We start from the raw sequence: 107,795 nt of genomic DNA, 5'->3' as shown, positions 1-107,795 counted from the left end.
GAGATCTGCAAATAATTAGGTGTGACGCTTTTTTCCTCCAACAAAACCCTCTTACTTCACTGGAGTAATGGTGGGTAACATCAGTCTATGAATTAAGAAGGCTTGCAGGGGGTGTCCTAGCATCTCGTATTTGGGGAGTAGATACTAAGAGGACCTTATGGAATGATTCCATCTTTACACTAGTTGGACAGAGCAGAATTTGGCCCCTGTGACGAAGGGAGGATTTTATTCACCTTATGTTGCATGTGAGTTCTGCTGTTCCATAGTAACCTCATGCTTGTGCCTCAGTTTCCCTGGGCACTGCACCTAGACCTAGAGGGTGATAGGAATTTTAGGTGTGACTTCTATGGATCGAGGCTTCTGCAGCCAACTCTACAGAATGGCTCATGCCCTTTTATCCTGAGCATGGGCAAGGGTGTGGCTGACCCTTTTAGGCCCTTCCCTCAGCCTCCCTACAAGCAGGACGAAGGCCAGAGGAGGAGCCTGGCTGTGGGGGGGCAGGGACCAGGCAGCTATGACAGGGTAAATCTCAGCTGTCTGGAGGCACAGGGGAAGAGTCCAGGCTCTCCTCTTCCAAAGATGGAGTTTACTGAATGCTCCTGTTTTCCATGCTGTCAAGTCTGTTCTACATTGTGTCCCTGTTGACTAATCAACCCTTATGTTCTACCTGCTGGCTGAAAGTCACAGCTGACTGCAGCTGGGGAGAGTGGTGCAGGGCCCTCTGACAGCCCCTCTCTCAGCCTCTGAGATGATGCTTGTGAAAGCCAGGTGATAAACACCTTGGCTATTTTTCAAACTAGAGCTGGCAACCCACTGATTTAAAGCCTTTATGGGCAACATGTGGTTCGCAGTTGCAACGTCCCAAAGGGCTCTGCATGGGCAGTGACTCCGCACCACGCGTTAGTAATTGATGTAAATGACCTTCAGAGCATTTGGCTTTAGGGCTTTCTGGAAGGTGAGGAGTTGAGCTAATGCAAAACACCTGGGCCATTTTCCCCTGCTGCAGGCTCCAGAGTTTACTTGATCTGCTTTGCAATGCTGTAGCATTTCTCCAGTGGGTTTTGGTGTCTTGCTGACATCTCCATCTGACCTGCTACTTTTGTCTGGTCGTTCTAATGCTGGTTAGCGCTCTTCTTTCAGAGGTGCCGCCTTTTTTTCCATATTAGTTTGTCCACCTATTCAAATTATGTGATCAAATTTTTGAGGTAGGGACTTGTGTGTCTGTTAAAGCCTCATCCAGGCATGTCGCATCTGACAAAGTGGATCTTTGCCCACGAAAGCTTATGCTCCAAAATATCTGCTAGTCTATAAGGTGCCACAGGACTTCCTGTTTTTTTTTTTAACCAGGCATGATGTGTCTGTAATGGGGTTCAGGGTCCCCAGGCACTGCAGCCCATCTGCAGGCAGGAGTGACCCTCACTCAGCAGGTAGAACAGGACATTTATTAGTCAACAGAGACACAGCTCAGGACAGAGGTGTCAATACAGCAGGCTGAGACCATCATTCCAATCCATCTTGGGGAGAGGAGCCCGAGGGGTGCCCTCTCTCTGGGGTTAAGCTTCCCCTCAGCACAGGCTAGCTGCCTTCCCACTCCCCAGCTTCTAACTGCTGCCTCTCATTCAAAACCCAGCTCAGCTCCTCCCTGCTCTTTCAAAACAAAAAAGCAGTCCAGTAGCACTTTAAAGACTAACAAAATAATTTATTAGGTGGTGAGCTTTCATGGGACAAACCCACTTCTTCAGACCATAGCCATACCAGAACAGACTCAATATATAAGGCACAGAGAACCAAAAATAGTAATCAAGGTTGACAAATCAGAAAAATATTATCAAGGTGAACAAAAGCATGGCTTTCTCTCTGTTACTTTTCTCTCTGCTCTTTGTTCAGGTCAGAGGTGTTACCTGCCAGCTTAGGTAACAGCCCTAGGGAGTCATCCTGAGCTGGTGTGAGCTGCTCTGCCTGTCACACACACATCCACCCTGACTCTCACCCCCCCACCTACCCCCCCATCCATCACAGTGTGCTTTCTGAATAAATCTTATAGGACTCTGGCACAATTCACTAATCACTGTTGTGAATACTTTTTTCTCCTGTTTATAAACTCTGTCCCATTTTCCTATGGTATCAGCTGCTCTGCTCTTTTGGCCAGCACCTTTTGAAGTACCCAAGAAGTACAACGCCCAAGAGATTACATGAGCCCTTTAGCTACCATGGGATTTGCAAATGCTACCTGTCCTCATTATTTTGAAGTAGTTTCTACATGAATCTTTCACAGCCAGCCTACCTCTGATAGCTGCTTTCCATGGTGGATGCAGCTCCTGGTATAAGTGTGTAAACTTCTGCCAACTTGTCATGTAAAATCTCTTCTTCGCTCGAGCTGAAATTGGAGAAACTCCTGCCTATGCTGATGTCCTTGAGCAAGATGAAGCCATGTTGGATGGTGATTATTTATGAAGCAAGGTCTAGTCTAGTCCTTAGAGCAGGAATCCTTGGTTATGTTTCCAGCTCTGGGCAGAAGGATTGGTCTAGTGCAGGAGTCAGCAACCTTTCTGAGGCAGAGTGAAATTTGACGTCTGTATGGTTCGAGTGCTGGTGATAATTTTTAAAGTCCCTAATAGTCCTACTTACAACAGCTTCATGATGAATAAAGATGCAAAGTACATCAGACCAGGGGCTGGTAACCACAATAGCAAGAGGAGCCTTTTTTTTTTTTTTTTAAATTCAGTAAAAAAACTCAATAATTCAAGAGCCGCAATGCATGTGACTACGAGGCAGTCCTTTAATAAATAATGTCAAACCCTCCTTTTTGTAACCCATGTTTTAAGAACAGTGTTCACCCATTGATTTGTAATGTGATACATGTTTACTGCAGGATGTTCACTTTTTATCGAAAATAACCAGGAGGCCTTGTTGTACTTCGCAGTTATAGCATCAGGAGTCACAAAGATGTCCTTAAAAAGCAGCATGTGGCTCCAGAACTGCAGATTGCAGACCCCTGGTTTAGGTGGTGGTTGGAAGCATTAGCTGGTCTTTTGTTGATCCACAGGCAGCATGGCTCTGAGCAAGCTCCCGGCTGCATGGAGGAGGAGGGGCAGAGCTGAGCTCCTGCCTCGTGTGCCAATGAAAATCAGCTTGTGTGCCACTCTTGGCACCTGTGCTGGGGGTTGCTGACACCTGGGCGAGAGCTAAGTGTAAGGAATGGGTTTGTTTTGGTATTCGTAGAATCCTAGGGTTGGAAGAGACCACAGGAGGTCATCAAGTCCTTCCCTGCTCAGAGCAGGACCAATCCCAACTAAATCTTACCAAACAGGGCTTTGTCAAGCCAGTTCAAAACCTCTAGGGATGGAAACAAAAAGTCAGTCCAGTAGCACTTTAAAGACTAACAAAATAATTTATTAGGTGGTGAGCTTTTGTGGGATGGAGATTCCACCACCTGTCTAGGTAACGCATTCCAGTGCTTCACCACCTCCTGGTGAATCAGATTTTCCTAATATCCAACCTAGACCTCTTCCACTGGAACTTCAGACCATTGCTCCTCATTCTGTCATCTACCACCACTGAAAACAGCCTCTCTCCATCCTCTTTGTAATCTCCCTTCACGTAGTTGAAGGCTGCTATCAAATCCCCCCTTACTCTTCTCTTCTCTTCTGTAGACTAAATAAGTGTTCTTGGGTTTTATCTGGTCTGACACCATCTGGGAGAGTGGCCAAGCTGTTTCAACTTTCCAGTTGTCTCGTGTGACAGGGAGAATACTTACCCTGGTCTACAGAAGAAAGCTGCAGATGAATATGAAAGCTTCCGTGCATATGACTGAATGTGAAACATAACTGACTAACGTAATTCCTTTAAATCTCTGTATGCACAAAGGCTAATGACAAAAGAGGGTGTAAGCAGCAAGAGATGGCATAAGAACAAACAGACAATGCAAAGCGCAGTGGGAACTGCTCTGCTCCCAGCACCCCAAAATAATAGTCCCCTCACATAACAAACTAGGTCAGGGATGGCCAACCAGGTAGAGACAAAGAGAAAATAGCTGTAGATAGGGCATAAGGAACCACACATTTTATTGACTGATAGATAATGTATACCCAGTGCTTTTTTTGTGTCAGTACCAGTACATGGGGTTGGCTGGGGAGAGGGGGCAGGGAGCTGGCTGAGAACCGGCACATTTTTAAAACAGAAAACAACAAAGGCACTGTATATAGATAGGTGTTTATTTTTATCTACTACCTGGCTCATTGCCCTCCCCCTGAAAGCCAGACACCCCCCGAGTCCCACACTCTAACCCAGTGTTCTTCCCCTCCCCCAGAGCCAGGCACCTCCAGCCCCTCTCCCACCCCACTTTAACTCAATTCCGTTGACTCACCAGAGCTGCTGCCGCCACGTGCTTCTCCAGCCAAGCTGCGGGGCACACGCGCAGAGCAGTGACCAGCGCTCCCGGTGCGCGGCTCCAAACAGGGGCTGCATTTAATTGCTCAAAGAGCCATGGGTTGGTCACCCCCGACCTAGGTGGCTGCATAACGGGTGGGATAACCCTTCCCCCGGGTGAGTTCTCAATGGTGCACAGTCGGGCTGGAAGGGTGTAACAAGTGGAGTTCTGCAGGGACAACTTCTGGGGTTGTTTCTGTCCAATAGTATCATCAATGGTTTAGATAATGGCACAGAGATGACCAAGATGGAAGGAAATAGCGAGAGTGGAATCAGACACCAATAGGCGCTGAGCCCACGGTTATTGATGATGATGATGATGATGATGATGATAGAGATGACGCTTATCAAGCATATCTGACAAAGCAGGTCTTTGCCCACAAAAGCTTATGCGCCATATATCTGTTTGTCTCTAAGGTGCCATAGGACTTATGGTTGGTTTTTTGCAGATACAGACTAACACGGTGATGCTGGTGGTACTTATCAAGCGTGCAGCTGGTACCAAGCTGGGGGAGGTTGCAAATGCTTCGGAGGACAGGGTCATAATTCAGAATGAGCTGGACACTGCAGTAAATAAGATGAAATTCAATAAAGACCAATGTGCAGTGCTCCACTTAGGAAGGAACATTGTTGCACCCTTACAAAATGGGAAGTGACTGCCTGGGAAAGAGATCTTGGGATCACAGTGGACCACAAGCTAAATCTGAATCAACAGTGTAAACCCCTTCCACCATCACTTGCCTCAGGGCCCACAGTGCCTGTCGGCCCTGCTGGCCTTGGCTGTGGAGAGAGGGATGCATGTGAATGCCTCGGTACCAAACCTGAAACCTGCTCCCCAATTTCAGGCATGTTTGCAGCCAAATGGCCTCACTTCTCGGGTGTTAGGCCCCCAGAACTCCCATTGAAACTGGCAATAGATATGGCTGTCCAGCACCTCTGACAATCAGACCTGGGTTTCTTCCCATAACCCTTGCATCTTGTGGTATGCTGCTCACCTGACGTGTTCTGCTGCTGTTCCAGGGCATTTCCATTTGTTTCATGGTTTCTTCTAATTAAACCAAAAGGGGGAGGAGAAGCCTGTAATTAGCGCACGTGATGACTCCTTCGGGTGTCTGTGAAGAACGATCTCTAGGCCCAGGGCTCTTGCTAGACCTTGAAGGCCTCTTTAGCTTAGAAATGGGGCAACAAATTGGTTTCCTTTTTTGTTTTTTCAATTTTATTATCATTGACATCCTGGGCTGCAGAAAGCAGGAGCAATGACACCAACCAGGAAATGGGGGAAGCCACTGTGATCTGACAAAATGGAAAAATAAAAACAAAACAAAACAAAACCAAACCCCATATAGAGCTCCTTTAGCAAAAGTTACAGAAAAAGAACACAGCAATACAAGTGCTACTGTTTGGTGAGGGGGCAGGGTTTGGTTTAACAGAATTATACAAATCTTTTTTTAATAAGTGCTAAAAGTCATGGCGGTTTACCCTCTGAAGTGCAGCTAATGGAATCGTCTCTCTGCATCCTTTTGTTCTCTGGAAGGAAAGGTAGCGGAGGTGGCTCTGGCCCCAAGCTCAGGGCTTCTTTTTGTTATGATTGCGGTCGCTCAGTTGAAGCGCTGTGTTTGCGTGGGGAAGGGATAGATTGTTTGGAAGAGGCTCCATAGGACAGTCACTGGTTCAAAGCCAGCCCATGAACAACACTCCCTGGCATGCGGTGGTCTGGGACGGGAGCTGATCTTAACTGTGTTTCTAGTTGGCCCCTTTGCAGTTGCCTCTCTTGAAAATCTCAGTGCAAAAGCCCTGGATTGACCAGACCAGAGACAAGTGGGTGGGCTCACTGTGGAATGTGGAAGTAGGACCCAACTTGCATGTTCTGTACCGCCTCTGCTCAGGAGTAGACCCAAGTGGGCAGAGCTGTCACTCCAACAGCTCTTGAGGTCCCTACCAGTGTTAGTGTTTTGTGATTAAATACACTGCAAAGAATACGGGACAGTAGTGAAACAGCAAAGCCTCCAATGACTTTGTGGAGCTGCAGCTCAGATCTACAAAGGTACAGGTTGAACCTCTCTCCTCCAGCATCCTTGGGGCCTGACTGGTGCCGGACAAGAGAATTTGCTGGACCACAGGAGGTCAATATTGTCTAGCAGCATTACCAACACTTCCAGTACTTACTGGGCTTTTAGAAGACATTTCGGGGTAAATTAGAGATAAATAACAGCTCCGAACACTGAGAGCCAGGCCTGGTGGCTGTAAACAAAGGTTATGGGACTGCAGGAAACTTGGCCACACCCATGATAAGTCTGGCTACCTAAAATCATGCCAGACTACAAAAGTGGCCAAACGAGAGCGTTCCAGATTAGAGAGGTTCAGCCTGTATTTAGGTGCCTAAAATCCCTGATGTAGGCACCATAATTCACAAGTGCTCCAGTTTGGCATAATCCTGTAGTTGCCTAAATGTTCCCCGGATGCCCAAATTGCTGCCCCGGGCATATGCACAGTGCCTTGTTCAAGGCAGCTGGATGTCTTTATTGTGCCTGGACCCCAGCATGATTTACAAGCCTGAAGAAGACAGGCATTTGCTTGAGAGTCCTGAGCGAGTCGGTGTGCTCTGAGCACACCTGCTTGGGTCCTATGCAAATCCAGCTAGAGATGAAGGTGCTGCTGCCCACTTCTTAACTTTGGACTCAGTGGTCGACGCGCTCCCCGGTCTCTGGAAGCTCTGGGTTCATTTCCCCCTCTGTCAGATGGTGAGAGAGGACTTGAACTGGGATCCTCCCACCTTCATAAACAGACACCTGAGGTACGTCCTTCACATCACATGGCAAGACTTGGTCACAACTGAGGAGCATTGGAACAGAGCAGGACAAGAACCACTGCATGTTCAAATCAAGAGACGAAAGTGGGTTGGGCTGGGCCACGCTCTCAGAAAATCACCATCCAGCGTAGTCCGTCGAGCTCTCACGTGGAACCCACAAGGAAAACGAAAAAGAGGGCAATCTCGGGCAACATGGAGTAGATCTACTGAGATTGAAGGACAGTTGGGAGTCAAGCTAACTAGTGGAGTCAACTAACTAAGTGGAGTCACCTAGCAGTTTTGTCCTGAGACGGAGTGAAGTGGAGGAGACTTGTAGCTGACCTAAGCTCCACTCGGCATACAAAGGTTTAAGTCAAGTCCTCCCACCTTTCAGGTGTGCCCTAACCGGTTGGATGGTTTGATGTCAGGCTCTCTCTCTCATCTGGGAGAAGTCATTCCCCTTTGGATAAATAGTCAGGGGGACTGGACTGTGGGCCTCCCACTGCCCTAGACACAGGTGACATTTGTTCTCTTGCTTGCCTGTCAAATGACCATTTTGTGTTTTTTCCAAGTATCTTACGCAACACAGACAAGTGAGTGCAAATGCAATTGCTGAAGTGCTTAAAAAATAAAAAAAGCCATTTGCAGCTATGTGGGCTGGACGTCAGCCGAACACAGCTAGTATTTGATTCAGACCCAGCAGGGCGGAGGTGCCGAACCACTGGGCACTGGGGAGAGGGTTCAGCCCCTCTTAGGTAAAAAGCCCTGCCGTGAAAATGCTGGTAATGAGAAGAAGCAGCAAGCAGAGGTCAAGCTACCAGAGCAGCCTGGCAACTTTTTTCTTTGTATCCAGCTTCCACTCATCCTTCCTTGGAAAGGAGAAAAACGCTCAGTGGGGTTGGAGAAGAAGCTTTCTTTTTTTGGCCAATAAAAGGAATTTCGCTGCTGGCAAAGAGAACAGCAGAAGGCCCAGCTGAAGAACAGCAGAACAGCCCTACTGGATCAGATCAAAGGTCCATCTAGCCTGGTATCCTGTCTCCCACAGTGGCCAATGCCAGGTGCCCCAGAGGGAATGAGCAGAACAGGTAGTCACTAAGGCTTGGTCTATGCAAGGACAGAAAGTCAATCCCAGATATGCAATTCTAGCTATGCCATTAGTGTAGCTAGAATGAGCAGATCAGGATTGACTTCCTGCCCTTGTGTAGAGCAGGGTTCTTTCTCCTCACGTCAACGTCCCTTGCTCCACACGATAGTATGGAGTACCAGGGTTGACGGCCAAGCCCGGAGAGATCGATTTTTGCCACTTCTTTACAGGCATGGCAAAATTGATCCCTGGAAGATGGATCACAGCACGCCAACCCCCACCCTGCTCTAAGTAGAGACGCACCCCCAGTGATCCATCCCTTCCCATCTATTCCCAAAGGGCAAACCGCTTTCCTCAACATCGCTGGGAAAACTGCTCACTGGGTCAGAAAACAGGCAAACCTGGCCAGTTGGTTTGTGGCTCTGTGCAGGCTGGGAAGTGACTAAAACTTACAAGCTGAAGAGACCAACAGGGTTGGGAAGCATAAGAGAAGCAGCCCCCCAGGAGTGGGTAAGATAGAGGAGGGGATGAGGGTTGGGAGTATGACACATTGAAGCAGCTAAGGAGTGGGTATAAGTCACCTCCCTTTGCCTTCCCCCCATGAGAGTAGGCGATTCACTTTGCTACTCATGCCCGCTCTGCACTTTACTCCCCAGATTTCCAAGGGAGCTGCATCCATTTGCCCCCAGTGTGTACTGCTCTCTCTGCACCTTTGCTTCTGCTCTCAGTTACCATGGAATCCCTCCAGATTTTGCCCCCGTGTAACAGACCGGGAGCAGAATCTGACCACCGCTTCCACAATGCGGATGGTATTCAGCTCCATAATGGGTGTCTCACGGCAAAGATCGATTAATATTTATACCGCATTTTTGAAGCTGGAAAAGTACCAGGGGCCAGATCCTCAACGCCTGTAAATCAGCCTCGCTCCGTTTTTCTGTGGAAATCAGTTGGCAGTCGGGCCACGCCATGAGTGCTAAGCATTCTTTCTTCCCATGTGCCATTCATTGTGCATTCATGGAAAGAAAGGCAAAGAGGTGAAGGAAGCTGCTCCTGCTTTTAAAGATTTAAATCGGCAAGGAGAGGAACTGTTGTTTGCTGTGACTGGCTTTTCCCCCCAGGGTAGCTGATTTTTTTTTTTTTTTTGTCTTTAAAAAAAAGTGCAGATTCTGGTCTCTGGTGTAAATGTGGATTAACTGACTTTGGATTTATATCAGCATAACAGGAGCATCTGGCCCAGAAGGGTAGAGCTGCGAAGCAAGGAGCAGACTACTGATGTATTTGCGCTGTGATTTAGTTCGGAGGCAGGTAGGAATGAGACACAAGGACCAATTCCAGAACAAAGATTGTTCCCGGCTGTGAAGCAGCCGGCAGCTCATGGGAGCGTGCGACCCAGAGATGAGTTTCAAAGGAGCCGTGGCTTCAGTGCAGAGTTGGTTCAGGGCGGTGTTCCTACTGAGCTGCCTTCAGGGCAGCTGCGTGGCTCAGTCCTCTTTGCGCTCTGAGGCTGACAGGCTGTGGATGCTGCCGCCGGCCACAGAGAAGGGCAGCGTGGAGAACAAGGACTCGGCAGCTGTGAACACACCCCCTGTGGTGCCCGAAAGCTGCGCCAAACCAGTGGCGCTGGCAGAGTTCCCGAAGGGCGCCACCATGTTGAGCCGCTGGATGTGGTGGTACATGAGTTCCATGGGGCTCTTTGACTCAGCGTTGCCAATGTCCATGAGGTTGATGGCATGGGAGGCCGGCAGCACGCCACCCGGCACAGCGAGGGTCATGTCGGCCGGGGCGTACCGGATCGTGCTGGTGGTGTAGAGGCTCTGGGAGCCTGTGGTGTTGGTGATCCCGTGGGGCCCACCGAGCTGATGCACCAGCGGGAGCACCATGTTCCCTGCGTGGAACCGCTGCAGGGCCTCCATCTCGCCCGGATAGACCAGCGGGGCAAAGGGCGTGGACGCAGCCCTCTCCTCGCATGGCGACCCCGAGAGCGGGGGAGAGAGCGTTTCAGACGCAGGGGCCGGGAGCACCGCCCGAGGGGAGGTGTTAAAGGGGGCCTTGGCCAGGCCCCCGCTGCTGTCCATCTCCGGAGGGGTGAGCACGGAGTCCGGGATGGAGACGTACAAGTGGGAGGTGGCTGGCCTCAGAAGGGGCTTCTCCAGGCTAAGTGCTTTGCTCACAGTGTAGTGGAGTCCCTCGTGGAGGGCATCATGGGCGGAGGGGTAGGTCCACAAGGCAGCCTTGTCGTACTTGGGAGGCTGGCTCTGCTCCGTCTTAATGCTAAGGGCCGGGCTGGCTTTCGTTGGGTAGCTCCTCTGGGTCTGGATGACGGAGGCAAACTTGGACGTGCAGGGCTGGCTTGGCCCCATGTTCCTCCCTGCCGCCATGCTGTACCCGTTCACTCTCCTCTCCAGTGCCAGCGGCTGGGGCGGGGGCGGGGGCTCAGGCTCGTCCTCGCTGCCGCTGTCCGATTCCTCTGTGCTGATGAACGAGGCCTCCGGCGGGGGGCTCTCCGGCGGGAACTCCAACTTGATCCGTTTGTTCCGGGGCCCCTTGTGTTTCTCAGCATCGCTTGTCCTGGCTTCCTCTGACGTGTCGTCATCCTTGTAGCTCGTGTCCGGGCTGCTGGCATCGTGCTCTGCCATGGAACAACGGGCCCCTTCATCTGGCACACTCCGCGAGTAGCCTTTGGCCAACGTCCCAGCTGCCTTGGGCAGGAACTGGTTCCCCTGCTTGCATTCTGGGCCCTGGTCGCTCTCTGGAAGGGACGAAAAGAAGGTGGATTAAGGAGCAGCCTACTCAGCAAGGTGGTTAAAATCGACTGAGCTGCTTTGTGCGGGTAGGTGATGGGTTTATTTGATCTAATGAAATGTTTTTCCAGCAAGATGCCTCAGGGGCGTTGAATCCCATTTTAAGCTGCTTCTGCAGCTTCAGGGCACATACAAACCAATGAGAGCTCTGGGGGGCTTCACACTGCGGCAGAGCAAAGCCAACGCCACGTGTCCCCTTAGACTGTGTCGCTCCTGCCAGGATGGATCTGCTCCCCAGCCTTACGGCCGAAGAGGAGAAGAGTCACTCCTTTGATGAGATTGTACTTTCCTGCCATCCAGGTATTACAATACTGTTTCCTGGTATCACAGTACTTCACGCCTCGGCTATACGGATGGAGAAAGTAAGATGCTAAGCAGGGGATCAAGGTCACACTGTACCAGAACAAGGAATAGAAACACAGCATCCCCAGTGCACAGGACTGTGTGCCAATCACTACCCCGCCCTTGCTCTGTCTAGGCTCAGCTGTAGCTCAAATGCAGTGTGATTCCTCCATGCTTTGGGCTGGTTAAGGGCCCAACCTTGGATCCTATCTCCAATGCTGTTTGAGTCCCATCTGTTGTATTCCTCACCAACAGCCAGTGTGGCATTCTTGCCTACACACTGAGCTGGTGGGAAAGCGGGTATTTCACATGGAACTGCTTTTAATTAACACCAGTGAGGCTTGGAGAGAGTTGTTTTCTGTTGGTAAATGCTGATTCCACCATTGTCACATGCAAGGCAATGAAATAACATGTCCATCGATGATAATAGAAACATACAGCTATGACAAGTAAGAAAAATGTTGCCAGAGACCTTATTAGTTTGATTTAAGGTTACTTCGCATATGTCTTTTTAACCATCTTAGAGCTTTGCCATTTTGAATTTGAAGGTCTACTGTCAGGTACTAGTTGTCTGATGCCTCATAGTTTCTTGCAACTTTGAAAATGTAAATTGATTTTAAAAATGCTGAAAATATTAATACTTACTGAAAATGCTAAAAGTCAAATTTGGCCAAGCTTAAAAACAACACAGTAATGATTTTGCCTGTTTTCTGCAGTGAATTTCGTTTTTTTTTCCCCAGCAGCTTTGCCTACTAAAAAAAATTCATCCGGAGAATAAAATTTATTTGGAAATGCTGCCACAGTGCCTCATGGGAATTGTAGTTTGTGCCTCCTGCTTCTACTCTGTGGCTGTGTCTACACGTGCACGCTACTTCGAAGTAGCGGCACTAACTTCGAAATAGCACCCGTCGCGGCTACACGCGTCGGGCGCTATTTCGAAGTTAACTTCGACGTTAGGCGGCGAGACGTCGAAGTCGCTAACCTCATGAGGGGATCGGAATAGCGCCCTACTTCGACGTTCAACGTCGAAGTAGGGACCGTGTAGACGATCCGCGTCCCGCAACGTCGAAATTGTGGGGTCCTCCATGGCAGCCATCAGCTGGGGGGTTGAGAGATGCTGTCTCTCCAGCCCGTGCGGGGCTCTATGGTCACCGTGGGCAGCAGCCTTTAGCCCAGGGCTTCTGGCTGCTGCTGCTGCAGCGGGGGATTCATGCTGCATGCACAGAGTCTGCAACTCGTTGTCGGCTCTGTGGATCTTGTGCTGTTTAGTGCAAGTGTGTCTGGGAGGGGCCCTTTAAGGGAGCGGCTGGCTGTTGAGTCCGCCCTGTGACCCTGTCTGCAGCTGTGCCTGGCACCCTTATTTCGATGTGTGCTACTGTGGCGTGTAGACGTTCCCTCGCAGCGCCTATTTCGATGTGGTGCTGCGCAACGTCGATGTTGAACATCGACGTTGCCAGCCCTGGAGGACGTGTAGATGTTATTCATCGAAATAGCCTATTTTGATGTCGCCACATCGAAATAGGCTACTTCGATGTAGGCTTCACGTGTAGACGTAGCCTGTATGGGCCAGGCTCCCTGTTGGACCACATCTCCCATGATGCACCAGGAACTTGCTTCTTGCAGAAGGGGTGTCATGCATGTTGGGAGTCCTAAGCTGTGGTGCATCATGGGAGATGTGATATGAGCTGGGATCCCTGACGGGAGAATGGGAATATAAGACAACTAAACTACAACTTCCACGAGGAGCTGCGGTATCAAAATACTGGTTTTGGATGAATTAGGTGGTGGTGGTGGTGTTGGTGGGGGAGGGATGTTAATAAAAACTTTGTTTTCCATAGGATGCAGACACTCAGTGCCAAAAATGTCGTTTCCACAATATTCCTTTTGAAAATTGTTTTGATGGGAAACTTTCAGTCAATTTTCAGATTACCCTAGAGGCCTGGTTGCAGCTTCGCTTGCAAGCAGAAATTGGGGTGGAAGAAAGTTCTACACCGAAAGCTGTTATAATACCCATCCAAAGTGTGTGGGCCAGGCCCCATGCTGAGTGAGGGAGGGGCTGACACGGTGCGGGGGCAGGGGGAGGCCTCTGTTGTGGGCTTGGGCTGGGCCCAGCGGTGGCCAGGGAAGGGGCTGGCAGGGTGTGGGGAGGCTCTGTTTGAGGGGCTGGCACAGTGCGGGAGCAGGTGTCCATTGGGGGGCTGGGCTAGGCCCCACGCTGCCCGGGAAAGGGGCTGGGGCCAGCACAATACAGGGGATAGGGGATGTGGTAGAACCTTGTACAGGTAACTACAGTAAACCATGAGCCAGAGGGAGAGGATGTGGCTGGACTCATGTTTGTCTGAGGTGTGGCTGTGGTCAGCTGGTAGGAAGCCAGTGTACAAAGTACACATCCTCTCAACTGGTCTTCCATGCTCCCCCATTCATCTGTCCCCTGCTGGCGTCTCCTGTCTTAGAATGGAATGGTCGGTCTTTGTACGGCACCGAGCGCCGTGGGGCCCTGGCATGGGACTGGAGCTACCAGAATACACCTAGCACAATGGGATTCCTAGGCGCTACTGTAATAGCTCGTAATAACAGAGGATTTTACCAACGGGTGAGAGTGAAAGGCGAGAGCTGGGCATCTTTCAAGCCAGCCAGCTGAAGGAGATCCTCAGTGATTGGAAGAGCTTTGCTAACCAAGGAGGTTCCTGGCAGACCTGTATCCTGTCATGTGCCTATGGCAGCTGATACACTGACCTGACTTCCAGAGCAGTGTGCCCATGGAATTCATTATGACTGGGGCAAGCCTGATGTTTCCCCCAGCTTGAGCCTTGGGGCTCTGGAGAGCCCTTCCAAGGTGCTGTGAAATTGGAGAGCTAGAAAGGAGGTGGTGGTTAGAACAGGGAAGTGGGAGCCAGGACTCCTGAGTTCCTCTCTCTCCTGTGAGGGCGGTAGTTCCTTGTGTCCCAGGAGGTTACATGAATTAATTCAAGCCTGTAAAATGCTTTGAGAGCCTCACGTGAAAAGAAGTTGAGAAGGGCAAAGCATGCCCCTGGGCAGTGTTCCCTGTAAGCTGAGCACTTGGGTAGCCACCCAGGAGAGATCTGGGTGCTGCCCAGCTGATTAGTAGAGTACCCATGGCTGTCAGCAGCCTGTGTTTCCCTTGGTGGTGCACATCCGCATTTGTGTCAGTGCACACAACAAAATTTATTCCACAAATGGATTGAAAGAATTTGAGGGATTGCTGCTGCTCTGGGCTGGGCATGCTCCTACCTGGGAAGCTGTTGCATGGAGTCTGGCAAGAGCAGGACACCAGCATGGAGCGTTTGCAAGCCCCAGGAATTGATCCAAAATTTCTCCCATCCCTGGATGCCGCCTTCCCCGATACACACGTTCTTAACCTCTAGCCAAGACTCCGTTCTCGCGCTGTCATGCTATCTTGCCTCAGAGCACGACCCTACCGTATAATTTATCACATGCCAAGAGAGGTTAATTAAGATGAGGCCGTGTCAGGAGTGAAATTAAGGATGCTTCACCCTGCGGCAGCAGCCCTGCCCTCTTAAAGCACCTGATGAACGTTCAGTCAAAAAGCCTCACAGCCCTTTCCCTGCTCTGGATAAGAGAGACAATGTATTTCACCCCTCCTGGAAAAGCAGCTACCTGTGGGGTGGGATGTGGCAGCTTGGTAAAAGCCACAGAACTGGCCCAGAAGGGAAGATGAACCTTGAGTGTAAAATTACCCAAGGATGAGGGGAAGCCACTGTTCTTGCCCAAACTGGCATTGGGACATGGGAGGTTAAGGATACACAGCCAGATTCCCTAGCTGGTGTGAATCACTCCCCCTGTGACTGTCAGAACACCGCTGATTTACACCAGTGGAGGAGATACCCTCAGGTAGCCGCTGTTTCTCTAACCAGTATAACGGCAGGGTTTCATTTTTACCCCTTATCTGCAATCCCGAATTTCCCACAGCACCCCCCAGCTCACAGCCATAGCAGGAGGCCTTGTGGGTCAAGAATGGAAAGTCGATGGGAGAGCACCCCATGTGGAATAGCCCCACCTCCTGGACTCTCCCCTTCCCGACCAGTGCTGCAGTAAGGCTAGAAATAGCTCAGAAGAAAGAACCTCTCCATTCACTCATCCCAATTTCTATGTCAGCGTGGTGAGAACAGCTAAGAGCTGACCAGACCCAGCTCGGCTCAGGAGATGGGCCAGTCCGGGGCATTCGTGGATCTTTAACGGTCTGCGGTGCTCAGAGTGTGCCCTTGCTCTGTGAGGCAAGCCAGAGAGGGGTTCCGTCCTTTCTGGTGGGTATATTGGTAACGCCAAAGCTAAAATACCCATCACAGTGCAGTGGTGAACTGGAGACCTTGTATACTGGAGCACCAACTCCGGCAGGCAGCCACCCACAGGGTGCTGATAACTTTCAGTGCCTGAAGTGAGGTGGGTGCTCCCAAAATGCACCCCGGTGCTGGCTTGGTGCAACCTGGCCAGGGCTTTTACCTTTGAAGTCAGGTTCCAGGTCGGATATGTCGGAAGCATCGGTCTGGTGGGCTGGAATCCCAGGCAGCTGGAAGATGTCCAGGGCCATGTTCTTCCCCTCGGGTTTGCTAAAAAGGTTGGGGAAATGTTAATTAGAGAAACAACAGATCAGGTTGCTTCATCCGCTGATGAGACTTTGGTAGCCATGGGAGGCTGTATGGGCTAGTGCAGTGGTTCCCAACCTTTTCACTGGTGGGGACCCCCCAATCACCCCCAAACCATTTATGGATCCCCAGTCACCCCTTAGTCGTTCGTCGTCCTCCCCAATGGCCCTCCAATCTTTCACAGACTGCCAAGTGCCCCCCTCAACCATTCATGGGCCCCTATCCAAGCCAATGTGGATGCTGTGTACATGTCATTTAATGAGAACAGAAACCACCACGTCGCTAGTCAGTCAGCCATTAATAACGTGTGTGGAAGAAATGTAATTAAAAAAATAATAATAGATTGTGACGTTGCAATTGATTTAAAACTTATTTTCGATGATCATTTTCATTTAGCGTTATATATTTATTTATTTATTTTCCCCACAGATCTCCTGCAACCCCCTGGGGACTATCGGGCTAGTGTTTCGCATAGGGAACTGAGGACAGGTCGACACCAGACCTCAAAGTCGATTTCCGATACGCAGTTCTAGCTGTGGCAATTGCGTTGCTGGAATCGACGTCTGGAAATCGCTTTATTTGACTAGCTTTGCTAAGGAAGGTCGACTGAGTCGATCTTCACCAAAGTGTAGCCAAGCCCTAAGAGTCAAGATCTTGATGTTTGAATTCAGGCTCTGGTGCTTAGAGCAGGGAGGCGGTGGCTGGGATTGGCGTTCCCTGTAAGCTGAGCGCTTGGGTGGCCACTCAGGAGGGATTCACATCCTGCCCAGCTGATTAGCAGAGCACCCCATCCACCCACTGACCTTGGGCAACACGTGTCTATGTGTGGTGCACATAAAATTTATTCTGCCCATGGATAGAAAAAAATAGAGGGAACACTGTCTGGCACTCAGGACTCCTGGGTTCTAATTCACTTTGGAAGTGAAGTCTGCTAAACCAACTTACATCCATTTTAATTCTGGCTATTAGCTTCCACAGAGGGGCTTAGGGCAGGTTAATTCACCCATTTCTAAACATTAATTTGGGTTCCTGAACCCACATCTACAGTGGTGCACCCCTAGAAAACCCACCTTTCCAAGAGGCAGCAGCTGGAACAATTCTTCAACCCAGTGCTATGTGTGTGAGATGGGCGTTAGAGTGACTTAACTGTGTCTCCTAACTTAACTCAGGGGAGATTCATGCCACTCAGCTGATTAGCAGAGCAGCCACAGCTAGTTTTTTTTTTTTTGTTTCTACTTGTGGTGCATATTTGCAATGCATTAGTGCACATAAAACTTATTCCGCACATGGGTGGGAAAAAAATCCACACATCGATGGAAAAGATTAGAGGGAACATTGCTCAGGGGTGTGTGAGTTCTTCACATCCTTGAGTGAGGCAGCGGTGTCAATTTAACCATCGCTTTGTAGGCCAGCCCTGAGGGCCTATGCATAGATATACCCAGCAGCAGCTAGGAGATTTAGGTGCCCAGGGGCTTAGGCACCAACTTTGAAACTATGGATAGCATCTAAATGGAAGGCTTAGGTGTCTAAGTAACTGCCTAGAGTCACAGCCGGTTTGTGATGGAGCAGAGAATTATATGCAGGTGCTGCTTATCCCTTAAGCCCCGCTAGAAATGGTCTCCCGAGAAGCATGTGGTAGACTGCTAAGCCTGTTGGGAGGTACCAACTGAGACCCGAACAACTAAGCCCAAGAAGGAAAACTTGATTTCAGGCTGCCACAGCCAGCCACCTGCAGGCTGCTCTCTGCAAAACATCGTCTCTAGGGCTATCGCCTTATTGTCCAAGAACAAACAAGGACAGATTGGAAATCACAAGCGCTCATGTTTCGAAAAGAGCCAGCTTTGGGCTTTCATTGTTCAGGGCTGGGCAAAGTTGGATCCAATTCAAAAGAGCCGTCCCCTGCAAACGGCTCTGCCAGAGCTCGGAACAGGGAGGAAGGGGAAAAGCACAGGGCCAAGTTTTGTGCCTGGTGTAACAGCCATAATGTCATTGCTGCACGGTGAGAGGCAGGATGAGTGCTGGCCAGTGTAAGTCACTTGACGTAGATTGTGATATGCCAGGTGTGAAATGAGGCCGCCCTCCCCCAGCTCTGTATCCATTTGAATCCAAGGATCCCAAAGCACTTAACGATAAGTAAGCCAGCAGCCCTGCTCAGCATTACAAGCCTGCTCAGCAGCCAGACAATGAAGTAGGACATATGCAGCAGGGCCAACAGCTGCCATGAGCTCCAGGGCAAAGTGGGGGCCAGGGGGAAGGCCTGTCTCTGTGCCCCAGAAGGAGCAGGTCCAGTGATGGAAGGGGTGGGGCCAAGGGCAGATGCCTGTAGCGTGCTGGCCCCCCCCCCCCCCCGGCTGTGCAGAGCGGCAGAGCCGTGCTACCAGCAGCGGTGTTGGCTGGAACTTCAAACCCCCTTGAAAAGTCAGACTCCAGGGCAGCTGCCCCCTTTGCCCTCTCCCCTGTCAGCAGGCCTGGACGTGTGCTAATCTAAGCCAGGGGCCAGCAACCTTTCCGAGGGCGGAGTGCCGACATTTGACCTCTACGTGTGGGCCCAGTGGCGGTGAGTCACTAATAGTCCTGCTTACAACAGCTCCAGGAGTAAATAAGCAAATGTGCGGAGCTGTCCTGTTTCAGTGGTGGTTGGTAGCATTAGCTGGTCTTCCGGTAGTCCAAAGGCTTTGAGCAAGCACCTGGCTGCGTGGGGGAGGAGGGGCAGGGCTGAGCTCTCGCCTCGCCAACGAACATCAGCTCGCGTGCCGCTCTCGGCACCTAGGCCCGGTGGGGGGGGTGGGGGGGTCGCTGACCTCTGTTCTAAGCATTAGGCGTCCCCTCATCTGAAGCTGAGAGGAGAACCCAGGAGTCCTGGGCTCCTTCTCTTGCTGAGGGGTACTTTTTCGCCTATACCTGGGAGTGGTCCCGATCCTAATCACAGTGTTGCACGAGCCTCCCAGGGTTAGCCATAAAATCCAGCAGTCCAGACACCCCCAAACCCTCTCCCTAAGCCACAGTCCCATCCGCTATAACACTACAAGGCGTTAGGCTAATTCCGCCCCCATGCCCTTCCAGTCTAGCCCAGCCAGGGCACACGACTGAGGAAGCCGGCAAGGCTAGTGCCCCGAGACGCCTCATGGCCACCAGGCTCCGTGCACCATTCTGCATTCCTCCCCGGGAAAAGAAAGTAAATAAGTTTAGATTCCAGGAAGGCTGAGAGAAAGTTAATTAGTCTCTGTAATTACAGCGCTAATTAACTAAAATACTAATCACCCTGACAAATCATACACTGGTATCTGTAATTACTTTCAGGATTAGCATAATAATACCTCCTTTTGCTTTCGCGGGTGGGGGGGGGAAACAGCCGTTAATAACCATCTGTTGTAGTCATTCATATATTAATTTATTTGAGCTGTAAACCCCCCTCTACCCCCAAGAGAATGTGTATAATTCGGGAGTTGCTTTAATGGAGCAGGTGGGGGGGGCTAGACTCCAGCTGAGTGGATTTGCAATGCCACACCCATGCTGCGATGGGGTCTCAAAACCATTTTTTTTTTTTTTTTTTTTTTTTTGCCAAGGCTACGGAGGCCGGTGCTCAAAATTCATAGCCACCTAAAGCAGACGGAATCATGGCACTCATCAAGGCTGCTCCCTCTGGTCTAACGCAGGCCAGAGACCTGGCCCCACAGCCTTGCAGGAGATGAGCTTCCAGAATAACCTCATGTCTTGGGCCGCGCTCCCTGGACAATGAGCACGTGGGTGGCCGCCCAGGAGAGGTTCAGGTGCCACCTAGCAGAGCGCTCTCAGTGGGCGGGGTGTATTTCTGTGGCTGGTGCACCTCTGCTCATGCGTCAGTGCACATAAAATTTAATCTGCCCATGGATGAGAAAAAAAATAGCGGGCATGCTGGGCTTGGGATTTAAAAACACGGTCTGTGCTGGAGCAGCCGCCCTAACCCTGGGTGAGTTGTTCCAATGGGGACTTACTAACCCTGTTAAAAACATACACCCGCTCCTTCCACCCTGACTGGATAGCTTCCGCATCAGGAGCCACAGCCAGCCGTCTCTGGGAGCTGAACCAACAGCCTCCTTGTGCCTGTGCTGGGAAATGCGATGCATGGCTACCCTGGGGCCTGCTGCTGGGGGTGGGTATTTCGGGCATGAGCCATTGCTTGGGCTCAGTTAGCCCAGCCAGGCCATGGCGTAGCCCAGGGGAGGCCAACATTTCTTCATCGGGGGGGGGGCACAGCAATTTTTGTGTGTTCCACGGGCTGAACACAAAATAGCCTGAACCCCCCCACCCACCTTCCCCAGATTAAACCTCGTGCAGCTCCAAACCGCCTCATGGTTTGGACCCCCCCCCACCCACAGCCCCAAACTGCCCCCCCCACTTAGCCCCAGGCTTAGATTCCTCCCCCTTCAGGCCCCCAACCCCTCCCATCCCCAAATGACCCCCCCCCTCCCCAGCCTGAACCCCCCCCGCCGCAGCCCCAAATAGTTCCTTGCCCACCCCAGGGTTAACTCTGCCCCCAGCCCCAAACCACTCTGCCACCAGCTCTATGCCATAGCCGGGGCTCTGCCCCTCTGGGCCAGCAGCGGCGCTGCATCCCAGCCGCTAGGGCTCTGTGGCAACTGCCCCACCACCACCCCACAGGCCCAAGAAAATGGCTCTGTGGGCTGGATTCTGGCCGGTGGACCACACGCCTGCACTAGCCTATGGGTGTAGCCACACTTCAGCTGGGAGCTCTACTTCAGGTAGCCCACTACACTCAGCAGTGTGGCCCCAGCAGTCGGCCGGGGGAGGGGGGGGGGGCGGGGGAACGTGCCACACGAGTGGGGGACCCAGGCAGCCCAGCAGGCTTGTACACAGGCAAGGAACACGGTTCCCTCGTTTTCTCCCGCTCGGGGCAGAATAAATTTTGTTCTGTGCACAGGGCATGTGTGGCTGTGCACCACCAATACAACCAGAGTGGATGCTCTGCTAATCAGCTGGTGCCATCTGAATCGCTCCTGGGTGGCCGCCCGAGGGCTCAGCTTCCGGGAACGGTGGGGGCTGACCCAATCCTCTTTTCGAGCCGCTCTGGCCCCACTGCTATTTGTACCAGTCTAGCATGCGTGTGCTCACCCACACAGGGATGAACCCTTCCAGCTGCTCTGTAGCTACACTGCGCCACAAGCCCTAGAGTCTAGGCCCAGTTCGCTTGGGCGACCCCCTTGGTGTCCTGGCTCCTCCTGCAAAAAATCCATGAGCTTAGGTCCCTAAATGGGCCTCGCCTCTGTTTGGCCTCTCGCCTGTATCACAGAGAGTGGGACTTTTGCAGCCATCAGCACCCACAAGGGCAGCAGTGTGCAACTGCGGTCAGTGAGTGGGCCACGTGGGTGGCCTCCTTTATCACATTGGGGCACAAGGTTGCCAGGGCTGGGACAATCTCCCGGGGTAGGGCAGTTTTATGATGGGCACTGGCGTCCCTGGGACTTGCTGGGGGGCGGGGGAGAGGAGCGCTTGGATCGGCTGCGGCGGGAGCCCCCCCGGCTGTCATGGCCAGAGCTGGCTGCACTCAGCGCCACCCTCACCTGAGTAATCCCAGGAGCACAAAGCCTTAGCAGTGGAATCTGACAGCCCTGCGTGTGGTCAGGGGTGAACAAAACGTCTCGTGGGCCACTCAGGGGGCCACAGGCTGCCCCCCACTGGGTTACGAGCTCTGGCTGGGGCGTGGGGCCTAGTGGTGAGATCGGGGGTGGCGGGGGGTGGGAGGGATGAGGCAGCAGTAGTCCTGGGTTGTGTTCCCAGCTCAGGGAGCCGAGGGCTATCTAGCATCAGGACTCCCACGCGCCAGGCCCCTCGTTGTGGCCCACAGCATGTCCTCGTCCCTCCCTGTGCCACCATTGCTCCAGCAGCCCTGGTGGCTTCTAAGTGCGACTCATTGAGGTGGGTCGGCACCTGCCTCCCTTTCGTTGCAATGGGCGTTGAGCCACCAGAACACCTTGAAGGGCCTCTGGTCCTGTGCCGGGATGCAAGTAACATCTGAGCAGGGCTATGGGCGATGCCCATGAGGGTGGGGCCCAGCAGAGATGCACAGCTCCGTGGGCGGGTATCTGAGCAGGGCTGTGGGTGATATCAATTTCCCCTGCAGCCCTGGGAAATCTCAGCTCACGGCTCGTTTCCCGCACGCTGCAGCGCCAGAGAACGGCTCGTGGACCCCTGACAGCCCTGCTGCTGGAAGGGGCCGGGGGCAGAGGAGGTTTCAGTCAGGTTTGTTGCTTCCCTCAGCATTTAATATTCTGTGCGGCTACAACAAGGCGGAGCTGGTTCTTGTCTGCCAGGGACGGCTGTGACGCAGAATATTAATGACTAAAGCCCTTACGAAGCTGCCAGCCAGCCTGGCTGGAGCTGGGGTGCAAAGCTGAGGCAGGACGCCTTGGTTCTGTCCCCAGTGGGAGGATGGAGCACAAGGAGTGAGAGGGAGGGTGCTTGGGGCCTCAGGTCAAACCTCCTGGGTTCTAGTCCCGCCCCCCCACCATGATATGGACATGGTCACCTCACCCTGCCGCTCTGTGCCTCAGTTTACAGCAAGGCTAGTGAACACTGACTCCGCCACCACTTGCCATGGGCATAGGGAGGGGAGTTCATTTGCTGCCTACAGGCAACAACCCCTCTGGTGTGTTTAGCAGCAGTACAATGGGGCAATCAGTGTTGTCCCCAGCAGGGTCTGGGGCAACCCTTCCACTCCAGCTCTGCCCCCACTCCAAGGCATCCCCCACACCCCGCTCCTTCTCCACCCTCTTCTGCCTCCCTTTTGTACCCTTGCCCCAAACTCCCTCCCAGAGCTGTGCAACCTGAGGAATTATGGGGGGGGGTCTGTTGTGGGGTGGCAGCAGGGGGTCAGCCCCCCCGCTGTGCTCACCTCGGGAGCAGGGGCTGCAGGAGCAGAGCAAGCCAGCAGCTTGCTCCACTCCACTAGCATCTCCAAGTAGGGTCCCTCTACTTCACCGTGGCAGCGGTAGAGTGCCCAGCCTCAGCCCTCGCCCTGCTCTGCTCCCCTGAGCTGCATCACTGGGGCTGCCGGTTCCTGCTTCCACGGCGAATCGGAGCAACCCAGCTGGGAGATGGCGGCAGAGCAGATCATCCTGCCCATAGGCTCTTTGGAGTGGCTGCCCCATGGCCCAAGCACACGGCCCATGGTGGCTGGACCCATGCTATGGATGGACAGCTCTAGGGGCAGTGAGCCTGACTGGCTGCTACCGTAATCCAAATGTTCATAATACAGTGCTCTGCGCTCCCCAACCAGCCTGCGGACACAGCATTGTCCGCCCCCTCCTGGCTGGATTCGGAACAGCATGGCTGTGTATCCTAGACCCTATAAAACCAGCTGTTAACGGGGATTTCCCTGGAGCTCAGTGAGTGGCAGTTGCCTGAGCTTTTGGAGCAGGAGGATCTGTGACTCTATCCCCATAGCCACAGCATGTCGGACAGCGACGCCCCCTTGGGCAGCCTGATGATTTCTTCCAGCGGGGCCATGTGCTCTCACCTGAGGATGTAATTGACCCAGACCATATTCCGCTCGCTGGGGTTCTTGACGTTGACCGAGATGGTGGCACAGGACTGAATCCACACAAAGCCCCCATGTTTCTGCAGCCAGCGGTAATACCGGGTCACGACCTGCCCTTTTTTCAACACTGATTGAAAAAGAAGTTTGTTAGCAGAAGAATGCCAGCCCCCGCCCTGGCCCCCTCTCGAGAGCCCAGGCAAGCTGCCAGGACCAAAGCCATCCCTGGAGACTAGGGTGTTGCAACATTCTCTGAAGTCCCTTGCAGCCCCTTGATTTCACCACAGCCGGGTTAGCACTGGGTAATGAACGAGAACGCTAAACAGGATCGGAAAACCTGCCTTAGAGGGCGACTGTCCGGGAGCTCAAGCTAGTGAGCTGAACAAAGAGCAGGCTAAAGAGTGTCTTGATCCCAGCCTCTTGGTCCCTATACAGGGAACAAATATTTGGTCCTGGGCGCTTCAGGCTAGCGGAGGAAGATCTCACATCACCCAGCGACAGGAAGTTAGAGAATCATAGCACGCGAGAACTGGAAGGGACCTCAAGAGGTCACCAGATCCAGTCCTCTGCTCTCACAGCGGAACCAGGCACCATCTAGATCAGCTCTGGCAGAGGTTTATCTAACCTGCTTTTAAATATCTTCAGCCACCCTGACAGTTCAGAAGCTTTTTTCTAATGTCCAACCTAAACCTCCCATGCTGCAGTTTAGGCCCATTGTTCCTTGTCCTATCCCCAGAGGCTAAGGAGACTAATCTTTCTCCCTCCTCCTTGTAACACCTTTCTAGTTAGTGGAAAGCTGTTATCATGTCCCTGCTCAGGTTTCCCCTTTCCAAACTAAACAAACCCAATTCTTTCCATCGTCCCTAACAGCTCACGGTTTCTAGGCCTTTAAATTATTTTTGTTGCTCTTCGCTGGACCTGCTCCAATTTCTCCACCTCTCTTTTGAAATGCGGAGCCCAGAACTCAACACAAGACTCCAGGTGACGCCTAATCTGTCCAGCGTACAGCAGAGGAATGCCTGCTTCTGGCTTGCTCACCACACTCCTGTTAATACATCTCAGAATCACGTTTGTTTTTCCGCAGCAGTGTCACTGGCTGAAGCTAGATAAGTTCAGACAAGAAACAAGGTGTCAGTTTTTAATCATGAGGGTAATTAATCACTGACCAATTGACCAAGTCCTGTGGTGGAGTCTACCTCACTGGCAAAATATGAAGTGAATACTGGAAGTTTTTTTAAAAAAAAAAAAAAAAAGACTTTGGCGTTCGTTCAAGCCAGCGTGAATTCGGGGCATTCCTCCAGCCTGTGTTACACAGGAGGTCTGAATAGACAACCAGACACATTCAGGGTTGGTCTGAGGAGGATGGTGAGCAGCTGCTCTCCATGTCCATTGGAGGTAGAACAAAACGCAATAGGCTTAATCTGCAGCAAGGGAGATTGAAGTTAAATAGCAGCAAAAGTTTTCCAGCTGTAGGGGAAATGAAGCTCTGGAACCGGCGGTTATGGGAACCCTGTCACTGGAGGTTTTTGGCTGGTTTAAGTTCACTTGGTCCGGTCTCAGTGCAAGGTGCTGTACACGATCACCTTTTGGGGCCCCCTTCCAGCTGGGCACGTCTATGATCTTCTGGCCTGACTCCAGCTGTCTGACTCCATCACACAGGCTGGGGGCTGGCCCAAAAGCCTGAGGTGTTCGCAGCTAGTTACTAACAGGTTGTGCCTTTCCTCCAGAGCAGTTGTCCAGCTGCTTACAAAGACCTGAATCAGCTGGGGCAGGAGGAGGGGTAGTGGTTTCACCATCTGCCCTGCAGCAGAGGCCAGGAAGTGTAGGAAGACCCCTGTGTCCGGCTGAAACGGGAGGGGTTTCGGGAGCAGGGATTTACTCTCCAGAGTTGGGATCTGGCCCTGCCAAGCAGGACTTAAATGCTCGGGTTCTGACAGGGCTGGTCAGAGGATCTTTAGTGACCACCAGGGTTAGGAGCCGATTTGAAAGGGGGGCAGCCCTGACTGCCAGGGAGTGCGCCCCCTGCTGAGCACTGTTTCCCTGCCCCTTAGTGCCCCATGGGGGGTCAACCATGACTCGGAGCAGAGAGCGCCCCCTGCTGGGTCACTCAAAGTGTCCCCAGCAGCACAGCGCCCCCTTGCACTGCACTGGGGTAATGGGGTCAGGGCGGGCGCCAAGCTCCTTGAAGTGGTCACCCACGTCCTGCAACAGTGAGCCCCACCCTTTTGCAGCACAAGCTCCTAAGGGCACCCCAAGAACTGCCTCAAACCCAAATAACTTTGCCCCACCTCCTTCTCAGCCCCTTCACCAAGGTGCCGCCCCGTCCCCTCCTTTCTCCAAGGCCCTGCCCTGCGTCTTCCAGTTCCCCTCCCTCCCTAGCGCTCACGTTTACCAGGCTCTTCCCAGGGGCCTAGGGCAGTGGTCAGCAACCAAAAGAGCAAGAAGAGCCATTTTTGCCAATTCGGTAAAAAAAACTCCATAATTCAAGGGCCGCAGCGCAGGTGAATGCGAGATGGTCCTTAAAAAATAACGTCAAACCAAACTTTTTGTCATCCCTGCTTTACGAGCGGCGCGCACACACGGATTTGTAATGCGACATACATGTGTTGTAGGACGTTCACAAACTTTTGACGTTATCTGTTTCCTCACCCTTTACGTGTGTGTTTGTACCCCGGCTGCCTGACTTTCACGCCCGCATCATCTCCCTCTGTGGAGGACGACGGGGCGGGGTGGGTATCTGTTTCGAGCTCACATATTGTTTGCTGTTTAGCCAGGAGGTGTCTCAGCGGGACAGCTATTTAGAGATGAGTCGTTCATTGTTGGGCTTTAAGACGTTCACCGTTTATCAAAAATAACCAGGAGGGTTTCTTTTAACTTTGCGATTACAGTGCTGGGAGCCACACAGAAGTCCTTAAAGAGCCGCATGTTGCTCCGGAGCTGTAGGCTGCAGACTCCTGGCCTAGGGGTTCAGGGTATGGGAGGGGCTCTGGGCTGAGCCTGGGGCAGTGGGCTGGGATTCAGCGTGCATGCTCCGGGAGGGAATCTGGGTGCAGGAGAGGCTCAGGGTGCAGGCTCAGGGAGGGAGTTTGAGTGCTGAAAATGGCCAGCATGTCCATATGCTGCCGCCCGGTCTGCAGGCAGCTGGGCGCTAGGGGGCAGATGAGGCCAGCAGCCAAGGGCAGCATGTGGAGACCCCATAGCCCAGAGGCCACAAGGCCATGCCAGCCATTTCGAGGAACAGGGCAGGGCCAGGGCTGGGCCACCCCTACTGTGCTGCTGGACTGTTAGCGGTTGATCTCCTGATTTGGCTGCAGCAGCCCCCAGGAAATCAAGCCCCATTCCAAGGAACTCCCAGACAGTGTTTGGCACATGGATGGGAAACATTAGCGGGAATGAATTTTGTTATGTGTACCTATATCAAGGGAATGTGCAGCTGCGCACCACCAGGGGACACCAAAACCCTAGCGGTGTATCTCTATATGTGTACATTTAATTCCCCTCAGGATAATTACTCCAGCCATGACAGGTGCGACATTTTAGAACTCACAACTCAAAAGAATTGAATATGAGCATAAAGGAGAACCACAAATTACGCAGAGCAAAGACCAGTCACCAAACTGTACTCACACGCCTGGGAAGAAGTAAATGGAGTGACAAAAACCCCACCCCACTTGTGCACTGGGTTGGGAGTGGTGTGAACCACAAAGTGCGTTTGTGTGAGCGACGGAGACACACACAGTGTGTCTGAGCCACTGAGATGCGCATGGCCCCTCCCAGAATGCTGAGCGTGGTTCGACAGGAGCAGCTGCCAGCAAACTCCCTCCATACCGAGCCCTGTTGTGTCCCCGTCTTGTTGTGGCGATGGGGTACAGGGCTTGGGGGAGCGGGACCCAGGTCAGCATAAGCTGCTTTACCCACGTGAGCTAGTGGGACAGAAAGACGCAGGCAGTAGAGAGGTAGCAGGCAGGGGCATCGCCTGCCGATGAGGTGGGGGCAGGAGAATCCATCAGTGGAGACCTAAGGGACAGTAAAGGAAGTATCCCGGGAGAGAACATTCCCTCGCACTAGGAACCTGCAGCCATCCAGTGCATGGACACAACCTATGTGCGCTGCGGTAGCCGCATCTGGGAGCAGGGCTCTGTGTTGGCCTAGGAGCTGTACTCACAGCCCCAGGGAGAGCCAGGCCCCACACCGAACTGCTTACAGGCAAAGCAGACGAAGGAAGGATGATTAAGCTCTTGGTACAGAGGAGGGAAACTGAGGCACTGAGGGTTGGGGCAGTTTTTAAGTGACGTGCTACAGGAGCTGTGGCACATCTGGGCATCCAAGTCTGGTCTCCTCTTTGCCCAGCGCCTCCCGCCAGGCCGGAGGGGAGAGGGTATCAAATGAAGCCAGTGCAGCAGGCTGATGAAATTAACCAGCCAGGCAATCCAGCAGAGAGCCCTCCTGCCCCAGGAGGTTCTGATAGGTCCCTTTCTACTGCTGTCCCCCACCAACATGCCACAGGCCCTTCGCCACAGAGGGAGGCAGAGCTGGGGCCCACCAGAGCAGGGACCAGCACTGAGCTGCTTACCGTCGAGGTGGCTCTGCCGGATCCCCTCCACGTCCTCGCCATGGATAAACTGGTAGCAGCTTTTCCCAACCAGCTCCGAGGGGCACAGGTCCATGTAATCGCTGATCCTGTGGGTTGAAGCGCGTCTGGGGAGTTAGACAGGCTGGGCAAAGCAGACTGCGGGCTGCAGGCAGGGCCGGATGGGAACGGGCGGACCAGCTGAACATTCCCGTCTCTCGCCCTGACACGAGAACTGGCAAGGATGGGGTGCTGGCGGGGCAGGCTCCAGGATGTCCTTGGGTGGCTGGAGCCACAGCCCCAGCGTGGGTAAATGGACGCAATGCCACTAACTCCTGCTGACGCCAGCTGGGGTTCCGGCGCTGTTGATGCTAATGGAGTGACAGCCGATTGACGCCATCTGGGCCCTGGCTCCAAACAAGGCACCGCATCCCTAGGAGACTCCCCTAATGCAAGGCCGTATCAGCTTTTAATCCAACTAAAAATCACAGGCCGACTTTAGCTCTGCCGTCACTGTGCTTACTCCAGTTGTGCCCCGGGAGGGCTGCGTGCCGAATCTGGCCCTAGCTCTACTGACACCAACGGAGCCACTGGGGAACCAGGCGCCTGGCCCGGGGACCCACCTGCTCTCGCAGTACACGATCTGCAGGTCCATGTTGACCCGGAACACAAACATGTGGCACTCGATGCGCACCTCGCTGAGCGTGGACGGCGGCAGCGTGTGGGCCAGGGCCACCAGCCCCAGGACGCGGCTGAGGACGGAGTGGGCATGGGAGAAGGACGGCAGGCGGGGGCGAAGGCGTCCTGTAACGTGAATCACCTGAGGGCAAGGCAGAGAGAGAAAGCGGGTTGTGTACGGGCAGGGAACCTTTATTCCCTGAGACATCTTCCTTGCGATATAGCGCCGATGCCAGGGCCATGCTGGGCATGAATCAAAGGGAGCTGGGGGGGAGGTGGGGGCAGAGAGTGGAATGTGGACAGTCACTCCTAGTGGTTAGAGCAGGACTCAGGCAACGTGCTTCCAGCAGCTGCACTGGTTTGGCTGCCCCAAGACTGGCTCTGCCACAGACCCTGAGTCCGGACACAAGATTCTGCCAGTTCGTGCCGATCCAGCTAGCGCAGGCTCCTGGGAGGGTTTGATCTTCCGCTCTGGTGCCGAGCTGCCAGCCGGGTGCAGAATGACACAGACTGGGCAGCAGAGCACGGCCCCACCCACGGATCCCAGCCAATGGGAGTCTGGAGCCGGTGCACAGGGTGGGGGCAGTGTGCGTGGAGCCCCCCCACCAGCTCCTCCGCCTAGGAGCCAGACCTGCCAGCCACTTCCAGGGCACAGCATAGACCTGGGGCAGGTAGGGCCTGGCCGGCCTTAGACCTGCAGCACTTCCAAAGGGACCTTGGACAGCCCAGTTGGTGGAGCTGACTGCAGCCACCGGGGTCCCTTTCCGACTGGCCATTACAGTCAAAACCTGGACCCCAGTGACCCCGAACCCTTTACCTTGTAGCCGGACGTCTTCACGTGCAGCCCTCGCTTGGTCAGGGTGGATTTCATCCGGACAAAGAAGGAGCGTTCCAGGGCATCGTGCTCAGAGGGGGCGTGGGAGCTGGCAGGATCTGAGATGGACACAGCAGAATCAGAGTCAGCAGTCCCGCACCCAGTACACCACCCTGACTTCTCGGCGGGGGGTGTGGCCATCCACGGAGGGGAGGGGCCACCTCTGGCTGATCACCATGAGGGGGCGTGGCCTTTTTCAGAGTGAGGCTGGCTCTCACATAACCGGCGCCCGGCTGTGAGGTGGGCCGCCTTGGGCGGCCTCATGCAGGGAAGGGGGGTGGACTCTGGTCTCCTGCTCCCATATGAAAGGAAATTGGGACTTTTCAGCTCAGGAAAGAGGAAGCTAAGCGGGGAGGGTGGGGGGCGGGGCTCTCACAGAGGACTATAAACTCATGACGGGTGTGGAGAAAGTGACAAAGGAAAAGTTATTTATTTGTTCCCGTAACACGAGAACTAGGTCGCAGGCTTAAAACTAACAAAAGGAAGTATTTGTTCACGCAGTGGGCAGCCAACCTGTGCCACTCCTTGCCAGACGCTGCTGCGAAGACCAGGGCTACGGCTACACTAGGCAGGCGGGTTTTTTTTGGACAAAACTCACCGCCCGTCCACACGCAAAATGCGTTTTGTCGACAATCGGTCGGCAAAACTTGGCACTGCCGCCGACCGCCTTCTGCCTCGCCTAGATGAGGAAGAACACCTTTGCTGAGAGAGGCTGGTGACGAAAAAGCTATGTGGCCGCGCTGGAGGGCTTTCTGTCAACAGCCAGGGCTTCCAGGACCCTGGGCAGCCCGACTGCTGCGCTTCCAGTTGGCCGTTCTGTTCAGAGAGAGCCGGGCAGTCTGGCCGCTTTTTCGATCTGCTTTTGTGTGTGGCCGCACTCTGGCGACAGCAGTTTTACCGGAGACGCTCGTCCAACAGAAATGTCTGTTGACAGATGCGTCTAGCGTCGCTGTAGCCCAGGAGTTTAACGGGGCCCCAAAAAGAGAGAGAGAAATTCACGGAGGATGGGGCCATTCACGAGTACTAGCCAGGCTGGATATGAGCGGTGTCCCTGGCCTCTGTTTGTTAGAGGCTGGCCATCGATGACAGGGGAGGGCTCACTTGATGGTTACTGGTTCTGTCCATTCCCTCTGGGGCACCGGCCACTGTTGGAAGACGGGATCCTGGGCTAGCCGGACCTTTGCCCTGACCCAGTCTGGCCATGCTTACCCCTCTGATCTCGAAATAACCCTTCCGTCTCCATCCCCTCCACCCCACATGGCTGAGCATCCAGGAAGGGAGCCCTTCAAAAGCCAGTAGTGCCACAACAGCTGTATGCGAGCACCGTCCCATGTCCGCTTCGGCCCACACCATGCTAGAAGGTCTGAAAAAAGCATGGGCGGATCTATTGTCATTCAGGAGCAGCTGTATTCCAGACAGTGTGAACCCCAACTCGCTGGCTGGGGCCCCTCAACTCTCTGCCTTGCACCCCCACTTTTCAGAATGGCACCTCTATCCCCAGCAAAAGCCCCCCCCATGCAAGGAACACCCCACCCCGCCCCCAGCAATGCTGAGGAAGGGCTGCTGTCTGCTTTCCATCAGGGGAGCCAGTGCACGCTCCAGGCTGTGCTTATATCTCATTCTCTTTTACTCTCCTGCTTGGTATAAATCTTTTAACGGTTCCCCAGATAAAAGGCAGGCAGGCGGATATCAAATGAGCCGGAAGGCGACTGAAGATTCTTTTCAATTTCTTGCCACCTCTTCTACCCCCCCCATCTTTTGGACACCGGCTTCTCTGCATGGCCCTGGTGTGTGTGTGTGTGTGTGTGTGCGCGCGCGCGTGCGCGCGCACTCACAGCACTGGGAGCAGGTGGGAGATGGACAGAGACAACTCCTGGATGAAGGCAGTTGCAGGGGAAAGCAGGGGGCTGACTGAATACCCAGCTGGCACAGAATAGGGGCTCCTATCGGACCCAGGGAGCAGCTCACACAGAAGGTGACAAAAGGCTGGGAGTGGGTCAAAGCTGGGTGACGAGAGGAGAGGGCCAGAGGAGGAAAAGAAAGGAGGAGGGGAGAGGAACAAGGAGGTAGAGATTGGGGAAGGGAGAAAAGAAGAGGAGGGAGACAAAGGGAATGAAGACGGGGGGGGTTGAGGCCTAATGGTTGGTGGGGGGGCAGAGTACCAGGACTCCTGGGTTCCACCCACAGCTTTGGGACAGGAGTAGGGTCTAGTGGTTAGAGCAGGGTGGGGCGTCAGGACTGCTGGGTTCCACCCCAAGCTCTGGGACAGGCGTAGGGGCTAGTGGTTAGAGCAGAGGCCGGGGTTTTGGGACGCTTGGGTTCCACCCCCAAGGCTGGGAGGGGAGTGGGGGGTCTAGTGGTTAGAGGAGGGCAGGTGAAGAATCAGGACACCTGGGTTCCATTCCTGGCAAAATGGGAGCAGGGGGGAGTGGTGAGAGCAGGGGGAGTGGGTGTTTAGGGCTGCTGGGCTCTCGGCCCCTCTCCGGGGCAGAGCCAGTGAGCTGGAGAAGGACAGGTCCACAGGCTGTTTCCAGCCACTTTACCGGGCTCAGTGGCCTCGATCTGGGAGGAGGAGGAGGAGCTGGCACCGGTGAGGACTGGGAGTTTCTGGCTCCCCTGCAGGGGGCCGCCAGCATCCAGAGGCGTCTTGAGCCCCAGCTGCTCAGCCACCTCGGGGTGGTCTCCAGGGTGGACGTAGTCAAAGACACTGCTGCCCGTCAGCTCCACCTGGAAGGCAACAGAGACAGATGGGGAAGTCAACACTGGGCTGTGCCAGCCGGGCCCCCCCGACTCCTACTGGGGGAAGAGAGAAGCTGGCTGGGGCCCTTCCCCTCCAGGCTCCCAGCCCCATGCGGGACTCATGCCTGGTGCATCTAACCCCACGCTAGCTGGACCTGGCTTCCCCCAGCTCCACCTTGCTAAGCTGCTCCTGCAGCAGAGAGGAGCGCGAGCAGGAGCTTGTTGTGTGAGTGGGAGACTGGGGGCTCTTTGGGGCAGGGACCGGCTCCTCACTCTGTCTGTACAGCCCCTAGCACCATGCAGCCCCGACAGAATTCAGACTCCTAGAAGCCACCGTAGTGCGCCTAATAGCAATAAAAATGGACAGCTCCTGGCACAAAGGTGGTATATGCATGGCTATGCATCACTGCTGTCCGAATGACTAAAAATAGGATCCAGCCATGGCAGGAGGGGGGACAAGGGGTGGCACCCAGGAAACTCCCCTCAGTCAGACAGTGTTGGTGTCTCGCAGGCAGACTTCTGCTCACATGGCCTGAGTGCTGGGTCTGGAACCCTTTTGAATGATGTGCCAGTACCGCCCCCCAGCTCTGACTCAGAGGCACAGTTCACCTCCCCCTGGCCCCGCACCAAGCAGGGGCAAATACTGTAACTTAACTAGTGAGCTGATGGCGTTTGCTTTGATGGGGTGGCAGGGACAGGCCCAAGGTTCCCACTGCTATTTTCCATCTGTGGGTGGAATAAATTTTGTTCTGTGCACTGAGGCATGTGCAGAGGTGCACCACCAGTAGAACCACATGCTGCCAGCTGTGGGCTCTGCTAATCAGCTGGGCAGCCCCTGACGCTTTGCTGGGTGGCTGCTCAAGCACTCAGCTTCCAGGGAACTCTGGTGCCCCTCCTTGTGAGGCACAAGCCCAGCACCGGCTGCCCCCTTGTCAGCAGCCCTCCCCCAGGGGTTCCAGTGAGACACAGCTGCTGCCCTCTCTCCAAGCAGGGTTTGCTAGTGCTCACGGATCACGCACGGCTGAGCCTTGGCTAATGCAATAAACAGCACCGTGGGAGGCCTGTTCGGAACGCCCCGCTCCTGGCACACGCAAGCGGCACCTGCCGAGAGAGGTCAGCAGGTGTGACCCCGGAGCCGCCCGCGCGGGAAGAGGCAGAGCCCGCCTCAGCGTGCCAGCCTGCCCGGGAGCTGCGGTGGTCCCTCTGGATTACTTAAGGTCAGCGCCGCAGGGTACTGTTCCCCACCTTGGAAGGAAGAGACAGGGGCTCTGGCCATCCTCCTGCAAAGCTGTTTGCTTCGCTGGCAGGCTGCTGGGGCGTCCCGACGGGCTGAGCCTTGTAAGCAGCAAGGCTCACACCGGGGCCATGGGCAGCGTACCAGCATGGCATAGGGCACCAACGCTGCCCTTGGAAACAGGGCGCTGCAGATGGGGAAGGGGAGGGGGGCCGAGCCCACGGGCCGTACGGGCTAGCGGGGGCGGGGGTAACCGGCCGGGAAACAAGACTCTGGCTAGGATAAGGGCTGCCTTTGTGTCTGCACAGCACCTAGTACAAGGGGGGCGGGGTTAGTTTGTGACCAGGGCACCCAAGTGCTACCGCAATACACCTAACAGCACTCAAACGTACAGTGCCTCGCACCATGAAGGGCTTGCTCCACAAGCTGGCCTTCTAGCCGCTACCGTAATATGCCTAATAGCAATAAAAACATGCAGTCCCAGCTCAGGCTAAGGGTTCCTAGCCCCCAGCCACAATAGCAATACAAATGTACAGTGCCTGCCACCAAGGGTTCCAATGGGGGTTTCTATTATGGGCTAAAAAATCATCATGTTCTCCAGGCTGGGAAGAGAGCGGGGCTAATGATGAGAGCAGGGACGCCAGACACCTGGCATCTAGCCTCAGCTCTGGGAGGGGAGTGTGGTCTAGTGGCTACAGCAGGTAAAGGTGAGCTGGGTTCTGCCACTGATTTAGTGGTGGGGAATCTGGTTCACACCAGATTAGTTATTTGTGCCTCAGTTTACCCAGCAATAGGGAAGGATAATACCTGTGCATGGGGGAAGTGTCACAAAGCTTAACTAATGTTTCTGACTGGCAAAGTCTGGGCACCCTGAACCAGCAGCAGTGGTTGAGACTGGCCCATTTAGCATCCAAGAATCTCATGCTGCCTTTTGCCCGCAGGAAAGAGCAGGAGAGCGATACCCATGATCATAGTTACTCCTGGGAGGCACCCAGATGCCACACGGTGAGCACCTAGATGCAGCATCCTGCTCCTATTTCATGCTCACAGGAGGTGCAGAGACATGGCCAAGGGCTTGCAGGAAGTCAGTGGCAGAGGAAAGCACAGTATTGAAAAGCTCCTGGCTTCCCAGGCTTTTGTTAGTTACCAGCCCATGCTGCAGCCTGCCAGCTAAACGTGATCGGGTGCTGGGCAAAACAGATGACAGGTAAGGGGGCGATGAAAGCTGGCTGTGAAGTGGGGGAGATTAAGGGGGGAGGGGTTTCTTTCCAGGTAGGGATGATGATGCATGTGTGAGAAAGAGCAGAGACTGTAGAAAGAAAGAGATGAGAGCTGCCCCTCCATGAATGAGGTTGCGTAATACAGCACTGGGGCGGGGGCTGAAATTCTCCCTAGATTGGGGGCGGGGGCGCATGTTCAGCAGCCCCAGTCTGATTCTCAGCCTCATGAGTGTCTGGGGGGTGGGGGTGGGGGATGCACAGCTGTGAGCCCCTCCTGCCCCCCCCCCCAACCAACTGCCAGCCTGCGGCAAGGTCCTCCATCAGCACTGACAGCCTTTATCAAAGCCAGCCTTCTCCTTGCCTGGGGAGGGCTCCGGGTGTGTGGCACTTGCTGGGGAAGCGTTAAAACCGCGAGCGATATGGCTCAGTCACACAGCCCCAGGGAGCCCTTGGCGAAAACCTGCTGTGCAGCTTCAACTAGGCCCCAGCCCGAGGCCTGGCTGCTCCCCATGCACTGGCCAGCACTTAGACATGGTGTGGGGCGGGCAGCTAAGGTCACACAGTGAGTCAGTGGCAGACCCAGGAGTCCTGGCTCCCTGACCCCCATATTAGCCTCCAGACCCCACGTCCTTCTCAGAACCAGCAGCAGAATCATTGTGGGACCGGGGCAAGTCCTGTCCCTGCTCTGAGCCTCAGTTTCCCACTGGACAGTGAGCTCGTCAGAGCAGGGACTGTCCCACACTGGGCCTGGGAAGCACCCAGAACAATGGGGGCTGATCTCAGCTGGGGGTCTGCCCAGCACCAGCACAAGGGGGTCCTGAGCTCAGCCAGGGCCTACAGGCCGTATCTTAGTTCAAATAATTACTAGCAAGTATGTGTCCTCAGGTCCAGTCCCTAAACAAACCTGTGCCTCTCTCTCCCTCTCAGAGACAGGCGGAGAACCCAGGCGTTTCCAACCTGCAGCACTAGCCAGTGGACCACACTCCCCCTCTGGCAACAGGAACAGAAACAGGGAGTCCTGAGTCCCTGACTTCACCATTCCTGCACTAATCATTAGACCAGGCAGCTACATCAGAACATCCCGCATAAGTCTCGTTAGTTCTTCTACTGACAAAGCATTCACAAAGTCCCCAAATTGTGTGACCGACTGGCAAGGGATGGGGTGGGTAATGGCAGCTGGTTAGACAGACATTGCTCACCTAGCAGTGAAATGCAGCCACCTCTGGAGTGCAGTGTGGCAGCTGTTTACACAGGCATTGCTCTGCCAGCACTGAAATGCAGCTGCATGGTACCTGCCAATGCAGTCACTGTGGTGGCTGTGCTCTGGGGCAGAAGCCCACACCAGGGCTTTCCCTGCACACAGGCTGCACTGCACTCACCTCCCTCAGGAGCTGCCAGGGCAGAGGCTGGAGATGCTCACCTGGACCAGGCTGCAAGATACTGGCTCCCCTGCCTCCACCAGGAGCTATAATGTGTAGTGGGGGGGGGGTCTCCCCAACTCAGCTGACCCCTGAAAGTTCAGCCCCACTGCCCTGCAGAGGGATGGAAGGAAGGTCTGCAGCTGCCAGAGGAAACCAGGACAGGTGACCACATGGAGCAGAGGGAATAAAGGGGGGGGGGGCCATCCTTGGGGAAGTGGGGGGGGTTCAACCCCCCCCCCCAGCACTGCACTGCAGCACTGAAGGGAACAGCCCCTGGTCCCCTTCTGCCTGGGCCCTCCTGGGGCAAAGTGACTCTGGGGGAGTGGCAAGTGCAATTTAGCAGTTGGTAACGAGGCACCTGACGGCACCATGTGACCGGTCAGATCACCATGGCCTCCACTTCCCTGACCCATTGGCCCAGCCCAGGAATGGAGCCAGGACACCTGGGTTCTCTTGCCACCTCTGGGAGGGAAGTGAAAACTAGCAGTTAGAGCAGGAGCGGGGGCGGCCGGGGTGGGGGCTTGCAGCCGGGGAGTGCTGAAATTCATGTTATGTGGCTATCTCTGGGACAGGAGTAGGGTCTAGTGGTTAGAGCAAAGGACAGGCAGGCTGGGAGCCAGATCAGGGTTCTGTGCCCAGCTGGGAGGGGTTAGAGCCAGGAGGGGCCTGGCAGTAGAGCATCCAGCATTTCAGTTCCAAGACACGTCAGGAACTTGCAGCTGGGACTCAGAGCGCCTATAATGGGGAAAGAAGAGGGAGAATGGACAGGCAGGGCACATGGGCTCTGTCGCCATCTTTGGTTCACTGGCTGATCGTCCTGTCTCGTGCCTCAGTTTCCCCCATCAGAGGCGGGTTCCCCAGAGGCAATTCCCTTCCTCCCCCATGCACCCAACCGGGTGATGTTTGCTGCCTCCCACCTGTGGACTGAATTCTCTCCACCCCCACCACCCCATACCAAAGCCAGGAGGGCCGGACTTGTGGGAGAAGAGCCTAGGGCACTAAGCCAGGCTGGCCACGGTAGGACTGGCTCTGCCTGACAGGCTCTGTCTTTCCAAAGCGCAAGAAAGAACCTCTTTGAAGCATCTCTGTTCTCCACCTTGCCAGCAAGAGACCAATGGGAAGGGCCCAGTGCTAGGGGGGAGGCGCTGGGGGGCAGGAGGCCCATTTGAATAGCAGCAGTGGGAGCTCGCAGAGGGCCCAATCAATGGAGTGATCCTTCATTTGCTCAGCACAGGGCTGGGAGCCCAGCCTCCGCCTTTCAGTGCCGCGTGTCCCCGCTGGCGATCAGAATGGAACACGCTCCAGGGCACCAGGCTATCGTGTGGAAGGGAGCATAGGAGCACGAGGGGGTGGGGGGGTGCGTGTGTGTGCGTCAGCTTCCCCGATTCTCGGCTCCCGTTGCTGGGGGGGCGGGTGAACGGCCAGACTCGGCCGTTCGGATCTCCAAGTGCCTGGCGGGTGTTTAACCACACAGCCACCCTGCCCGGTTTTCCTGTTTTGTAGGGGAGGGAACTGAGCCATGGAGAAGATGAGGTGGAATCCAAGTGTTCTGGTGTAAATCACCCCCTCCTCCTTCATGCCATTACAGTCCCACTTCCCTCCCAGAGCTGGGAGGGGAACCCAGGAGTCCTGGTTTGTTTGCTGGGGCCACAGTGATGGCTCTGGGCGGCAGAGAATAGCCATGGCACAGCCCAGCCCAGCTCTGGATCTAACCCTTGGCTGCTTGGGCAGGGGAGGGAATGGCCACAGTGCAGGATGCTGGGGGACCCCCCCACCACTCCACTCCCTACCCCAAGGGGCTGGGGGCCAGGTCCTTCCCCCCACCCCAACATGGAATTCCACCACCTCGAGAGCCTTTTATGCTGCCAGGGCAGCTTGAATCCAGGCAGCACATCTAGCACCATGCCAGGAACTGAACCCAGAGCTGAGCCCCTGCCCTGAACCTACAGGGCCTCCTGCCTCCAGGCCTGCCTGTCAGCTTTCCTGCCCACCCTGCCACCCATGAGAGCCAAGTACCGAGCTGAAGCATTGTCAACATGTGTGCGTGTGTGTGTGTTTATCCCTGTATCTGCTACCCCCTGCTGGAGAGGATGGGCCCTGCGTGTGTGTGTGTGTGTGTGTGTGTGTGTGTGCTGCCTCCAGCTGGAGGGGATGGGCCCTGCGTGTGTGTGTTTGCATGCACTGCCCCCAGCTGGCGAGGATGAGCCTTGTTCTGTGTGTGTGTGTGTGCTGCCTCCAGCTGGAGAGGATGGGCCCTGCATGTGTGTGCACGCGCGCGCTGCCCCCCTGCCAAAGGGCTTGGTTCTGCTCTGTGTGTGTGCATTTTTTGAGGGTACTTGAAGTCAATCCCAGAGAGTTCACCAGGGGCATTTTATACAACGGCGGCTCAGTTCACCGGGGCGCTCTGCCCCCTTCCCCTCCCAGTGGCAGCGGATCCCTCCTTTAACACAGTCATCAGTCACAAGGCAACATGTGCAAAGTCCTTGTTTGTTGCCATGATAATTACTGCAAAGGCCATGACACACAACAGCAGCCTAGGAGCTGGGGAGGCAGCCCATAGGTTCTTCTATTGCAGGTGAAACTCAGCGAAGACAAAGCCCCAGCGTTCGCTAAGGCTCTGCGGCAAGACTCTCACCATGTGTGTTGTAGCTCCGTGGGGCTGCAGTGGGGGAATTAGGCCCTGGCTGGCACCCCTAGCAGTTCAAAATTAGGAGACAGGTCCAGTCTTTCCTGTAAGCTGGGTGCCGGAGACATTTAAGTTCCACCCAGCTGATTAGCAGAATGCCCAGAGCTGGGCTTTGTTTCTCCTGGTGGTGCACATTCGCACATGCCTTGGTGCACATAAAAATTTATTCTGCACAGGGCTGGAAAAAATTGCAGATGAATGGAAAAGATTAGAGGGAACATTGGTCAGACTTCTGCACCCGTCCCCCCAAAATCAGAAGAGTGGCTTAGAAGTTAGGAGATTTTTTTAAGCCAAATCGGTGCTGCGTTATGTCAATGTGCCTGCTGGGTGTTTGAGCTTTCCCAGGTCTTGTCTGCCAGGAGATGCAACAGAAACTCGATTATTGGTTTTACCAGAAAGCCAGGACAGGGCAGGAGGACACTGAAAAGAGCCACATAGCAGGTTGCTCTGGCCATGTCCCCCCCACGGACTCTGGGGAGTGGGGAGGAAATAGATACTGTGTAGAAAGCCCCCCGATCTGCTGCCTCTGAGCAAAATCATATCTGGGAAAAAAAATTGGAGACCATTTTTTGAAATTGTTGAAACCCCCCTGACAAGTGTTAGTTTTCCCTACGGAAACTGACTCATCATTTCAAACTTTGCTTTGTTTGGTATATTTTAAAAATGTAAAATCAGAAGGAGACTCTTGGCTTGGCCCCATATGAGAGCAGGGGAGGGGAGGGGAGGGGAGGGGAGGGAGTGTCGTTTCATAACAAAGTTCCAAATTTTGGCTTTTCTTCCTGACCTGGGATGGGAGAAAAAAAAAAGCAGAAATCTCCAAGCTTTCCACAGGATGGACGATCTATTTTCCAACAAGCTGTAGTTCCCATCAGATGCCCAGGTTGATAACATACCCCAAGGAGCCCTCTGCTAGGTGGGGGAACTGGCGACTTGTTCCACACCCTGGATCATAACCCTCTTTCCCTTGCCGGCCTCAATATCTTGGCCTCTCCTGGCTGTGACTTGTAGCACCTGTTAGCACATCAAGTCCCCAGTAAAAGACAATTCAGACCTTAAGTTAGTCCAACTACTCAGCATGGTCCAGCCGTAGACCTCAGAGAATGTTGCAAAGGAGATCAGTGTCACTATCCTCTATTCCACAGAGAGGGAAACTGAGGTACAGGGCAGCTCACAGTCACCAAGACATTCAGGAGGAGCATTCTGCCACCACAGCCACCTGCCACATGGGTAGACCCACACTCCCTTCTCCAAGCGAGGTCCTGGCTCCTAGCCTTCAGCGTTAAGTACCAGCCACTGGAAGAGAACCCAGGAGTCCTGGCCACCAGCCCTGTGATCTAACCACTAGCCCCAGGAAAAGAACCCAGGAGTCCTGGCTACCAGCCCTGTGAGTTAACCGCTAACCCCAGGACTAGAACCAAGGCCTTCAGTTCTGTGCTCTAACCACTAGCCCCAGGAACAGAACCCAAAGTCCAGGGTACCAGCCCTGGATTCTTCTCAGGGTTTCCATTAGACAGTTACCACCTGGCTCTTGCTCACACTGCCTTTAACAAGAGATTTGTCTTTGACCTCAACAGGAGCTGGGCTGCCGGGCATAACCCGTGAGACCCCTTCCCGCCAGGACGCACCAGCCATGGGAGACAGACCCCTTGTTACGCGCCCTACAGCCCCCGGGGTCACGCCGCATTTTAAGAGGCCTCATGGTCCGGCCACCCAACTGGAATGTTTTCCCAGCACGTGCGTCTCCATGACTCATGTCTGTGCACGGCTCCTACCTGCGAGAGCCCGAGGTAAATAGACACCGTCTCGGAGATGTAAAGAAACTTCCCCTCCTGGTTTAGCGCAAACACAAACCCGTCCAGGGACTGGGAAGAGAAGAGAGAGACAGAGAGAGAACACATTTACTATGCTGCTCGCTCGGGCCAGGCGCCGGTGGGCAGAGCCCAGGGGATTTGCTCTCCAGCACCAAGGCTGTCCTGTGCACATGCCAGACCCCAGCGAAGTGAACCAGGCCGATGGGGTCTTGGCCGATGAGTGGGGGTCCTGAGTGCCACCGTAATACTCCCAGGGCTTTCGCTCTAGGAAAAAAGGTGCCAGAACTCAAGTCTGATGATTCCTCCTGGAGGTTGGGGGCTCAGCTTTAATGAAAACCATTCAAAACAACAGTCTGAAAACACCGTTCTGGGTACAAGTATCGGAGAAGGAGCCGAGTTCGTCTGTATCTTCAAAAACAAGACGTCCTGTGGCACCTTATAGACTGACAGATATTTTGGAGCATCAGCTTCCACAGGCAGAGATTGTTTTGGAGGAAAGGGATCCAGTGGAACCGTACAGCTCACCCGGACATGCGAAAACCGCCTAAAATATGTAATGACTATTTTAAGTTAAAGCAGGGGGGAGGCAATGTCGGGGGCGCTGAATCTCTGCCCCAGCACCTCCCGCTGAGATGTTGGGGAATCAGCGCTAGTGACCCCCCGACCCTCTACTCACAGCGTCCCACCACTGTCCCTTCTATTCCTCTCCCTGTCGGACCCACGCTGGTTTCAATCCATGCCCCACCACAGGGCACTCTTGTACTAGTGCCCTGCTCTTCTTCCAGGGGAAGCAGCAACCCCCCTGTCTTGTCATGAGCCTCCAGGGCCCGCTGCAGTCCTCAGTCTAGCCCAGGGGTGGGGAATAGTTTCTGATGAGGGCCCACACCAAGAATTCAGAAAGTGGTCAAGGGCTGCACCCTTCCATGACATTAATGGAGGTGTGGGGTCTGGGATGGGGGTTGGGTGCAGAAGGGAGCTTGGGGGAAGGGACTGGGGTGCAGGAGGGGTGTGGGGTCTGGGACAAGGTTGGGACCAGAAGGGAGCTTGGGGAAAAGGACTGGGGTGCAGGGGTGTGTGGGGTTTGGGTGAAGGACGGGGTTGTGACCCAGGGCAGGAGGAGGTTGTGACTTGGTGCAGTTGACTAGGATGCAGGGGCTGGCTGGGGCCATCGTACAGGAGAGGGGGAAGAGGATTTAGGTTACATGCAATAGAGGGAAAGGAGCAGGGACAGATGGCTGAGGGGAGGGTGGATCTGGGGTGCCAGAGGCAGGTGCCAGCTCAGGGACTTACTTGGGTGACTCCCAACCAGCAGCCCTGCAGGTTTCCCAAGCAGGCTCCCTGGCCATGGCAGAGGCCATGTGCCCTCTGAATAGACATCAGCTGGAGGTGCAAGCTGTGGCTGGAGGTGCCCCACAGTGCTAAACTAATGGAAAAAAGGTGGTGAAAGGCCATTCTGGTGCGTTCCAGCAGGAAAAAACCCTGGATATGCCTAATAGCAATAGGAAGGTCCAGCACTCAGCACAAGGGGGTCTAGTCTTGGGGCTGCAAGGGGGTTACTGTCCTACATCTAATGCTCTACCAAAAGTAGAGCACTTGGCACAATGGGGTCCTGGCCCATGACTGGGGTATCGAAGTGCTGCCATAATACACCTAACAGCAATAAAACATACAGCCCTTGGCCCAACGGGGTTCTGGTCCACAGCTGGGGTCTTAGTGCTACTGTAGTCCACCGAATAGCAAGAAAAAGATACAGAACGTGGTAGAAAGGGGCTCTGGCCCAAGACTGGGGTACTTAGGTGCTACCATAACAGACCTAACAGCAACGAAAAGGTACAGCACTTGGCACAGTGGGAGTCTGGTGGACAACTGGAGTACGTAGGTGCTCCCATAATCCACCTAACCAATAACAATGGTTTGGTGCTTTCAGCGTGCTAGGGGAGGCCCTTGTGCGGCATCTCATAGCCACATGCTCTCGGTGGTCCCAGCAGCTGTGGCCTCCTGCACAGGACCCGCACACATGCTGCCTCCCCAGGTGCAGATCAATTCATTGCCACTGACCTGATCTGTGCTCTCCCCGCTGATTAGGTGGCCCCAGCGTTGTGTTTCCATTGCCCCGGGTTAGATTTAGCCTCCGAATCCATAGCTGCGCAGCCCAGCATCCAGCCCACCGAGCCACCAAAAGCATCTGCTTAAATAAGGCTACATCTGGCCAGATGTGTGTGCATGTGCGTGTGTGGGGGGGGTCCCATTAGACAAACCTCCCCTCCTCCACACCCGCTCAGCAGCATCCCAGGTACTGAGCCCACCGGCTGGTTTCAGGTGTAATGGTGAATAAGGCACGTATGCAGCTGTGCAGGCAGGTCCCAGGACGCAGCACACAACTGCTTTAGCTCCTGATGGTGTTTAAAATGCTAAGCTGTGACCTGGTGGCATGGCCCTGCTCCCCTCTTCCACCCCATCTGCTCCAGGGACTGGGGAATAATGTGCCAGCTTTAACGCCAATGTCCTGGCCAAATTCCAGCTCCATTAATTGTCTCCCAGCTCCTTTAATTCCCCTCTCAGAGGTGTTGCTCTTCTTGGCCTGCCTTAGACTGGCATGCTGCCTGACAGCCAAACAGCCCCATCCCACAAGGGGCTGCCTCAGGGCAAGGGTTCCTGTGTAACAGATGCTGCATCCCACCCCAGAGGCAGCTGCATCTTGGCATTGGGAGTGATTGCCATTATCAATATCTGCCATGCTGCACCCTAGAGATGGCTGCATCTCAGCACTGGATGAAGCGTGTTTCTAGCAACAGTTGCCGTTGCCCCACTCCAGAGGCAGCCCTACCAGGCCACATCCTCTCACGGAAGTAGCTGTGTTAAGATGCACTGCAGGGAGTCACATGCAAGGGGGGAAAAGCCTGGAATATGAGCACTAGATGAGTGAGCCCCAGATAAACAGCTGCTGTGCCCTATTCCAAAGGCAGCTTCGTTCCAGGGCACGAAGAAGTTATTACAATTTCTTAAGGCACTTTGGGAGCCTAAGCCTGGACCCCCCCCACCCCCAAGCTGGACTGATTAGACCAGGGGCCTGCAACCTGCTTCTCTGGAGCTGCACTTGGCTGTTTAAGGACTTCTTTGTGGCTCCCAGCACTATAATTGCAAAGTGGAAAAAAAAAAGCCCTTCCTGATTAAAAGCCCCCAAATGAACCACTCATATCTAAACAGCAAACAATGTGTGATCTCAAAACACTCTACAACTCCCCCCCCCCCAGCACTCTCCAGCGAGGGAGAAGGTTCAGGAGTGAAAGTCAGGCAGACAGGGGTAGAAACACACATAAAGGGTGAGGAAACAGATGACGTGAAAAGTTTGTGAACGTCTTGTAGCAAAGATGCGTCGCATTGCAGTTCTTAAAGCGGGGTGACAAAAAGTGGTTTGTGTTTATTTATTAAGGACCATCTCGTATCCATGTGCAGCGCGGCTCTTGAATTATTGAGGTTTTTACCAGATAGGGAAAAATGGCTCTTCTTGCTGTTTTGATTGCCGACCCCTGGATTAGATGGTATCCTGGTCTGTTGATGGCCCACCCGAGCCAGGATTTCCCTTTCCCTGCTGTGCTCCTTAACTGTGCCTGTAAAGAGCTGAGATACCTCCAAGGGCCAATACCTGCCCGAGTGTAGCTCAATGGAATTTCACCTGCAGGCCCCATGGCTGGCTTAGCCCTGCTGCAGTGGGGCACCGCCCCATTCTACCGAATGGCGCGTTAGCTCTGCTGCCCAATGACCCCCCCACGCACCACACAGCGTTAACCCTTTCAGCTCTGGCCTCCTGCAGGGCAACAGTTACCTGCCAGCAGAGGACTTTTCTCCCCACAGGTGAGGAGGTGCATAGATAGCTAGCATACAGAATACTCTGACGAGTGGCTGAGCCCCAGCCTGGCCACCAGGGGGCACTGCGGAGCCCCGACAGGTTTTCCTCCTCCTCCTCCTACATGCGGTTGTATATTGGATGTCCTATCCCCAGCGGTTGGTGGCCTTGGTTTCCTCATCTAGCGAGCCGAGCGCAAGGTTGGGAACCAGGACTCCAGGGTTCTGTTGCCAGCTCTGGGAAGGGAACTGGTGGCTTGGAACAGGGCAGGCTAGGAGCTAGGATGCAATGTGCAAGGTGCTACCAAATACGCAGCCCGTTTTGGTCAATTACATGGTTGTAAGCTTTTTAAAATGATCATTTTAATGATTTCAGGTATTTACATCTGAAATTTCAAGCTGTTGTAATTATCGGCGTCCTGGCCCAAAAAGGAGGTGGGGTGGGCGGTTTGCAAGGTTATTGTAGGGGAGGTGGGGGTTTTGCTACACTTTTGTGCTACTGCTGGCAACGCTGCTGCCTCCCAGAGCTGGGCAGTCGGAGAGCAGCAGCTGCTGGCCACTTGGCCAGGAATCGAGCTCGGAAGGCGGCGGCGGCAGCAGCAGCATAGAAGTAAGGGCACTGCAGGTATGGTATTACAAATGAGGAGCTGTGGAACAGAGCAGGAAAGGAACCACCTGCCGTTCAAATCAAGAGAAGAAAGTGGGGATGGCTCAGCCACACTCTCAGAAAACCATCACCCAGCATAGCCCGTCAAGTTCTCACGTGGAACCCGCAAGGAAAATGCAGAAGAGGAAGACCTTGGACACCGTGGAGAGGATCTACTGAGACTGAAGGACAACTGGGGTGCTCCTGGAGTCTGCTAGAAGTTTTGTCCCAAGATGGAGTGAAGTGGAGAAGACTTGTAGGTGACCTCTCGGAATACAGGGGTTAGAGTTAAGAAAGTCATTACCACTCGTTTCTGCACAGCTGCTGGCAGGATGGTGCCTTTGGAGCTGGGCACCCGGCCATCATTACAACCACTGCTCTCCAGTTGCCCAGCTCTGAAGGCAGCACAGAAATAAGGCTGCCGCTGCTGCGACCCTCCTAAAATAACCTTGTGATCCCCCTGCAGCTCTCTTTTGAGGCAGGACCCCCCAGTTTGAGAAACGCTGGTCTCCCCCGTGAACTCTCTATGGGATAGAGTCAAGGCCAGATTTCACGGAGGAGACCAGATTTCACAGTCTGCAATGTGTTCTGCATTGGCTGTTAATTTCGTAGGGCCCTTGTAATTTGGGTAAAGTTGGCAGGAAGGGGGTCGGGCATCAGGAATGCTGGGTTGTATTTCCAGCTGTGGGAGGGACTCTCATACAGTTAGTGCTTGTGGCATGGATGAGGTGGGGGAGGGCTGGTGTCAGGACTCCCAGGTTCTAGTTCCGGCTCAGGGAGTGAAATGGGGATTGGTTGATTAGAACAGGGTGGCCTGGGAGTCAGGACACCGAGGCTGTAATCCCAGATGTTGAGAGGGATGTCATAGCAAGCAGGGCTGGCTAGGAGCAGGGTTCCCTGTAAGCTGAGCGCTTGGGTGGTACCCAGAAAAGAGTCAGTTGCCACCCAGCTGATCAGCAGAGCACCCGCAGGGGGCAGCGTGTGTCTCTGGGTGGTGCACACCCACACATGCTTTGGTGCACAGAGCAAAATTTATTCCGCTCCTGGATTTTAAAGAGAGAGAAAACACTAGCCCAGATGTCTGGGTTCAGTTCCAAACTTCGCCACCCATCTTGCAAGCAGGGACAAAGGGGATGAGATCTGCTTCCTTTGCAACTGCTCTTTGAGAGCCACAGCTGCAAATCCATAGCAGGAGCCACAGGCAGTGCCCCGCAGACCGAGGTGAGTGCCGGTCTCTGCTACAGGCGTGCGTGTGGATCCAAGCAGCAGAAACCATTGTGCTGAATATGTTTGTACAAGCACAACTCCCCCCCACACCCCACCACGAACCCGTTAGGGAGAGACATGATAATAATGGGAGATGAATGCCACTGACAGTCACGTTAACGCTGAGCCACGCTAATTACCGCTGCCAGACAAAATTGCTTTTTTATCAAGTGGTTGTGATGAGCCATTCATGGGTCACCGGTAATTAAACACTTGACACTCGTTTGGTGGGGGGTGTTCATGTGATGGGGGGGATTACCCCCCTCCCCGACAGATTATTCCTATGCCATGTTTATTACCGGCCAGGAGGGCAAGGTGTTAAACGCCAAACCTACAAGCCCCTCCTGAAAGCAACAAGGTTTGAAGTAGGATAGACTAGACCCCCGCCTGCCCAGAAAGGGCCCACAGAAGGTGGAAAGAGAGCTTGGCAGTTTGAGCATTGGCCTGCAAAACCCAGGGTTGTGAGCTCAATTCTTGAGGGGGCCATTTAGGGATCTGGGGCAAACAGGCTTTAAAAAAAACTACTAGTGCAGGGGGCTGGGAATCAGCTGCCTCTAAGGTGGGTTCACAGCAGGTTGGAAAATGGCACTTAGCGAGTAGTTTATCTGTGGGTTACAAGCCACCTGGGAAGACAGGGGTGGATTAGGGCTTTGTAGGGCCTTTCTACCTGCAATTCCCCTCACATCTTCCTCCAGATGCTCCTGCCAGGAAAATGGGGTCAGGCTTGGGGGGGGCGCTTGCCTGCCCCAATCCTGATCCCTGGCTAGCTTGCCACATCCCTGTGACTGGACTCCACTCCTGGTAGGAGGGCTGGGTGGGTCCAAAAGGTCAGGGCACAAGGATGTCCATTTTTCCCAGGGCCCCACATTTGGTCTGGGTATCTGGACATGGGCCCTGTTGAGCCAGTGCTAATCCCAGGGTCAGCGATCCCCAGCACAGATGGCACATGAGACAGCAGCTCAGCCCTACCCATTCTCCCCCATGCAGCTGGCAGTTTGCTCCAAGCCTGTGGATTAACCGAAGACCAGCTATTGCCACCAGCCCCCACCTAAATGGTAAAGCTCGGCATCTTCATTTATTAATGAAGCTGTTTTAAGTAGGACTCTTAGTGACTTTAAAAAGTATCAGCAGCCCTCAACCTGTACAAAGAGGTCAAAGGGTCAAATTTCAGCACGCCACCTTGGAAAGGTTGCTGATCCCTGGCTACTCTATCATTCAGATATAGAGATCTACCTATCTCAGAGCTGGAAGGGAACGTCAGAGGTCATTGAGTCCAGTCCCTGCACTCACAGCAGGACCTACCACATTCACTGAGATTTTTTTTTTAAATCTATTTCCTCCCTCCAGGATTGGACTCACAACCCTGGGTTTAAGCAGCCCCATGCTCAAACCACTGAGCTCCCCCTTGTCCTGTGAGTGCAGAAGGGCTTATCGAGTGGGGTTCCCCAGAGATCTGTCCCAGGTCCAGTGCTAGTCAATATCCTCATCAATGATTTCAGAGCAACTCAGAGAGCATGCTTATAAAATTTGTAGACAGCACCAAGCCGGGTGGGGTTACAAGCACTTTGGAGGATAAGGTTAGAATTCAAAATGAGCGTGATCCACGGGAGAAATGAGCTGAAATAAAGAGGATGAACTTCATCAAGGACAAATGCAAAATAGGAAGAGTCAGTTGTACAAATACAAACTGGGCCGTGGCTGCTCAGGAAGTAGAACTGCCAAAAAGGATCTAGGAGTGAGAGTGGATCAGAAATGAAATATGAGTCAACAATGTAACACTGTGTGATGGGGTGGGCTAGGCTCCGGTGCCTCCTACAGCAGGCCGGAGGCCTTTGCACACCCCATCCCAGCGAGAGGAGCAGAAAAGAAGTCCTCCAGGCAGGAGAGAGTGTCTGTCTCTGCAGCAGCCAATCAGGACCCAGCAGGCCCATATAAAAGAAGCTGTTGGGGGTAAGGCCTCCCAGTTCCTCACTAGCCAGAGACCAGCAGCACTATGGACAGCTCTGAGTGTGAGCTGAACCTAGGCCTGGGCAAGACCCGTAAGCCTACCATACAAACTGACAGCACCCTGGACAGGGCTAGTCAGACCCCCAGCCTCAGAACCCACAAGACAACCAGATAGGACCTTACGTGGTACCCTTGGCTGCAGAGGGGCCCTCATGAGCGACTGGACCCCATTACACACTGTTGTGAAAACAAAAGTGAACCTCCTCCTGGGCGGTATGAGCAGCAGAGTCGTAAGCAAAACACGAAACGTAGTTCCACTCTACTCCATGCTGATAGGGCCTCAGCTGGTGGCTTGTGCCAGAAAAGATGTGGAGAAATTGGAGAAAGTCCAGAGAAAGCAACAAAAGTGACTAAGAGTCTAGAAAACGTGACCTCCAAGGACAGATTGAGAACACTGGCTTTGTTGTGTCTGGAGAAGAGAAGACAGAGGAGGAGATGTGTGTCTTCAAGGGCGTTAAAGGCTATTCTGAAGAGGAAGGAGATGAATTGTTCTTCACCACTGAGGCCAGGACAAGAAGCAGTTGGCTCAAATGGAAGGAAGGGAGGTTGAGGTTAGATATTAGGAAGAACTTCCTAACCATCAAACTAGTTAAGGTCTGCAACAAATTGCCCCAAAAGGTTGTGGGATCTCTGTTATGGAGGTTTCATAAGAACAGGTTGCACAAACACCTATTGGAGATGGTTTAGAATTGGGAATGTTTAGTCCTGTCTCCGCACAGGGACTGGACTAAAATATCTATTGAGGTCCCTTCCAGTGCTTCCTGTCTAATGATTTCTGAGAGTCCTGGGTTCTCGCCCCCTCTGGGAAGGGAGTGAGGACTAGTGGTTAGAGCGGGGGGGGGCGGTGCTTTGCTCAAAGTCAGGACTCCTGGGTTCTGTTCTAGTCTAGGAAGAGTAGCGCAGTGGGAGGAGGGTTGGAAGAGGGGCGATGGAAGGGAGAGAACCTACTCCAGGGTGGCCAACCAGTTAAAGACAAAGAGCGAAAATAGCTGTGAATAGAGTGTAAAGAGCCACATGTTTTATAGGTACATTATCTATAGATACATTAAAATAAATATATAATATGTGGCTCAGTGCCCTCCCCCGTCTCTCAGAGCCAGGCACCCAGCCCCCCCACTGTACCCCAATTCCCCACCCCAACCCCAAAGCCAGGGACCCCCAGCCCCCTGCTCCAATGCAATCCCCCTCCCCTCCCCTAGAGACAGGCCCTCTCAGGCCCACCTCAATTTGTTGCCCTGAGTGGGTGGGGCTTGGTTTGTGGGTGGGGCTTGTGAGAAAGACATGCCTCCTCCCTACCACTTTGATTCCACATTGCTCATCCTAAGGAACGGGGTTGAGAACTCTTTATCCCTCTCATTGGTGAGCTCCCACAGGTAACAAATACACTGGGACCACTATGGGCTGGTGGATATGGCACTGGGCTGTGGTGGGAGGGGAGACTGGCATCTTTTCTCTCTCTTGGTGGTCACTTGATAATGAGCAGGATGTCTTCATGTCACCCTCCTATTGGTGAGTCCACTGATGGCTGATCAGCCCGATAGTGGAGCCGCAGGTCTTACCACAGAGGAGGCAGGTGTTGGTAGCCGATGGAGGGGTGCAGGGCAGATTTTGCTGCTCTTTCTTCTTCTCCACCTCTTCTCATCTGCACTGCGGCGGGACCTCTCAGATTTTGGCACCCCCTCATGGACTACCGTTCTCCACTGCGGATGGTCCTGGGCAAGGTTCTCCCAGGGGTGGACAATGATGTGCAATTTTTCACCGGGGCCTTCAGCACGTCCTTGTATCACTTCCTCTGGCCACCAATGCTCCTCCATCCTTCCTCCAACCTGGGAAACAGAATCTGTTTTGGGAGGTGCTGATCAGACACCCACACCAGATGAAGGTGGTGGTGAATGATAATGGCTTCAATGCTGGTCATGTTGGACTCTTCCAGGATGCTAGTTGTTGTGCGCCTGTCTGCCCAAGAGATGTTTAGGATTCTCTTGAGTCAGCATGGATGATATGGTTCAAACGACGCTTGTATGTTGTCCAGGTTTCACATGGATAATGTAACGTTGGAATAACTGCTGTGCTTTTCCTTGGCATCGATGTCCCGGTTCTCGAAGACCCTTCTTGAAGACCCTTTGTCTCAGGCGGGTGAAAGCACGGCTTGCACAGCTCAGACGATGCTGGATTTCTGTGTCAATGTCAACTTTAGCAAGAAAACGATGTGCAAGTTATGGGAAATGCTCCGCCTTTCCCAGCAGCTCTCCTTTGAGAGTGGGAAGCTGGGCACCTTTCTTAGCACCGCCACTGGCCCAGTAGATAGGCTTGTCTTTGTCCAGCTCTGTGCCTCAGTTTCCCCCAGTGTAAGTGGGGCTACTGCCTGCTTGGTGAAGCTTTGAGAGCCACTGATTTAAAAAAAAACCACCTCTATATAAGAGCTAGACACTCTATTCCCTCCGAGCTCTGGGGATACCACCCAGGAGCCCTGACTCCAAACCCCTCCTGCTCTAACCACTAGACTGTGTTGCTCCCCTATCACTCTCTATAAGGTATTATGATGAGTTATTCTTTCTTGCTCTTTAAAGGCTTAAATGAGAGTCACGCACCCCACAGAGGGGGAGTCACTAGCAGCTCTCCAGGGGTCATGCACATTCTCTTCCCTTTCAGAAGAGGGAGACAAAACTTCCTAAAATGCCTGGCAGGGATGACTGGCTCCATGACCCAGGTCCCTTCCCATCTCTTGTGCCAGCCCCTGTGTCCTCTCCCACTCTCAGCTGCCCAGAGATGGTTGGATCTTGCAGTCAGTTGCTTGTGGAACACTGGAGGGGGCAAGGTTTGAAGCAGCTTGGGAACCAAGGGGTTAAATTAAAGGGGCTGGAGGAATTAGTATGACCGTGGAACCAGGCTGTTCCACAGAGGTCTGGGGTCCTCTCCAGTAGTCCCCCCACCCCCGCTCCCCGATCTCCAGCCTCACACATGACCACCTGACTCCCAGCAAAGCAGCTGCCAAGCTGCCCTGCCTCCCTGCTCCCTACATTCCCCCTCCACAGCCCATAATGCAATTGCTTGGAATGAAGCTGCATTATCCCGGGGTGTGAGGACAGGGTGCCAGGAAAGCAGCAGGTGTTTTGGCCGTGCTGGGGGCTGCTGGGAAGGAAATGCAGTTTGCAAGGGCCTGGCTGAGCAGCCCAATCGCATTATGTCCTTGTCCCTTGGCGCAGCGCCGGCTCACAGGCTGGTAACTCGATCATACGGCTGCTGCCCCCCCCCAGCCCTGGGTGCATGACATCTGTCCTGTGTCCCTAGCAGAACACTTTCCAGGAGGGTGGGGGGATTATGGATGGCAGAGCTGGACGGAGCAACAGAAGTGGATTTTATTCTGTGTGCTCTATGGGGCCGGGGGCAGGGTTGTGCTGGGAGCCAGGATTCCTGGGTTCTGTTCCCAGGTCTGGGGAAATGCAGCCTAGTGGCTGGCAGAGCAGGAATCCTGGTTTCTATACCTAGCTCTGGAGAAGTGCAGCCGAGGGGTAGGGTGAGGGAGTCTGGACTCCTGGGTTCTAGTCTTGGTTTTGCCACTGGCATGCTGAGAAAAACACTGGTGAGGGCTAGCCCCAGTGACCAAGCTAGCTTCCCCGTGTCCTTTACCAACTGGCAGAAGAACCAAAGCTGAGCAGGACGGCAGAAGAGAGGGTCCCAAAAAGGAATTCCCACAGGCACAGAAAGGCTGATGGAAAAGCATGCTGGAAAGCTGATCTCAAGCTAAAAGACTAGGGGAACAGGGCTAGACCCAGGCAACGAGGGGAGCAAAGTGGTCTCTGGACAGATGCTAGGGGCAGGTGGACACTCCAGAGAGGGAGCTGAGCTAGTGAGTCTAATCACAGAACACCAGAACTGGAAGGGACCTCAAGAGGGCACCAAGTCCAGTTCCCTGCCTTCATGGCAGGACCAGGTCCCATCTACATCATCACAGACCAGCGTTTGTCTAACCTGCTCTTAAATATCTCCAGTGACGGAGATAAACTTCCCAGGTAATTTATTCCAGCGCTTAACCACCTTGGCAGTTAGGAGGTTAGTTTCCAAACTATCCCCCCAGCTTGCTGCAGTTGAAGCCCATTACTTCTTGTCCTAGCCTCAGAGGCCAAAGAGAACAATTTTTCTCCCTCTTCTTTGTAATACTCTATTAGGTACTTGAAGGGACCCTCTCCCCAATTTCAAAGCCAAGACCCAAACTTCATTGCTGCCTTTTGCACCATGTTCAGAACAGCCCCATTTTAATGGCTCCTCGTCCACAGCCTGTGATCTCCCAGAATTCGCCCCCTCCCAAAACACCCCCATGGCCTTTGAATGTGCACTGAGCACCACATTTAAAATGTTATGTAGCATAGGGATGTGCAGGATCAGGATCCTCGAAGGGCCCTGTCCCTCAGGGATGTTTCAGGAAGTTGGTTGTGGCATATAAGCCCTGTGGCCCTGTGGCTGGGTGGCCTAGTGGCTAGATCACAGTGTACGGGAAGAAACAGGGAGGCGCTGGCCCCTGTGTTCCTGGCTTGGGAAACCTGAACCGCTCCTTAGCTAGTGCATATGTTTGGGGTGTGACCCCAAGAGTCCAGATTCCCCTTTGTTAGGGTCTCTCAGTGGGTCCCCCCTTTCCCCAGAGGAGTAGGGTTGGGGCTTACTTGGTCCCATAGCTGCTGAGCAGACAGGCTGCCGCTCTGGTCTTGAGACCCCTGAACCTCCTCCTGACCCAACCTGAGCCAGGCGCCGTCCTTTTCATCCCCCTGCAGCCCTGCCATTGGTGGCAGGCAGAGTGGGCGGAGCTAGCTGAGCCCAGAGCTTTGCGTTAACCCCTGGGACGCCAGCCCCCCCCCCCCCCCCCCCGCCATGCTTCCATGCCTTCCTCTGGGGTGACACACGGCTGTTGTCTGACAGCGGCACAGCAAAATGCCGCCACAATTTTAGGCTAGAAAGCATCCCACTTTTGTTCGAAACTGCAAGGGGATTTAAAGAGAAAAAGTGCGATTACCCGAGACGGAATGGGAGTCGAGACCCTGGAGCCAATACCCCTAATCCCGAGCAACAGGCAACAGGGATCGCTGAGAACACTGCAGGAGACCAGGCCTTCACTTTTGCATCTAAAGCATCAGCACAGCACCTGCTAACAGCTGATGGGGTCAGCACGAACACAGTGGGGGGGAGCACCCCCTAGTGGGCCAGCGCTAACTCAGTGGGGGGAGAGCACCCCCTAGTGGGCCAGCGCTAACTCGGTGGGGGGAGAGCGCCCCCTAGTGGGCCAGCGCTAACTCAGAGGGGCAAGCGCTCTCTACCCTACTCTCTGCAACACAGCACCCCCTAGTGGGCCAGTACGAACTCAGGGGGGAGGCACAGGGCCAATCAGAGGGGGCCCAAGAGCGCAACTCAGACAGACCCCTTCTCCACCCCCTCACCTCCCCCCGGCCATTTGTCCTCAAGCTCAAATGGGGCCTCAGATTTAGACCCTTATTAATTTTCGTGATTTGTTTTTATGGGCATCCCTCGCTATGGAGGGCCTGTGCACAGGAAAAGGCTAGGGACGTATTCGTTAAACGAAAAAAAATACTCAGATTACATCTCACTCCTTTTTCGGTGCCTCATGGACTTTCCACGGGTTGTCACTTTTTGTTTCTATTGTAGCTAGGGGCCTCAAACGCTGGACTTGGCCTGGGCCTCTCTGGACCCCTGAGGATGCCTGGGTTGGGGGAATTGCTAACACAGTGCCCCCTTCCGCCTCATTGTCAGCTGGCAGGATAGCACCATCTCTCCTTGTGCAGTACTTCAGGGTTGTCTGATTTGTCTCTAACCCGAGTGCTGGGCTCGCTCGGCTTTTGAGCTGGCCAGTGGGGATGGAGAGGCCGTTGTGCCCCAAGCCAACACCCCTGGAGGGAATGAGGTCCCACTGGCTTCACTGGAGCAGCTGGAGCTGATTCTGTATTACATCCAGCGTCCATGGAGGGTGCATCAGGGCGCATGGCTGTGCTGTGGCAAATCATTGTGCCCCAGGGCCCCTCCGGGACAGTGGATCTCTCACCAGCCAAGAGGGTGAAGAAACTGGAAGGGAAAAGCATGGCGGGGAGGGAGAGGGGATGTGCGCCGTCTGCTTCCCCTGATGGTCAGTCTTTGATGAGCCCCTAGCCCGGAGGTCAGCAACCTTTCCGAGGTGGAGGGCCGAAATTTGACCTTTTGACCTGTGCTGGTGATACTTTGTAAAGTCACTAAGAGCCCTATTTACAACAGCGTCGTTAATTAATAAATGCAGGTGCTGAGCTTTACCATGTCGGGGGCGGGGGTTGGTAGCATGAGCTGGTCTTTTGCTAACCCGCAGGCGGCCTGGCTTTGAGCAAGCTCCTGGCTGCAGGGGGGAGGAGGGGTGGGGCTGAGCTCACGTGCTGCTCTTGGCACCTGTGCCGGGGGTTGCTGACCTCTGTCCTAGAGCCTCCCCCTCCTGTATCACCCTAACCCGCCCCCTCTGGCCTTGGGGTTTGGTCCATTTCTGATAGACACAGACCAGTCCCCACTGCCCCACAGCCGCCATTCACCAGGCAATGCACAATTCTCCTCTCCCCCTAGGTCGGCCTCGGCCTCGGCAGCCCCTTCAACCAGCAAGTGGAGCCTGCAGGGCTGTTAACCCTTCCCTGGGGAGCCAGGACTCACCTGCAAAATGTGTCCTCCCAGGTGCTGTTCAAAGAGCTTGGTTAGCAGAGCTGCCACGTTCCTCCTGCTGGGACCTGCAGAGAGGAATGCGAGCGGTCAGAGACGGCCCCCTGCTGCGTGGCACCTGCGTCCCCCCGGCCCCAGCTGCGGCGGGATACCCTGGCATTATGAATGTGATTGTGAAGGGTAAGGCCACGCTAGTTCGAAGGCCTTCTGCTCCCTCCTCTTCTCTGAGTCACTCTCCCTTCCCCATGCCTCAGTTTCCCAGTAAAAATGGGGATAGCGAATACATCCCTAGTGCTTCGGAAACACAGGGTGTTAGCAAGCCAGTGACAGTACTTTGCCTGTCTCCATCAGCTGCAACCAGAGCGTTATGTGAGCTGATCGATCTAGGCCTGACGTGCGGGGGGGGAAGGCAGGTAAAACTCCCATGTGACCAATGGAGGCAACCAAGTCACAGAGGTGACTGAAGGCACTGAGGGTGGAAAAAGCAACAGAAGCCAAGAGCTCTCACACCCAGTCCCCTGCTTTAACCACTAAGCCACATGCCCCCCTCCTCCCAGGGCTGGGCATAAACCCAAGGAGCTGACCACCAGCAGCCTCCAACCATTAGATCCCACGACCTTCTAGAGCTGTGGCTGGAATCCTGACGCCTTCCCCCCATGAGCCACCGAATGGGAATTATCCAAACCCTCCCTGGCCAGGCATGATACCCCCACAGTCCATAGCTTCTGCTGCCGGCCGCTTCTGATGCCGTACTGCATTAGCCTGGATCTGCGGTGCGGGCGTGGCACAGGACTGGCATTGGAGAGCAGCCAGAGCCTAGAGTGTGACAGCTCAGGTAGGTCACAGCAGTTGTGGTGCCGATCAATGAGCGGAGGAGCTGGGATGAGCAGCACAGCCCTGGAGCCAGCACCCTCTGGCCTGAGGTCTCCACTGCAGCTGGAAGTCGGGGGAGAGAGAACTGGGATATCCTGCGACTTCCAGAGTCTCAGCTGTGCCCTATGAGCTAAACGCTTGGGCAGCTGCCCAGGAGAGATTGAGGGGCCGCCCAGCTGATTAGCAGAGCGACCACAGCCAGCAGCCTGTGATTCTGCCGGTGGTGCAGATCCACCCACGCCTCAGTGTGTAGCAAAATTTATACCACACAGGGACGGAAAAAAATAGCAGCAACCCTGCCTGGGGCAGGAAATCTTTGGCCCTTGAAGGAGAAATGGGGGATGGGGGAATTCTTCCCCAGCTGTTGTAACAACCTGGGGGAGCGGCTGTGACTGCACAAGCTGAAACAAGCATTGTGCAAGCTGTGAACATCAGGTGCATCCAGGCATCGTTAACAGGAGCATCATCCACAGCCAGCCACCGATCGCCAATCACCCAAGGGCCATGCTGGTTGTAACGTAAGCTGCCTGCCGGGCCAGGGAGGCAGAGGCTACAGCCCCGCTTACCCCAGGGCACCAGCTGTTCATGCGACTCTGCTGTGCAGTGGGTTTTGGCCATGCAGCTGTGCTCTGTGGGGAAGATGGCACCTCACAAATCTACCTGGTGTCACTGCATCAGCTCCCACACTATTACGGCTGACTCAGACCTGGGTCAGGCCAATGGGAATCAGCTCCCTTGACTCCAATGGAGTTACTTCTACAGGCACATCTATATTTACTGGAAGATCAATGCACTGGTGGTTGCTAGTAGGGCCTAGTAAGGCCACGTTAAATCAAATGATCAGGGCACTGGTATCAACCCTGGTACTCACAGAATCATAGAATCCGAGGGCTGGAAGGGACCGCGAGTCCTTAAAGCAGGATCAGCCCCAACTAAGTCATCCCAGCCAGGGCTTTGTCAAGCCAGGATTTAAAAACCTGTAGGGCCGGAGATTCCACCACCTCTCCAGGCAAGGCATTCCAGTGCTTCCCCACCCTCCTGCTGAAGTAGTTTTTCCTAATATCCAACCTGCACCTCTCCCTCTGTAACTTCAGACGATTGCTCCTTGTTCTGCCATCTGTCACCACTGAGAACAGCCTCTCTGCATCCTCTTTAGAGCTCCCCTTCAGGAAGTTAAAGGCTGCTATCGAATCGCCCCTCAGTTTTCTCTTCTGCAAACTAAATAACCCCAAATGCCTCAGCCTCTCCTCCCAGATCATGTGCTCCAGCCCCCTCACCATCTTCACTGCCCTCCGCTGGACCCGCTCCAATGCATCTATGTCCTTTCTGCACTGGGGGGCCCAGAACTGGATGCAATACCGGACGCAGTCGTGAGGAGTAAAGGAAGTTGTCAGGAGAATTCCTCCCGTTGGCCTCCCACAGTGGGGACAGCAGCAAAAAATCCATTTAAGTTACGTCGATTGCAGCTGTGCAATTCTCATAGCTGGAGCTGCATCTCTTAAATCGATTTTTCCCCCTCGTGTAGTCCTGGCCGATTTACAAAGGGGTGGGCAAGAAGGGAGGGATTATTTCTACTGGGGATGGGAGGACAACAGGCCTGTACACAGCGGGGCGGTGTGCGTGTGAAAGTTGCAAATACCCTCCCATGTCCAATTACAATCCCTTCCTCCCTGCTTCACTGTGCAGAGGGAGCCAGCAGGGCATGATTGGGGAACCCAAAGCACCCTGGGAGCTGTAGTTCTCGGCCAGCTCCCTGCCTAGAGAACTGGCCTTGGAGCAGGGAAGGGACTACATTTCCCAGCAAGCTTTTGGCTGCTAGCACCAGGGCAGGGGACAAGGCACTACTGTTTCTCATGTCTGATGTTACAGCAAGATCCCAGAACGTAATTTCTATCAAGCCATTATTACAGTACAAAATTTCAGTCTGTTATAACAAAACCATTTTACCAATCACGGTTTCCACTCCAGCTTTTCATTACCCCTCTCTTACACACAGTCATCACACGACTATTTTGAATTCCTTTACACTTAAAAAAAGTTGTGGTCCGCGCTTACCAAGAAAGCACGCACATCCCCAACAGAAATTCCTGCCTAGGAGGACGAGTGAAGAAGTGGGTCTGTCCCACAAAAATTACTACATTATTTTGTTAGTCTTTAAAGTGCTACAGGACTGCTTTTTTCATTTCCTGAAGTCCCGTGGAATTTACAAGCATCTGTTTCCTGGAGGCTGGGGGATGGGGGAATGCTATAGAGTCAAGGTCTCATCCTGCATCGTAAACCAGCCTCAGGGCTGAAGGAAAACACGCACACACAGAGGCGAGGAAGGAGGATTTGCACATCACACAAGCCAGAGAGACCCACTGCACTGGGGAGTGGAGGAGAATTTGCCATTGTCCTTTGAACATTCCAGGCGGATGGCAGCAGAATACTTATCAGCTCCGCATTCACAGCTCCCCCAAAAGCCTGAAAGGTTCACAGGACCTGAGCTTAACCTTTCTTTCAGATGCCTCTCATTGCTACACAGAGGCCTGGCTCACAGCAGCTGAAGGCAAAGATCCCTGGCTCCCGGGGTCCACAGAGGAGCTATAGGGGAGGTGGGGGCAGGAACTCAACTGATCAAGGCAACTTGAGCTTTCAAAAGAATGAGGTAGCGGGGGGCTATGGGACAGTGGGTTCCTCTGAGGTGAAGTCAGCGGTTTGGTTCCCCGTGGATTTGCCTGCGAGTTGGCCAAAAAGAACGCCGAGAGAACCATTTTCTGTCAGACATCATAGTTTTGGTCAGAGGAACATCGATTATTTCAAATTTCTTGCTTTGATTCATTTGGTATCAACTGCTACGTTACATGAAAAGTCTGAATTTTGTTCTATTTCTTCATTATATTTCCTACCACAGTTTTGATTGTTTATATTGAAAGTTACAAAAGGATGCCTCAGAGTCAGGAAAAGGAAACGTTCCTCAGCTTCCAGAATGAAATCTTTGGGAATTTCCATTCCACAATCACACTTTCAACACTTTGCCATTTCGTTCTGATTCAGGACAAAACTAAGTTTCCCCATGTCAGATTTCCCCACAGGAGGCAAATTTTCTGACCAGCTCCTTACTTCAGTGCCTTTCAAAGAAACTGTCTCCCAGCCTGGGAAAAACTTCTCTCCTGACTCTCTTATGGCCCACTCATGGCTGGGACATTTTCATGGGAAAAATATCTTTTTCTTTTCCCCCTCCAATGAAACTGGAATCAAAAATTTTGTTTTTCTTTTGTCTTTCTCATTTTTATTTTTTCTTTATTTTCCTTTTTCTTACTCTCCATCTCCTCTCATCCCCTCCTTTCTCTCACTCTCTGGCGTTCCTTCTTTTTCTTCCTAAATTGGCTGAAATCAAACTCAGGAGTGACTGTGAAGGACTCTCTGTCCTGGTTATTCAGGAGGTAACACAGACACTCACAGTGGTCTTTGTCTGGTCTTAAAAAAATCTGTGAGTTTATATGGAAAAAAGATCCCCAAATATTTTAAAACCAACAAACTGGATTAGATATTAAGAAACAAACAAAACTATAAACTTATACTGTATTTGCTGTATTTATTTTCACCATACTGTACTTAATGGACAATGTAACTAAAATTTACTTATGGTTAAAAATGCCGGTTATTTGAGAGGTCTGGATGATAGAATGCTGGATATGAAAGAGTTTAGTGTAATACTTAGCTATTTCAAAATACACCATCTACACACAAGGAGCCTATTGAAATAAGCACTATTCTCTGTCTTAACAGCACCTGTTCTGAAATAACTATTTCAGAATAGTAACGGAGAGGGAGCCGTGCTAGTCTATACACTATCAAAACAAAAAGCAGTGAAGTAGCACTCTAAAGACTAGCAAAATAGTTTATTAGGTGAGCTTTCATGGTCTGAAGAAGTGGGTCTGTCCCACGAAAGCTCACCTGATAAACTATTTTGCTCGTCTTTAAAGTGCTACTAGACTGCTTTTATTTTTTTATTTGAGAATAGGCACTATTTCCTGTTCAGCAAGGGTTACCAACTCCAAATAACTCAACCGCTATTTCAAAATTATTTCAAAATAGTGGCTGTATTGTGTAGACACTAGGATAGTTTTTTTTTAAGTAACTATGCAGTATAGACACATCCTCAGATAAACGCAAAATTATAGCTTAATGATAACACTTTCCTCTCGTATGTGGATTCTGATCTCTAACCATTTGACAAAATTGGTCAGTATCAAAGCTGGGTGACTAACAGATTTGTGTGGTGCATGGCAGCTCTGAAAAGTTAAAAAATGTGTTGGGTCAGTTCGAAAACAAAAACTGGAGACTTGTCTGGTGAATTGAAAAGTCGTGGAGAAATTGCTTGGGGTCAAATTAAACATTTTGTTGCAACATACTTAAAATGTCATTTTGTTTTTTGTTTTGTTTTGTTTTCTATTATTTTTAATTTAATAAAATAATATCCAAGGAATTTTTGAAAGATAAAGTTGTTGCACACTGGACAAAAATCAGTTTTTCCTTTGGAATGAAACTGAGTTTTTCTGTAATTTTTCCCTAACCAGCACAAAGTCACAAAATGTTTTGGTATCACTGAATCAGCATGTTGGTGTCATGCAGCTTTCACCTGAAAAAATCTCACCAGGCTGTAGTCCACATGGTTCTATTTATTTTAGAGTGGGGGAGGGAGGGGAAACTGAGGCACAGACTGACAGAACTAACTCACTCAAGATCATCCAGCAGGTCCCTGCCAGAGATGGGACTAGCATCCAGGCCTCCTGCAACAGCTAGGAGCCCCATGGTGCTAGGTGCTGCACCTTGTTGTTGCTATTAGGTGTGTTATGGTAACTCCTAGGCACCTCAGTCAGTGGCCAAGAGGACCTCAGTGTGCTAGCAGCTGTGCATTTGTACTGATATTGGGAGTATTACAGTAGAGTCTCAGAACCTATTGCCAACCAGTACCCCGTTTAGCAAGGTGCTGTACATTTGTGTTGCTACTAGGTGTATTACAGTAGCACCTCAGAACCCTTGCCAAAGAGCAGGACTCCACTGCATCAGGTGCTGTACATTTATATTGCTATTATATCACTAAGAGCTGTCGCAGTCACAGAGCAGGTCCCTACTGTGTCAGGTACTGTACACTTGTATTGCTATTAGGTGTATTATGGTAGCAGCTCCAGTCATGGAGCAGGACCTGACAGTGTTAGGTGCTGTACATTTGTATTGCTATTAGGTGTATTATGGTAGCAGCTCCAGTCATGGAGCAGGACCTGACAGTGTTAGGTGCTGTACACTTGTATTGCTATTAGGTGTATTATGGTAGCAGCTCCAGTCATGGAGCAGGACCTGACAGTATTAGGTGCTGTACACTTGTATTGCTATTAGGTGTATTATGGTAGCAGCTCCAGTCATGGAGCAGGACCTGACAGTGTTAGGTGCTGTACATTTGTATTGCTATTAGGTGTATTATAATAATAGCAACTCTCAGAGTGATCACAGAACTGTCGCCCGAGTGGAACTGCCCCCTTTACACCACCTTCATGGACTTTGAAAAAACCTTTGGCAGCGTTGATAGAGATACTTTGTAGAAACTGCTGCAACCCCGTGGCAGCCCATCCAAAACTACTGACTTGATTCGTTCAGCATATGAACCCTCAATATGCCAAGCTGCTCATGATGGCGTCTTGACAGAATCCTTCACAAGGGTGCCTATTGTCACCTTTCCTGTTCTTGATCACAGTGGACTGGATTATGAACAGAACCACAGATGGATCGACGGGGCACTCAGTGGACACTTTTCAAACAGCGAGAGGACAGTGATTTTGCTGACACTGTCGCCCTCCTCTCACACCGACATGAAAGAAAAGGTCACAACACTAGACAAAACTGCCTCAGTGACTGGACGGAGCATTAACAAGGGAAAGGCCAAGACGCTAAGGAGCAACCAGTCCAACAACACCATAATCACACTGGGAGGGGATGACCCGGAAGATGTGGAGCAGTTCAACGACTTGGGGAGTATTATGGGCATAGGGGGAGGAACAGACAAGGAGATCAGTGCCAGAATAGGGAAAGCAACAGCCACATTCAACACTCTCTCCATCCCATGTGCAGTTCACAAATCATATCTGTGAAGGTGAAACCGTAGATCTTCAACACAAACATGCAGAGTGTGCGCTTGTCTGGACGCGAGACCTGGCGCACTAAACGTCTTTAAATCACAAGCTACAGATGTTCATAAGCAGGACGCCTGAGGTACGTCCTAAGCATCACGTGGCAAGACTTGGTCACAACTGAGGAGCGTTGGAACAGAGCAGGACAAGAACCACTTGATGTTCAAATCAGGAGAAGGAAGTGGGGAGGGCTGGGCCACACGCTCAGAAAACCACCATCCGGCACAGTCCGTCAAGCTCTCACGCGGGATCCACACGGAAAATGCAAAAGAGGAAGACCTCAGACAACGTGGAGAAGATCTACTGAGCTTGAAGGACAACAACTGTGGTACTCCTGGAGCCAGCTAGAAGTTTTGTCCCAAGACAGAATGAAGTGGAGGACACCTGTAGATGACCTGCGGAGTACAAGGGTTAAGTAATAGTAGTAGTAGGTGTATCCTTCCGGATGCTTCAGTGGAAGGCTATAAAAAGAAAGTCTCCCAGAAAAATACCCTTGCTGACCCTGCTGGTGCTCGACTGAAGCATGCGCTTGAAGAACATCAGAAATGAGAAGTGAGCCCCAGAGCTTGCTCAGCCCTGCCAACAACCCACCTCCCAGATACAAGAGCCCCACCCCCATACAATCCCATTTGGAAATGTATCCATCTCTCTTAAAATTGATACACTTGCTGCCCCGCCACAAAAAAATGCCCACCGAGAGGTGCAGCTATCCCAGTAGAACTATCACTGCAGCACATTAAACATCTCTCGTCCAGCAACGACCATGATCCAGAATGATTAGCCAGATGTCCATTTATCATGGGTGCAACCAAGCGTCCTGTAGTCCCTTGAAGTTTGTTTGCAGCCACTGGTCCTGGCTGGCAGTGCTCTGTGCTGTTATTTAGCTGTAATTTACCCCTAGGAACCCAGTGACCCATAGAGGTGTTGGTGATGCTGCTAGACAATACTGACCTCCCGCGGTTCGGCAAATTCTTGTGCAGCACGGGTCAGGTCTCAAGGGTGACGGATGAGAGAGGTTCAACCTATAGTGTGAATGCTGCTTACACCAGCAACACTGTGCTTTTATGGGTAAACCTTATCCCATCCGCCTAAAGTAAAACAAACTGTACTAGAGCCCTGACTCACATACCATCCAGACTTGTGATGAGAACCTTAGAATCCCAGCTTCCAGCTCCTCCTCCACTCCAACCACTAGACACCACTTCCTTCCCAAACCCCAAGAGTTCGGCCTTCCAGCCCCCACGATCTACCGCAGTAGAAGCATAGCTTTACCAGCAAGCTAGGGGCATCTGCTTGCCAGCCGTGATGCTCAGAAATGCCTCCTCATTATCTCCCGCCCCGACCCCCAACCCAGCTATAGTGTGGTGTAGAGTAAATATGACCTATTCTTATTCTAGTTGCTCCCTGCTCATATGGGTTTAACTGTTAAAGTAGCACAATTTTCTCTGGTCGAAACATCTGCCCCATGGTTGTGGCAGAAATGGGGCTGGCCCTTTAGGCACGCCAAGCTCTAACCATTAGCCCAGACCATCTTAAGAAGCAGCCAATCTTCTTTATGAACGGTGTAGGGACAGCTCTGTGGTTCACGCATTAGCCATGTAAACGCAGGGTTGTGAGTTTACTCCTTGGAGAGGCCACTTCAGGATCTGAGGCAAACAGATTCAAAACGAAAAAAATCTGTCAGGGGTGGTGCTTGGTCCTTCCAAGAGGGCAGGGGACTGGACGTGACAACCTCCCAAAGCCTCTTCCAGCTCTATGAGACACTTATTTACACAGGGGGCAAAATGCTCCTATTTCAAAGCAGCCATGAAATTAACATCTCAGGACCAGCACTCAGCAGATGCCCCGCAGGGCTGGGAGGAGGAGGAATGGTGGGCAGAGCAAGTGTAAGTCTTTTCCTTTCCTACTTTGGAGGAGAAATATTATTTCACAAAGAATTAAACCCCCAAAAATCTATAATAATAAAATACCAGCGGTACCCTGCAGCAGCCGAGATGGCATTTATAATCGCTCCCTCTGTTATCTGTATGAATTTACTTGTAACTAACAAACACGGAGCTCCCTTGACAGACACGCTGAACAATGCAAACTCCACTAATTGCCGCAATTTTCTCTGTCATTTTCTTTAATTCCTTCATTTCGCCTCTCTTGAAATAACCCCGCAGGTCAGACCGAATGCTCCTATAATTAAAAGCATTTAATGTAGGAATTAGAAAGCTGCGAGGCTTCGGGGGGGGGGGGGGGGGGGGGGAAGGGGGAGGCATATGTATGAAAATACCTTCTTTTTTTAATACTTTAAAAGTTGCCAACTCTTAAAGTAACAAAGCACCAAAATAAGAACCCCCTGCTCTTGGTTTCGGATTCTACCGCTCTGTGGTCTGGGAAAGGCAAAGGGCTAGTTCAGAGAGAGGGAAGGGGAGATAAAATCTACAAAGTTTGTAGCATTCAGGTCTTTCGTTATAGAAGAGAGTGATGGGTAATGGTGAGAGCAGGATGTCAGGCCTCCTGGGTTCTAGCCCTGGTCCGAGGATGAAGCTGGGAGGTACCACTGGGTTTTGTCCTACAGCTCTGGGAGGGGTGAGAGCCAGGAGCAGCGGGTATTCTCACTTAGCACTGTTCTGTGGCCCAGCCTCCCTGCCTCTCCGGGTATGTCTTCATTACTCAGATCATCAACCCGGTCAGGGTCGATCTTCTGGGGTTCAAGCTCACAGGCCTAGTGGGGCTGAGCGAAATCAAACTTTCAGGGGTCGTCAGTCCGCTCCTGTGCTCCTCAATCTTGCGAGAAGGAAGAGAAGTCAATGGGAGAGTTTGTCCCGTCGACCTCCTGCAGTGAGGCCGGCCAGGTAAGCAGATTGCAGATAAGTCAATTCTGGCAGATAAGTCGATTCTGCAGTTGACTTCAACGTTTAGGGTAGATCTGGCTCCATGTGCCGCACTGTCCCAGCTTTGCTCTGAGCCGTTCAGCAAGTCGCACAGCTTCATGCCTCAGTTTCCCAGCAGCACCAGGGGCTGCGAGGCTGAGAGAATGTTTGCAACACGCCTTGAGAGGCCATCTCATGGTAAGATGTCCGTCAGCGGCAGCTCCCTGCCAGGCGAGAGCCTTATGTTTTGCTTGACCGATGATCACAGTGGTCCCTTTGGCTTTACACTGTGCGATAGCATTAAAGAACCAAGCGTCTCCTCCCCTGGTCCTGGGAGATGCAGTGAGACTTCACCATACCAGTGACGCCTCCATGCGATCATGTCGAGCTCCAGGTCCTCCCCTATTACGCATATTATGGTAGCACCCAGAGGCCCAAACTTCATAGGCTCTACCCCAAAGAGGTTACAGGATGGTCTAAAACAGCGGCGTCCAATAGGAATTCAAAGGTCACCAGGCTTGTAGTTGTCATCTTTCCATATTTGCCACATTTGCCCCCTGCTCTAAATAAATGCCCCCCCGCTCACCCCCAGAACCAGGCACTCCCAGCCTCTCCCCCAAATAAATGCACTTCCCCTCTCCCAGAGCCAGACCCCACCAGCTCTCTCCCCTCCTCTAACTGAATGCCCTTTCCTGCTTCATACAGCGCACTGACAAACCAGACTAATGAGGGGGGATCCAGCTAACGAGGCTGTGTTCCAGCAGCGATTTCTGTCCTTGGGTTGTGCAAGGATCAGAACGTCTGGCCTGCTGGCTAAGGAGGGGTTTAATCGCAGAGCTCTGTTTCAAAAGGCCCCTCTCTGCAAAGCATTAATTCCTTGGTGAAGTGTCATGATGTGGTAGGGCAGGGATCCCATATACTGTATTTGGAGGTAGCACGGTCTTATGGTTAGAGCAGGGGAAGGGAATTTAGGACTCCTGGGGTTCTGTCCATGGCCCTGGGAGGGGAGCAGTGCTTAGAAGAGGAGCTCTGCAAGCCAGGACTCCTGGCTCCAAGGAGGGAGTGGTGGCTAGTGGTTAGAGAAGGAGTGGGGCTCTGAGTGAGGGCTCCTAGATCTTGGAGGAGAGTTATGTCTAATACGACAACCCATGCAGATGGGGAGCAGGACTCCTGGGTTCTATCCCAGCTCCAGGAGAGGAGTGATGTCTAGTGGTTGGAGCAGGGGGGCCCTAGGAATCACAGTTTCTACTCCTAGCTCTTCAGCTAACTCAGTGTCACCTTGGGCCAAACATAAAACACTAGGGAAATCATAGCCCCGCCGCTGGGTGCCTCAGTTTCCCCCTCTAAATTCTGCTGCAGTGAAGGAAGGAAGGACAGGTCATGGCCGCGGAGAAGAAACACCAGGCGGTGAAACCAATCAGAGCAGCAATGCAGCCCAGAGAAGGCAAAGAGGAATGTTTTAGCAGCCACCAAAATGATACTACACTTACTCAGTCCACAGATGGGGGGGCAGGCAGCAGAGTCCTTGGGTGAGGGGGCGTTCCCATAACCCAGATCACAAGAGCTTTGTGGGAGGTTGCTCCATGGAGACGTTCCCTTGGCGTGGAGTGGTCCAGACTAGTCACAGGGCGGGATGTGCTCATTCTCCTGGCCCACTTCCCTAACAAGCCCAAACCCAGCTGGAGAGAGCGTCATGGTGAATTTTTCGTTTCCTTAGCCCAGACGTGCACAAAGTGGGGCGCAGGCCCCTTCGGGAGGGGGGAGGAGACGAAATTCGTAAGGCAGGCACAGCACGACGGGCTGCTGGGTCTCAGACTCATCCATCTCATTGCAAACTTTGAAATCTGCTCCTGTTTTTAGGTTGGTGCATTCACATTTCTAGACCGGTTCATAAATGTTTTACATTCTACAGACTTATTTTCTTACACCTGCCAAATGGTTTTTATTTTTTTTCCAATATGATCAAAACTGAAATTTCCATCAGTGGATGACGTTAGACAGGTCATGGGACCCTGCTAACTGCAGGGCCCAAAAGTGGGACCTGAAATAAAGAGTTTGCTCACCTCTGCTTTAGCCACTGGGAAAATAATCAGAAAAAAATCATGGTCGAAGGAAATATTCCATTTAACCCCTAACAAAAACGCATGGTTTAAAACAAAGGAAAAAAGCATTGGAAGGGAATTTCCAAACAAAGAGTCATTTTGAACCAAAAAGCCCCCAGAATGTTGGATTTTTTCCCCCTTTTTCCAGGTGAAGACTTTTCAACATGAAACCTTTGGCAAAACCAGCCCAAATTCACAAGTTCCGTTGTCACCAAATCTGGGCTGCTGACGGAGTCAGCCAGCTCTTGGGGCTAGTCGAGACCAGCGGTGTCCAGTAGGAATTCAAAGATCACCCCGCTTGCGGTAGTCGCCTTTCCATATTCACCACGTTCCGCCCCCAACTCCGCTCTAAATGCCCTTTCCCTCTCCCAGAGCTGCGCACCCCCAACCCCCTCTTACGTAAGTGCCCTCTCCCTCCCCCACAGCCAGGAACTCTCCACCCCCTCATTCTGATTCAGTGCCAACGACTCAACAGAGCCACCACATGCTTCTCCCATCAAGCACTGGGGCACGGAGCCGGCGGACATCACTCCCTGCATGAGGCTCTCCGGAGGAGCTGCATTTCAAGGCTCCAAGAGCCGGGCTCGCCACAACGCGGTGTTCTATTCACCACATGTGGTTAGCGCATTGGACACCCCAGTCTAGACGAAGAGTTTGTGCGTGCCTCGCCCGAGTATGACACGTTTCCCAGCATGCTCTGACACAGGAGTACAGCAAGACATGCAACAGAAATCTGAGTGTGCAGCAGCAGGTTGCAGCCAGCCACGAACTGCACAGCATCTAAACAAACCTCCAGTCTGACCTACAGACCCCATGTCAGACAGCTCCCATCCACGTGTGTGTTCTTGACTCCAGCCCCTATCTGGTGGTTGAGCTAGAAGAGCAACACTTTTGAAAATAAAAAGATTCCAACCCCGAGGGAGATTTTCCCTAAGGCGGGGGGCTCTTGGAGCCCATCTCTGAGCTTCTCCTTCCACTAACACAGAACTTGGGGTTTGGGCTTTAAAGTTGGCTTGCTTGGGGCTGTGGGGAAAGCAACAAACCAGTAAGAAACCCACAAAAGATCACATGTGTATGCCCAGCACACACTCGCTGGCCCTTCCCTCCCTTCCTCCCTCTCCCCTTTGCAAAAAGGTTCCTTCCTTTTCAAGCCAGCTCTGCTGAATAATGGAGCAGGGCAGCCGACTTGGCATGAAAGAGGCAGGGCTTAGTTCACGCCGCCTGTGTTCCAACAAGCTCTCTGGGGCCGCCGAGACATCTCCCCCTTCCCTTGATCCCACGGTAAAGTGAAAATTTCTCAGTCTTGGGCCTGGGATCCCAGTCCTGGTTCCTCCCAGCCTGCACCTGTACCATGAGATTCAGATGGTCTCTGAAATGGCTGTTGGCCCAGTAAAACAGACAGAGAGACAGACTGAACCTTGTACATCGAAAATTAAGCACACGTCCGGACAGGTCACTGACTCCTCAGCGCTCCTGCTTTGTATCATGATATTGGGTGGGGAGGTGGGGGAATGTTTTTTGAATCAGCCCCCAGATACAAGATCCTTCGATTCCCTGAGAATCACAGCTTTTGTTAAAGAGCCTCAGGGCAGCTTGGGCCAGAGTTTTTTTGTTATATTGTGTGTCTGTCCAGCCCCCGGCACAGGGGAGTCGTGGTCAATGACTCTGACACTCAGTAGAAATAAAATGTACAGCACCTAGCATCATGGGTCTCTGGGACATGACTGAAGCACCTAGAGGCTACCATAATATCATAGAATCATAGAACACTAGGACTGGAAGGGACCTCGAGAGGCCATCGAGTCCAGCCCCCTGCCCCAATGGCAGGACCAAGTACTGTCTAAACCATCCCTGATAGACATCTATCTAACCTGTTCTTAAATATCTCCAGCCATGGAGATTCCACAACCTCCCTTCTACATAACGTCTACCCCATGGATCAGCACAGTACCTGGGACCCGAAACACAGAGACTCACCCTGAGAAATTATATCCAGAGGCAGCCACTATGTCCCTCCTGTTTTATAGACTGGGAAAATGAGGCATACAGCAGTGAAGTCAGTCAGGTCAGTAGCCCAAGGTCAGTAGCTCAGTGGCAGAGACCCCAGATCTCACAAACCTGAGCACCCCAGCTGAGGCAGCACAGAGTGAGCCCCTGGCTTAGGCTGCTGACATGCATATCGCTTCTCCTGCAAAGCAGAATTCAGTGCTTGTGGGAAACAGAAGCAGTCAGATCTGCCACTGCTGTTCCTGGGACTCCTTCAGGTAAGGAATGAACGAATGTTCCCTCTCATCTTTCCTGTCCACGTGCGGATTTTTTCCATCCATTTGCAGAAGAAATTTCTGTGCATGCCGAAGCATAGGTAGGCGTCCCACTGGCAGACACCAAAACCTAGCTGTGGACAGAGGCAACTTGGGTGGGGGCTGCAATTGGGGGCCACATGCCCCCCACTAGCATCACCCCACTCCCAGACACACGGTAGCACTGTGCCGCTTCCAGTAAGTGTGAGGGCAGCCTCACCGCTCCCTTGGAGTGGCATGGCCCGAGCTACCTGGCTTATCTTGCTTTCAGACTGTGCCACTCTGGGGGAGGAGGGGCAGAAGGGGTGCAGGGCTTCTGCAGGAAGAGGTCAGTGGAGCCGGAGCGAGAGCAGGGCAGGGGTGGGGCATGGGCAGGGAGAAGGCGGTGCAGGAGCAAGGCAGGGGTGGGGAAAGCGTGGGGCAGAGGAAGGTGGCCAGTGTTCCCCCTTGAATCCTTACGCTGGTTACCTCTGGTTGTGGGCGCTCTGCTAATGGGTTGGGCAGCATCCAGCCTTCTGCTGAACAGCCGCACAAGCATCCAGCTGACAGGGAACCCTGACCTCTGGAAACTAGGGTGGTTCCTGGAAAGCAGAGACTCTGACATGGACAAGGAACGATCAAGAGCTCACAATGGGTGAAGATGCTGCTTGGCTGCCTGAACACACAGGAGAAAAGCAGGGAGGCGACTCTCCCTCTGTCTGCCTCATTGGTAGGCCCGAGGCTGGAATCCTGTGCCTGCAGTCGCTGAGTTTTTACAAGGCTGTGAGAACATCCAAGGGAGTGACAAGAGCTGAAATCAACAACAGGGTCTGAAGGCAGCTTGATTACATTGTCCCAGAACCAGTGGTCCCTGTAAGCTGAGCACTTGGGCAGCCACCCAGAAGAGATTCAGGTGCCGCCCAGCAGATTACCAGAGCACCCGCAGCCAGCAGCCTGTGTTTCTATGGGTGGTGCACATCTGTGCATGCCTTGGTGCACAAAACAAAAGTTATTCCGTTGATGGGGATGTAACCCCAGGGGCACTGAGACCCTGGGCAAGGGAGAGTTACTTCAACAATGTTCTGCAGAGCACGGGTGTTCTGTGAACAGCTCGCAGGTGCGCCGCAAATGTCTGACGCTTATTTGCTGTCACACCCTGATGATTAAGGGGCTGGAGCACAAGACCTGTGAGGAGAGGCTGAGGGATTTGGGCTTGTTTAGTTTACAGAAGAGAAGACCGAGGGGAGATTTGATGATAGCTTTCAACTTCCTGAAGGGGAGCTCTAAAGAGGAGGGTGAGAGACTGTTCTCAGTGGGGTCACAGAGCAGAACTAGGAGCAATGGTCTGAAGTTAGACGGAGAGGTGCAGGTTGGATATTAGGAAAAACTACTTCCCCAGGCGGGTGGGGAAGCACTGGAATGTGTTACCTAGAGAGGTGGTGGATTCTCCATCCTTAGAGGTTTTTAAGTCCCGGCTTGACAAGGTCCTGGCTGGGATGATTTAGTTGAGGTTGATCCTGCTTTGGGCAGGGGGGCTGGACTCGATGACCTCCTGAGGTCCCTTCCAGCTCTCTGATTCTGTGATTCTGTCTATGTTCTTGGTTATCAAAACCAGATACAACGTTACGTCTTCATTGCCAGGATACCTGTTTCAATTACTTCATTTTAGTTTTGCTGTATATGTTGCTGTTGGAGTTTTGTTTCTTGGGGGGTCTGGCAGCTTCTTAAAAGACAATTTTCATAGATGTCCCACTTACAGCAGAACCCCAAGATACGTGCACTCAAGTGGTGCGTATCTCACTATAATGCAACTCATGGTGGTGAGGAACTGGTGCCAGGCTCCAGCTTCTCTGTGCTCCCAGGAGCCAGGAAACTGACCAGTGCTGCTGCTACATAGATTTAGCCCCTAAGGTCAGGGGTTTATTCCCTCCTGCTGGTAACTGGGGTCCAGTGGCCTTACAGATGGGAAAAATTAGAGAGAACCCTGCCCAGAGCCTTCCTGGGGAACACGTCCTGGGTACTCCAGGGATCCGTCATCTAGCACAGAAAAGCAGAGCGAGAACTCACAGCCAGAAGCTAAAGACAAGCACATTGAAACAGGAAGAGAGACACCCAATTGTAAGAGTGAGGGTGATTACTCACAGGAACAAACTCTCTCTCGATGGCTCCGGATCCAGACCAGCTGCTTCGCTGGAATACGCGTTAGTCAGACACAAGTTATCTGGCTCCCCGCAAAAGCCACTGGTGCAACTCTGTGGTTCATCTCACACAGGTTAAACTAGACAACCTAACGGTCCCTTTGATGGCCTGAAACTGGAACTATCCACCCTTTGGATACAGCACTGGGGGCAGCTTTGAAAGCTCCTTCCCACATCCTTTGCCTTTGCTGGGATTCAGATATGGCAGGCAGGCGAGCATGCAGCCCCAGCGCTGGGACCCTTTTCGTACTTGTCTGGACTAAAAGCAGGTCTATGCTACGGGGAGGGTCGAATTAAGGTATACAATTCCAGCGATGTTAACTTCATAGCTAAAGTGAAGCACCTCAGCTCAGGCTCCTGCGCCGTCTCCACTCAGGGAAGTCGATGGGAACCTGCAGCTCCCATCTAATTCCCTTTCTCCTAATGGATGGCACGAGCACCAGAGCCAACAGGACACCCTGCAAGTTCGATTTAGTGTGTCCCCACTAGGTGCACTAAATCAGACTCCAGAAGAGCCACCGCAGCAGGGTGGAGACCTACCCAAAGGCGCCGCAGTTAGCCTGCTTCCCTGCTCACCTAACCCCAGCTGTCTAATGAGCGAGCGTGGCTGGACCCAACTGGCTGCTCAAAGCATCTGCTCCCAGCTGGGACAGACCCTGTGGCCTGTTTGCTTCCAGCCCTGCTTCTGTCCGGGATGCAGCCTTGCCCATCATGACTCACTGCATGTAAAGCGATTCTGGCCCATGGCACCGATTCCTGAACCCTGGGCTCCCACACCTGGTTCCTGACTCCAACGTCCAGCTACCAGGCAGCCTGACTCTGGTTCTAACCACTAGGCATGACCACCCAGGCCCTGGTCCTTAACTAGGCTTGGCAACTTTTTCATCGCACAAAAACCCTTGCCCCGCCTGCTGTATCTGCCCCTTCTCTGAGGCCACACCCATGCCCTGCCCCTTCTCTGTGGCCCTGTCCTCGCTCACGCCATCCCCCCTCCCCACTCAGTTTCAGCAGGCTGAGACAGGGGGCTGGGGTGAAGGAGGAGGCACCAGGCTGGAGTTCAGAGTGCAGGAAGGGGCTCAGGGCTGGGGCAAGAGATTGGGGTTCAGGGAGGGGACCCTGGAGTGGGGCCAGAGATGAGACGGTTGGGGAACAGAAGAAGGGGGCTGGAGGCTGAGGTGGGGGTGTGGGCACTGGGAAGGAGTTTGGCTGTGGGAGGGGATTCCCAGGTGGGGCAAAGGGCTGTGACATGGGAGAAGGTTAAGGCTGTGAGCTGCAGGTAGCGCATATCTCAGGTGACTGTCAGGAAGTGGGTGGCCTGTCTCTCCAGCTGGGTGGTCAGCCAGGGGACTCTGTGCTCCACCCACACCCATAAGCACCACACCCACAGCTCCCAGTGGCTGCAGTCCCCAGCGAATGGGAGCTGCAGAGCCGGTGCTGAGGGTGGGGCCAGAGCACAGAACCTTTGTGGCCATCCTTGCACCTGGGGGCTGGGCATGCCAACTGCTTCTGGGAGCTGCACAGAACCAGGGCAGGCAGGGTTCCTGCCTTAACCCTGCTGTGCCACCAGCTGGGCTTTTAAAGGCCCAGTTGGCACCTGCAAAGTCCCTTTGTCCAGGCATTCCAGCCATCACTCCCGCATGCACATCCTGAACCGTTTCACTGCCGGAGCTACCAGACCAAGGGGTCACTGACCGCCAACAGCAGTGGCAGATTTAACTGTCCCACTCACTCACACACGCACCCGCCAATTCATCTCACACCAGCCATGCAGACAGTCACAGCTCTCTGCGAGGGACCCACCCTGCTGCAAACTCACTAGACCCCTCCCCACCATGCCCCACCAACGTCCTTGAGCCAAGCAGCCCCCTATTCAGGGCGCAGCTGTGGGCTGAGGAGGAGCTGGTGTCCGCCGAACAATACGAGATATTTTTATCCCGTGAATGCTTCGATCCGCTCTGCCAGCCGTGCATTCAGCGCACGAGGCTCCCGCCTCCCGGCTCCTCAGGCGAGTCCGCACAATCTGCCTCCCACAAACTCAGCCCAGAGGGGCTACTCAGGAGACCCAATCACAGGCCATGAGCACCCAACAAGGAAGGCTCTTGAGCTGAGTGGCCAAAGGAGAGGTGATGGTTGGAGGCTGAAGCAGGGTCAAAAGCAGAGTGGGAGGGGAGGGCCCCGTTTTTAATAGCTGCAACAAAAGACGGTGTCGGGGAGGATGCGCCGTCACCTGGGGGCTTTCCATTGACATCAGCTGTCGCTTGCTAAAGAGATCTGTGCTCACTCGACCACAGGATCTGGGCTGGATCCAGAGATTGTGCAGCGCTCTGATTGATCCCTCCTGCCTTAGGCTATCCAGGGCTGATTGCCATATACGCTGGGGGCTGTGCCAGGCTCCAATAACACTGCCAGCATCTATGGCGAGATGAATTCCACCCTTAGCAGTGCAGCAGAAAAGGACCTGGGTGTTACAGTGGATGAGAGGCTGGAATGAGCCAACAGTGTGCTCTTGTAGCCGAGAAGGCTAACGGCATATTGAGGTGCATTAGGAGAAGCATTTCCAGCAGATCTAGAAAAGTTATTATTCCCCTCTATTCGGCACTAGTGAGGCCACATCTGGACGACTGCATCCAGTTCTGCCCCACCCCCGGTATAGAAAGGATGTGGATGCATTGGAGAGGGTTCAGCTAAGGGCAACAATAATGATTAAGGGGCTGGAGCACACGACCTAAGAGGAGGCTGAGAGATTTGGACTTACTTAGTTTGCAGAAGAGAAGACTGAGGGGTGATTTAACAGCAGCCTTCAACTTCCTGAAGAGGAGCTCTAAAGAGGATGGAGAGAGACTGTTCTCAGTGGTGACAGATGGCAGAACAAGGAGCAACGGTCTGAAGTTACAGCAGGAGAGAAGTGAGTTGGCTTTTAGGACAACCATTTCACCAGGAGGGTGGTGAAAGCACTGGAATGTGTTACTGAGAGAGGTGGTGGAATCTCCATCCCTAGATGTTTTTAAGTCCCAGCTTGACATGGTTTTGGCTGGGATGATTTAGTTGGGGTTGATCCTGCTTTGGGCAGGGGGCTGGACTCGATGACGTCCTGAGGTCACGTCCAGCCCTGGGATTCTACGATCATACCTTAGAATCTGCTCCTGCTTTGCCAAGGCACCTTCTGCCCATCTTCAGGCCAGAGTTCCCTGTAAGTGGAGCGCTTGGGCAGCCACCCAGGAGAGATTCAGGTGCCACCCAGCTGATTAGCAGCATGGGTTTGAATGGTGGGTGAACAGCCACACATGCCTGGGTGCATGGAACAAAATTTATTCCACCCCTTGAATGGAAAGAAGTCAATATTCCTTTCCGAGCCAGGGCTGACCCATCTGCCCTAGTGTGCCAGCAGGAAGTTCTGTGCTGGCAGAAGCAAAGCCAGGGCTCTGGAGGGGGGTGTTCTCTCTCCTCTGTCGGAACTGACTCCAGAGCCCCAGTGCAACTCTCTGCTTGCAGATGGGGATTCCGTGGGGGGCACTTTCCACTGTCAGTGTGAGCTCCAGGGAGCCAGACAGGCTGCCTTTGGGATCAAGCAGGCTCATGCAGGGGGATGGGACAAAAGAGCCGGTTGCTATGGGGCCCAGCAAGTGGGACAGGGCAGTGTAGTGCAGTGCACTGGCTGGCTGGCAGGTGCCAGCTCCGCCCGTTCTGCTTGTGGCCCCACCCACAGTGGGCAGGGGCCCAGCAAGTCTGTCGGAGCCCCCAGGCTTGGGAATACAAACAAGGCCCCTGGCCCATTCACAAGAGCCCCAGGATCGTGGCCACAGGGTAGTTCTGCCTCCCTGTTCCTCTCCCCAGCAGTCCTGGCTGGCTACAGTCGCATTCATTTCCTGTCCAATGTTCGCTCTCTTTCTTTCCATCCATGTGAAGAATAAATTTTGTTCCATGTGCCAAAACAGGTGCGGATGTGCACCTCCCTCGCTGCCAGCTGCAGGTGGCTCCAAGCACTCTGCTAACCAGCTGGGCAGCACCTGAATCTCTCTCAGGTGGCCACCCAAGCGCTCAGCTTACAGGCAACCCCGTACCTGTGGGATAAAAAGAACAGTTTCACATCCCTGTTGCCCAGTCGAATAGGGCTGAGAGGTAAGGCTGCGTGTTTACAGCACCAGAGTCTCTCCTGGGCGGCTGCCCAAGAGCTCAGCTTACAGGGATCTCCAGCCTGAACATGGGCAGAGGATGCCTTGGCAAAGCAGGAGCAGTTTCTCTCTCTTGGTAACAGACTCTGACTTTTTGCTGATCACTGACAGTCACTTACAATCTGCCTTTTGTTGCCAATAAACTTGTTTTACTGTTTATTTTCACTGGTGAGTTTGTGTGAAGCGCCTGGTATCAAAGGCTGATTCCTACATTTGCAGTTCTTTCCTGAAGTCCAAGGCTAGGAGCTGGAGGTTGGGGCAGGGATCCGGCTGTTGCTTACTCAGGGGAAATGCTGGAAGACAGGAGGCGACAGAGAACGGCAGGACCGAGCAGGGAAACTGAGTTACGTTGCTCCAGGACATGACTCTGGATAGGTCTTTGGGCCTGAGCCTCTGATATAGCTTGACATTCAATGCACATAGCAGTTAAGTGCCTAAATCCCTTGAGGATCTGAGCTTTCCCCTTTCCTCCAGAGCACAACTGGGCATTGTCTCCACAGTTGGCAGAGCCAGTGGATGTGTGAGGAGTGTGGTCTCCGGGGCTGATCCCCAGCAGGTGTTTATGGCTGTGGCCAGGTTCGTTTCCATGCTGATTGCCCTGAGCACAGGGCCCAGCCTGTTACATGCAGCTAAAACTAAGAGGAGCCAGATATAACTTACATCAGTGTGCAAAATTAGCCGCCTGCCTTTGCTCTGTGCCTTGGCTGGACCAGCTGATTCAGAGGAGGTGGATAATAGAGGCAGCACAGTGCCCCCTAGGGCTGGGTTAGCATTGCCTGAGAGGGCAGAGAGATTCAGGGGTGGCTCTGGGAGCATTCAGGCAATCTAGCTGGGTTGGGATGGTAGCATTCCCTGTGTGCTGAGCGCTGGGGCGGCCACCCAGGAGAGATTCAGGTGCTGCCCAGCTGATGAGCAGAGCGCCCACAGCCGGCAGCCTGTGTTTCTCTGGGTGGTGCACAGCTGCATGTGCCGAGGTGCACAGAATAAAATTTATCCTGCACATGGACAGAAACTAGTAGAGGGAACACTGGCTGGGGCACCACATGCAGTTGCTCTGAGTGAGAACAGAGCCTGGAGGGGTTTGCTGCTTGTCATTAGAGAAGCACTGTGAGAGACAGCCCAGGCTGGGGCACTTAGGGGGCACCACAGTCCCAGGCATCACCCCAGAGTTTGTCACAGCCATCAGGCAGAGCTCAGAGGGATGAAGTGGAGTGAAAAGTTCTGGGGCATTTCTACAGAGCGATCCAGTAGGGTGAGAATTAACCAGTGGAAACAACAAGAGAACGTGGATTTGTCCTTCTTGGAATCCTAGCAGGAAACACAGAAGGTGTCAACGTGTGGCGGGGGGACTGGGTGACCTGGAGAACACAGAGCCATTTATTTTGAGAGGACGGGTTCCACTCCATATTTCCTTGCCCGCAGCTCGCCCCATGAGCCTGCAGCAGAGGTAGGAATAGTACCCAGGAGTCCCATCTCCCAGGCTGCAGCGCTAACCACTAGGAACACTTCCCTCCCTGAGCTGGAGAGAGAACCCACGAGTCCTGGCTCCCCAGGCTCCCCACTCCAACAATTATACCCTCCCCCCAATTCCCCCACCAATTGAACCTAGGAGTCCTGGAGCCCAGACCTCCCTGCTCTGGCCCTCAGACCGCTCCCCATCCCCTGCTTCTCCCCACGCTGGGTGTTTCTAAAGAGCGCAGCAATCTTCAGCGTGACAAAAGTTCAGGTGAACAACAGTCTTGGAAGGGCTATTCACTGTACCTCCTGCACCAGGGCTCGAATCCACTTCTCTCAGTGTCTCGGAGGAGACCCAATGGAAATCGTACATCCCAAGGCCAGAGGGGACAACTGGGGTCTTCTGGCATGACCTCATGTAGAACCCAGGCTAGAGTATGGCCCCAAATTAATTCTTATTGAACTAAGCAAGTTCCTTAATAAACACATCCCAGCTTGAGTTAAAAGTCTCCAGGGATGGAGACTCCACTACAACTTTTGGGCAAGTTTAGGGTTTTACTAGGGAGAGTCATTCATTAGACTTTTAATCAGACAGGGCAGGTATCTGTGCTATCCAGGGGGCAGGATGGGGTGGTCATAGAGTTGGAGGAGACCTCAGGAGATCATTGAGTCCAACCACCCACTGAAAGCAGGACCAATCCCAACTAAATCATCCCAGCCAGGGCTTTGCCAAGCCGAGACTTAAAGGCCTCCAGGGATGGAGGTTCCACCACCTCTCTAGGCAACGCATTCCAGTGCTCCACCACCCTCCTGGTGAAACAGTTTTTCTAACTATCCAACCTAGACCTCCCCGCACTACAACTTGAGACTGTTGCTTCTCCTTCTGTCACCTGCCACCGCTGATCACAGCCTTTCTCCATCCTCTTTGGGACGTCCCCTCAGGTAGTTGAGGGCTGCTATCAAATTCCCCCTCACTCTTCCGCAGAATAAAGAAGGTCAGATCCCTCAGACCTGAAGTCATGTCCTCCAGTCTCTAATCATTTTTGTCACCATCCACTGGACCCTCTCCAATGCATCCCCATCCTCTCTGCAATGAAGGGCCCAGAACTGGATGCAATACTCCAGCTGTGGCCTCCAGTGCCGAATAGGAGTAATCACTTCCCTAGACCTACCGGCAGTGCTCTTATTAATGCACCCCAGTATGCCATTAGCCTTCTTGGCTAAAAGGGCACACTGTTGGCTCATATCTGGCTTGTCATCCGCTGTCATCCCCAGGTTCTTTCCTGCTGCACTGCGGCTTAGCCAGTCGGTCCCCAGCCTGTTGCAGTGCTTGGGATTCCTCCTTCCCCAGTGCAGGACTTTGCATGTGTTCTTGTGGACAGAGGATCACAATATCCCTTCCAGCCTTGAAATCTACACATCTAGGAATATGGAGGCAGCTTATGTGCAATTGTGGGGTTCATACCCCGACCCTATAAACTCCTGGCAGAGGTCACTGTCAGAGACAGGCTCCCACGCTGGCAGGCTGCGTCCTCCAGCACAGACAAAAGGCCCTGCAGCTCGCAGGGAGAAGATCAAATGGGTAAACTGCCTTAAAATCCTGCTCTCAAACTCTTGGCAAAGAGCAGCAATGACAGCGGGATAAGTTATCAGCCGTTCCGGCCCCAGGAGGCACCGGCAACGGGAGGCAAACTCATCACTGAAGATCAGGAGGAGGATGACGACAGTTGGCTGTCCCCTAAGGGCTGCCTCCCTCCCAGCACCTGTAATCAGGATTGGGCCAACCACTGATTTTGGAGTCTACCAGCGATTACAAAAAAATCAAAGCAAAACAAAACAAAGCAAAACATCTGTTTGGATTAAAGCTAAGATTCGTCGGAGCTTTCCACAAATCAAAAAATTTTAAAAAATGTTTCAGGTTTGAAGGAAACGTTTTGACCATTTTGAGGAATGTTTTTGATTTGCTGATCAAGTTAAAGGGATTTTTCTTTTTTAACAAAACCGAAAGAAGCCTGGATTGATCTGCTGTTCGGTTAGGGTTAATTTCAACTGAAACAATTAGGTGAAACTGACACGAATTCACATAAATGTTCTGGTTTCGCTGAATCTGCCTTTAAAAAAACTGAAAAAGGCTTGGCTGACGTTTCCCCTGCCCCCCGCACTCCCCAAGATCTACTCAGAACACACCCAGGACAGCTGCTGTCTGTGGAGACAAGGTGCACAGCAGAGGCTGGGCCGTGCGTGTCATACAAGTTTGACATCCCAGCCCAATGCTTGCTGCACAGTCTTTACCTTCTGCAGATGTGGAGGTGCGGATTTTGCAGGACCCTGTACCCCCAGGGGCAAGAGGGCACAGTGCTTAGACTGTTCAAAATCTTGCACCTCTGTCCTCCAGCATCCTGCACCCCCAGAAGAGGAAGACAGCAACGCCTGCATCCTTCAAGCACCCTTCACCCAATCTGCTAGTGCTCTGCAGTGAGTGTGGGGGGGCAGATGCACCCCACCCCTTGCACCCCCTTTTGCACCACTGCATTGCACAAGTAGATCACGAGGGCACCGACATGCACTCACGTTGCCCCGGTGCCAACAATGCATGGTGAATCAGTCTCTGGGGCTCTGCATCTTGTGCTCCTAGAACCAGCTCTTCCTCCCTTGCACACTCACTGGGGCGATGCAGGCATGCCCCTTGCTTTGGAGATGTCGGGGGAGGAAATGTCTTGTGTCAAGTGGCCAGGACAATTGGAGTCAATTAGAGTGAGAGGCCAGTAACTGGCCAGGTCTGCACCATTCACCTTCACACGGCAACCAGCATGGAGTTGTTTGTTTGGTTTAGGTTTCTTTCAGTAATGCGTCTGCCGGGGGAAACCCCGAGTTCACCCTCCTACGAGCTCAGGGCAGACGGTACCTAGGGGTGGCGTCCCCCAGGCAGATGAGCAAGCGGTCTCAGCAATTCTGCACCAGCTTGAGCCATGGGCCTCTTCTCCCTTCCCACCGTGGGTCAGTACAGGGCTTTGGTAGATCCAGTTCTGAGCCCCTCCAGAGAGGCTGCCCCCCAGGACTCTGGGGTGGTCTGCGCCAGCTGGGGGGTGGCCACCTTAGTTGCTATTCTCCCCTGCAAGGCTTTGGATGACTTTACCCGCTGCCTGCTTAAGTGTCCCTGGCTCCTATCATGTCCCTCCCCCCAGCCCACTGCCAGCCCCTCCACCTACATTCCCTCGAATTTTTCCATCCGGGGGCAGAAAAAATTTTGTTACAAGCACCAAGGCCTGTACAGATGCGCACCAACAGTAGAAACACATGTGGCCAGCTGTAGCCACTCTGCTAATCAGCTCCTGACTCTCTCCTGGGCAGCTGCCCAAGGGCTCAGCTTACAGGGCCCACTACCCTCCACTCCACCAGTGACGCTCCTTCAACACCTGGTCTATCAGCTTCCCCCGCACTGCCCCCTGCTAAAGGAACAACCAAGCGCAAACGAAGCTGTGCAGCCACTATTCTGCCTTCACCCATCAGGACTGCTCAGAACATCACAGCAGCACTCGCATTCAGACCTCACGGCTTCGCAGTCCCAGGCCAAGCCACTTGTGCTAAAGGAGAATCGCCATTAGCACTATAGGGGATATGACATATAGGACAGCTATTCTGATCCCATCCAGTGGCAGGCACTGGCACACACACACACCGCCAAGAATCAGGCATGCTTCATCCAGGGAGCAATGTTTTCCATAGCAACTATTCATCTGTCTGGAAGTGATCAATGTTTACTGAAAATCAGACACACACCCCATCTCAAAATCTCTAGCCACTTCTGAAAATCCCGGCCCTTGAAATCTGACTGTTTACTGCGTGGTTAGAGCCAAGGACAACACTCTCCCTTCTCCCCCAGACCTGAGACCACAGCTCAGGAGTCCTGGCACCCAGACCCTTCTTCCTTCCCAGAGGTGGGAACAGAACCCCACAGCCCTGACTCTCAACTCCATCAAAACAACAAAGGTGGGTCCCGGAGCCAGCAGGGCCCCTTTTCAAGCCCCACAGGTCCACCTAACCTCTGGCAGTACCTCACTGGGTTTTAATTTCCAGAATTCAGCTTGGTTTTGGGTGTCTGGATGACTCAGGAAAATCCAGCTGCCTTCGCTGTCAAATTAGAAGCAATTTGAGCAATTGGGCTCTGCACAGATGTTTAATAAACTGCTGATTATTAATCAATGTGACCTTAATATTTTCCCTAGTTAAGCCTGGAAGACGTTTGCTGTCAGCATAAATGCCGCTAATTTCACTAATGCAATTGATTAGGAAATTGGCCTCAGGTCAAAGATGCTAATTAGCCCTGGAAATGGCACAGGCCAACAGCTTTACTTGAGAACAGGCAGGAGGTTGTTGGTGTTACCCTGGGACCTGAAAAACTGCAAATCCAGGGTCTTGAGTAGGGTCCCCAATATTTTTTCCCCCATCTGGGGTGGAATAATTTTTTTCTGTGCACCAACGCAGGTCTGGATGTGCACCACCAGTAGAAACACACACTGCTGGCTCGGGGTGCTCTGCTAATCAGCTGGGCAGCCCAAGTATTCAGCTCACAGGAAACACTGACCCTGGGATGTGAGCGGTGCTTGGAGGAGGGAAGGAAACCGAATCCAGGGGAGCCTGGAAAGCAGGAGAGATTGGGAGTCATGTTAAAGTCCACAAACATGCCGCCATCGCTACAGCCAGGAGTGGTGACAAGGGCCTAGATCCTGCATGGCATTTACAGATTGACTCCCATAGGTACCTAAATTCCTTTGACGATCCAGAGCTCTCTCTTCTATCAGCCGTTTCCCCTTCTCCCGCTAAGAGCAATGGAGCCGCCACCCTCCTCGCTGGAGATGCAAATGTCAAGAGCTCAGATGATACAGTCTTGGCGACCCCAAAACAGGTCAGCAGTAATATGACTGCAGCTGATGGGGTGGGAGGGGGAAGGCGGAGCTCAGGGGTTTGCGCATGAGCCTGCTAAACCCAGGGTTGAGAGCACAATCCTTGAGGAGGCCATTTAGGGGTCTGGTGCAAATAGATGGCTAGGGATGGTGCTTGGTCCTGCCAAGAGGGCAGGGGACTGGACTCTGTGAGCTCCTGAGGTCCCTTCCAGCACTATGAGATGTGCATCTCCATATATTATAAGCTGCAGGAGCCGCCTGTCCCCTCTACACAGCAGCAGCGAACAACCTGAAGCCCACTGGGGTTCTCCATACAGCCCATGAGGTAGTTGCTTACTGCTGCCCATGCACAGAGTCGCCAGATTTTCCCCAGCGGGCATTACTCAGGTGACACCCACACAAAGCGAGGTGCACGCTGACGGCACACAACATCGTGGGATTCATGCGCGCCCTTCGCAGCCAATCAGAGAGCACAATTACAGTTCCATTGGCACAGCCTGCAAATCCTGGGGACACCAGCGCAGTTAGTGTAACTGTCCTGTCCCAGGAGACCAGCTTGGATACACCAATCTTGCAACCCACTGAGAAGGAGGAGGCCACTCCTGTGGCCCACTACTAGCCTAGGTTACCCCTCAGGACACCTGAGTTCTGATTCCAGTTCTGCCACTGGCCTGCTGGGTGTCCCAAAGTAAAGCACCGTCCTGATCCGTGCCTCAGTTTCCCCACCTGTAAAAGAGGGGAAGTGTTTCCACCCTCCTTGGCCAAGTACTTTGAGATCGATACATGAAAAGAGTTAGCTCAGGTGTCAGCAATCTCCGGCACGGGTGCCAAGAATGGCACGCGAGATGATTTTCATCTGCATGCAAAGCGGGAGCTCAGCCCTATGCCTCCTCCCACATGCAGCTGGTAGCTTGCTCAACGCCACAACACCTGTGGATTAACAAAAGACCAGCTAATGCTACCAACCACCTCCTAAACTGCAAAGCTCTGCATCTTCACGTATTTATTAATGAAACTGTTGTAAGTAGGACTATTAGTGACTTTAAAAAGCATCACCAGCACTCAGCTTGTACATCGAGGTCAAAAGGCCAAATTTCAGCCCCCACCTCAGAATGGTTGCTGACCCCTGTATTAGACAGCAGAGTGCCGACTTTCTGAGTTCTCCTGCGCTGCCTGAGCCCTGCTCTGGCCCAAGCTCAGAGCTGTGCAGAGAACAGCAAAGGGGTATGTTAAGACATGGGGAAGGCAGTGGTGCCTAGAGGGTGGGGTGGAGACTTGGGATGGGGTCTGTTCCCATCTGCCAGTGCAAAGTGTCTCTCCTAGAGCTGGCAGCAACCCACAGAACATTCCCCCATCCAAAATCGGGACGAGAAGCCAAAAGCTCAAAAATGTTCACAAACTGAAAAGTAAAATTAAAACACCAATGGGGTCAATGTAAACGTTTCCTTCAGGCATTTAAAACAATCATTCTGATTTGCTGAGCACCGTTTCAGGAGGCAAGGCAGCGGCTGTGTATACTGGCATAGCCTGGTCCTTCCAGGCCCCTGACTGTCAGGGAGCGAGGGAAAAGTACACACCTTGTGTGAATCGCTCCTCTGCTCCCTCTCCTCCCCAGCCAAGAGCAAGAGGCATGCATACAAAGCATGTACCTGTCCCTCACTCCCTGACAGTCAAGGGAATGAGAAGAGGAGCCTGGTACACATGGCTGCTTTATCCCCCCCTCACCATAAACACCCTGACCTCCCCGCCCCCCCCACACCCCACCCTCTTGCATCTAAACGAAAAAGCAGTTACGAACTAGAAACTGGAATTTGTCCCTCTGGAAAATCTCAAAACGAAACCACAGATGATTTTGAATCTTTGTCCTCCAAATATTTTGCAAAGAGAAAAGCATCTAAAAAGCTTTGCTGCTCCCTGCGGCTGGGAGAGGGAGGAGTCAGCACTGGAAAATGCTCACCAGGATTCTTTCCTCACTGTTCCCATTGGCCTGGGAGCAGCGTGAGGCGTGGAGCAAGGTATGTGATGCACATCCCCCTTATGCCCTGTCCCCAAACCCCCATCGCCCTCATGCACCCCATTCTCACTGAGACCCCCCTTATCCTGCCCTTGCACCTCCCTCCCTCCCAGCCAGACCCCCCACCCTGCTCCTGCATCCCCCCCACCCTAATGCTGCACCCTCCCTCTCTCCCAGACCCGCACCCTACCTTCCCACCAAGACCCCCTTCCTCCCTCCCCTCCAGACTCCCCATCCCCTTCCCTCCCTCACGCTGCACCCACCCTCTCTCCCAGACCCACACCCACCCCATTTAGAGATAAACAAATGCATTTTGTCAGCATGGGTGGGTGAATGGTGGTCCATGGAAAGGTTTGTGTTCAGCAAGGTGGGCCTTGGGCCAAAAAGTTTGGGTCCAAGGCCACACAGCCTCAGAACTGAGCAGAGAACCCAGGAGTCCCTGGCTCCTAGTCCCCCAGCCTTCTCCAAACCCTTGCTCACACCTCAATGGATTTAAAAGGAGCCATTCTCCTACAAAAGGATTTTACCGCAAGATTACCGAGGGAGGCATCTGAATGGGAATTCACTTACAAATCTGACACCTTTAACAGAGGCCGAACAGAGACCTTGACTCTCGTACACACGATAAGGGTAATTTCCCCACCTTTGATATTTGCAGGAGTGGGACACATCCTCCTTAATCTGCTTCACTAACTGGTCCCTCTAGCAACAGTTCACCCTTTCCCCCTTCCTCCCTTGCTATATAAACCCTGGAGGCTGGTTTTCCACTCCATTTTTTTTTTCCCCATCTGAGGAGGTGGATTTTTACCCACAAAAGTTCATGACCTAATAAATGCGTTAGTCTCTAAGATGCCCCAGGACTGCTGGTTATTTGTGAAGCTACAGACTAACAGGGCCACCCCTCTGAGACCTCCCTTCCCAGTAAGTCCAGCTCAAACTCCTCCCTGCCCCCCCGCTCTAACCATTAGACCATACTGCTCTCCCAGAAACAAGCCTGGAGTCCTGTCTTCTCTGCCTTCCCTCTGCTCTAACTCTTACACCACACTTCCCTCCCAAATGCAGCCAAGGAACCCCATCCCCCCAGTTCCCTGCATTAACCCCAAAACCGCACTCCCCTCCCCGATCACCCCCTCCACCCAACAACCCCTCGGCCCCACTTCCCACCCTGCCATCCCTTCCCCCCTCCCGCCGTAAAGGCCCAGCTGCGATGGTATCAAAAGCAGCTCGAGTTCCCAAGCGCCTGGCACCCTCTCGTTAAGCTCCTCATTAGCATAATTCCTCTCCCGACAGATTTTGGCTCAGCGCGCCAAAGAGGAGGCGAACGAAGCGGACTGTGTGTTGGAATCCGGACACGTCCCCTGGGGGAGATGGCCAGCGCGGGGCTGCTCCCCCCACCCCGCCAGCTCTGCTTGAACAATAGGCAGATGTTTATCCCCGTTCCAGGGAACACATGTTATTTGCCTGATAACTACCCCGCGGGTAATGACAGTCATCAGAAATCGCTGGAAGCCTGTATTCTTCCGAGGCAGTTAATTTGCTTAATTACACACTTGGAAGCTGCATTATTTAAATGGTGATTTATTGCGGGGCTAATCAATGCTCTTTTCTGTGAGCTCCGGGTACAAGGGAGAGCGCACGCGTGGAGGAACGGAGACACCGATGCCCCTTCGATAGGACAAGTGTGGGGTGGAGGTGGAGGTGGAGCCGGGGGGAGGGATGAAGCAGTCATAACATCCTTACTGGGGCACATGTCAGGCACTCGCAGGAGCAGCGTTCCCCCTAATTTCTTCCATCGTGGGCAGAATAAATTTTGTGCTGGGCACCCAGGCATGGGTGGATGTGCACCACCAATAGAAACACATGCAGCCGGCGGTGGCCTCTGTGTTATTCAACTGGGCAGCCGACCAAGCACTCAGCTTACCGGGAACAATGCCCAGAACCCGGACAAATTTGCCACGACTGGTCCACCGAGAGGATAAAAGGCGACTGCTGCTAGCAGCTAATGAAGGGGCTCTTCTAGCGTGTATTCTGCAGCCTGCGACAAACGCTGAGATCGGGATTCTACTGCCGGCTCAACCATGGATTTGCTGACCCTGGGCAAATCTGGGCCCCTGCTGACCTTTGTCTTGTCTATTTCGCTTATGAACTCTTTGAGGCAGTAAGTTGATGGGTGGCCTTTGGGTAGGGTGATCCTATCCCAAATACAAGATGGGGGTAAAGAGGTAGGCTCCCTGGCTGCAGCTGCCAAGGGCTGCCACTCTGGGGGACCTCCCTGGCTGCCCCATGGCTCAGGGCACCAGAAAGGAGGTGACAGCCACATGGGTGGGTTCCCAGCTCCCCGTGCTTTGGGGATGGGAGTTGATGAGAGTCGGGGGGGCAGCTGCGTGGGTACGCTGCTGGCTTCCCCAATTACAGGGCAATCAGCCCTTTTTTTTAAAAAATAAATTGGGATGCCTTCCTGGCACCTGAAACATGGGGCTGTCTGGGACGGACGGTCACCCTACATACGGGGCAGAGAGTTAAGGGAAAGACTGGCCACAGCGAGGGTGTTAGCCCGGCCCAGGGTTCCATTCCCTCTTCTTGCGTGACCTCGCCTGAGTCCGCATAGGCCCAGATGCTCAACCACCAAACACCTCCTGAACGCACATGTGGGGCAGCTCTGTGACTCTGTGTGTGTGGGGGCGGGGGGTGGCTTCTGCAGCAGGGCCTCACCATCACCTCAGTAAAAGGGTGAGCCCCAGCATCAGTAATTGTTGCCAGTGCACAAGAGGGAGGGAGGGCAAGCGGGGGAGTTAAGCAAAAGACAGAGAAGAAAACCAACACGACTATTTTTAAAGCCACAGGTTGAACCTCTCTAATCGGGAATGTTCTCCTTCAGCAAAATCCATAATCCAGCGTGATGTTAGTTAGCCGGACGGCCGCTTATCATGGGTGGGGCCAAGTTTCCTGCTGTCCCAAAACATTTGTTTCCAGTTGCCAGTCCTGGCTCTCAGTGTTCTATGCTCTCATTTAGTTGAAACTTACCCCTAAATGGCTTCTAAGAGCCCAGGAAGCAGTGGTAATGTGCGAGACAATATTGACCTCCTGTGGTCCGGCAAATTCTGTCACCCAGCACCCGTCAGGTCCTGAGGATACCAGACGAGCGAGGGTCAAGGTGTACTATTAATTACCTCCCAGGCTTGGCCAATCTCAGGTTATTTTAGGGTCTGACCCACGATTTTCAGGGTTGGTCACGCTGGGTTAACAGCCCTATCATCCCTAATGGGGCAGGGGGGTCAGATACCATGGTGAGGGCAGCTAGTGTAAATACCTCCCTAGTTAGAGTAGCCAATAAATGGGGCACAAACCCTCTCTGCTTTATGATCCCTGAGGGGATGACAGCCTGTACCCCAAGAAAATACCCTGCCTTCCGCATTCACTGCTGCCATATAATTATGGGATGTTTTGTACCAACTCTGCCTTGCAAGGCATCATTTGGACAGTCTTAATCTGTTACATTTTCTGTGCCCAGTGGCTGCTCGGGGAAAAATGAACAGGTGCGCTGCACCCTCTGACAGACGACCTCCCCACCACCCACTTCACAGCCTGGCTGAACAGTCCCTTCCTGCCAGCACCTTCCACCCACCCGCCCGCAGCAAACAGCTATTTTGCTTCTTGCTGGGGGCTCCAGGTGAGACGGGGAGGAGCAGGACAGGGCACCCTCGGGGGAGGGGATGGCAGGAAATGGGGGTGGAGAAGTGGGTCAACTGATGGAGTTGGGACAGGGCAAGGGCGGAGCAGAGGGGGAGCCTGGAACGGGTTATCCCAGGATCTGCCTACAACGAAGCCTTCTCAGAGGGAGCACATGGCAGGTGAGATGTTTCTTGAGTCAAACCCTGTCTAGCTGGTAGAACTCAGATTGTGATTGGACAGGAAACTCGGTCACGCCCGGCATTCTATCATGCGGAAGGCTCCCATAATCGGCATTTTAACCAGCTGTACATTTTAGTTACGTTTTCCATTAGCAAGTCTAGTGAAAGTAAATGCAAATAGACAGGGTAAGTTTAGAGTGTACAGTAAGACTGATGTTGGTAAGTAGAACTCTGCATACATATTTGTTTGTTTCTTAATATCTAATCTTGTTTTTCATTCATGTTATTCACTTCTAGGTCTACCTCTCTGTCCAGCAACCTCCCAGTGCTGGGGCTTCTGAATAGGAAAGCGTTTACAGTACTTTTATTTCTTGGGTAACCAGCTCCCATTTGGATACCCACTGCTTGTGATCCCTTTAGACCGGTCTGTCTGATGTTCATAAATCTGCTTTCTATGTTACAAAAATGTTTTCCTCCAAGCACTGGTGCAATCTGCTCAGCATACGACTACGTCCCTTTGTAGATCTGGTGGACGACGGTGTTTCTTGTAAGCTGAGTGCTTTGCTGGCTGCCTAGGAGAGATTCAGGTGCTACCCCCGCAGAGGAGCAAAAAGCCCACAGCAGTCACAGCTGGCGGTGAGATTCATGGTGCACATCCACACTTGCCTCGGTGCACATAAAATTTATTCCACCCATGGAAGGTAAAAATTAGAGGGAACCTCAGCAGACTGGTAATTAACTTACAGCAGTGAAGCTTCTGATGGTACGGCCCTGCAGAGCAAAGTGAAGGAGCTGGGGAGATGGCTGGAGCCTCCCTATGGTTGGCAGGTGAAAGTATTCAGGTAACTCAGCTGGGTGCATCCCTGCCTCTGGATGGCTGTGTCAGTGCAGGACCTGGAGGGGTTTGCTGCTTGCCTTCACCCCACAGTGTAAGAGGGAGCCCTGACTGGTAAGACAACAGGCTCAGCTGTACCCCAGTGGGGATGCCGTCCCTCCAGCAGTGATTATTCACGGGGGTGGTTCCTGCAGCGGGTCATGGTTGGGGGACAATTCCCCTAGAGAAGGCCGGCTGAGCACCAGGGTGGAGGGAGTATTCCCTCCCGGGGGTTCTTACCTTTCCCAGCAGGGCCAGGCGGTGGGCTCCCTTCGGCCCTCAGCCCCCAGGGGGGCTCGCCGTGGCTGGCGAAGTCGCGCATCTTGAGGTAACTGATGGTGAGGCGGACGATGGAGGCTTTGTCCAGCTGGCTGGTGATGGCGCCGGGCAGGGGCAGCATCTTGGCCAGCTCGTAGAACTCGAAGTTCTCCTTGCCGCGCCGGGAGCGGGCCGCATTGCGGGACTTCTCCTTCCGCAGGGCCTGCAGGCTGGAGGCAGGGCTGGGGTTAGAGAGTGTGAGGGGGATGGGCGGGGGGTGCTTCCCACCCTGCCCTGCCATCTTCCTGGCTCAACCAGGCCACGCCAGTACCCGCAACGTGCTCCTCCACTGCCACCACAACTCTACCACAATACCAGGCACCTCCTACCTCTCTCCTGCGCACCAATCCCTTGCACAACGGCAACACTGGCCTCACACCTCCCTGCACCTCTGCTCTCCCCAGCTGCTGCCCGACATCCTCATCACGCATGATCCTGGACCAGGGTTCCCTTTAATTTTTTCACATGAGGAATAAATGTTGTTATCTGCACCATGACATAAGCGGCTGTGCACCACCATAGACATACATGCTGCTGGCTGTGGGTGCTTTGCTTATCAGCTGGGCAGCCACTGAATCTCTCCTGGGCAGCCACCCAAGTGCTCAGCTTACAGGGAACCCTGCCCTGGACTCTGCTTGGAGGAATCTCACCCACTACTCCCCAGTTGAGCCCCCCAATTACACCTGCAACATGCTGGGCCCCAGGCTAGCCCATAGGAAACACTCAGCTCCTTTCTGACTGTGACACCCTGAGCTCAGCCTCCTGTTGGCCTGTGCCAGGCTTGGCTGGACTTGTGGGGCCGGAAGCAGAAGGTCCGACATAGGAAGGGAGAACAGAGACCTCATGTGCTCAGTGCTAGCAGCTGGGCACTGGAATGGAAGACCTCCCTCGACCTGGACAGGACACCGGGGTCAGAGGCGGGCTGAGCCTGCTGCTGCCCAGGCAACATTGGCTCTGTGGGCACCAGCCTCCCAGGCTGACAACCCAGCCCCTCGAAAGACAAACATAAAACACTCGCTCCCATTCTTTAAACGACAATTTTAAAAATAGCCCATCTGGTGTCATGATGTACCCGCAGCACTGACTGCCCCCAGATTCATGGATTTCCCACCCTCCCTTTAAAGTTATCCCCTTTTACAGATGGGGAAACTGAGGCACGGGGCCTCCTCGGCAACTTGACCAAGGGATGGCAAATGGAACTTTGCTCTCTGGGCTGCTGCTCTAAACAATTGGCGCCCCCACCCCTTCCGTCCACATCCGAAGAGGGAACAAGTTCTCTGGTGCACCCAGGCTGCATGTCCCCTGCAAAACCCCAACCCCACGGGACTGAGCAGTGCAGACGTTCTTGTAGGAGCTGGAGCCTGGGCTCCGAAACCCAGCAAAGGAGGCTGGGCTGAGTCTGGACACCAGCCTGAGCGGGGCTGTCTACGCTGCAGCTTTAAGCCCCATAGCATGAGCTCATGTGCACGGGCAGTCGCCGTAGGGCGAGGGGTACCACTGCCAGACCCCACCCCCCGGCCCGAGCTGAGCAAACGGGGGTTTGCGGATCCCGGAAACAACCAAATTAAAAGTTTTTTGAAATCTGGTTTGATTCCAACTATGAGGGGCCGACAGCCTCCGCAGACCCCTGGACAAGGTGCGGGGGAGGGGCGGCTTTGTGGCCCCAGAAGGGGAGGGGCAAAGGGTGAAAGGGGAGGGGCTGAGAGCAACCAGTCCTCCATGCTGCCCTGAACACGTGTTCCCCTCCCCTCAGTCCTTAACGTTGCCCAGAGCACACAGTCCAGCTGCGAAAAGGCCCAGGGCTCTGGCCACCAATGTAGCTCCCCTGGCATTGCCGGAGCCCCAGGCCTCTCTGAACTGCTCAGCCCTGTAGCAATTGCCATTCCTTGTTGGTGAACCTGATTTCAGCCATGTGTGGCGAGGGAGGGAGGGGAGGTGCAAATTTTGCTATGGAATCAAACTAAGGGAAAAAAAATCCTTAGTGATCCAAACATTTCAGGTCAATTCGAAACAAGGTGGGGTGGTTTCGAAACCATTTCCAAACCCTCAGAACAAAAAAGCCGTCCAGCAGCGCTTTAGGTGATGAGCTTTCGTGGGACAGACCCACTTCTTCAGATCGCAGCCAGACCAGAACAGACTATGGCTATGATCCGATGAAGTGGGTCTGTCCCACAAAAGCTCATCACCTAATAAATTATTTTGTTAGTCTCTGAAGTGCTACTGGATGGCTTTTTTGTTTCGATAGTACATACGCTAGCACAGCTCCCTCTCTGTTACTATTTCCAAACCCTGAAAGCTTTTGGGCCCCTCAAAACACTTAGGGGTTTTACTGTTTTGGGCACTTTTCGCCTCTTTGTGCTTGTTCTTGTTTTGGGTGTTTTTAAAATTGGGGGGGAGGGGTTCGTCCTCGTTGGTGGGGATTTTTGATTTGATCGGCCTCTTTTGTGGCCAGGAGCATTCAAGGAGGAGCTGTTAGTTGGCATCTGCAAAAACGATGAGAAGGCCTGGGGCACCTCACAGACTATCAATATTTGGGGCATTAGCTTTCGTGGGCAAAGACCCGCTGCAGCAGCTGCATGTAGTGGAGTTGCACGTTGGCCCACTTGACCCAAGATTTGGTGCAGAACTAGAACAGTGGTTGCATCAATGTTTTGCATGTTCATCTCAAAATCCAGTAGCATCACACCTCCTCCATCCTTCTGGGCCACGCCCCTGGTCCCCCTTCTCCTGCCCCTCTGAGCCCTGCCCCCCTCTGGACTCTCCTCCCTTCCCACACCCTTTGTCAGGTGCATGTGGTGTGACCAACACTTCATCTCCCCCGGTTCGTCACATGCACGTAGCATGAACTGCCTCTGGAATCTCCGCTCCATATATCTGATGCAGCGGGTCTTTACTTAGGCTCCAAAATATCTGTTAGTCTATGAGGTGTCACAGGACCCCTCACTGCTTTTGTGGCCATGTGTTTGGGTTGTTTTTTTTTTTTTTAAAGGCCAGTTGGAACTTTAAATGATGTTCTCAAGCACTTTTTTGGAAAAAGCAAATCTTTCCTCCTCCGATGCTCACATTGGCCTAATGCCTCCCGAGTTCACCGGTCATTTGGGAGCACACAGAGGTGCATTTCTCAATGCAAAGTCGTCAAAGCACTTTTGCTCCACTCGAGACCTGAGCATCGCCGCAGCTGCAAGGCGGGGAGGGAGGGACCCCCAACTGGAAAGGGCTCCTGCCATGGGCTGGTGACCACAGAAGAGGGGTTCCCAGCAGCAGGCGGGGTACTTGCTGGCACGTTTCCAGGTAGTCCTATGAGGCGGGATATGCAATTCTGGCCACGAGTTGCCCCAGAAGCTGCCGGGACTTGTTTGTCTGACATCAGGTCTAGACTCACGGAACGGCCACGCACAACGGAACACTCTGGGACGTGAGGACACAACGTCCGCGATGGCTCCCCAAGGACACCAGAAAGAACGCTCTGTGTTTGGCTGCTGGCCAGCTCACCCTCCTGCCAGGATCCCTGCTGGCAGCCGACTGGAGGAGGGTGTATTTCAGCCCCCAGGTTTCTCCCCCTCTGAGATTTCAGGATGGGAGAGAGATAGCAGACCCTCGAAAGCGTCAGCATGGCAGATCACGTGCCAGGTGCTTGGAAGCTGATCTCTGCTACCCGAGGATGAAAAACTGTCTGAAAAATGGGCCTGGGAAAAAGGCCTCACAGCCGGGAGTGCCCTGGCTGAGTGCAGCAACAGAGGGTAGACCATGGGGCTGAAAGACAGGATGCCTGGGTTCCATTCCCATCTCAAGGGGGAAACGTTGAACAAGTTGTGCCGGCAGGATTTGAGGTCAGGACCGTTGGGCTCTCTTCCCAGCTCCAGAAAGGGAGTGGGAGCTCGCGGTTACAGTGGGGAGCCAGGACTCCTGGGTTCTATTCCCATTTCAGGAGGAAGTGGTGGCTAGTAGCTAAAGCAGAGGACAAGGAGCCAGGATTCCTGGGTTCTAGTCCCATCTGTGGGAGGGGAGTGGGGCCCAGTAGTTAGAGCAGAAAGGGAAGAGAAGCTGGGAACCAGAATTTCAAGGGCACAGGTGTCTAGTGCAGTAGTTTCCAATCTTTTCATTAACTCGGCACGCCCCCTTTTTTCAGCTGAATCGATTGCTCAGAAACGTCCCATTTACTTACATTTACTACAGTCACAGTCTTACTCGAGAGGTTTGAAACAGAGCAGTGCACACAAGCAGCTAAGCAGGGATGGGATGCCGAGTAACTGCTGAACTCGATTACTTGCTCGGGGAGAAGGGGTAGGAGATGGCTCCAGAGAGGAGGGTCCCCCCTGCCACCACCAGCTTACTGGAGTTGGGACGTGGCATTTTAAACCACACCCCAGCTTCAACAGGGTCCCGCCCTCCTCCCCCCGGCCTTGCCACAGCAGGGAGGGTACATGAGCTCCGGCCAGCCCATTTGAACCAGGAAGCAGCAGCATTTCAGCTGCCTCTCAGCACGAACGGGCTCCTGCAGGGTCGGCAATTCCCCTCACAGCGGCTCTGCTAAGAAACACCCCCCAGGGAAAATGACAAGCCCCGCGCCAGCTGGGACTCAGGCAGCCTTGCAGAGCTGGGGGGAGAGGAAATCGACAAAACGTCATGGCACATTTGGACAGGTCTCCCGGCACACCAGTATGCCACGGCACACCGGTTGGTCTAGTGGTTATAGCCGGCGGGGGAGGAGCCAGAACCTCAGGATTCTATTCCCAGCTTGGGGCTAGGGAAGTAGGGGCTAGTGGTTAAAGCTAGGGGACTCTAAGCCATGACTCTTGGGTTCTCTAGTCCTAGCTCTGCATTAACTTACTGACAAGTACCAGAGGGGGAGCCGAGTTAGTCTGTACCTTCAAAAACAACAAGAAGTCCTGTGGCACCTTATAGGCTAACAGATATTTTGGAGATGAAGCAGGTCTTTGCCCATGAAAGCTTATGCTCCAAAATATCTGTTAGTCTATAAGGTGCCACAGGATTAATTTCCTGAGTGACCTTAGGCCAGCTATGTCTCTCTGAGCCTCAGTTTCCCTCAGAGCCAGCCCTGCCTCTGAGGGGACTGTCTGGCTTTCTTAACCCACACGCCTCCAGCATTTTCAGACACACAGGGGAGAAGGGGCGGTACATGGGCAGAGACTCCAGCGTCTTACCAGGGCACCGGCTGATTCTTAACCAACAGGCCTTGCAAGAAGTCCCACTCTACGCTAACGCACTTCACCTCGCTGCCGAACGGCGCTGCCATCATCCCTCGCGACACTGGGCTGCAGCTCAGCTGACTTCAGGCGGTCTCTGAGCGGCTGCCTCTGGAGAAGGGCCAGGCCTCCTAGGAGAACAAGATGCGAAAGAGGGTCAGTTTTCTTCCTTCTGCCAATCCATCAGTACCTGGCCAGAAAAGCGCCTGTGGTTGAAGTCCCGTCTGCTGCTGCCAAGAGCTAGAGGTGATGAAGAAGAGGAGAGACCAGGTTTCCCCCTAGGGGAGGCTGCCTTGCCTAATGGGTAGAGCAAAGGCCTAGGACATGGGAAAGCAGGGTCGTAGTCCCATCTCTGTACAGTGACCATGGGCGAGTGCTTTTCCATGCCTCAGTTGCCCCCAGCTGTCAACTGGGGAGACTAAACCACCACTGTTTAAATCAGGGGCTTGAAAGGCGGGGGAAACGCATCTCAAGAGATCTTTGAGTCCAGCCCCCTGCCCCAAGCAGCATCAACCCCAACTAAGTCATCCCAGCCAGCACTTTGTCAAGTTGGGACTTTAAAACCTCTAGGGATGGAGATTCCACCACCTCCCTAAGCAACGCATTCCAGCGCTTCCTCACCCTCCAAAGGTGTCCCCTCTCCTCCCACGGTTAAACGAGCACATAGCTCCTCACGCATCTCCTCTTATCCCAGCACACTTCTGCCCTAACCAGCATCCCCCACCCCAAAACTGCACTATTTTGCCTGGGTAGCAGCATCTACGCTAGAGGCTTTTGCTGGCGCTGCTGTCGGTCAGGGATCCCACCTCTCCGGGTCCCTGCCTGACCGAAGTCTGCTCCACAGCTCCTGTCTTGGCTGAGGCAGGAGGCTGTGTCCACAGACACATGGCACACGTCACCTCGGATCACCTGCTGGGAGCACGTAGTGCATGAGCTGAGATTGCAGAGGTCTCTCTCAAGGATAAGCCATGGACACAGGCACGATCTTGGACAAGTGGGGGAAGACCAACAGGTTCCATGGACCTCTCTCCTCCGTGAGGGTACAGAGCAACGCCCTCAGACAGTAAACTCTTTCATATCCAGCATTCTGGCATCCGGAAGGCTCAAATAACTGAGAGCAACAAGAAGTCCTGTGGCACCTTAGAGACTAACAGATATTTTGGAGCGTGAGCTTTCATGGGCAAAGACCCGCTTCGTCAGATCTTGTTCTTGAAGATACAGACTAACACGGCTACCTCTCAAATAACTGAGTGGTTATCAATGGTTCACAGTCACGCTGGCAGGGCATGACACGGGGGGTTCCACTGAGGGTTGGTTTTGGAACTCATTCTGTTCGATATCTTCATCAATGATTTAGTTAATGGTATAGGGAGTAGGCTGATGAAGTCTGCGGATGATACCAAGCTGGGAGAGGTCGCAACTGCTTTGGAGGATAAGGTCACAATTCAAAATGATCTGGACACTCTGAAGAAAACTGACTTCCTCAGAAGGAAATGAGTGAACCTAGAGCAGACATCAGCAATCTCAATACACGTAAGCCGGTCAGTGAACACGCAATGGAGTAGACCATTGTGCTAAAGACCTGAGAATGTGTGTCTTTAAAAACAGATTACATAAGCAACAAGAAGTTCTGTGGCACCTTATAGACTGACAGATATTTTGGAGCATAAGCATTTGGATGCATCTGACGAAGCGGGTCTTTGCCCACGAAAGCTTATGCTCCAAAATATCAGTTAGTTTATAAATGCCACAGGACTTCCTTGTTGTTTTTGAAAATACAGACTAAGTTGGCTACCTCTCTAATAGGCTACATAAAGAAAGTTGTGAACTGGTGTTCATATTCAAAGTTGACACATTAACACTGGGTATGAACAGAGCCGCCAATTACCTCACGTGTTACAAGAACTGCTTCCCCTCCTTTGATGCCCGTAATTATCTCAGGCAAGACACTTAACATCCCCCCACCCCTCACCTCCCTCCTTCAGTCCTATGTACTTAGTTTGTCAGTTTTTATTACAATTTTTTTTTGCACCTCTGGACATATAAATGCCCATCTGTATTGGAAATGCGACGGACCTGATGAAGTGGGGCTGTCCCACAAAAGCTCATCACCGAATAAATCATTTTGTTAGTCTTTAAAGCGCTTCATTTCTGCTGTTTTGTTAGAATACAGACGAACACAACTATCTCCCTGTTACTATACCTCAGAAGCCGTCCTGCAGAAAGGGATCTGGGGGTCACAGTGGACCACAAGGTAAACATGAGCAAATGGTGTGACACTGTTGCTAAAAAAAAAAACAAAAAACTCAAACATGATTCTGGGATGTATTTAGCAGGAGTGTTGTGAGCAAGATGCAAGAAGCAATTCTGTTCTACTCAGCTCTGATTAGGCTTCATCTGGAGTACTGTGTCCAGTTCTGGGCCCCACATGTTAGGAATGATGTGGACAAATTGGAGATGGTCCAGAGAAGGGCAACAAAATGATCAAAGATCTAGAAACCACAACCTAGGGAGGAAGACTGAAAGAACTGGGTTTGTTGAGTCTGGAAAAGAGAAGACTGAGAGGGGACATGATAGAGGTTTACAAGGACCTCAAAGGCTGTTACAAGGAAGAGGGAGAAGAATGGTTCTCCTTGACCTCTGACGACGGGACAAGGAGCAATGGGCTTAAATTTCAGCATGGGGGGTTTAGGCTGGACAACAGGAAAAACTTCCTAACTGTCAAGGTGGTTAAACACTGGAATAAATTGCCTAGGGCGGCTGTGGAGCTACTTAAGAGCGGGTTAGACATCTGTCAGGGATGATCTACGGTGCCTGGTCCTGCTGTACGTGCAAGGGACTGGACTCGACGGCTGCTCACGGTTCCTTCCAGTTCCAGTGTTCTATGATTCTGTACTGGTTTTCCAAGAGGGGCTGCGGATGGGAGCGCCCAGTGTGGATGCTTACCACCACTGCCCTCTCTTCAGGACTCACCAGGACGGGGAGGAGGGAATTACCAGCCTAAGCTCCCTGCCACTGGGGAGGCAAGACCAAGAGCACCAGGGTGATGTTGCCCTGGCATCCCCACGAAAGCTCAGGGGTGTGGGCAGCAACAACCATCTGCTGCTGTCTCGGTGTGGGGTGAGAAAGGGGGTGATACTGAAAAAGGACAATGTATTAGACAGAGAAGAGGCAGCATTGCCCAGTGCGTAGAGCGCTGTGCTGGGCCTTCTGAGACCTGGGTTCTAGCCCTATGTGGCACAGGGGGTAGGCACAACCCTGCCTCAGTTTCCCCTCATACCGCTTTGTCAATTTAAACAGAGCAGGGGCTGTCAGTCATTCTGCACCTGGGCAGCCCCCAGCTTGAGGGGCTCCTGCCATGGCCTTTACCATACTAACAATAAGGGACATATTGATTTTGAGGCCATACATCCCTGGGAGTAACCGTGGGGCAGGGCTCATAGGCCTTGTGAGCTGAGAAGTCACCTTGGCAAACAGACAGAAGAGGGAGGGTAACAGGGACAACAGAATCCAACGGAATCGACAGATTAAGGGTAGTGTTAGGGTTTCATTTAAAAAAACCACCCTGAGCAGCTGCCACTTACTCGGTGCAAGTGACTCACAGTTCCCGTGCAGACATGCACATGTGCGGGAAAAGTGCCCAAAAAGTTACCTGAGCAAAAGTACAGTTGCTTTGGGGGCGGGACGCACGTAAGTACACGTCACCGGTGTCCCTCTGCAAAACCACACGAATAAAAGTACAGGTACAGGCACATCACATCCTGATTGTACTCACGTATCCAGACAGGAAAGCAGCTGCACTTTTAGTCAAGCAATATCTGGGTACTTTTTCCACCTCTGAGTAAGAGCTCTGGGGAGGCATAGCAGTACAGTGATGCCATCTAGTATCCTATGAACTCATGTGGTGCACATCACCACAGTAGGTGAGCACCTTATAATCTTTAATGGATTTAGCCTCATAACACCTCTGTGAGGCAGGACAGGGCCGTTACCTCCATTTTAAAGATGGGGAGAGTGAGGCTCAGAAAGCCTAAATGATTTGATCAAGGTCATGCAGGAAGTCAGTGGCTCAGAAGATAGGAAAATCCTTTTTTATCCCTCCATAATTAGTGGTGTTGGCAACTCAAATGATGAAGAGTCTGAGCCCACCGAGAAAAATCCTGAGATTGCATTAAAATTCCCGAGATTTTTAAAATAAAATAAAAACAAATAAATAATTAAGAGGTTCTTTGTATTTGCCTTCTGAGTTTTGAGCCTTTAGAAATGAAGGTTTCAAAATTTTCTCTGCAACCCTAAGGGCTAGAAACTTGCTCCTTTTTCCAAAAGACAGTTAAGAGTCTTGCGTAATTGCATGATTCCAGGGGCTGGGATTTTAACAGAGAGGGACTGGCTGCAAAAGATCAGATTCATTAGCAAGAAAAGCCCTGTCCTCCTACAAACTTCCCCAGCAGCATAACTGACAAGGCATTATGGCTACGCCCTTAAGAACTAAGAACCCAGTGCTGTCAGGGAGGGACCGTCTTTGACACCTGTTCTGGGAAGGGTCACAGGTCAGAGTACGCACTCGGCTCAAGAAGAGCTCCCTGTGTGATGCTGTGGTGAAGAGGGCCAAGGAGAACCAAGGACCCAGTTCTCTCTCTATGTCCAGCCGTGGTGAGACTGACAGGGGATTCTGCATTCCATGCATGTGTCCAGCTTTTCAAAAGGATGCTGAAGAACAAGAAGGATGCAGAGTAGAGCCCCAGGGCCGGAGGAAAGGGCTGGTAGTGAGATTTGGACAGAGCTCAGTCTCTAGTTTATCAAGGGGGAGACAGAGCAGTGGCTGGATTATAAACCTCTCAGTACCTTCTTGGGGAGATAATCCCAGAGACAGAACTGCTCTCTGGTCCCATGGAGGAGGGCAGAACAGGAACCCACTGCTGGGCACTGAAGCTAGACAAATACAGATTAGGAAGAAGGTGCTCATGTTTAACACGGAGGGCAATCAAACCAATGGAACAAACTTCCAAGAAAAGCGTTGGTTTCCCATCTCTTAGTGGCTTCTGAACAAGCCAGGGTGCCTTTCTGGAAGAGACGCATTAGTCCCACGTAAGTGTCTGGGCTCAAAGCATGGCTAACTAGGCCAAAGATAGGTTGGGAGGGATAGCTGGGTGGTTTCATCGTTGGCTTGCTAAACGCAGGGTTGCGAGCTCAATCCCTGAGGGGGACAAAGGATCTGGGGCAAATATTAAAAAAACAAACAAAAACACACTGGCAGGGATGGTGATAGCTCTATGAGATATCTCCATCAATTCATAAGTGACCCCTGGGGTGCTCAAGCCTGGGACACCTGTGGGGAAGGGACAATTACAGGGGGGAAAAGAAAACTAGACAAATTCATGGAGGATAGATCCATTAATGGCTATTGGCCAAGATAGGCATGGACAGTATCCCTAGCCTCTGTTTGCAAGAGGCTGGAAATGGGGTGTCAGGGAATTGATCACTTGATGGTTCTGTTCATTCCCTCTGGGGCAGCTGGCATTGGCCACTGTCAGAAGACAGGATACTGGGCTTGATGGACCTTGGGTCTGACCCAGTGCAGCTGTTCTTATGGGGCTTGATAAAGTTGGGGACCAAGAATATAGGAGGAAGTCGCCTGTGACTGTTCTCAATGACTCAGGAAGGATCTTCCAGTCCTACAGATCTATGAATTCGCCAGCCTGGACTAGGCAGAGCAGATGATCTCCTGGCCTTCAACTCTACAGCAGGCATCTAGCGTCTTGGCAGAACTGGCACTTAAGGGAGACCTGCTAATAACAGAGGCACAGACTCCTAGGGCTAGAAGGGACCTCAGGAGGTCATTGAGTCCAGCCCCCTGCCCCAAGCAGGGTCAACCCCCAACTAAATCATCCAAGCCGGGACTTAAAAACCTCTAGAGATGGAGATTCCACCACCTCTCTAAGTAACGCATTCCAGTGCTTCACCAAATATCCAACCTACACCTCTCCCGCTGTAACTTCATATCATTGCACCTTGTTCTGCCATCTGTCACCACTGAGAACGTCTTTCTCCAGCCTCTTTAGAGCCCCCCTTCAGGAAGTGGAAAGCTGATATTGACTCGCCCCTCACTTTTCTCTTCTGCAAACTACATAAGCTTGAATATGGAGATATACCTATCTCACGACCTTACGGGGGTCATCGAGTCCACTCCCCTGTCCTCACAGCAGGACCTATCACCATCCCTGATAGATTATTTTTTAATCTGTTTGCCCCAGATATTTGACCTAAATGGCCCCCTCAAGGGCTGAGCTCACCACCCTGGGTTTAGCAGGCCAATGCTCAAACCACTGAGCTATAATCCTCAGCCTCTCCTCGCAGGTCAAGTGCCCCTGCCCCCTAATCATTTTCGTTGCCCTCCCCTGGACCCTCTCCAGTGCATCCACATTCTCTCTGCACTGTGTGGGGCCTAGAACTGGACACAATATCCAGATGTGGCCCCAACAGAGCCAAATAAAGGGGAACAATCGCCTCCCTAGATCTGCTGGAAATCTCCTTCTAATGCACCCCAACACGCCGTTAGCCTTCTCGGCTACAAGGGAACACTGTTGGCTCATATCCAGCTTCTCAAGCACTGTAATAGCCAGGTCCTTTTCTGCGGCAAGAAGTTCACTCCCTGTTACCCGGAAAGCACAGCCAACGGTCTCCACCATACAGACCCCGTTGCAAGCTGCAATCCACAGCACCAGTGCCCCTAATACTCCCACGAGCTGTGCAAACTCTCAACTGCTTTCTGCTCCAGGATGGACTCCGGAGCTAAACACCAAATGAAGATACCAGAAGACAGTTGGTCCAGCTAGGAGTTTTGTTGTTTGGGGATCTTGAAAGCCAAGGGCCAGAATCACAGACTACTAGAACTGGAAGGGACCCTCAGAGGCCACCAAGCCCGCCCGGCAGGACCAAGCACCATCTAGATGGGGGTCAGCAACCCCAGGCATGCATGCCGAGAGTGCCACCTGAGCTGAGCCCCACCCCTCCTGCCCCCATGCAGTGGGAGAGCAGAGATTGGGCTGGCTGAGCTCTGCCCTGCACCCTTCCCCCTGGAGCCTATGGGGCAGGTTTGTCTTGCATGTGCCCCTCCCCCCGGAGAAGTGGGGGTGTGGGGCATCTCATGTATCATGGGCACTCAGACCATACACAGAGGTGAAAAGGTCAAATTTCTGCACTCCACCTCGGAAAGGTTGCTGATCCCTGCGATCTTCCTCAGTTGATGTCTGTCTAACTTGCTCTTAAATATCTCCAACGATGGAGATTTCCCAGCCTCCCCAGGCAATTTGTTCCAGTGTTTAACCACCTTGACCGTTAGGAAGCTTTTCCTAATGTCCAACCTAAACCTCCCTGGCTGCAGTTTAAGCCCATTGCTTCTTATCCTAATCTCTCTGGACAGCCCTGTCCTCTGTGAAGGGCCCACATCTCATAAGCCACCAGTTCGCTGTCATGCCTTTTACAGGCAGGCTCAGCAGAGAGGCCAGAAACCGAGCTGTCAGTGGAGATGGAGCTTCCTTTATGGGGCAGGATCTGGAGGAACCAGGGGTGTGAGGTCTGCCCAGCCTGTTCCCACTCTGAGGATCAAGAGAGAGAATCTATACAGCATCTTTCCCCAGGTTTTTATTTGCTCCTTTGCTTTGATTCAGAGGCTGCCAATGCTGCCATCAGCCTCTACATCCGCGCGCTTACATCCCTGTGAGGCGAGGGCCTGTTAGCACACACACTGCACGAGGGTCGGCAGAGAGGGGGACAGCAGCTGTACACACTAGCAGCTGCCCTAGCCCAGGATGCCGCGTGAAGCGTGACCAGCCCCCAGCAGAGTTTCTTCTCTATCACCATGGCGTGGGTGTGAGACCCTGTCCATCAAAATCAAATCGCAGACGCCTGAATGAAACCACCGTTAGCATCACACGCAAACCTTCCCTTCTGACGCGTTTTCCACAGCCCCAAGTTTGTTGAAAGGACAACATTTTTTTTTAAAAAAGACCCCTAATAAGAACAAGGCAAGAAGCTAGAAGCATTCACAAGCTCTTTCTACAAGCCCCTAATTGCAAAAATATTAGCATAATCTACGACACGAATTTAGCTCAATTACTGCAGGTTCCCAAGCGGGAGTTATAATTAAAATCCACAGCCTTGGGTACAAACCCACAGAGGTGAAGAGAAGTTCTTTTTCAAGTCAGGAGAACTTGAAAATCGCCATTTTCCCATCAGAAATCCCACAGGATAGGTTTCCGTTCGGCAGAGGGATGGCTCTTTTGCCCAGATCATTTGCAGGACTCTCCCCAAACAGCAAGGAAGAGAGAAGGGAATTTGCTAGGAACTTAAATCAAAGCTAGTTCAATGTTCACAAGGCTCTTCAGTGCTTTGTTAACAATGCCCAGATGATTAATTCGTTAATATTAGGGGGCAGTGATCGAGCCAATCGTAGTAAGTGGGAGCTAATGTCAGGGAGGACTTTTTCAAACTGCCGAAGCGTTGGGATTAACAAGTGGGCCCACGAGCCAAGGTAAATTGGCTCTGAGATTGTTCTGCCTTTAGAAACTGGTTACTTCGTTTTTTAAACACAAACCAACCCTGTCCTGCAGGGAACTCCAGTGGCCACTTGACACCCACGCAGAAGGGGGAAACTAACCCGCCTGCTTTCCCTACCACAAACTCGTGTCAACATAAAACCACCCAACCGCACCTTAGAAAAATCTTAGTTCCAAACAGCATCTGCTGCTACTAGTCATGCCTGTCCCACTCCAAGCCAGACCCAGCCGCCGCACCTGGGCTCTTCATCTGGGGCTCGTCTCCTGGTGCCCTCGCCCCAAGCCTGCAGATTTCTTCCCTGCGTGACGCACAGACCCCAGGGGTGTTGGCTGCAGAAGGCAGCGAGGTTTGGAAGAGGTGTTTGTGCACAAACCTCACCCGCGCCCCCCCACCCCCCACCAGCATAACATCAGCCTCCACCCCACCCCCAACCCCGCAGCTCCAGACCTGCTCCGGCCCACGTCCCCGCCACAACACACACACGCATACCGATCCGAACACACGCCCCACCGCACTCGCACCCTCTCGCACATACCAATCTGAGCCCACACCTCTCACGCATATCAAATGGAGCTCATCAATAGGAAGGCTGCCTTGTGCATACCAATGCCAGCCTGCCACCAGCAACGCAGGCCACGGGCGGATGCTGCAGAGGGACTCGGGGTGGCCGGCGCTGTCTTCGCAGCCCCAGGACGCTGGGGGGGCTGTTTCCCCGCTGAGGGGAGCGAGGGTTTGACATCTGCCCATCAGTTGATGGTTCAGCGCTCGAGAATTTGCAAAAGGTCCAGGGCTCTGGGCGAGCACAGGGAAAACCTGGCTGCAAAATGGGAGACCATGCAGCTGGCTCTGTGAGCCACAGGCCACGTTCCACCCTGGGAGTGCGCAGCCCCACGGACGACACCTCCTGGGAGAAACGGAGAGGGAGGAAGAGAAAGGGGCAAACACACACGCTCCCTTGATTCCAATGGAGCAGCAGAGAAGGGGCCCTGTGGAGGCAATTGAGCCCCAACTATTAAAGCAGAACTCAAAGGTGTGTATTAAAGACACCCCAGGATAGTGATGAATGGGGGAGGGGATTCCTTGGGGATCTACACCAGACCACTCAAGGGTGGAGCCCCAGTGTGGCTGGATCTGCCCTCCCCAGACAGCAGGACTTGAATGCTCCCCTGGAATCCTCCCTCCCTGGCTCTGGATCAGAGGAGGTTGGGGACTTTTCGAGCAGCCAGCTAAGCGCCCCCCTCCACACTCCACCCTCCACTTCCAGCCCCATTCGGTGCCTCCTGCTGCATCACCAGGAACAAAGATCTTGCCCACAGCATCACAGATGGTCTTTCTATGGCTGTTGCATGAAACTGAATAGACCCCAGCCGGCTCCAACATTACTACATGTCCCTGTGTTTTCAGATCCACACCCCTGCACACTGCCACTGGACCTTAAGGGAGAATCTCCCCAAGCCCTCAGCTGTATGGGGTCTATGACCCATGGCACTAGCCTACACTACATGGCACTACACTACACTACATGACACTACCTACACTAGCTGAGTCATTGTCACAAATGCTCAGGTCATGTCCGTGTCAGCTCCCCCATGGAGGATCTCCAAGCCCTGGACACACAGCTGCAAAGCGACAAGCCCAAGGTGTCACAGTGAGTCCACTGACAGAATCTAGAGGAGAACCCAGGAGTCCTGCCGCCAGCCCTGTTCTGCTGTAACCCACCACTGGACCCCACCCTCCTCCAAAAGCCACCTTGTCTGTTCCTCACAGCTCCAGCTGTGCTCCAAGACCTCCCACCCCTTTCTCGTCATAAGGGAGGGGGTCAATTTTCCAGTGCAAATTGGCAGCAAAGAATGGGGCAGGGTGAGGTGGGGGGCAGACTAAGCTCTGGAGGTCAGATGGCTGGGACGGATTTGATGGAGCCCAGCAAACCCTCCCTGGTTCGAGGCTGAACAAGCCCAGGGCTTGCCAGAAACACATGGGTTCCTTCTCTCCAATGCAGCTCTCCCTGCTTTTCCCACAGCTGGGAGGGGCTGCAGGACCAACACAGACAGGAATCAGAGGGCATGTTTGTATCAGGAAAGGGGGACGAACCCTGGGAACAACTCACTTAGGACAGGGTGGAGTCTCTGTCACCCCACGTCTACGTTGAGGTTGGGTGTCTCTTTCTAAACTCTCCCCTCCAGCTTGTCTGTCAGATATGGGCTGGAGGCAGAGCTTGCTGGGCGAGATTCTCTGGCCTTGCAGAAGGTTAGATCAGACGGGTGCCTCCCGGCACAGAAGAGTGAGATCTCAACTCCCTTCCAAGGGCAGGAAGACCAATGCTGAGAAACCCAGCGACCAGGGCTCTGTCCGCAAAGCAGATGGCAACTCGGAACACGCTGGGAAAGTGCTAACCCCTCCCTACGATCTCTCTGTGAACAAGGAGACCCTGAACTCCTGGGGGAAATGTGGATGTTCTGCCACCCCCAAATGCTCCCCCAAAAGACTCTGGCTGACTTGGCTGGGCAAAGCCCTGGAGAACAGTATTAAGGGATGATCCCGAACTCAGCTAGAGGATCCACGTAGGCCAGCTCCCCACACTGGCTCCGCATCTCCTCTCCCACACCTGCACCTCGAGGGGATCACAGTAAAGGTTCACTCGCCCCCAGCCGCCATGGGCAGGGCCACCCTCCCTCAGCAGCCCTTAACCAGATGGGGAGGGATCCAGGATAGACAACCCCTGAGTGTAGCCTCTGTCTCCCTCCACTGCCAGACCCCGACAGGCTAGGCAAGGAGGGCGTAAGACAGGGAATGGAATGGATGGGGTGGGGTTTGCGGAGGACCAGAACCAGGAAAAGGAACCACAAAGTCCAGCCACCTCCAGAGATAATCTCCTTTCTATTGAGCCCAGAGATGCCCAGTCGCTGCTCTGAACACGTCGGGCAGGGCGCACCCAGGGCAGAGCAGGGGCCAGAAACCCGCCCAGCCATGGCACCAGCGGGCAGGAGATGCTGCCCACCCGCCAGCTGGCATTCTGGCTTGGTGGGGGGAGGGGGCCAGGTACCGGACATAGCTAAGGGGTGAGAGTCAGCGACTGAAACGTCACCTCTGAGCAGAGCCTTCAGCTCTGCCACGCCAGCTCCTTGCAACCTCCAGCCTCGCCAGACGGAGCTGCTCTCTCTAGTTCTAGCTCAAGGCAGGGCTGGGGATTTGGGCTCAGACCCGCCCCGTCACCAAGCCCTGCCTCTGACCCACACATAACCCCCATGCAACAGGTAATCACCACACCCCAGGCTTTAGATCTTTGCTCCCCCAAAGGACCCTGCCTAGCACAGAGGGAGAACTGGGGGCGGGGATTCCCCATTCGAAGCCAAGAGGTCCCCCAACCCTTCTATCTACAGCCAGGCAGGGAGGGGAAGAGGCCAACCCAGCATCTGAAAGGGCAAAGCTGGGCTCTAGCCCTACATCCAGGGGTGGGTGGGGGGAAGTTTCCCAGATCTCCAGCTGCATAGCCGGGCTGATGCGGGGGAGTCAGTCTGCACCCCAGCACTCTGTTGCTCCCTCCCTCCGAGGGCCGCAGCTCAGTGGGACACGCTCTGGGGCTGGAGAGGTGAACGAGCTGGAGACAGGTGGGTGCATGGAGGGGAGCAAACAGCAGTTTGGGGGAGGGGAGTTAGATCCTTTTCACGCAACCACCCTGACCTTGAGCCCCCTCCAGCCAAAAGGTGTCTTCCTTGGAGGGGAGGTCCCAGCTAAAGTCAGGGACCCCTCCCTGCTCCCCAGAGCTGCCAATGCCATGTGCTCTGAAGCCTGGTGGGGGGGCAGGGAAGCCGCTCATCATACTACGACAGACCCCTCTGCACCTGCATACACCCCCTGCCCCCATGCACCCCAGTACTGCTGCACCCTGCCCGGATATGAACCCCGCAGACTTTCGTTCTGCCTCCAGCCCCTGTCTGTGCAGACCCCCCAGTCATCCGTGTGACCCCCATCCTCAGCCGTGCACCCCCTCCCTCACTCGGCTCCTCGTACCCCTTTCGACCCACACCCAGCTCCTTCCCAGAGACGTGCACCCCAGCTGCGCACCCACCCCCAAGGCCCCAAATACCCAGCCATTCCCCCCACAGCCTCCAGCCCCACGCACCCCAGCCCCACTCAGACCCGGCCCCCTCTAGCCAGCCCCCCGACCCCCACGCACCCCACCCCCACTCAGGCCAGCCCCCTTGCCTCACATCCTCACCCCAGCCCCACTCACCCCCTCCCTGCCCCACGTACGCCCCCGCGGCAGCAGTTACCCGGCTGGCATGGCAGACTCCCGGGGCACAGGGGCAGGTGCCCGGGCGGGGGCGGCTGGCGGCTCCGGTGCTTCCCGCGGGGCTCTGACCATCCGCCGTGGCCTCGGGGCGCTGGGGGCGGCAGCAGCAGCCGGCGGGCGCCTCCATAGACCGCCCCCCCCCGCGCTGGCTGGGGCGGCCCGCAGCTGCCCCGCTGCAGGGAGGGCGCCCGGCGGGTCCCGGCTCCTCTCCGGCTCCCCGCGCAGCCCCTGCCCCGCCGGCCGCCCCGCCTCCCGGCTGGTGATTAGCGGACCGCGGGGGCGGGGGGCGGGGACGGCACACCCCGCTGCATACTGATGCCGCCAGCGCCGGGGCGGCCGAGCGGCAGGGACTGGGGGGGCCCCCCCCACAGGGATCCCTCACAGAC

General features: G+C 53.4%; 1 protein-coding gene across 1 annotated transcript; it reads right to left on the bottom strand.

Annotated features, from left to right (window-relative positions):
• Positions 1 to 9,371: 9,371 nt before the first annotated feature.
• Positions 9,372 to 107,418, bottom strand: NPAS1 (neuronal PAS domain protein 1). The gene is made up of 12 exons (XM_075016299.1): positions 107,390 to 107,418; positions 94,515 to 94,687; positions 89,272 to 89,519; positions 55,273 to 55,346; positions 40,797 to 40,886; positions 32,268 to 32,451; positions 29,668 to 29,783; positions 28,796 to 28,992; positions 28,176 to 28,282; positions 23,585 to 23,732; positions 15,926 to 16,032; positions 9,372 to 11,049 (listed from the first exon to the last, which is right to left on the bottom strand). Exons 2-12 carry the CDS (start codon positions 94,607 to 94,609, stop codon positions 9,782 to 9,784), a joined length of 2,634 nt encoding a protein of 877 aa, XP_074872400.1. The 5' UTR covers positions 94,610 to 94,687; positions 107,390 to 107,418; the 3' UTR covers positions 9,372 to 9,781.
• Between the last annotated feature and the right edge of the window lie 377 nt (positions 107,419 to 107,795).

Source organism: Carettochelys insculpta, chromosome 22 (genome assembly GCF_033958435.1).
Source record: "Carettochelys insculpta isolate YL-2023 chromosome 22, ASM3395843v1, whole genome shotgun sequence".
Taxonomy (NCBI): Eukaryota; Metazoa; Chordata; order Testudines; family Carettochelyidae; genus Carettochelys; species Carettochelys insculpta.
The sequence above is the reverse complement of the archived record's forward strand: the minus strand, read 5'-3'. Positions and strand labels throughout refer to the sequence as shown.

Coding starts and splice junctions, on each gene's coding strand:
- NPAS1 (XM_075016299.1), bottom strand. CDS start 94,609: ATGATGGCAGCGCCGTTCGGCAGCGAGGTGAAGTGCGTTAGCGTAGAG. Junction 28,283..28,795: donor ATCGTGTACTGCGAGAGCAG/GTGGGTCCCCGG, acceptor TTCAACCCACAG/GATCAGCGATTACATGGACC. Junction 23,733..28,175: donor CCGGCAGAGCCACCTCGACG/GTAAGCAGCTCA, acceptor TTTTTCAATCAG/TGTTGAAAAAAGGGCAGGTC.